The sequence below is a fragment of the Neolamprologus brichardi genome, chromosome 7, assembly GCF_056152115.1.
Source record: "Neolamprologus brichardi isolate AB-2024 chromosome 7, ASM5615211v1, whole genome shotgun sequence".
NCBI classification, from domain to species: Eukaryota; Metazoa; Chordata; class Actinopteri; order Cichliformes; family Cichlidae; genus Neolamprologus; species Neolamprologus brichardi.
Window position 1 is genome coordinate 45,258,122 of NC_142110.1, and position 110,294 is coordinate 45,368,415.

Consider the following 110,294-nt stretch of genomic DNA (forward strand, 5'->3'; position numbering starts at 1 on the left):
CAAATTATAAAATACAAGTAAATAACAATTGCACAACAGAATGTTAATGTAATGAACACACTTACCAACACACTTACTTAATTTTGACAAAGCACACTGCTTAGGTAAATGATCTGAGTACTTGTTCATCACTGAGCAATTTGTTAATATGTGTTTTGAGCCAAATGACAGGGAGAGAGAGAGAGAGAGACGTTAGAACACGTTGTACTATGGCAACCTCCCGGGAGCGGACGGAGGGGGTCAGTCGTTGGGATGCGCATGCGCAGGCAGATCGCGCGAGCGGTGGGCCTTGAACTTTCTAAGGGAAAAACACTTTCTCACGGCCGATGACAGTGAAGCGGATAACAGTCTTGAGCACCTGCTGGTCTTTGAAGCTCTGGATTCTGGGACTGTTGGAAAAGGTAAAACATTTTCATTAAAACCTTTGTACTGTTTTGTTTTTGTTACTCGTCATTGTAGCTTGCTGTTAATATTGTGCTAACAATAACGGTTAACTTTAACGGCTATGTTAGCCGTTAAAGTTAACAGTTTAGTATCGGTATACAGAACTGTTTTCCTAAAAAAAAACCAAACACTGTTATAATTAAGGGAAGGTACTCATAACCAGAGATGGGCAGTAACCCGATTACTTTTTTCAGGTAACGAGTAAAGTAAGGGATTACTATTGCTAAAACGATAATTAGATTACCATTACTTTCCCGTAGGAACGCTGCGTTACTGCGTTACTAAAACCGTGATTTTTTTGCGAGAATGTCTCATGACAGTGACCTAAGCGAGTGCAACGTTTGTGACAACAGCTGTGTGCAGATAATAGTGATGGGATTTCCGGCTCTTTTTAGAGAACCAGCTCTTTTGGCTCGGCTTACTAAAAAGAGCCGGTTCTTTCGGCTCCGAACCGGCTCTTCAGGTTGTTTTGTTGCTTTAATTATTTAATCATTAACAATAATATAAAATTATGCAGAAAATGAATTACTAATGTAAAAAAAGTGGTTTTATTTATATATGTTTATATATGGCCCCTAGAGACAAAGCACGTACAAACTCTAAAGCATATACAAACTCCAAAAAGCACGTACAAACTCCAAAACACATTTCTAGCGTTTACTGAACTTCCAAAACAGAGCTACCCAGATCACTTAAATTACACAATTGAAAGCATGTGTGTATTGTTTGTGTATTTATAGACAAGCACTCATATTTATTCAAATAATTAAAAAAAAAAAAAAAGTTCATTTACCTGTTACTACCACACACCAAATCCGGTTGTTGATACTTCCTGGCTTGTGTAGCCACTAGGTAACAAAAGCTCAACACTGCGCCCTAGCATCCTGGAGCACTTCTGTTGTCTTTTGTACGTGATTCTGAGTTTTTACGTGTTTTGGAGTTTGTACATGCTTCTGAGTTTTTACGTGTTTTGGAGTTTTTACACATTTTGGAGTTTGTACATGCTTAGGAGTTTGTACGTGTTTTGGAGTTTGTACGTGCTTTGTCTCTAAGGGCCACCATAAATATACTTTATTTATTCACTCCACATAAAATGTAATAAATAAATCATATAATACAAAAAACAACTATTTACATTTTAAACTTTTAACTATTTAAATTTTCAGCTTTTTCCTTTTAAACAAATTTGACGTGAAACACAAAACACTGCAAACCACAACACAATTAAATATAAATTAAAATATTAAAACAAAAAGAAGATGCACATTCTCTGTCATATGGGCCTGCATGATTTCTGAATCCTTTATCATCTGCAACTGAAAAGTGGATGATTACTATACCTTTCTAATGTGACGTTGTTGTCCCTCGCTCTCTTTCTCTCTGGCTCTGTTCCTGTGCTACTGCGAGTGTAACTAACGCCCCTCCCCCCTCTGCCCAGCGCAAAGTACAGGCCGCGCATGCGGAGTTTAGCGGAAAAAGGGCGAGAGAGAGAGGGTGAGAGGAAGACAAAAAAAACCTCACGGCTCCCAATAAGGAGCCGGCTCGCGTCGTTCACTTCAAAGAGTTGGCTCTAAGAGCCATTTCGTTCGCGAACGACCCATCACTAGAAACAATGGATATTATCGAGTGCGGAGAGAGTATGAGCGTGCAGCGTTTAAAGCGTGGAAGTACTGACCTTATTTTGAGTTTGATTCCATAAAAAGTGACAAAAACATTAGTGTCCGTTGTGCGTGGGAAGAAAACTTCATTTTACAGCGAACCCCCCCCCCCCTAAACTTCCACGCAAGCACCGAGTGCGCTACGACGTAATGGGAAACTCACAGAGAAACTCGCGGATTCTTCCACTGACCGCTGCGGCACACCTGCACCAGGGAACGCCTCCGCCACTCCTGCTATACAGGTGAAAATAGAGCAACAGGACCGCGAGTCTTTGAATTTATTTATTTTCTGCTGTGTTTTACTTGCATCTATTTGAAAGAGTGAGTGTAAACAAAAAAATATATATATATATTTTATGTGCTGGAATGTGCAGAAAATAGGTTTAAATGTTAAACAAATTTATTCCAGTCAGAGAATGTTGCATATAATTAAAATTTTGCTTGATGCATAAAGTTAAAAGGTTAAAACTAATAAAACAAGGTTTTAAAAAGAGACTTTTCCATTTGATTACATTTTGTATGATGGATTATGCAGAAAAAGTAGAATTGGGCTGAAAGATCTATTGCTTTATCACCTGTGTTTTTAAAAAGTAACTAAGTAATTAATTACTTTTGAAATAAGTAAGCAGTAAAGTAACGGGATTACTTTTTTGGGGAAGTAATCAGTAATTAGTTACTGATTACATTTTTCAAGTAACTTGACTGACACTGCTCCTAACTGATTTGAACCTTTGGCTTCTAAAATACGTGGTTCTATTGCATGCTGCATACATAACTTAATGTCAGCTAGACCAATAATAATATTGTTAAAGTCACTAAAATTGCGCCTGAAGCCTGTGACGTAAGCTCTGTGTCTGCTCTAGAAACTCAGAAATTCAGTAGAACTGAGCCCTACATTAAATACTTACATCAGCCTGTACTTTGAATTCTGGAAGAGTGTTTTGAAGTGTTTTGAATGAATAGAAAAAGACACACCTTCTCATGTGTCACATGACTGTTACTGTAAAACTTATTTTCGGACTAGTTGAAAATTATGCTCCAAGATAGATGTCCTTTTGTAATAGTTAAATTTTCTTTGTACATTTCATTTATCCATCATCATACATTAAGCCAAGAAGAGGTCGTTATACTAACAAGATGTATAAAAGCTGGGCCAAAGTTCAGCACGTGGTTAAAGTTTGTAATCCAGCCAGGGTGTAAATATCACTCAGCAGCCAGTCATAGAGCTGAAGCAGGTAGCATCAACACATAAATCTACCTGGCTTAAATCACAAGACCACCTCTGACCGAAGAGCTGTAGATTTTTCTTGTTTGCACAAATTAATTCAGATTCACACTAATTCTGTTCACAGCTCCAACAAAATGAGGAAGAGGAGGGTGAGAAACACAATTAGATTGAATTACAATTGGATGGAAGTCGAGGACAAGGAGAAGGAAACTTTGGATGAGGAGGAAGAGAAGCAGCAGGAGCATTTTTAGGGATCTCTATGATGTTATTGAGGTTTGTTTCATTAATATTGTCCTCTCACAAAGAAAGATGACTTGTTTTAGTTCACCTACTTCCTGTATTAAATAGTGATGTTCAAAGCATTGTGGAAAACCACGGAGCAGGCACGTATAGGGCATCTGCAGGTAAATGAACATCAAATCTCTCAGACTAAAATCTGTATTATACTTTTAGTCTTAAGACCATATGTTGTATATTTATCACCCTTATGATAAAACCGATGTCAGCCATTGGTTTATGGACATTGTATTTTGAAGCCTCAACATTTGCTTTATTGCTATCACTATGTGGGTTTTTGTGAGCCTTTTGGGACCATATTAGGATGAGGGATCAGAATCTGGAGTCGTGCACACTACTGTGTCATTTAGCGTGTATCCATAAGATTTGTACAGCAGATCCAAGTTGTGCCTTGAAAACAGAAACGTTGTCTGCGTAGAGGAGAACTTTAATAGCAGGCTTGCACAAAGTGAGGCTTTGTGCTCACATTTGCTGCAAACACTCATTTTAATTCTGTCACCCTGTTTTGATGCAGAATTCACTTGAAATCAGGCAAGAACTGGACTTGTTTTTTATAATGTGTTCTTGTGAATTAATTAGAATAGAATAGAATAGAATTCAACTTTATTGTCATTGCACATGCACAGGTACAGGGCAACGAAATGCAGTTTGCATCCATCCAGAAGTGCTTTAGTGATATAGATATATTACAATATATATTAGCAATAATATAGATATGTAAGTATGTTACAGAAATGGGTCTATTATGGTATGTTATAATGTACACGGTATGAAGTATGTTATGAATATTCTATAACTATAAGTATGTACAGGCTGTAGTGAGTACAAGCTATGTACAGGCTATGAACAGGATATAAATATGAAATTAAAAAAACAACAACAACAACAAAAAAAAACTATACAGAAATCTGAGATATACAGTTATACAGAAATGTGAACTATGCAAGTTATAAACAGTTGTAGGATTAAAAATTATCGTATGATTATTTACACAGAACTATACAGTAGTGCAGTTAAGATAAGTGAGATATGTGGATAATTTCTACAGAGGTATATAAAGTGCTAGTGGTTGTGAGTGGTGGTTCAGTCCATGTTATTATTGTGTGTTTGAGGGTACGGTTGTCCATTGTGTGTGTGTAGGTGGTTGTGGGTGTGTGTATGTCCAGTCCATGAGTTTAACGTGGGTCAGATGTCAGGAGGCAGAGTTCAGGAGTCTGACAGCTGTGGGGAAGAAGCTGTTCCGGTACCTGGTGGTCTTAGTCCGGAGGCTCCTGTAGTGCCTCCTAGAGGGCAGGAGGGTGAAGAGTCTATGTGATGGGTGACTGGGGTCTTTGATGATTTTCCCAGCCCTTTTCAGACACCGCTTCCTGTATATGTCTTTTATGGCAGGAAGTGGTGCTCCGGCGATGCGCTGGGCAGTTTTCACGACCCTCTGCAACGCCTTCCGGTCCGAGGCAGAGCAGTTCCCATACCAGACTGTTATACAGTTGGTCAGGATGCTCTCGATGGTACAGCGATAGAAGTTCACCAGGATGTCTGAGGACAGGTGGTTTTTCCTCAGAGTCCTCAAGAAGAAGAGGCGCTGGTGAGCCTTCTTGACCAGCTTGGAGCAGTTGGTCGTCCAGATGAGATCCTCGGAGATGTGGACTCCCAGGAACTTGAAGCTGCTCACACGCTCCACAGCCGTCCCCTTAATGTGGATGGGTGGATGTGGGTCAGCATTCCTCCTGTAGTCCACGATGAGCTCCTTGGTCTTCTCTGTGTTAAGCAGCAGGTTGTTTCTGTCGCACCACTCAGCCAGACGATCCACCTCCTCCCTGTAGGCGGCCTCATCGTTGTCACTGATGAGGCCAATCACCGTGGTGTCATCTGCAAACTTAATGATGGTGTTGGAACCATCAGCAGGTCTCTAGTCGTGGGTGAAGAGGGAGTAGAGGAAAGGGCTCATCACACAGCCTTGTGGTACACCGGTGTTCATTGTGATTGTAGATGAGCAGTGGTTATCCAGCCGGACATGTTGGGGGCGGTTGGTCAGGAAGTCCAGTAACCATTTGCAGATGAGGGAACTGATGCCCAGGTCTGTCAGTTTCCTGATGAGTTGTGAGGGGTGGATTGTATTGAATGCTGAACTGAAGTCTATAAACAGCATTCTGGCGTATGTGTTGTTGTTGTCCAGGTGTGAGAGGACAGAGTGCAGTGCGATGGAGACTGCATCCTCTGTGCTCCTGTTCTGGCGGTACGCGAATTGGTGGGGGTCCAGGGTGGGGGGGAGACAGGCTTTGAAGTGTGCTAGGACCAGCTGCTCTAAGCACTTAGTGATGATGGGGGTGAGTGCTACTGGGCGGTAGTCATTGAGGCAAGATGGGTTGGAGTTTTTGGGTATCGGGACGATGGAGGTGGAATTGAAGCAGGCCGGTACCACAGCGTGGGCCAAGGACAGGTTGAATATGTCTGTGAGCACTCCTGCAACCTCCAATTGTGTATCGCATACATTTGATTTGACTTTCTGCGAGACAACAGTCGTCCACTGGCCAAAAAAGTTTTCCAAATACCTCCACGTGATCAAGCCTGGATTTAGGCTTGATAAAGAATAGCAAAAAAATCTGCACCTCCTGCTTCACATGCAATTTGTGTTTGTGTGTTCAGAGGCGGCGGCGAGAGGGGAGACCTCGGATCATCCAGCTGGAGAGCCTGACCAGGAGGAATCAAACATTAACTCGGCTCTTCCAGGGCACCCTGCAGACTCAGCTGCTGGCATTCGCGAGGGAGTGCGGCCACCGCTGGGATGACGTGAACACCAAACTGGAGTCCATCACAGGTCGACTGCAGGTATGCGAGTCAGACCTTCTGATGAGGGTTTCACTTTTCTCTTTTCTTTATAATTGACTCTTTTTCGTTCTCTCTCAGCTCCTTGTCTTAGAGTGGAAGGGATTTGAAGCACAAGGGGAGGAGCTTGTCGTTTGGTTGGCTGATATGGATGTCCGCCTGAGTGAGGTTGACCAGCTGACAGGAAACACCTGTGAAAAACTGAAACAACTGCAGGTGTGGGGTTGTTTTGATATGACATATATTTGATATGATACATACATCAGAGATGTATCATGATAATTTTAATCAAAAACTTGTTGTTGAAATATTTTTACTGAACATGCAAACATCTGCTGATGACAATGTGTTGATTTAATGGTCTGTTATGAAGCTATTGCTATTTCTAATGTGTTTTTATTAATTAAACAATACATGTATTAATTGTTGTGTTATCTATAGATATAGTATTTATATATATTTATTTATAATATAGTAAAAATATTGAATTATTACTGTTTAAATGACTAATATGTGTCTTTTTGTCTTTTGGTAACTACGAAATGGCAATAAACCATTAATATATGTCTATGCTGTGCTCGTATTTATTTTACCCTACTCAAATTCAATTTATGATACATTTTATTTTGAAAGATTTAAAATGGTTCTTTAAAGAGCCATTTTAAAAAAGGTTCTTTGAAAAACCGTTAAAGGTGCCCCAAAGATCCTTTTCTTGATGGTTCTTTGGGGCACCTTTAAAGGTTCTTCAAGGAACCATTGTTTGAAAGGTTCTTCAAAGAACCATTGTTTGAAAGGTTCTTTGTGGCACTAAAAAAGGTTCTTCTATGGCATCAGTCTAAAGAACCACTTTTGGTTCCAGTTGGCACCTTTATTTTTCTGAGTGTACAGATCAAGAAGAAGGCTTTCAGGAGCAAAGTGAAGGAGGAGATGAAAGCAGCACAGCGGGAGGTGAAACGCTGCCTGAGGGAAGCAAAGGACACCTACAGGAGGAAGGTGGAGCAGAAGTTGGAGAGGAACAATATGAGGGAGGTCTGGAATGGTGTGAAAACCATCACAGGCCACAACACCAAGAACAGCACAGTGGGGGGGACTGTGGAGAAGGCAAACGAACTCAACAACTTCTTCAACAGGTTTGACCAGCCCACAACCCCCCCACCCTCACCTTTACTACAGAGCCCTCTCCCCACTCTCCTACCTCCCTTGCTTCCCCCCCTTCCTGACACTATGATGACACCCCCCTCCTCCAATCCCTCTCTCAGCAGCAGGACATCTTCCCCCCCCTCCTTCCAATCATCTCCCAGTGTCACAGTGGATCAGGTCAGGAGACAACTGAGGAAGCTTCGCCCCAGAAAGGCAGCAGGTCCGGACAAGGTGTGTCCGAGGATGCTAAAGGCGTGTGCTGCTGAACTTGGGGAGCCGCTACAACGAGTCTTCAATCTCAGTCTGCGACTGGGGAGAGTGCCCGCCCTATGGAAGACATCCTGCATCGTCCCGGTCCCCAAAAGGAACCGGCCCAATGAGCTGAATGACTTCCGACCGGTGGCACTGACATCACATCTTCTGAAGACTCTAGAGCGGCTCTTCCTCAACCTCCTCCGACCACAGGTACAACATGCCCAGGACCCACTACAGTTCGCCTACAAGGCGGGTGTCGGAGTGGAGGATGCCATCCTGTACCTCCTGCATAGAGCCCACTCACACCTCGATGGGGGAAAAGGCACAGTCAGGATCCTGTTTCTTGACTTTTCCAGTGCCTTTAATACCATCCGGCCCTGTCTGCTCCAGGAGAAACTGAACAGGATGGAGGTGGACCCCTGCCTGGTGGCTTGGATCTCCGACTACCTCACCGACAGGCCACAGTACGTCAGGCTGAAGGACATCACGTCTGACACTGTGGTCAGCAGCACAGGAGCACCACAGGGAACTGTGCTGTCCCCTCTTCTCTTCACCCTGTACACCTCTGACTTCTGCTACAACTCTGAATTATGCCATATTCAGAAGTTTGCAGATGACACAGCCATCATGGGGTGTATCTGGGATGACCAGGAAGAGGAGTACAGAAGTCTGGTGAGGAACTTTGTCGCATGGAGTCACACAAACCACCTGCAACTCAACACCTCAAAGACTAAGGAACTGGTTGTGGACTTTGGGAGGTCCAGAGCAGGTCCACTGCCGGTTCAGATAGAGGGGGAGGAGGTGGAGGTGGTCAACAAGTACAAGTACCTCGGGCTGTGGGTGGACAATAAACTGGACTGGTCATGCAACACAGAGCACCTGTACAAAAAAGCCCAAAGCCGACTGTACTTCCTCAGGAGGCTGAGGTCTTTTAACATCTGCAGGAAGCTCCTGAGGATGTTTTACCAGTCGGTGGTTGCTGGAGTACTGTTCTATGCTGTGGTGTGCTGGGAGAGCAGCACAGCAAAGAAGGACTCATCCAGGCTGGAAAAACTGATCAGGAAGGCTGGCTCTGTGGTCGGCATGAAGCTGGACACTCTGGTGACAGTGGCAAAGAAAAGGACACTAAAGAAACTGCTGGACATTATGGACAATGCTGGGCATCCTCTGCACACGGCCATAAACAACCAGAAGAGTCTGTTCAGTGACAGGTTGCTTCTCCCAAAGACAAGAACCAACAGACTTAAAAACTCCTTTGTCCCTCACGCCATCAAACTGTTTAACTCCTCTCTGGAGGGGAGAGGGAGGGGAAACAGGAGGACAAAGGAGGGGGGAACAACTAAGCTGTAGTGCCTCTCCACTTCACTGTGCAATCACCTTTTGTGCAATACTTTTTGTTAATAATCAGCGGTGCAATAGACTCCATACTTGAATGTGCAATTCACTTGTATTTTTATTTTTATTTTTATTCCTATTTATTCTATTTATCCCCTTTGTATATTTTATCTATATATGTCTTTGTCTTTGTATTTATATATGTGTGTGTGTATATATATATATATATATATATATATATATATATATATATACAGTGGGGCAAAAAAGTATTTAGTCAGCCACCGATTGTGCAAGTTCCCCCACTTAAAATGATGACAGAGGTCAGTAATTTGCACCAGAGGTACACTTCAACTGTGAGAGACAGAATGTGAAAAAAAAATCCATGAATTCACATGGTAGGAATTGTAAAGAATTTATTCGTAAATCAGGGTGGAAAATAAGTATTTGGTCACCTCAAACAAGGAAAATCCCTGGCTCTCACAGACCTGTAACGTCTTCTGTAAGAAGCTTTTCTGTCCCCCACTCGTTACCTGTATGAATGGCACCTGTTTGACCTCATCATCTGTATAAAAGACACCTGTCCACAGCCTCAATCAGTCAGACTCCAAACTCCGCCATGGCCAAGACCAAAGAGCTTTCGAAGGACACCAGGAAAAGAATTGTAGACCTGCACCAGACTGGGAAGAGTGAATCTACAATAGGCAAGCAGCTTGGTGTGAAAAAATCAACTGTGGGAGCAATCATCAGAAAATGGAAGACATACAAGACCACTGATAATCTCCCTCGATCTGGGGCTCCACGCAAGATCTCATCCCGTGGGGTCAAAATGATCATGAGAACGGTGAGCAAAGATCCCAGAACCACACGGGGGGACCTGGTGAATGACCTGCAGAGAGCTGGGACCAAAGTAACAAAGGTCACCATCAGTAACACACTACAACGGCAGGGAATCAAATCCCGCAGTGCCAGACGTGTTCTGCTGCTGAAGCCAGTGCATGTCCAGGCCCGTCTGAAGTTTGCCAGAGAGCACATGGATGATACAGCAGAGGATTGGGAGAATGTCATGTGGTCAGATGAAACCAAAGTAGAACTTTTTGGTATAAACTCAACTCGTCGTGTTTGGAGGAAGAAGAATACTGAGTTGCATCCCAAGAACACCATACCTACTGTGAAGCATGGGGGTGGAAACATCATGCTATGCGGCTGTTTTCCTGCCAAGGGGACAGGACGACTGATCCGTGTTAAGGACAGAATGAATGGGGCCAAGTATCGTGAGATTTTGAGCCAAAACCTCCTTCCATCAGTGAGAACTTTGAAGATGAAACGAGGCTGGGTCTTCCAACATGACAATGATCCAAAACACACCGCCCGGGCAACAAAGGAGTGGCTCCGTAAGAAGCATTTGAAAGTCCTGGAGTGGCCTAGCCAGTCTCCAGACCTCAACCCCATAGAAAATCTGTGGCGGGAGTTGAAAGTCCGTGTTGCTCGGCGACAGCCCCAAAACATCACTGCTCTTGAGAAGATCTGCATGGAGGAATGGGCCAAAATACCAGCTACTGTGTGTGCAAACCTGGTAAAGACCTATAGTAAACGTTTGACCTCTGTTATTGCCAACAAAGGTTATGTTACAAAGTATTGAGTTGTATTTTTGTTATTGACCAAATACTTATTTTCCACCCTGATTTACGAATAAATTCTTTACAAATCCTACCATGTGAATTCATGGATTTTTTTTTCACATTCTGTCTCTCACAGTTGAAGTGTACCACTGGTGCAAATTACTGACCTCTGTCATCATTTTAAGTGGGGGAACTTGCACAATCGGTGGCTGACTAAATACTTTTTTGCCCCACTGTATATAATATTCTTAACTCTGTAACTTATGTCGGTGCTGTGCTTTTTGGAAAACAAATTTCCCAGAGGAACCCACCCGAGGGATGAATAAAGTTTTATCTTATCTTATCTTATCTTATCATTTTAGTGCAGGGGTTGGCAACCTGCGGCTTTTTAGTCCTTTTAGTGCGGCTCCACATGGTTTGGGAAAATAAATTATTATTTTTTAAGTAATTAGCTGAAGTGTATTTTATTTATGTTAGTTCTTTTTTTAACTTGTAGTTCTAAATTGGAAGATTATTGTGATATTGAAATATAAAAATAAAATATTCTATTATTTTTTGATGCTCAAAATAAGCGTCACACTTGCGGAAGCCGATATACCCCCGACACGCCGTGCCTTTATCGAGACTTTCAACCCCAGGTAGGCCAATTATGGATCTTCGGATCCACATTCTGTCAGCAGCTATTCTCCACCGCGAACTACGTTAAACACAAACACCGCTCACGCCTCACAGATGACAGCTTACAGTACTGCGTAAAGATGAAAGTGACTTCGTACAGCCCCGATTTGCAGACGCTGTGCGCAGAGGTTCGGGACCAGAAGTCCCATTGTAAACATATCACGGCAGACCCGACGACTTTTCAGCACCTCTTTATTGACCACTTTTCACACACGGTTGGTGACACATACAGCCGGTGTTAAAGCTCACAGCCCGACACATACCAACACAACAGCACAGATAGCACAGACGGCTCAGGTGCGTCCGCCTCCCCTGCAGCGGCGCTGCAGACCACGCCCCGCCACACACAAAATACATATTTAGGCTGAATTTTGCAAATATCTATTTTTCCTCTTTTAGCAGCATAGTGCTTTTTTTCCAATTATTTTTTAAAAGTCAGTTCAAGGCTCCAAAAGCCCAAAGGCGATATAAGGTTGGCGGCTCACAACAGTTTTTGTTTGCTACATGGATCATTTTAGTTCAGCAGGGTGTCTTTCCTTTTGTTATATTTCTTTAAGAGTTCAAAATGTGTTAATTACATAAGTAAAATGTAATTTTCTCTGTAGCACTTCATGGATTTAAGCAACACGCCTTAGTTGTTTACACAAAGCATAAAGGTAAAAAAACCCAACAACAATATATACAGTGTTATCTTCATTTTAGATGTCAAAAAGTATTTGCGGCTCCCAGTGTTTTCTTTTGCGTGGAAATCGTGTCCAAATGGCTCTTTGGGTGTTAAAGGTTTCTGACCCCTGTTTTAGTGGAATGGAAGTTATTGTGTAAAACTGTAATCTGTGGTTGAGCTCGTGTTAGACCTCATAAGAAATAATTAAACTGGTTTACTGCAGATGGGAGACATACAATACCACAAATATTACACATGACATCTAAAAACATTGAATTCCCACATTGTAAAAAACAGTTTACACAACATTATTAGGTAGAATCAGCTATGGCTCAATTAGCTCACGTGTATAGGACATTCTGAGTTCTGTGCTAATGTTCCTTTTGCAGTTCCCCAAAATCAAATACCAAGCTGTGGGGAAAAAAGTGGGGAAAAAAGATGAATAAACAACTTTCATTTCAGGAATCACAAGACAAGGAAGCAGTAAATAAATCTCACTCACGACACATTTTAGATCAATATTGGTACATTTATAGAGCTCCTCTCTGTTTCTTATTAGCAAAGCTCAAGGATGTGGCTTTAACCTAGCAGCAAAAATACACAAGCCACATTAAATAACATTAAATAATAATTGAATAAGCCACATTACACAACTACTGTGTAATGTGGCTTATTGGTCCAGATCATTGTCAGTGTGTTCAGTTCAATTCAGTTTTATTTATATAGCACCAAATCACAACAACAGAAAAAAAAAAAAATGTTTCGTCTCACTCCCATTTCTTCTTGTTGCATGTTGAAGCTTGATTTGGAACCTTGTTAAGATCCAACCATGCACAATATGATTTTTTGCCATTTTTCAAATGGACTTAAACTTTTGATCAGGACTCTATGAATATCAAGTTGCCAGGCAGGAGCAAAAGAGGAAGACCACAGAGGAAATTCAGGGCTGCAGTGAAGGAAGACATGCAGAGGGCTGTACGACAGAGGTGGATGCTAGAGATAGGGTGAAATGCAGGAAGATCTGTTGTGCCAACCCCTCAAGGGAACAGCAGCAAGAAGAAAAACCCACATATAAGTTGAATGTAATCTTTTGACTCTGTTGTGGAGAACTTCCCTAAAGTTTTCTTTAAATACTAGTGCGATGCAAATATCAGTATCGATCTGATACCAAGTAAATACAGGGCCAGTATTGCTGATGCAGCTTATGTAGTGGAGAGCAGTGTGTCTTGATTTATGACATGAATCCTCACCAATTAGCAAATTCTGAACACATTTGACTCCCTGCTAAATCATTGTCATTTTCTTTCAACTTCACAGAATAATTAGTTAACAGAACAAAACTCACCTTTCAGCTTTTTCGTGTATTTTGAAACTTGTTTTTTTTTTTTTAACGTGACTGTCTCGTATTTTGGGTCAACGCCTGCCATTTAAATGCTCCTTAGGCTATAAATAAAATGGACCCACAGTCAACACAAAAGGGCTCCGGATTTTTTCAGAATTCATGTCTGAAGTATAGTTTTTCATTTCCAATAAAATAAAGTATTTAACACAATTCAATTTGCTGAATATATTATTTGAATGTCTGAATAGTCTATTGTTAATCAGTTAGCAAACCTAACAGCCAAGATGACCAATAACACTTTATTTTTTATAATTAGTTAATGTCAAAGTGACTGCATGAGTGGAGCAGTGATTGAACAGGTATGTTTCTTTTTTGATGAACCTTAGAGGACAGAAATAAACTAAAGTATGAATCCTGTGGCACTCCATATTTGGCTTAATCTACCCACCTCTACTAAATGCTTGATAAAGACTCGTAAAGAGAGATAATTTGATCAATTAAAACACAAAGAAAAAAATAAAAATAATAAAAATAAAATAAAATATAAACAAATGAAAGTCAAATTGTATTGTATTATCAAAAGAGCGTTTTTTGTAAATGACATAAACCAGACATGCGCAGATGTGATTATTGTAGCTCCTCCTCCTGTCAGTGACTTGTAGTTCCATTCTCTTGAGCTGCGAGCATACTTAACTGCGACATTGGATCAACATGGCGAGCACCGTGGCGAACAAGTGTCTCAGTCCTCTGGCTTTCCTCACCAGGCGGCTCTCCGCTCCCGAGTTCATCACTCAGTGTTGCTATCACAAGAAGGTAAGTGGTCCAGTCTGTAGCTTCTCTTTAACGGGGAGCTCGGCTTACAGCGTCGCAGCTGCTTGTTGGTTCATGTTTACTCCTACTGAAAGCATCCTGGAGTATATCAGCTAACTGATCTACCAAACACGGGCAACCACGACTCTGTAAGAGTGATCTTTCTGCTCGGGTATTTTGTTGACAACCATAGGACGGTGGCTCATATTTAGCTGGCTGCACAAATGTTTCAAGTTACATCAGACTGCCTTTACGCTGGTTATCTCAAACCCTTCACCTCCATGATGCTAGCTTGTTAAAATGAACAAATGTATTGTTTCATTATAGCTATTTAGCTTACTGAAGGCTGGAATAACGTCACTAATCTGCAACCAGCTGTCCACTGCCACAGTTTTAACCATATCCGAATAATGCGCTTGAAAGGGTGGCAGTATGTTGTGCTAGAGTCAGGTAAATGTTATGTGATACCTGTGAAGGTGTACTGATGCAACAGGAGGTTAACCGGGTCATGGCAGCCATAACTGTGATGTATTTATGTTTAGCTGGATGTTTTTGGGTGATTGTGGAGGTTTAGACATTATATGCCTTTTATTAAAATTATTTCTTGGATAAGAGGTCATGTTTTAGCCATCGGCTGAGGAATCTGGCTTTAAACCTTTAATTTCTGATGAAAAATGCAAAAGGGTTTGCGATGCTCGGCCACTTCACGCTGTCTTGGTCAGAGTGACTCAGCAAGAAATAGAGTAGGAGGGCTGAATGACAGAGTTTGCACTGTGTCGACCATGAAATCCAGTCCTAATCTGCTCATGCCAGTGTCAGTTATGCAAGTGAGTCAAGTTGTAGTTGTGTAACAAGGATGCCAAGACTTGTACACATTCTTTTTACCATTGTATCTGAATGTAGATGGCATTTCCTTCCTGCAAATATGTGATTGTTGAATTCTGACAGCAACAGGAAGAGTGCATTTGGCCTGATGCTCCTTTTCCCCTCTTTGTTGTCTGAAGGTGGTGGATCATTATGAGAACCCCAGAAATGTGGGCTCGCTGGACAAAAACTCCAAGAATGTTGGAACTGGTTTGGTGGGTGCCCCGGCCTGTGGGGATGTAATGAAGCTTCAGGTACGTTTGTTAGAAAGTGTGTGTGAATTAAAGGCTTTTATTTTTGCTAGTTTAGTAGGGATACATTTGTAAGAATGGGAGAGCTTAAGATTGTTTGGGGGTTATTTTGTTGTTTTTTTCTTGCTCATTTTTTTGGTCACATGAGTAACAGTCAAAACTTTTCTCAGATTGAGGTGGATGACCTGGGGAAGATTGTGAATGCCAGGTTCAAAACTTTTGGCTGTGGTTCTGCCATCGCCTCAAGCTCTCTGGCCACCGAGTGGGTGAAAGGCAAATCTGTGAGTGAACACATTACAGACCTGCATCTCAGCTCCTTTGAATGTTTAATCTATTAAATATTTAGCGTATTCTGCTCCGCTCATGGCTGTGTGTGGGCTTTTATTTTCAGGTGGACGAAGCTTTGAAGATAAAGAACACAGACATCGCCAAGGAGCTCAGTCTTCCTCCTGTTAAGCTTCACTGCTCCAGTAAGTTTTCTTATAATACGTCAAGGCTCTTCTTTTTCTTTTTTCCAAACTTCTCTGCACACATGTGCACATTTAACCTCCAATTATTTCCTGTTCAGTGCTTGCTGAAGATGCCATCAAGGCAGCCCTTGCTGACTACCGTCTCAAGCAACAAGATGACCAGCAGGAGGCAGTCAGGACCAGCAATTAAATGGAGCGCTCACGCTTTGTGCTGGGCCCGGTTTGGCTCCCTGCTGCCAAGAAGAGAAATAGTCCAGCGTGAACACCTCACTTTCCTGCGGCAATGATGACGAGTCCACCACCTTTCAACCCTCTGTAGCAGTGTTACACCAGGCTGTTTTTATTAGTCTGCGATCCTCTAACCGTGTATACTGTATCTTTTAGCCTGTCACGTAAACGCACAATATAAGCACTGTTTTGGGTTGTTGGTACAGAGATGAGCCTTATTTTGGAAATTGCTTTGTGCAGGTGGAGTGTTTTTTATTTTGAAAGGTGTGATGGAGGTATGGATAAAAGCTAAAAGCTGTTTATACCGTCTGCACTCTAAACGCACTGACCTGTTGATTAAGCAAAGTGGCTTGAACCAAAGAAAGGGGGTCCACTAGTTTAAAATGCAACTTATATTTACAAATGCTTCTTTAAAAGTCTGTAATAAAATTATCCCTAATCGTACTTTTGGAATCCTGTTTATTATTTAAACATTATTTGACCCTCCATCTACAGAAAAATACAGGCGTAACTAATGAGATTATTCTTAATTTACTTTAAAAAAGTCGTCCTTGTGATCCATTTGAGTAAGCTGCACATAGACACAGAGCCTGCAAATACGCCCGTGCACTTCCTGCTACAATAACGCACCTGAAAAAGCTCTGCAGCTGAGATCCGCTGCAGCCAAAACACACCAGATTGTGGTTTTATACACTTGACAAATCCTGACTGTGCTTCGCTTTATCTCAGTGTCTCAGCTTCTCTCTCCCTCACACCCAATTTCTATTTCTCTGACTTACGTGCACACAATTTTGAAAAGCGCTTTTGCAGAACACAGCGACGTTCAACATCATCCGCTTTATGTCTGACCCCATAATCCGTGTGGCACTGAATGACCGAGCCGTGCACTGTGGTTTTCCTGTACATAAGTGAGGGCACTGTTAAGAATGCAGAAAGAACCCACATGAAGATGACGGCTCCAAGGGCTTTTCCTACTTTGCGGTGGTTGTGCGACCACACAGGAAATAAGACCATGATACAGCGGTCAGTGCTGATGAGAACCAACAGGAACACACTGCTGTGCATGTTGAGAAACAGGGCGGATGAGGCGAGCTTGCACAAGCCTTCTCCAAAGGGCCAGTGTGAAGTTATCATGTACACAACTTCGAAAGGCAACAAGGCACAGAACAAAAGGTTTGAAATGGCCAGGCTGATGTACCAGATGGTGATGACTGTGGTTTTCATTTTCCATCCACAAATCCAAATCACCAGGGAATTTCCTGCAAGCCCCAAAACACATATGATGATGTTGACTGCCACCAGAGCATAAGTTGAAGAAGACGAGGTGCTATATAAATTTAGGGTTCCTTCAGTGGTGAAGTTGCTATCGATGTCTGCGGTGTAGTTATCATAATCAAAATACTCCACGTCCATGATTGTTCCTGAAATATATGGAACCATGACTTTTAAAAATACAAACATTTACACATATAAGCTTTAAAATTATAGGTTATAAATAACACAAAGGTTTTTCATAGAGAAAAAAATACTTACATAGGGATTTTATGTCTCGTGTGAAAATAGAGAGTTTAAAGTTGCTTGTGCCGTTGGGTGGAGTTTCTCACTTCTGTTTCTTGGGCAGTAGTACTCAGTAAGTACTGACGTAGGTATTTTGCAACAGGAAAGTAGAAAAGAAAGGGAAAAAAACTGCTGAAATATCCAAAAAGAGATATCCTCAAAAAAATATCACATATCTTGACCAGGATTGTGCCTACTCTCAGAAAAATTATGGTTCTTAAATAGTTCTTCAGATGTCTTCATGGTTCTGAACCATACGTCAAAGAACCTTTTTATTTTGTAGATGGTTCATTAGCTATTACAAATGGTTCTTTAAAGAATAAAAGGTTCTTCATCCTTAGCTATCTAAGTTTGATGGTGTAAAATGGCATAAATATTTATTCACTATAATGAGGGTGTGAATTATACTGTGTGTTTTGTTTGTGTGCATGTGTGTGCAAAGGGGGAGGGCGGGTTACCTGGTGATTACCCTTTAAGAGCAGATGGTAGGAAACTGAATATTGAAATAAAGCTAGAAATACTTGCTTAAAAATATACTGGTGGCAGGGGTGGGGGCCAAAGCCTAAAGACCCCCGCCCCCCCACACACACACCTAACCCAGCAAACCCATTGATCACAAATAATGTGGTAATAGAATATGGAATTTATTATTAAGATGTTTATGAATACAGTGAGTTAACAAACAGTAGACACAATACACACATTAAAATATTGCACTGTTTTAAATTTTAATAAAGTATTACTATTTTCTGCTTCAAGGCATTACTTTTGAGATGATTATATATATTAGAAAATATATTTCTATATATAATGATAATACTAGTTATTGTAAACTTTACAAACCACCCAGCAGTATGTAAAGTCAAATTATAAAATACAAGTAAATAACAATTGCACAACAGAATGTTAATGTAATGAACACACTTACCAACACACTTACTTAATTTTGACAAAGCACACTGCTTAGGTAAATGATCTGAGTACTTGTTCATCACTGAGCAATTTGTTAATATGTGTTTTGAGCCAAATGACAGGGAGAGAGAGAGAGAGACGTTAGAACACGTTGTACTATTGCAACCTCCCGGGAGCGGACGGAGGGGGTCAGTCGTTGGGATGCGCATGCGCAGGCAGATCGCGCGAGCGGTGGGCCTTGAACTTTCTAAGGGAAAAACACTTTCTCACGGCCGATGACAGCGAAGCGGATAACAGTCTTGAGCACCTGCTGGTCTTTGAAGCTCTGGATTCTGGGACTGTTGGAAAAGGTAAAAATTTTCATTAAAACCTTTGTACTGTTTTGTTTTTGTTACTCGTCATTGTAGCTTGCTGTTAATGTTGTGCTAACAATAACGGTTAACTTTAACGGCTATGTTAGCCGTTAAAGTTAACAGTTTAGTATCGGTATACAGAACTGTTTTCCTAAAAAAAAAAACAACCCACTGTTATAATTAAGTGAAGGTACTCATAACCAGAGATGGGCAGTAACCCGATTACTTTTTTCAGGTAACGAGTAAAGTAAGGGATTACTATTGCTAAAACGATAATTAGATTACCATTACTTTCCCGTAGGAACGCTGCGTTACTGCGTTACTAAAACCGTGATTTTTTTGCGAGAATGTCTCATGACAGTGACCTAAGCGAGTGCAACGGTTGTGACAACAGCTGTGTGCAGATAAACAATGGATATTATCGAGTGCGGAGAGAGTATGAGCGTGCAGCGTTTAAAGCGTGGAAGTACTGACCTTATTTTGAGTTTGATTCCATAAAAAGTGACAAAAACATTAGTGTCCGTTGTGCGTGGGAAGAAAACTTATTTTTACAGCGAACCCCCCCCCCCCCCCCCCCCCCCTAAACTTCCAAGCAAGCACCGAGTGCGCTAGGACGTAATGGGAAACTCACAGAGAAACTCGCGGATTCTTCCACTGACCGCTGCGGCACACCTGCACCAGGGAACGCCTCCGCCACTCCTGCTATACAGGTGAAAATAGAGCAACAGGACCGCGAGTCTTTGAATTTATTTATCTGCTGTGTTTTACTTGCATCTATTTGAAAGAGTGATTGTAAACAAAAAAATAATAATTTTATTTTATGTGCTGGAATGTGCAGAAAATAGGTTTAAATGTTAAACAAATTTATTCCAGTCAGAGAATGTTGCATATAATTAAAATTTTGCTTGATGCATAAAGTTAAAAGGTTAAAACTAATAAAACAAGTTTTTAAAAAGAGACTTTTCCATTTGATTACATTTAGTATGATGGATTATGCAGAAAAAGTAGAATTGGGCTGAAAGATCTATTGCTTTATCACCTGTGTTTTAAAAAAGTAACTAAGTAATTAATTACTTTTGAAATAAGTAATCAGTAAAGTAACGGGATTACTTTTTGGGGAAGTAATCAGTAATTAGTTACTGATTACATTTTTCAAGTAACTTGACTGACACTGCTCCTAACTGATTTGAACCTTTGGCTTCTAAAATACGTGGTTCTATTGCATGCTGCATACATAACTTAATGTCAGCTAGACCAATAATAATATTGTTAAAGTCACTAAAATTGCGCCTGAAGCCTGTGACGTAAGCTCTGTGTCTGCTCTAGAAACTCAGAAATTCAGTAGAGCTGAGCCCTACATTAAATACTTACATCAGCCTGTACTTTGAATTCTGGAAGAGTGTTTTGAAGTGTTTTGAATGAATAGAAAAAGACACACCTTCTCATGTGTCACATGACTGTTACTGTATAACTTATTTTCGGACTAGTTGAAAATTATGCTCCAAGATAGATGTCCTTTTGTAATAGTCAGTGTTGGGTAAGTTACTTTAAATTAGTAACTTAGTTACATTACTAGTTACTTCTATCAAAAGTAACTCAGTTACTTCAAGTTACTCGTTACTTTCAGAGTAACTAGTTACTAGGGAAAGTAACTTTGGTTTTACTCAGAATTCTCTTGTTAATGTGTTGCTTCCGTAACTGGATACCCAGCAAGATTGCCAGTCTTCTACCTTGCTTACTTGCCACAAGTGCACTGTGCCACCTACCAACAGAAAGGAAAAAATAATGTGCACATTTCCACGAGAGAAATCCCACGCCTGATTCTATCCTAGCCTGCTTTTTACATCCAACACAAAAACTGCAGTCATGGTGCTTTCGATTGTACTCAGAACTCGGAAATTCTGCCTTCTGAATAGGAAGATGTAGGCAACACCAGACTGCAGATGAGCTGCATACAGGGCTGGACTGGGACAAAAAAAATCGTCCCGGGCATTTTGACTAGAGACCGGCCCACCATTATAGGAAAAATCATAAAGCCTTTGAATGAAAATAAACACTGTTGTGACAGTGATGTTCACTGTTCTGATGGTATATATGCATCAATCTATCAATCGTTTGTTGTAAGACTCAGATAATTATTTTTTTAAAAGTGAGACATTTTAAATGAGAATAAGAAAAGTATTTCCTTGTGCCCCCCTTTCCCTTTTAATGCCCTACATGGAACCCTGGCAACACTTTGCTAGACCCGCCCCTGCACAGTTACCAGCTGTCATCTCCTGGTTTCATCTTCATGTTTCCCTCTCACCACATATTCAAACCGATATCATGACCAGCAGGTTTACAGCTGTGGCTCCAGCAAACATCAGCTGATACTTAATTAATATTAAATAAATTCTAACAACAGCTGATCAAGCTTAAAAGTGCTGCTGTTGTTTACCGTGACATCCGCTGGTTTCCTCTTTCTGGCGCAAAGTGAGCGATAAATAAACAAGAGAGAAAAGCCGATCAGCTGATCATTGATCAGTTTCATGATTGAAGTAGAAACAGGAGAGGGGGGGTGAGAGGATGAGAGAAGAAGAGGCAGCTGTGCAGCGTAAACACAGAATAACTCCAACTTTGTGTCTTTTTCATTGTAGCTTTAGTCCGGGACAAACTGTGTTCCTTTTCAGCTCAATACAAAACGCGTGATATTTTCTCTGAATACGAATTCCGTTTTTTACAGGACGGTTGGCAACTCTAATAATTAACCTTATGAACAAAATAAAGTTCAACATCAGTAACATAGCACCCACCCAGCTGTATAGAAACTCCGTCATGCTAGCTAGCACGCAGTACGAAAAAGTCAGCATAACGAAAATAAACTCCACCTAAACTTGGTTCATATCTGACCCAGATGGACTGCAGGTTATAACTTCTTACCTGAAGTTCAGTTCACCTGACACTCTCGGACCAGCGGCCGCTTCGGGTCTCTCCTCTTGCCTCCCTTTTCCTTCATCCACCTGCTGGCTTCATCCACTTGCTAATGTTATTGAATCTGTGGAAGCTCCGCGATAGCCACCACACGAAGTAACGAATAACGAGCCTATCTAAATCCCAGTAACGAGTAACGCGTTCCTAGTTTTGGCATAATAATTAGTTACCGTGCGCGTTACCATAATAATAACGTAGTTACTGTAACGCGTTACTTAATAACGCGTTAGTCCCAACACTGGTAATAGTTAAATTTTCTTTGTACATTTCATTTATCCATCATCATACATTAAGCCAAGAAGAGGTCGTTATACTAACAAGATGTATAAAAGCTGGGCCAAAGTTCAGCATGTGGTTAAAGTTTGTAATCCAGCCAGGGTGTAAATATCACTCAGCAGCCAGTCATAGAGCTGAAGCAGGTAGCATCAACACATAAATCTACCTGGCTTAAATCACAAGACCACCTCTGACCGAAGAGCTGTAGATTTTTCTTGTTTGCACAAATTAATTCAGATTCACACTAATTCTGTTCACAGCTCCAACAAAATGAGGAAGAGGAGGGTGAGAAACACAATTAGATTGAATTACAATTGGATGGAAGTCGAGGACAAGGAGAAGGAAACTTTGGATAAGGAGGAAGAGAAGCAGCAGGAGCATTTTTAGGGATCTCTATGATGTTATTGAGGTTTGTTTCATTAATATTGTCCTCTCACAAAGAAAGATGACTTGTTTTAGTTCACCTACTTCCTGTATTAAATAGTGATGTTCAAAGCATTGTGGAAAACCACGGAGCAGGCACGTATAGGGCATCTGCAGGTAAATGAACATCAAATCTCTCAGACTAAAATCTGTATTATACTTTTAGTCTTAAGACCATATGTTGTATATTTATCACCCTTATGATAAAACCGATGTCAGCCATTGGTTTATGGACATTGTATTTTGAAGCCTCAACATTTGCTTTATTGCTATCACTATGTGGGTTTTTGTGAGCCTTTTGGGACCATATTAGGATGAGGGATCAGAATCTGGAGTCGTGCACACTACTGTGTCATTTAGCGTGTATCCATAAGATTTGTACAGCAGATCCAAGTTGTGCCTTGAAAACAGGAACGTTGTCTGCGTAGAGGAGAACTTTAATAGCAGGCTTGCACAAAGTGAGGCTTTGTGCTCACATTTGCTGCAAACACTCATTTTAATTCTGTCACCCTGTTTTGATGCAGAATTCACTTGAAATCAGGCAAGAACTGGACTTGTTTTTTATAATGTGTTCTTGTGAATTAATTGTGTATCGCATACATTTGATTTGACTTTCTGCGAGACAACAGTCGTCCACTGGCCAAAAAAGTTTTCCAAATACCTCCACGTGATCAAGCCTGGATTTAGAAAAGAATAGCAAAAAAATCTGCACCTCCTGCTTCACATGCAATTTGTGTTTGTGTGTTCAGAGGCGGCGGCGAGAGGGGAGACCTCGGATCATCCAGCTGGAGAGCCTGACCAGGAGGAGTCAAACATTAACTCGGCTCTTCCAGGGCACCCTGCAGACTCAGCTGCTGGCATTGGCGAGGGAGTGCGGCCACCGCTGGGATGACGTGAACACCAAACTGGAGTCCATCACAGGTCGACTGCAGGTATGCGAGTCAGACCTTCTGAGGAGGGTTTCACTTTTCTCTTTTCTTTATAATTGACTCTTTTTCTTTCTCTCTCAGCTCCTTGTTTTAGAGTGGAAGGGATTTGAAGCACAAAGGGAGGAGCTTGTCGTTTGGTTGGCTGATATGGATGTCCGCCTGAGTGAGGTTGACCAGCTGACAGGAAACAGCTGTGAAAAACTGAAACAACTGCAGGTGTGGGGTTGTTTTGATATGACATATATTTGATATGATACATACATCAGAGATGTATCATGATAATTTTAATCAAAAACTTGTTGTTGAAATATTTTTACTGAACATGCAAACATCTGCTGATGACAATGTGTTGATTTAATGGTCTGTTATGAAGCTATTGCTATTTCTAATGTGTTTTTATCACTTTCTGTTGTATTATTAATTAAACAATACATGTATTAATTGTTGTGTTATCTATAGATATAGTATTTATATATATTTATTTATAATATAGTAAAAATATTGAATTATTACTGTTTAAATGACTAATATGTGACATGTATTAGTGATGTTGTGCTGAGGGTTAAAATGCCTTTTTGTCTTTTGGTAACTACGAAATGGCAATAAACCATTAATATATGTCTATGCTGTGCTCGTATTTATTTTACCCTACTCAAATTCAATTTATGATACATTTTATTTTGAAAGATTTAAAATGGTTCTTTAAAGAGCCATTTTAAAAAAGGTTCTTTGAAAAACCGTTAAAGGTGCCCCAAAGATCCATTTCTTGATGGTTCTTTGGGGCACCTTTAAAGGTTCTTCAATGAACCATTGTTTGAAAGGTTCTTTGTGGCACCAAAAAAGGTTCTTCTATGGCATCAGTCTAAAGAACCACTTTTGGTTCCAGTTGGCACCTTTATTTTTCTGAGTGTACAGATCATTTTAGTGCAGGGGTCGGCAACCTGCGGCTTTTTAGTCCTTTTAGTGCGGCTCCACGTGGTTTGGGAAAATAAATTATTATTTTTTAAGTAATTAGCTGAAGTGTATTTTATTTATGTTAGTTCTTTTTTTAACTTGTAGATCTAAATTGGAAGATTATTGTGATATTGAAATATAAAAATAAAATATTCTATTATTTTTTGATGCTCAAAATAAGCGTCACACTTGCGGAAGCCGATATACCCGCCGACACGCCGTGCCTTTATTGAGACTTTCAACCCCAGGTAGGCCAATTATGGATCTTCGGATCCACATTCTGTCAGCAGCTATTCTCCACCGCGAACTATGTTAAACACAAACACCGCTCACGCCTCACAGATGACAGCTTACAGTACTGCGTAAAGATGAAAGTGACTTCGTACAGCCCCGATTTGCAGACGCTGTGCGCAGAGGTTCGGGACCAGAAGTCCCATTGTAAACATATCACGGCAGACCCGACGACTTTTCAGCACCTCTTTATTGACCACTTTTCACACACGGTTGGTGACGCATACAGCCGGTGTTAAAGCTCACAGCCCGACACATACCAACACAATAGCACAGATAGCACAGACGGCTCAGGTGCGTCCGCCTCCCCTGCAGCGGCGCTGCAGACCACGCCCCGCCACACACAAAATACATATTTAGGCTGAATTTTGCAAATATCTATTTTTCCTCTTTTAGCAGCATAGTGCTTTTTTTCCAATTATTTTTTAAAAGTCAGTTCAAGGCTCCAAAAGCCCAAAGGCGATATAAGGTTGGCGGCTCACAACAGTTTTTGTTTGCTACATGGGTCATTTTAGTTCAGCAGGGTGTCTTTCCTTTTGTTATATTTCTTTAAGAGTTCAAAATGTGTTAATTACATAAGTAAAATGTAATTTTCTCTGTAGCACTTCATGGATTTAAGCAACACGCCTTAGTTGTTTACACAAAGCATAAAGGTAAAAAAAACCCAACAACAATATATACAGTGTTATCTTCATTTTAGATGTCAAAAAGTATTTGCGGCTCCCAGTGTTTTCTTTTGCGTGGAAATCGTGTCCAAATGGCTCTTTGGGTGTTAAAGGTTTCTGACCCCTGTTTTAATGGAATGGAAGTGTAAAACTGTAATCTGTGGTTGAGCTCGCGTTAGACCTCATAAGAAATAATTAAACTGGTTTACTGCAGATGGGAGACATACAATACCACAAATATTACACATGACATCTAAAAACATTGAATTCCCACATTGTAAAAAACAGTTTACACAACATTATTAGGTAGAATCAGCTATGGCTCAATTAGCTCACGTGTACAGGACATTCTGAGTTCTGTGCTAATGTTCCTTTTGCAGTTCCCCAAAATCAAATACCAAGCTGTGGGGAAAAAAGTGGGGAAAAAAGATGAATAAACAACTTTCATTTCAGGAATCACAAGACAAGGAAGCAGTAAATAAATCTCACTCACGACACATTTTAGATCAATATTGGTACATTTATAGAGCTCCTCTCTGTTTCTTATTAGCAAAGCTCAAGGATGTGGCTTTAACCTAGCATCAAAAATACACAAGCCACATTAAATAACATTAAATAATAATTGAATAAGCCACATTACACAACTACTGTGTAATGTGGCTTATTGGTCCAGATCATTGTCAGTGTGTTCAGTTCAATTCAGTTTTATTTATATAGCACCAAATCACAACAACAGAAAAAAAAAAATGTTTCGCCTCACTCCCATTTCTTCTTGTTGCATGTTGAAGCTTGATTTGGAACCTTGTTAAGATCCAACCATGCACAATATGATTTTTTGCCATTTTTCAAAGGGACTTAAACTTTTGATCAGGACTCTATGAATATCAAGTTGCCAGGCAGGAGCAAAAGAGGAAGACCACAGAGGAAATTCAGGGCTGCAGTGAAGGAAGACATGCAGAGGGCTGTACGACAGAGGTGGATGCTAGAGATAGGATGAAATGCAGGAAGATCTGTTAGCCTAACCCTCAAGGGAACAGCAGCAAGAAGAAAAACCCACATATAAGTTGAATGTAATCTTTTGACTCTGTTGTGGAGAACTTCCCTAAGGTTTTCTTTAAATACTAGTGCGATGCAAATATCAGTATCGATCTGATACCAAGTAAATACAGGGCCAGTATTGCTGATGCAGCTTATGTAGTGGAGAGCAGTGTGTCTTGATTTATGACATGAATCCTCATCAATTAGCAAATTCTGAACACATTTGACTCCCTGCTAAATCATTGTCATTTTCTTTCAACTTCACAGAATAATTAGTTAACAGAACAAAACTCACCTTTCAGCTTTTTTGTGTATTTTGAAACTTGTTTTTTTTTTTTTTTAACGTGACTGTCTCGTATTTTGGGTCAACGCCTGCCATTTAAATGCTCCTTAGGCTATAAATAAAATGGACCCACAGTCAACACAAAAGGGCTCCGGATTTTTTCAGAATTCATGTCTGAAGTATAGTTTTTCATTTCCAATAAAATAAAGTATTTAACACAATTCAATTTGCTGAATATATTATTTGAATGTCTGAATAGTCTATTGTTAATCAGTTAGCAAACCTAACAGCCAAGATGACCAATAACACTTTATTTTTTATAATTAGTTAATGTCAAAGTGACTGCATGAGTGGAGCAGTGATTGAACAGGCATGTTTCTTTTTTGATGAACCTTAGAGGACAGAAATAAACTAAAGTATGAATCCTGTGGCACTCCATATTTGGCTTAATCTACCCACCTCTACTAAATGCTTGATAAAGACTCGTAAAGAGAGATAATTTGATCAATTAAAACACAAATAAAAAAAATAAAAAAATAAAAAAATAAAAATAAAAACAAATGAAAGTCTAATTGTATTGTATTATCAAAAGAGCGTTTTTTGTAAATGACATAAACCAGACATGCGCAGATGTGATTATTGTAGCTCCTCCTCCTGTCAGTGACTTGTAGTTCCATTCTCTTGAGCTGCGAGCATACTTAACTGCGACATTGGATCAACATGGCGAGCACCGTGGCGAACAAGTGTCTCAGTCCTCTGGCTTTCCTCACCAGGCGGCTCTCCGCTCCCGAGTTCATCACTCAGTGTTGCTATCACAAGAAGGTAAGTGGTCCAGTCTGTAGCTTCTCTTTAACGGGGAGCTCGGCTTACAGCGTCGCAGCTGCTTGTTGGTTCATGTTTACTCCTACTGAAAGCATCCTGGAGTATATCAGCTAACTGATCTACCAAACACGGGCAACCACGACTCTGTAAGAGTGATCTTTCTGCTCGGGTATTTTGTTGACAACCATAGGACGGTGGCTCATATTTAGCTGGCTGCACAAATGTTTCAAGTTACATCAGACTGCCTTTACGCTGGTTATCTCAAACCCTTCACCTCCATGATGCTAGCCCGTTAAAATGAACAAATGTATTGTTTCATTATAGCTATTTAGCTTACTGAAGGCTGGAATAACGTCACTAATCTGCAACCAGCTGTCCACTGCCACAGTTTTAACCATATCCGAATAATGCGCTTGAAAGGGTGGCAGTATGTTGTGCTAGAGTCAGGTAAATGTTATGTGATACCTGTGAAGGTGTACTGATGCAACAGGAGGTTAACCGGGTCATGGCAGCCATAACTGTGATGTATTTATGTTTAGCTGGATGTTTTTGGGTGATTGTGGAGGTTTAGACATTATATGCCTTTTTATTAAAATTATTTCTTGGATAAGAGGTCATGTTTTAGCCATCAGCTGAGGAATCTGGCTTTAAACCTTTAATTTCTGATGAAAAATGCAAAAGGGTTTGCGATGCTCGGCCACTTCACACTGTCTTGGTCAGAGTGACTCAGCAAGAAATAGAGTAGGAGGGCTGAAGGACAGAGTTTGCACTGTGTCGACCATGAAATCCAGTCCTAATCTGCTCATGCCAGTGTCAGTTATGCAAGTGAGTCAAGTTGTAGTTGTGTAACAAGGATGCCAAGACTTGTACACATTCTTTTTACCATTGTATCTGAATGTAGATGGCATTTCCTTCCTGCAAATATGTGATTGTTGAATTCTGACAGCAACAGGAAGAGTGCATTTGGCCTGATGCTCCTTTTCCCCTCTTTGTTGTCTGAAGGTGGTGGATCATTATGAGAACCCCAGAAATGTGGGCTCGCTGGACAAAAACTCCAAGAATGTTGGAACTGGTTTGGTGGGTGCCCCGGCCTGTGGGGATGTAATGAAGCTTCAGGTACGTTTGTTAGAAAGTGTGTGTGAATTAAAGGCTTTTATTTTTGCTAGTTTAGTAGGGATACATTTGTAAGAATGGGAGAGCTTAAGATTGTTTGGGGGTTATTTTGTTGTTTTTTTTCTTGCTCATTTTTTTGGTCACATGAGTAACAGTCAAAACTTTTCTCAGATTGAGGTGGATGACCTGGGGAAGATTGTGAATGCCAGGTTCAAAACTTTTGGCTGTGGTTCTGCCATCGCCTCAAGCTCTCTGGCCACCGAGTGGGTGAAAGGCAAATCTGTGAGTGAACACATTACAGACCTGCATCTCAGCTCCTTTGAATGTTTAATCTATTAAATATTTAGCGTTTTCTGCTCCGCTCATGGCTGTGTGTGGGCTTTTATTTTCAGGTGGACGAAGCTTTGAAGATAAAGAACACAGACATCGCCAAGGAGCTCAGTCTTCCTCCTGTTAAGCTTCACTGCTCCAGTAAGTTTTCTTATAATACGTCAAGGCTCTTCTTTTTCTTTTTTCCAAACTTCTCTGCACACATGTGCACATTTAACCTCCAATTATTTCCTGTTCAGTGCTTGCTGAAGATGCCATCAAGGCAGCCCTTGCTGACTACCGTCTCAAGCAACAAGATGACCAGCAGGAGGCAGTCAGGGCCAGCAATTAAATGGAGCGCTCACGCTTTGTGCTGGGCCCGTTTTGGCTCCCTGCTGCCAAGAAGAGAAATAGTCCAGCGTGAACACCTCACTTTCCTGCGGCAGTGATGACGAGTCCACCACCTTTCAACCCTCTGTAGCAGTGTTACACCAGGCTGTTTTTATTAGTCTGCGATCCTCTAACCGTGTATACTGTATCTTTTAGCCTGTCACGTAAACGCACAATATAAGCACTGTTTTGGGTTGTTGGTACAGAGATGAGCCTTATTTTGGAAATTGCTTTGTGCAGGTGGAGTGTTTTTTATTTTGAAAGGTGTGATGGAGGTATGGATAAAAGCTGTTTATACCGTCTGCACTCTAAACGCACTGACCTGTTGATTAAGCAAAGTGGCTTGAACCAAAGAAAGGGGGTCCACTAGTTTAAAATGCAACTTATATTTACAAATGCTTCTTTAAAAGTCTGTAATAAAATTATCCCTGATCGTACTTTTGGAATCCTGTTTATTATTTAAACATTATTTGACCCTCCATCTACAGAAAAATACAGGCGTAACTAATGAGATTATTCTTAATTCACTTTAGTCGTCCTTGTGATCCATTTGAGTAAGCTGCACATAGACACAGAGCCTGCAAATACGCCCGTGCACTTCCTGCTACAATAACGCACCTGAAAAAGCTCTGCAGCTGAGATCCGCTGCAGCCAAAACACACCAGATTGTGGTTTTATACACTTGACAAATCCTGACTGTGCTTCGCTTTATCTCAGTGTCTCAGCTTCTCTCTCCCTCACACCCAATTTCTATTTCTCTGACTTACGTGCACACAATTTTGAAAAGTGCTTTTGCAGAACAAAGCGACGTTCAACATCATCTGCACGTTCTAGCTTTATTGGGCTGTTACATGAAGACCCGACATGCCGTCCGATTGCCGTTTTGATTAATTTGGAGGCTTTTCACAGAGGCGGCTGCATTGGAGTCCCACTGAGATGTGTACGTGCCCACATGTTTAAGCGGTCCAGCGTGTGATGTGCAGTGATAAAACCAGTCAGACAGGCTCCGTAAAAGTATGGAATCCTAAGCGTGCACCCTAAAAAGAGAAAAATTTCAAACTCCACAGTTTTACTCTTGGAGTCTGCTGGAGTAGCTTTACATGACTCGCAGGTCAAAAATCATCATACTGGTTGTTGTTTTTTTTTATTATTTTTTTTAAGAGCATTGCCTCAATGCATCTACTTCCTGAAACAACCCATTATCAGGAATATCTACCCTGGTCATGTCACAGAGTGCTGATCCTTTGTTTCACAGCCATTACTTGTACATACGCTGAACTTTTTATTTGAAACTTGGGACATGTTTAATATAAAAGTCCACCCTACTGTAGCAGTATATATATATATATGACAGAAAATGGGGAAAAACATAACAGGTCCATATTAAAAATTCAAAAACGGAACTGAGTCCTAGTTGTCCAATTTTGTTTTTGTTTTTTTTGCATAGAAGCACAGAGTAATTGGGACCACACCACCTACTGTTACCAGCAGTGGCCCATATGCAGAGATGTTTAAATTCAAACACAGGAACACAAAAAATACTAACACTATTTGTGTACTGTGAAACTTGTACAAAGGTGCATAAAGAGAGTATCATGTATCATCTTCAACTCTGCCTGCTGTATCTTTAGTAACTTCTCTGCATTTCCTCAAATAAAATCCTGCAGAAATCTTTGAAGGCTTTCTGCACAAATGTGATTTCTTAGAAGGCAGTTTTCTCTCCTGCGATGAGCTGAAGTGTAGCAGAGTCATTGTGAATGTGCAGAGAGGAGGGCCGCAGACTCCTGCCCGTCAAAGGCTCTTGTGAATCAACTTCCTCTGACCGAGGCAGCTCAGGAGGACTCGGCTCTGAGCTGCCCTCTGTGGTGGTGGCCTCACTGTCGGAAAGCTTGCTCGGCTCATTTTCCTCTGGGAGACTTGGGAGCTGATGGTCTAGGATGCTGTCATCTGCTTTCGAGCTGTCCTCGGGACTGTGGTCTGCTACTTTCTGACTGGGATCGCTTCTCTCTGCAGCATCAACAGATTTATTTGGAGTGCGCAGGCTCTTGGCAGCCCTCATAATGTCAGCCTGGAGCTGCTTGTGAGAGTCCACTGGCTCGCTCTCTTGCCCCGGGGAAGCTTTTTCTTGAACTTCGTTAAAGGGTTTAGCACCTCCACTTTTGTCCCTGTCATCCACATACATCTTTGAGGGGAAGGAGGAAGGATAGTAAGCGTTGACTTTGCGTCTGTGGCTCATGAAAACTGCCCCGCAGATAATAAGGAAGACGAGAAGGATGAGACTGGCTGCAACGAGGATGAGGAGCATGTTCTCATTAAGAAAGTTCACAAGCTGATTCAGAAAGTCAGTTTCCTCCTGGGCTGTGTCGGCAGGTGCGGTCTGGTACTCCGTGGAGACATTGGTAATAGGCAGATAGAAATTGAAGTTGTTGCAGTCTTCCTCATCTATGCTTCCCTCCAGAGTATCGGAGTAAGGCAGAGGTGTGGACAGGCTGCTGGTGATGCAAAGCACCACGCACAGACCAATGTGATGAAGGGCCATCAGGAGCGGCATTTCCCCTCGGAATCTGTAAATAACACTTAACATCAGTGACACACGTGAAGAGAATATGTGCTTTGTGTGTATTTGGGTAACATCTTTTTTTCAGAAAAGTAAAATTAGTAGTGCTGCTCTTGAGACATTCAGTCTGCTTTACAACAAAAACAAAGATGGATGACTGAAATTCCACAGTTTACAGAGTACAAGATTATGTTTTATTAGTTATATTTGTCTATCTTAATATTCACTTGGTTGCACTGTTTTAAATGTCATGAGTAAAAGTTAGAGTAAAAAAGGCTCCCAGCTCTGGGTTAGTTGAAATTGCACTTTGAAAGAAATACATATAAACTACATGATACCTCCAATATTGAGCACTGTAGGCCTTATACGCTTATTGCCACTGTATTAGGCACATACTTTCAACTGCTTGTCAATGCAAATTTCTAATCAGTTAGTCACATGGCAGCAACTTAGTGCGTTGATCTGCTACAGTTCAAACTGAGCATCAGAATAAAAAAGAAAAGTGATTCAAGAGACTTTGTTGTTTGTGTCAGACAGGCTGGTCTGAGTGTATCAGAAACTGTTGATCTACTGGATTTTCCCACTTGATCTTCTCTAGGGTTTACAGAGAGTGGTCCAATAAAGCAAAGCTATCCAGTGAGCAGCAGTTCTCTGGGTGAAAATGCCTTGTTAATCCCAGAAGTCAAAGGAGAATGGCCAGACTGCTTCAAACAGATAAGACGGCAGCAATAAACTAAAATGACCACAACCGAGGTATGCAGAAGAGCATCTCTCTTGAAGCAGACTGATTACAGCAGCAGAGGACGACACCAGACAAGAAGACAAGCGTGGAAAACATTGTTTAGTCTGATGAAATCCAGGTTAAGGTCAGAATTTAGCATAACACTTTGGACCTAATAGTTCCAACTGACAATCGTTTAAATGCAACAGCCTACCTGACTTTTGTTGCTGATTATCTCCATCCCTTTTATGACCACAGTATGCCCACATGCTTCCAGGAGGATAACGCACAGCTCAGATCATCTCAAATTGGTTTCTTAAACATGAGATTGAGTTCACTGCACTCAAATACCCTCCACAGCCACCAGATCTTGATCTCGATGGGATGTGGTGGAATGGAAGATTCACATCACGGATGAGACACAGCTGCAGCAACTGTGTGCTGTCATGGTAATATGGACTAAAATCTCTGAGGAATGTTCCCAGCACCTTTTTGAATCTCTGCCATGAAAACCCTGAAGTGCATCCAACCCAGTACTAGCAATGTGTATCTAAAGAAGTGACCATAGAATTATATCTAAAGCAAATTAACCAAATCTCTATAAATTAAAATTTTCACTACACCTTTTTACATATTAGAATAAATTGTATTGAGCGTATCATTAACCCGAGAGGTGTTGATTTAGCAGGAAAACTTCCTGCTCAGATATTACCAAAAGTATCTTACATGGCTTTCTACAACAAGAAGTATAAATAGTATGTGTGTTTGCAACTTGATTGAATCAACCGTTTTTTAAGAGCTTTGATCACACTAAGCTACGTGCTCAGTCTGTCTCCCAAATCTTTCTGCGCCATCTGCGTGCAAGCTGCGAGACATGAAAGTCTGGGAAACGGGTTCTGATGTTGTTGTTTCTTTCTTTTTTCCCAAATCAATCACCCTGCTCACCCTGGACCTAATATACACTGACACAGTAACACGCACAGAAGGAGGTCACAAGCACACACAAATCTTCACTCAGCAGATTTAACAAGTGCGACTATTTTATTTGCAAACGTAATGTCTAAAACTTTTAATGTCTAAATCTGAACCTCTACTTTTTTATTATCATGTTCCTAATTCCTGAGTTTGAATCTTTCTATCATGATGCTGTCAAACAAGATGTCAAGATGCTGTAATTGAATTTTAAGGACAAAACCTTATGAAATGACACATTTGACTCACCATCCACTGCAGAAGAAGAGCTGTCCGCTGAAATGCCCTCAGAATGAGGAGGATGAGACTGGAAAAAAGTGAACTTAGCACAGCAAAGAGCGGCGAATGCTCGGTGAAGCACGCCCCCTCCGAGTTTCAGGTTTCAGTGTGGAGGTTTGTCTGGGTATTTAAAAAAAATGCAGTTTACCATGAGGAGAAATCCCTCCTTCTGCCTCTCCACTGTTCTCCTCCCCCTCCAGTTTCCCCGAGAGTGTCTGAGCTCTCCGGCCTGCACACAGATTGTTCTTGTTATGTGGGAGTTTATAATGTGCTGTGGGGGCAGGGACCTCTTCTCCACTCTGATGTTTGGCTCAGTGGATGTGGAAAGCCAATTCCACAAAACAAAATTAATTCTTAAGAGCTATAAAAGCATCACAAATAAATAAACCCTCTAAAAATAAAACAGAGCCTCTGACTGACAGCCTTTCCTTCGTTTTACCCCCTTAGTCCCTCACACTGATGAATAACAGCAAACCTCTGGGGCTAAAAAAAGAGTCAGAGAGCAGCTTGTATGAGTGATCTGCCAATGCAGGAAAAGGTTAATGGTTCCTGTGTGGACAGCAAAGAGAAGGGGGAAGGTAAAGGCCACACGCTGGAGACTGTTAGAAACAATGTGGAGCATTTTATCCAGAGACGAGCAATTAAAGCGTGTGTGTGTGTGTGAGAGACCACTTAAGGGAGAGAGTGTGACTTTGTTTGAGTGATTGCATTTTTCTTGCATGTCTGTTTTGCTTTTGATCGCTCACGACAAACGTAGCTTTATATGGTCATGAGGAGCGTGCGATGGGTTCCTGCATCCTCCAGGTTTACATTTGCCTCAGCTCTGTTGATAGTCACCGACGTCTGTAAATGTCGGGGGGGAATTTAAAAAAGAGAGAGAAAAAAAATGTGGTCTCGTGGCCCTAATATGTATTCAGGGAATTGTTTTCTTTTCTCAGGAAAGGAAGTGAAATTGAGATCCAGTCAGGAGCAGGAAAAAAGCCTTTTTTTGTGAGGGCTTTCATAAACGAGGGCACTGACAGAGATCACAGAAAGTTTATTTCTATTATGACTGTTTAGAAATTTACAGACAGTTTTTTTTTATTAAAAAGGCTACTTTTAATGTTGAAAATATTCATAACACTAAGCACAATATGGATTGCAAGGCATAATAGTTTTGAGGAAATCTTTCAGATAAGTTCCCCAAACTTTGGTTGTCATGAGAGAACCACAGAATATGTTTAACTTCTACACTGAGAAGTGATCAGTTCTAAGTTTGCAGAAATGTTTTATTCTTTTTTATATTATGACTCTTAACCTGAAGAGTTACTAAAATGTTAAAGTTAACAAAGACATTTATTTAATAAATTATCAGAAAGTAGATCTCTTCACACACACTTAAACAACATGAAATTAGTTTTGTGCATTGTGATGACCCCATATGGGAGTCCATACAGAAGAGGAGAGGAGAGGAGACACAAAGAGTCACCAGGACTGCTCCTTATATGCCACAATCAGCCCCTGATGAATGAAAACCCTACAACTAAGCCATGTTAAGTCCATGCCAGGGTCACATGACCTACCAAGACAAACTGACAAGAGGGTCATTACAGCATCAAGCGTTCAACCATCTATGTATCTGTTCATCTTTTGGTGTGAATTGCACAAAATTGGTGATATCCATCCATCCATCCATCTCTTGTTTTTTGTCTTATCTCACTTTTTTATTTAATATAATGGTGCTAGATATTAAAATTATGGTGCTCACAGCTTCAAAAACTGTCTTTGAAACCTCCCTGGCTCTTATCAATCATAACAACCCACTTATGGAAAATAAATCCACCATAACGAGCAGTTTTGTGTGGTTACATTTTCTTTTTTCTAAAGTGCACCAGCCAATGGCATCACTTTGCAGAAGGAAGTGTGCAACTGCACATCGACGTTGTGACAGGATGTAAACACGGATTGTTTCCCCCTTAGCTGAGGTGTGATATTAGCTTTTGATTGGCTGATGCAGTTAGGTCGAAAAGACATAGTTCCTGCATAAAACTGCTCACAACACCATTTGAGGATGATTTCTTGAAAAAAGAAATTTGCAATGAGTAGCAGAAGTCAGTTGTAACCTGGTTCTGGTATATTCAAGACAAGGAAGGCAAGTCTACAGTAAATATCTGCAAACACCGGCACATCAGGTGGACAAATAGCACTACAGGCCAGCAGAACAACATGTAAATTTGACTTGAGGCTGAACTGTCCCTTTAAGCGTTCAGCCACCTGGATAGTTCTTGTAAACTGAACAGTGTCTGAACAGAGCAATAATATCCCTTTGCACAGCAAGCCTTCCTGTCCCCTGTCGTAAAGTGAAATACCAGCAGGGATCAGCTCCGGATGAAAAAAAACAAAAAACAAACTTTGATCACTCTTCATCCTGTGGAGGCTAAAGTCATGCAAAAAGCACAGACCTTGCACATGAAACCGTGAATGTTTGTCTGTGGTTTCTCTCTTCCTCCACTGAAATACGGCAGGTACTGAAGCAAAACCACTCATATCAAAGGGGAAGCAGGAGTTTATTCAAAAAGCAGCTATTTCCATGCTGACTGATAGCAAACAGATGAAAGCATAGTAAAATCCATCTACACGTAGCGATCATTCTCTGGAAGGAAGCTGCTGAGAGTCAGATTATCTCCCACCTCGTCGTCGCTGTCTTCCGCCCTTGGCATCACCAGGACTCCATTGGGCACCGGATTGTGCTGTCTCGTATAGTTGTAACTCCTCTCGGGCAGCAGAGCAGAAATGCACATCATTTCTGTTTCCTTTTGAGGTTTGCGCTTGCGCTTCCTCGATGACAGTTTGGCGCAGAGGACAATGGTAGTAAAGATAAAGATTGTGCACCCCAAAGCCAGGCAGGTGATGACAATGAGGCACTGCTTCACCACGTTCTGGGTCAAGCATGGTTGAACCTCGGTGCTGGGGGTTGATTTTGAGATTTCACCGTGTGGCGATTTAGTAGCTGGGGCTGACTTAGTTATTGGATGTGGTAACACCGTGGGCCTACGGGGGAACGGGATTATTGCAATGGTGGAGTTGGGAGATTCAGTTGACGTAGAGGTAGCATTTGACTGTGTGGAGATGGAAGAACTCGAGGCAGAAACGGACTGAGTTGCAGATGAAATCTCAGGGCTGGTCTTCAGTGTCTTGGCTGTTGTGGGGGGCAAAGAGGTGGACACCTGTGGCACACGTGTTGTCTCTGAGATCGACTCTGCCGTCAATGGGCTTGCAGTAGAAACTGAAAGGCTGCTGAGGTTCTGAGTGCCTGGAGCTGCAGTAGATTTCTCAGAAGAGAAAGTGGATGATAACACTGATGTCATTTCAGACTCAGTGATGGATGTGGGCTGTGGAGAAGACACAGCTGCTGTTGATGAGAATGTTGCAGGAGCAGTGGTGTCTGGCACTGTGGTTGACTGTGGATGGGACCCGTCCTCTGCATGTGTTGTTGTTTCTTTCATGGTCACTTGGTGGGAGGGTTGAGTTTCAATCAAAGCTGTGGAGGTATGAAGTAACTGCGGAGCGGAGCTGCTTGTGACTGCTGCTGCAGGGCTTGTAGGAATCAAAGTGACTACACTGTCACTGGAGCTTTTAGTTTTGTTACTGATAGCTGCCGCGCTAGTTTCCACTGTGGTTACCACTGTGCTCTGTGCCGCTGCAGAAACAGTAGTAGCTGCAGGTCTGTGAGTTGTAGCCCACACTGCAGGGTGTGAATCTGTTTTATTGTGAAATGCAAGTGCAGTTGTCAGCTGGGCGCTTGTCTTGTTGGGCTCAACAGTGTAGGTAGAACCACTGGTTTCTGGGGTGGAAGCAGCCACGATGAATATTCCCCATAAAAAGGCTGGAAATGTCTTCATGGCGAGGAGTGTCATAGCTGCGTTAAACTAAATCTGAAATTGCAGAATGATACATGGAAAAAAGATACATGTGAGGAAAAATCATTGTGTCAAGTGTACCAGTTACATCGTGTGATGAGGCAATCATGTGTCTGTCACCACACCCTTTGCTTTATGTTCACACCAAAACTCAAAAGTATAGCACTGAATATTAAAAGTGAAAACTTTTAAGCAGACTGGCAGGGGATTCACATTTTGTATTTTCAGTCAGAGAATATTATAAACTTTAAAAAAAAAACAAACAAAACCAAAACCAAAATGTAAAATATGCAGAGAGAAATAAAATCTGATAAATCGGACTCCTATGCCAGAACTTATCTGGCACCATTAAACATAACAAGATAAGCGGTAGATCCTTAAGTCAGAAAAGTTTAACCACAGCAGTGGACGTGTCTTACCTGTCTGCAGGTGGAACAGAGCACGGGTGAGGACGAAAAGTGATAAAAGTTCAGCTCATTTCAACCACTCTCAGAGGACAGTCTCACAGCACTGACTTGTCGACTGTAGGTGTTTGACAGAAAGAAGAGAATAAAAGAAAACAGGAAATGTTCACACTTTTTTTTTTTTTGAAAAACCCAACATGACACTATGTAATGTTTTCAGATACAGACAGTTCCCTTTGAATCACACAGCTTAAGCTTGCATCAGCCAGGAGGCAAACCGTTTCACAACCTTGTTTCATTTTCATCATTTTTATAAAAAATAACATTTGAAGACATAACCAAGTCCTGTCAGCTATAATCGGGTATGTAGCAGAAGATCTGTCTTACCTTTCTGATGGAAAGCTCAGAATGGATCAGTTGTTGCTCTTTGGCCAGTCTGATTACTACTTCATCTAACGTAACAGGAAGTACTCAGTTCTGCAAACTGCTCAGATGCTTCCCGCACGTCACCCTATGGTCACATTTCTGTCTAAGATTTAAAGCTGCATGTCATGCGCATATCATGGTTAACCACGGCGACAGGACACACAGTTACATATAAACGTATAAACGATGGATGGATCATGTGTAATAGTCAGATACCTGATTTGGTGTCTTATGAATTGAAAGCCTGTCACCTTGTAACAGTCACCTCACAAGAAGCTTGGACACCGACATTTGCACACTGGGGAAACTGAAATGCTCATCTTCTGTGGAAATGATAACTGTCACTTCCTGTACTGGTGAGTCACACTGAGATGTGGCTACAAAAAAAGCAAAACGCAAGCTTTAAAAGACAGTGACACAATAATGAGATTTTTTTTGTTCCGTTGCCAAGAAGTGAACAAAACAAACAAACAAACAAACAAAAACACACACACACACACACACACACACACACACACACACACACACACACACACACACACACACACACAAAGCAAAACTACCAAATGGAAAAACTGACAACATAGATCTATACAGATCATGCAATGAAGCTCTTTATCTAAAACACTGAGCAGTTAGATGATTACATGTGGCTTAAAATAATCCATCAATATTGGCTAAATCTCACTGTTAATATCTACAGTTTGTCTTCTATTATTGTATAGTGGATATTTATAGTTAGGTGCCAGTGCTGTCAGATATTGTTAACCTGCTTTAGATGAGAAAATTCACTGAGTAAAACTGTAACTGCATACAGACTTTTTTCTTGTTGGACTTTTGGAAGAAATATTAAGACTAAAGAATACAGCTGTGCAGCTGTATCTTCTAGATCAGACTCAAAATTATCCAATCAAGGCCATACACTATACTTATGTAGTGCTTTTTCTACTTAATACAAACACGTCTAATTGCTGAGGAAACTTCGACATGCACACTACGGGAGCCTTCTGATCAGCTGCTCCAATGTCTGAAGTATAAGTGTAGCACCATGCTTTTAACCAGTGCTTTATTTTATTTATTACTTTTTTTCTGGAGCCAACAGTGATCATACCAGGTGTGTTTAAAGAAAAAAGAAAATCCTGGAACTCAGTCCAAAAACACTAAAAAAAAAAACCCCTAGTTTTTTATCTGGCTGATGCCTCCTTCATAGTCACCTCTGGACCATTTTAAGTGTCCGTGATGTTTTTGCCCCTATGCATACGTTATGGGCCTCTTGTACCCGTGCCTCTTCATAATGGTAAGCCTCCAGCTTTACTAACAAGAAGTGGCCAAAGCCGCAGAGAGGCAGATTTGGAAAGTAGGTTTAAGGTGGTTTTGTTGTGGATGAAAAAAGCTCACTTCCTGGGCACAATGGTGGGCTGGTCTGCACAACGACTAAGGCTGTTTCCTTCTGAATGTCCTGCCCCTCACTCAGGGCGCACTGACAGCCAGTGTTGAAATTCACAGTGCATGACCCTGTTAATTGTATTAAAAGATTATGCGTACACTCTTGACCTTACTCCTTGTTCCTGGAAATGCTGGACTCTTCAAAGTTACAGTTGGAGAAACTGGGGTCAGTTTGAAATAAACAAGTTTGTTGCCGTCTAGAGAAATGACCTTCAAATTGAAATCAGTTAAGGTTTTTGATTTGTATGGGAATTATTCTCATTTCCAGAACTTTTTAATCACACCGCATATTTAGACATAGGGTGGATGCTAAATAAAGCAAGCACCATCCAAAAGCTCAATTAATTAACAATTAATTAACTCAAAGTAATAGACTGATTAACCACAAGAATTTCACTCATCCACAGTCTAAACCACACAGCAGGCTATAATATTACAACTATAATTCCAGTAAAGGCACCACCAGCACAGTCAGAGGTCCAGTTCAGTGACTCACAGACAGTGGTTTTACGTGCAAATATGTGAGGAATGACTCGCTTTTGAAGTGAGCCACAAATGGCCATTAAAGAAACTGCGGATCACCTCCAAAGTCGCAATTCAAGCTTGTGTGTCCATGTGCATAGATATTTGGCCATGCAGAGTGAAGGACTCCAGGTATACAACATACGCAGATGTGCAAAACCCCAACATTAAGTAGCTCACAATGACTCTTTGTGGATGATGTTGTGCACAGAGCTAATGCTGATTGGTTGAAAATTGGGCCTGAACAGTTAAGGGAGAACCACTGGAGTTAACCACTGAGAAGAGGCACAAAAACCATTTAAAAAAAGACGAAGAAAAGACCATACAGGGCCTGCAGTGGACACATTTAGTTATCTTTAACACTCAGTTTCACTTGAGCTCTTTGCAAGTTTGAACTTCAGTCGTCTGAGTGATGGACCAACAACAGCACAAACACTAATAGCTCACAGTCCAGTTGGTCCACCTCACTTTTTTTGCCCCCTGCTGACAGTAAACATGTTGACAATGGTCCACAGAGCTGCGTGTTGGCTCTGCACAGAACTAACCCATAACTGTCCCTGCCCCTTTATACTAAAACAGTTGATCTCAAACATTTTTTCTGACATTCCCCATTTTTACAAGGGTCAAGGTATTTAAAGTCAACACTACAGCAAAACCAAATTCTTGTTAATTTTCCCTTTGAAAAAAATCATTTTAGCTCAGCTTAGCCCTCCACTTCTCCCCTGTGGAGGCTCTGTGCTCTGCCCTCATAGTTTGAGAACCTCTGTTCTGAAAGCAGAGCCCAAAGTTGGAGCAGGAATCTAGTCCCTCCTCAGACCACTTCACAGGTTACTTTAGATTGAGAAAAAACATAGCCTGACCTTTTCTTTAAAGCACTCATCACAGTGCCAAGGGACCTCCTGGATTATCATTATTGGTCTATTTACACATTAGAGAACTGTAATAAAGGTGCTGGTCAGCTCAGAGTACAGGTTAAATGATCTTGTTTACTGTAGGCTGCACTATTCAAGGTCACGGGGGCCCACAGGCCATTGTAGTGCTAGTGCTGGTACCAAGCCTGGATAAATAGGAAGGGCATCCTCCATTAGACTTCCATTGAGTATCGACTGAGGCCTAGAATAACAATGACCACCAATGATACTGCTGTGCTAGTGGAAGCTTTGCTACTGTTGACTAAAAACAAAGGAGGAGAGGAAGAAGGTATGCATGGAGGCAGCGAGAGAGGAGGGAAGACAGGAGTGTGGAGGCGAGAGTGATTTGAAATGTAGGGACTGCAAACGACACAGATTATAGATCCGCCAGGTAGGAGGAGAGGAAGACCACAGAAAAGATTCACGTACATGGTGAAGGACGACATGTAGAGGACTGGAGTGAGGGGGAACAGATGGAAGCAGCCAAAGGAAGATGATTTCAGCCAAATAACAACACATTTGAATGCAAAATGTTGTGAAATAACTACAGCTGTCACAAGCAAAATGGAATCTGGCAACCTTGTGAGATTACCTTGATCTTGTAAACCTGAGATGTAGGAAAGTGGTAGAAATGCTAAATAGTATCACACTTACAGCAGTCATCAAATGTCGTTCTTGCAACAGTGACTGATGCGCAGTGCGTCTCCAGATGAGGCCTGTAAAACTAGCCTGAAATGCTACGCTTAATTTTTCAGTGTGAGAACTTGACTCAGACAGCATGATGGGTTTGGATTGACGCACCAAAAAGATCAGAATAAACGGAGGCAGGTGGAGGGTTCCCATGTGTAAAATCTTTATTATGTGCACAGAACTGTTCGTCAGGGGGAGGGGTTTGAGTGAAACACGAGCTGGGTGAGTGGTCCCTTCCCAACACCAATATACACTGGAGAGGGCAACCTTTGACCCTTGACAGTGACGAGAGGCACCACTACATTTGCACAACATTTACACCAGAGAGATGCACCCCTCCCACCCCTCTCCCTCGATTAAAACCCCAGTTAAATTTAAAGCCCAGAAGATCAGGAATAAAATGTTTTTTTAAGAAGGGATTCTTTCACATTCATAAATCTGATGGATTATCATTGAGCAAACTGATGGGAGGAAGAAGCGTATACTGTTTAAAAAAAACCAATCCAGGTTGGCTATATCATTCTACCAGGCTGTGACTGGAATGTACAACAGGAGAAAAAAAACAAAATGTAAAAGCAGTGCATGAAATGGCACACAATCCATATTTGGCAACACAAAAATGAACAATGGAAATACTGATGCTACATACAGTTGTAGAGTACAAACGTTACATAAGAACCACGATTTGAAAAAAACAAAAACAAAAAAACAAAGAAAATAAAAGAAAATTAAGACTGTTCCTTCAACAAAAACGTCTTTGCTTCAGATGTGTACACGGGCTGCGAGAGTTTTTCCTTTTCCCGCCGTGCTGTCGGGGCGAAATGTGAGACAGAAGGCTTTGATGAGGAAAGATAAAAAGTTCATCTTGGAATGTGGGCTTGGAATCGTCACGGGGACGATGCCAAGCTCGATGAAGCCGAATCTGTTGAATTTGGCCGTGGCTGACCCCATCTGGTCGGTTCTCTCCCTAAAAATGACGAGCGGTCCTGGGAAGGGGCCGCGTCTTACATGGCGACCTTTGCGACCTGCTCTTCCAGTCTGGCGATTCGACGGTCCTGAAGGATGACGCGGTCCCTGAGTGACTTGAACTCTCGGAGCACCTCTTCCAGCTTGTCTTCCATTTTCTGGTCAAAAAACACAGAGCGAGTTAGCTCCATGAAGCCATTTAAAAACATCGTTTATCATTTTAAACATTTAAAGAACTTTTTGGAAACAGTGATTTTTATTTCTTGACTTCAGGCAATAGAGACCCTGCAGCAGTTAACATTTTCCTTTGCTGTTACACTCAATTGTGACTCCAACACCCGAGTATGTGCTGATCCATAATTTTAGTGAATTGTTCCAACCATAATAATTACTGGGAACGGAGAATTGAAAAGTCAGCTAAAAGAGGGAGCAGTAATGAGACGAAGTTACACAACAGATTCGGCTTTTCAGTCCCGACACTCACTACTGAGGATTGTGGAGAAGCGTGCTTCTGGACAGTCGGGACGGTTTCCGCTTTTGTGGCCGGCTTGCTCTCCAGAACATTCGTCTTGACCACTTTCAGGTCCCGGTTCTTTGTGGAGACGTAGCCATCTTTCAGTGAGATCAGGATGGGCCCACCGTTCTTGCCCGCAAACCACTCCTCTGCCTCCAGGGAGGGATCAGGGCCGGCCGTGTCTGGGTACAGGTCGTCCTGGAACAGATCCGACTGGGCAGGTGCAGATGATACAGGGAGAAAAAAACCCAAAAACAAATGTTGAGGTGTAAAAGAAGTTAGAGGACCTGGTCTTTAGAGCAGCAAAGGAAGCACAGCAGGCAGGTAAAGCTATATAAACAGACTTACCTTACGTGGGACTGTCATGATGATTGGTTCGCATTTTCTCTCGTGTAATTTGTAAAACCTACAGAGAAAGTTAAGATTAGACAAGAATACGAGCTGTCAGAGGAGCAAAAATATCAAAAGAATTCCTACTTCTAGTTTCTAAAGCAGGGCCAGCGACTAAAATTGGCCTGACAAAGACTCCAATCCAGACAACTGGACAGCTTTAGAAAATATAAAAGGGGACATAAGCTTGGGACTTTTAACTGCATTTTTATACATTTTACAGCTTTTCCAACTGATAAAAGCCTTCCACATTGACATTCATTCATATTACATCAAAGCAATAGACATTTAAACATTTGAATAAAAAGATGTCGCTATTATAGAAGTTTTTTTCCCCCTTATGGCTTTACAGTAAAAACAAAACAAAAACTTTCCATTATGTTAAATGAGTTTTACATGAAGTCTAAAGTGTGAATATTTTGATACTGAACATCTGTGGATTGTTGGTCACATAAAATTAAATATTATCTGAAACACAGATTTTGCTGCTTTGGGCTTAGAGTGAAGTTTGGATTAAGCTAAAAATAGAGTTATGAACTTAACGCACTTGTTTTGCTGGCATAAATAACCACCACATACACACACACATTTTCTATGGTATACCACAACTACATTATTTATAAAAAATATTCTGTGATTCCCTCAACTGTGAGTCACATCTCCTTGGGGACTTTCCACTTTGAGAATTACTGGTAATTTGGGGAGGCTGTGGCTCTGGAGGTAGAGCAGGTCGCCTACCAATCAGAAGGTCGGCGATTCGATCACATGTCTACATGTCGAGGAACCCCAAGCTGCCTCTGATACACGCACTGGAGTGCAAGTGCGTAAATGTTGGGTGAAACGGCATTAGCCTTAGAAAAAAAAAAAAGCCCTTCTATGCATATGGGTGAATATGTAGAAAGAAGGTCCTTTGAGTGCTCAGTCGACTCAGACTTGCTCGTCTCAATAAACACGTCCATCAAAGACTCATCAGGCGAGCTGTAGTAAATTTTTGACAGAAAATAAAACTAATGATATTTCCTTTATATTTTTATTTTATTTTAGTTCATTTTTCCAATTTCAAAAAAAGAATTTAATTTAGCTTACTTTTTTACCATGTCTCATATTCCTTTTAATGAACTAAAATGGGTTTTCACATTGAATCGTAGTTTTTAGTTTATTTTTAGTTAACCTTGGACATCGAGTAGAAAAATTATTACTGTACCTTGCTATTTCACATTTGTTGACATCCAGACCTCTTTTCGGCATGTACCCCATGCCCCTCTGGGGCTCCTTGGTGGAAAAGGTGTTGAGGTAGTGAACGAATGGTGCCTCATCAGTTATCTCAAAGTACCGAATGCTGCTGTCACCCTGAGGACACATTCACAGCTTAAAGTTAAGTTTGTGAAAAGAGTGATGAAGGGTAATTCAAATAAAAAAAGAAAAAAGAAAAGCATTTGTAAATAAGAGGTTGATGTACCTTTCCACACAGGTAAACTATGTTGGTGTCAGGGTCATAGAAGGGCAGCAGGACTCCATTACTGGTGTCCATCTCTTGAACACATATTGGTTCATCCATGCTATCCTGGAAACACAAAATTCCTCCCATGTAGTGACAGCATAGTGTCGGATAACCTTTACAGATCTAATAGATCTGCCCCTTTGATTTGACTGCCCCCAGCTGGAGATGAGGTGTCATAGCCTCAGAGTACAGATAAATGCTCCTCCTGTACCAATCAGGACAGGAGAAACTGACGATGCCTCTGATATTTTGACTTGTATTATTGGACAGAAAGCAAAATTCCCTAACCTTAACATTACTTTAAAAGACAGGAGTGTCATGAGGATAACAGTGTAATGTGATGTATCAGTGTGTTCAGTATTAAATGACTTCAGTGACATACAGTTTTCCAGAGGGCTAGCTGGCGCTCGCTCATGCGGCTGAATCCAGTGGTGAAAATGTTTCCATCTGCTAAAAAGATTGCTCTCATTGGCCGAGCTCCCTCGTGAGCTTTGTCCTTCTCCTTAAAACAGAAACACACTGGTCAGGTTTGGCGATCAATGCTTTGAAGTGAAGCGCTACGGCCCCCGAATCCCCCAGGGCTTTCACTTACCGCCACGATCTTTTTTTTACGAGGGTCAATGACGCGGACCTTCTTGTCCTTGCAGGCGGTGCAGAGCAGGCTGCCGTTGCGGCTCCAGCTGACACTAAAGATAACATCAGGGTGCATGTCCTCCAGGTTTATCATAGCCTCTCCTGTGCCCACATTCCAGATGATGATCTGATTGTCACACCCTAAAATGGACACGCACAGTGTGAGTGCACACGCCTCTTTGTCCGAGTTTATTTTCAGCACTTTACACCACATGGAGCAATGCAACGACGGTAGGGGGTCGAGATAATCGGTCAGATCTGGAGTTCAGCTGTGTGCAGAGGATGAGTTACCCATGCAGGCAGCATTACTGCACTTGGAGGGAATGGATTGTTCCAAAGCTTCAGGTAAAGGTTACCTGCGCTGAGAAGAACATTGCGTGCGGTGGGGTGCCAAGACACAATGCCAACCCTTTTAGAATGGCCCTCTAACACAACCACAGGCTCTGAAAGGGGAGATTCCAGTCCATTCTCAGGTATCTGCCAGACCTACACCGGACAAAGAAAGTTAGAGAAAATCTGCGGAATAAAGATCTTTTTAAATAAATATTACACAGAAAGTAGTGCAAGCTTTACAGCGGTACATTAACTCCATTCTAGTTTATAAAAACATCCTATTTTCTCTTATATTATACAGCACATAGTTCACAATACATAAACTGTAAACTCCTCTGTTAAATACTAAAGCATAAAACATAAAAACCCCAAGAAAAATCAAATGTCCTGTTCTTACCATGACTGTGCAGTCCTCCGAGCTGCTAGCAATGACATGGTCATTATGAGGACACCACTCGATGTCCAACACTGGGCCTGTGTGACCACATACTGTCGGGTAGGCCTTGTCTATACGGCCAGTCTACAACACACAGCACAAGCTTATTAGAAAGAGGTCAAAGTGTAAGCTAAGGCAGCGCAGTCAAGTCTAGCTAGCTGATAGGAGTTAAAAATAGGCAAAAATTGCCAACAGAAGCGATTCAGTCCTGTTGAATTTTAGTAGAAGACACATGTTTATTCACAAAAGTCTGTTTAATCACATTTAGTCCTTTACAACCCGTAAAAAGAGCACCTAACATTTCACGATGTTTTCCAATGACTGAATTCATTTGTGGCCGAAGTGGAGGTGGTGAACTTTGATATTCAGCTACAAAACAACTTGCTGCAGATGAAGATCAGTTTAATGCTTTTTGGGTATTTACTTAAAATCTGATATCCAAGTATCATTTCTGTCTTTTCCACATGACTCAAAGTAAAAGCACTTTACTCCAGATGTAGGACACTGAGCAGCGACTATAACCTAATCATCCAAGCAGCCTAAAATAATGTCAGAGCAGCTGTCCTCTGTGTGGATTATGTGTTGACTGATACAGCTGTAACATGACACAGACTGAATGCCTTTAGAATCGTGCGAATTTAAACATTGATTATCTATGGTTTTTACTACAGATATGACGCCTCAGGCTAACAGCAGGGGCGCACTGAAGATGGTTCATGGTTAATTCACCACAGTTTCTGAATGACAGAGTGTGCTGCAACACCCCACCCCCCCCACCCCGTGCCTCTGGGTAAGCTTTACACTCTCAGTGTCCAATTTTTGAACCAGGAACAATTTTCTAAAAGATTTTTTTTCCGACCTGAAATTTAAAGCCACAATTTTTGCCTTTGATATTAAGACCAAAAACATTTGCAATGTCATTATGAAACACCTCAATCACATCATATCCATAAGTCAAATGGGCTTCAGCCGAGTTCCCAGGTGGGCTGGTCTGAGTATTTAAGAAACTGCTGGTCTACTAGGATTTTCCCTGTACAACTATCTCTTGGGTTTGCAGACAATGGGAAACTATCCAGTGAGCAGAATTTCTTTGGGTGAAAATAGTTTGGTGATGTCAGCAGTTTAAAAATAAATTAAAAAAAATCTGTTAATATATAACAGATCAAACCTTGAAGCAGATGTGCTACACCAGCAGAAGACCAAACCAGGTGTCACTCCTGTCAGCTCAAAACTAAACTAAAACAAAATGAACCCAATTTACACAGCTTCCACAAAGTTGGACAACAGAGTGGAAAAACATTTCTTGCTCTGATGAGTCTCTAAACAACATGGTGGGGGCGTAAAGGTAAAGGAAACGTTTTCTTGGGAGACTTTGGGCCCCTTAGTACCAACTGACCATCATTGAAACTCCACAGCCTGCCTGAGTGTGCCCATCTTCTTTTGGCTCTTCCCAGCAGGATAACACACCATGTCACATATCTCAAATGGTCTCCACAGTCACCAGATCTCAGCCCACCCTGCTTAAGGTGTCCAAGATTCTCGTACTAGTAGCTAATAAAGTGGCCGGTGAGCATATCTAGTTATAGAACTTAATATTTCTTTGATGTTGCGCCCTGACAGGTGCTGCTTATATGCAAACATTCTCTCACTCTCAATAGATCAACTAATTGGTGGCCACACTGAGATGCGCCCCCCCCCCCCGCCCCCCCAAAAAATCTTGTTTTTCTTGCAGTTATTAGTGGTGACTCTGAAATGTAACAATTACATGCATTCTTATTCATGAGGTGCGTAAAGTATAACAGCTTTTACACTGTTGTTCAGTAGCTGTTTCTATCTATTCAGTGTTGCCGTGGTGTTAGCTTGTTTGGCCAGTTCTGAATATGAATTACCACTTGGATACTGTGAGCTGCATTTAAAGTGAAAAAACGCTGCACTATCATATCACATGAACATCATTTGAGGCACATTTTGTAACAAAATGATTTCCCACCACAGCGGAAGAAAGAACATCACAGATCACATCACACGACTGCACACTTCTATTCTCTCTTATATCATTTAAATGCATCTGCCCTCACAACTCTTTGACACCGATGGAAGCAAGGCATCTCACCTTTTGGAGAGGGAGTACAAGAAAAGCACCTCCCCCGCTGGCCTCTATGATGATGGCGACAAACTTGGGGTTGACGGCACAGAAGGAGCTATCCCACGTGACCCTGGACACGCGGATGTCATCGTAGCACTGGTCGTTCCTCACGGCCTGGCCGAACACGTGACGGAACTTGCTCTGTCGCACAACTCGCCGCATCATATCTGCAGAGAGGATATCAGGGTTTTGTGCATTTTTCAGGCAAATGTTCAAATTAAATGATGACAGTTTGCTACACAAGTGAAAACCAAGTGGCCTCTTGGTCTGCACAAATCTGACAAAGAGCATCCCGGAGAAACAAATACCTTGGGGTAACTTTGGTTTAGTGCCAGCACAGACTCTCATCTCACATTATGCTCATTAACAGTGACTAAATTTGGTCCTGTGCATGCAGAGGAAACAAGTCGGCTCTACCTACTGGCAAATGCTATGAAGTTAAACCATAAAAGAAGACACATCTTGCATGCCGAGTGTGACACGTACACATTAGATGGGTATATTAAAAACAACACAAGGCGGTTCATTTCAAGTCCTAAACATGTACATACAAAATGTATTTTGGGTCTATTGATTCAGATGCAGCAACGAAAGTTCAGCCCCGTCATCGCGGATGTTATATTTTTAAAGTGCTGCATCAGTTCCTGTGAGCACACCACAGATGGCCTGTTGTTGCTCCAAGATTCTGGATATGATCTGAGTTGTTGATGCACGCTGGACCTCTATGTGTGTGTAAGCACATTACCCCTGTTTCTTATTGAATTCAGCCCAAGTCATCAGGTAGTAAGTGCAGACATCTCATGAAGTTAACCCTGGCTTGTCTTAGGCACACTCTATTGCAATTCCTAAACTCTCGGTATTCAGGACTTTTATTCCGTTTTAGTGACAGGCTTTATTGTATAATTATGTGGGAAACATCCTGTCTCAGGACAGTAATTAAGGTGCCAGTCTGAACCGACTGAGCGTTACACAAGCTGCAGGCTTTCTTTTTTCCCTCTTGACATCCACAGGTCTGTCAACACACCAAACCCACCTGCTTTCACACGTCGAGCCACAGATTCTGAAAATGGAAAGCTGAATCACGCATTATTTTTGACTACCATCATTTTTTGGCAGTTTAGTTAAAAAAAAACAGCTTTGCAAATAAGAGTTTTCCAGATTTTAAAGACATTTAAAGCAGGATGAGCTGCTCCAGTCTCACCAATCTCAATGTGTCAAGATAAGATTGACGCTGCCAAGCCCATTTTACACCCACACTGAATAGATGTCTTTGATTATTCAGGCTGGTTAGACTTCAGGACTGTGCGCATGTGTACAGATCAGGATTGACTGACACTCTTCTGTAGTTTTGCTGTGTCACGTATAATAATGTGGCCGCTTTTTAATTCATATTTAGTGTGTAAATAACTACCTCACCAGCCACAGTTTATACTGCCCATATGGAGAGCACTGATAATGCCTTAAAAGCACTTCTATCTGCAAATATTATCACACCTTTGTGCAATAAAAGGAAGTGGTGAATTGCTCTTCATAGAAATACAATGCTTGCTCTGGAAATTCCCATGGCAATTCCCAAAGCTGCAAACACTGACCACATTGCTGCAGGGCTGCATAATGCTTGAACAGCAAAGCTCTGCTGTTTACAGCCCATCGGAACAGCATGTTCCCTCAGTCAATATTAGATCTCCATTCAGCAGCAGTCACCTTCACTCCACATATTCACCTGACAAGATGAGATGCCTCACAACCCCGCAGGCTTTAGTTGATGCTACTTATTTAAAATGATGCTCTCTGCCCTCCACCACCCAACCCAACCTCAGCACACACATCACTGAGCATCATGATGGTGGCCTTACAGACAGCAGAGCACACAGTATTTAGCCTTGACGCTGCAGGTAAAGACTAGTGCTAACATTTTGTGGTCCGAGAGTCAGAAGGGGGACAGTTTGGTGTGTGATGCTAAAAAGACTCAGTCAGCAGCCCCCCAAGGTGTCTGGCCTCCCTGGCTGCTATACTCACAGTCTGGGCTACTGTGATTAAATGGGTGTGTGCGATACTGCCACTTTAAATCCAATTCAGCTTTTGTTTATAATAATGGCCACATACATGGGATATATATTTTAAAATTAAAGGCTGAGTATTTCATGTACGTCGTATTCATTGGAGGCTCTGTGCTAGCGTTAAACAAAGGTTGCTGGCTAACGTTAGCCGACACAACCACAAAGCTCCGCATGTCCCCTCCGCCCCCCGCTCTCTTCTTTAAATCAGTTATATTAATAATCTTATTTAGCAGTCAATGTTCACTTGTGATTTTAGATGACCTCTTCAGACTCTTAAAAGTAGATAGTTACCGTTATTTAAAAGCTTTACGTGCTTTTAGCAAAACCGGCTAATATAACGTTAAAGAAGAAGAAAAAGAGGATGGGGGGTGGACATGTGTGTTTTGGTCAGTATAGGGTTTTGGGGGAGCATTCCCCAGAGATATCCAAGAGACACAGCACTAAGCGAAGTTTAATCTAAGCTTTAACCAAATACGGTGTAACAGACTAAAATTTATACGGTTCAGGGGAAGGTGATAACCGCAGACACTGTTCCGCCGCACTGCCGGGGAGGGGGGGAGCTCGGCAGCTGTGCCGGTGGGCCGGGGCTGGGTCACCAGCAGCGGCGGGCACGCAAGCGTTTCACCGCCAGCGAGTAGGAGGCGACGGGCGGGGAGTGTTTTTCCTCACACATGCGGGGTTTGTGTGTGGTTCACTCAGCGTTTCCCGGGGACGAACTACCGCTGCTCTAGCTGGGTAGCGCGTTTTGCATCCTAACGGCTAGCTGCTAACTGTTAGCTGCGGTGGAGCTCTGCCAGCTGACGCAAGTGCAGATATTTCCACCCAAAGGTTTTTTTCCCCCCTTTCTTTTTTTTGGCTGCTCCCATTCTCAAAACCATCCAACGAGCTACACAGATGCTGCACAAACCACTGATATATAACACGCAAAATGCACAATGTCACTCTTTCTTACCTCCTAAATCTATGCAAGATTTTTCGTACGCACGGGGAAGGGGAGGGGGGGCAAATCAATCACAACACATGAATGTGGTAGTTTAGGCGGGCCCTTATCCTGCAGGACGTTGCTAGTATCCCTTGACTTCACCACCAAAAAAAAAGAAAAAAAAAAGAAGCCCAGCCGCAATGCTCTTATTCCCCTTTCTTCACTGCAGATGGGTAGCTAGAGGCAGTTTAAAAAAAAAAATCTAGTGCTATTTCAGGATGCCAGATGGCAAACAGAGCATCTCCAGCTCGGTCCTCACCTGCGGAAGTCTAGTATTCGTCTATTCACATCTCGTTATTGAATTCAATAGAATACGCTGACGACTGGCTACGGCACATGCGCAAATGAAAAGTCGGATTTTTTTCTTTGCTTCTGAATAAATGGGATGGGGTTTGCTGGAAAACTGGGTGTCTTCACTGTATCCTCGTGTTTCTGTTTAAGGAGACATTCTGAAAATATTCGTTTAGCGCAAAAGAAATGTGGAAAAGCAGGAGCATCTTTTGTGTGAGGGTCCCTCCCCCTCCGTCCCATTCCTCCCACCTACCAGCCTGTCCTGTCCAAAAACATGAAAAAGAAAGCACGAGCGCTCATTAGTACTGTTCTGTACTTTTGGCATTGATCCACTATCAAGTAAATACAGGGCCAGTAATACCGATACCAATACTTTAAACCTATACGGACACCTTATGTTTAATAATCATTAAATCACTGTGATTTTTTACTTTCCACAATGCCTTTCAATTTTTTATGTAGTTTGAAAGGGGATTTTTGATTTTTTTTTTGGCGACCAGGAATGTAAATATGCCTTTCTAGCACTTTCGGACAACCTTCGTTGTTTCTGTTATGCTATAGGTACTATAGGCCATAAATAAAATAGACGTGACAGTCGGCACAAAAGGTTCGGACATTTTTCACAGTGGATGTTTAAGGTGTATTGGTTTCATCCTATCGCGTTAGTATCCATCCCATACCAGTGTTGGTATGGATACTATCGATATTTGGATTGATCCGCCGACCTCTCGCACCCAGTCTAACAAGGGGAATCAGCCATTAAATGCTGCCTTTGTTGAATTCAGTGACTATATTTTCACTGAACATATTTAAAGCAACTAAGTACAGATGAGGACAAAAGTATCATCCCCTCCCCCATGAGATTGAAAGTTTTTGTCAAAATTTTCTAAACAAAAACGGACCTTTTTATTGAGCCACAGCACAAACCACTGGTATGCAATGATGTGCTTTAATGTTATAGGTTGTAAAATCAAGTTAAAACTGAGGGTTATCTTCCAGTTTACACACAGTATAAAAACATCGGCAAGGGTTTGACCTGTCACTTGAGAAAACATTGTGCCAAAAACAAAAGAAATCAGTTTGGGCTTGAGAAAAAAAAATAGATTCTCTCAAAGCAGGAGATGGATATACAAAATTATCTCAGTGTTGCCAAGCTGGAATGGGAGCTAAGGTGGGAAGCACAAGATGTCAAAGACTCCGGAAAGAAAATTAGAAAAAGACACGAATAAAGACCCCAGAACAACTGCCAGGACATCAGTGAATGCAAGTTAGCAAGGTTGAAAATTGTAGTCTCAAAGAAGACAATCACTAGAACCCTGTTCAGGTAGGGACCGTGAGGTTGCAGAGCAAGAAAAATTCCACTTCTGCAGAAGAGACTCCTTCAAACCAGAGTTAAGTATGCCAAGGACAACCTGGAGAAAGATTATGAATAATGTAAATGTGTTCTTTGGTGAGATGAGACCAAATTTTGGCCACAGAGAAGGGAGAAGCATACAACCCAAAGAACACCGTCCCTATAGTGGATCAGTGTGTCTGGAACTGGACAGCTCATTAAGGTGGGAGCACTCATGAAGAAAAAGTATGTGTGAAGATTGTGAAAGAAAAACTCAAGCAGTCAGCAGCAAAACTGGATCTGAGTTGTCGCTTTGTCTTCCAACACGGCAACGACCCAAAACATACGCCGCTTCACGTGAAAAACTACCTCCACATTACTGATGCATTGCACAAATGAGAAAAATCTGTGGCATGAACTAAAGAGCGAGGTTCATGCCACAAGACGATCAAATCTGGATGAGCTTGAGTGATTTGCCAAAGAAGAATGGGCTGGATTTGCTGAGGAGATGTGTGTTTGACTTGTCCTCATCTGTAGATGTTTGTGATAGAAACAGTTTCCCTTATTGCTAGTTGATGCCTAAAATAAAGGGTTCAGTTATTTTTATGCAGTCTAGTAATTACATGTCTGATTCAAATTTTTTTAAGTTGTTATTGACCTTTGGGATAGATAAGAAAGTAACAGGCCTATTTCAGGCCTTTCATTCCCATCATCATGTCTTCATAAAGGTCAACACTGACTTCTCATTAATTTCTAATGATGCATTTCCAATTTCTTTTCTCGCTTGTTACATAAGGACAAGGGCTTTGGAGCCTATCCCAGTATGTGTCAACAGAAGGTGGGGAAAATCATGGACAGTTTCCAAGACTGCCACTGGGATTATAAGGTGGTCTATTATTTTAATATTCACATTAACACCTCAGGGTTAACTAGAGTATGCGGTTTGTGACTGCTGTTCATTACCTAGACCTTACCAGTGTGTGAATGTGTGTGTGAATGGGTGAATGACTGAATGTAGTGTGAAGCGCTTTGGGGTCCTTAGGGACTAGAAAAGCGCTATACAAATGCAGGCCATTTATTGTAGACTTCTGTTTCACTCAGCATGAGTAAAAGGCTTGCTGTAAATACAAACATATTGGCAAAAGCAGAACAGCACTGCTTTGTTAGCCCACAGTTAACTGGCTTTGCTATTCACGACAGTGTCATTAACACTGATATGGAGCTGTTTTTGGTTATTGCTTTTACCTCTTCAAAGAAATATCTAGCTCCACTACTCATCAGCCTCCTGCTAACTCAATCTGTCAACTGTTTACTCCTGTCCACAAGAGTGATGACTTTAAAGGTCAGACTTAAAACCAAAACAAACTACTTAAAGAGGCCAAAAGGACACTTCTTAGAGCTGCAGGAAACTGCAGCGAATTCTTCTCTGGGTTATCAAATGAAAATATATTATGGAAACACTTTCCCTCCAAATAACTGGCACTCAAGCACATCAGTCTTAATCAGCCCATCGTTATGTAGACCAGCGGTCCCCAACCCCCGGGCCTCGCACCGGTACCGGTCCGTGAGTCGTTTGGCACCAGGCCGCGAGAGTTGAGGCTCAGGTGTGAAATGTATGGTTTTCAGGGTTTTTATTGGTTTTCAGCGTTATTTTGTTATCATTTTGATCGTTAACTCGGTTTTCCTGGGTCTTTTCAAGTGTGTTATGAATAAATCTTCTTTTTTTCGGTACCGGTACTAGTTTTATTTTGTTGTATTTATCCGCGACACCTTAAAGGCTGGTCCGTGAAAATATTGTCGGGCATAAACCGGTCCGTGGCGCAAAAAAGGTTGGGGACCGCTGATGTAGACAACCATGACCTTACTTTGAACATAAATGTTTGAATTGATCAAACGACACTTCTAGTAGATTTCATATACCACGAGATAACTATTTTAAGTGAAAGTCAACATTATTGCTTGCATAAATGGTTTGATAGAATATATGTAAGAACTTACCTTTCTTTGGAGACTGTTGCACTTCTGCTGGCCTTTCTTTGGATTTCTTTGGGACATCAAAGGCGTTCTTCATTTGGGATACTTTGATGCTCGGACTCTGCTCTGACACACGAACTGGAGCTTTGGACCCTTCAGGTCCCCGTCCGGCCTGATGTCTCTGCATTTGGTTTGCTTCTTTGATAATTTTTGCCACAGGCTTGTAGGAACCAGTCTCACTGCCATCCTCTGCATCTCTCTCAGTGCTGCGATCACCTATATCTTTATGGTAAGCATAGTTAACGTGGTTATGGTCGCTGACTTGTGTGTGGACTCTTTCAGTTTGGACCTCTGGGTCTATTTCTTTTTTCCCTGAAGACGCAGGGTTTGGTCTTTCACCTTCATTCTCAGCTGTGACCACCGGTTTGGGAAGCGTCTCAAATGGATTCGAGGGCTTTTGTGCGTAGGGTGGAGGTGACCATTTACTTCTGGTCCGTCTCTCTGGGAATACTCTTTTCTGCCACATGTCCAAGTTTTGTGTCTCTTCCTCTGGAGACAGATTTGCCATTCGCACACAGTACTCAAAGTCAATCATATCTCCATACCGGTCATCCATGTGCCTCAGTGAAAGATGGTCCCAAGGGCTAAGGTCAGCAGAGAGTCGACGAATGTTAGCTGGCACAGTGTAAGTGCCCTTTTCATCCCACAGTAAGCACATGTCCTGATTAGCTAGAGTGCTGCATGGAAGGTCTCTGTTAAAATGAAAAGTGTGCCTCCTCTTGACCCTCTCCTCTGAACGCAGGTGTTCCTTTCCTCGTCTTTGCACATCTGTAGACATTAACTGTGCAGTTTTCAGCTTTATAAATGGATTTTTAGGCTTTTTGGGAACCGGTGGCGGTGGACCTTTGATTTTGGGCTTTTCTTTTGTCACCGATTCACCTTTGTTAGACGTGGCGTCTGGTGCCATTGTTGAACTGACCGCATTTGTGTCAAGCTGCTTCACCATTGTGTCTCTATTGGGCATCACATGAGTTAAAGGTGGAGGGGTGATGACAGCAGAGAAGCAAACAAGCTCGCTCTCCTTCTTTAGGCTTGCGACCTGTATCTTTCCATCACAGCCTCCATTCTCTGGCAGAGGGGGACTAGGGATCAAATCACATTCTTCCACTGTAAATGGGGGATTGTCTTGCAGTAGCGGTGTTATAGAGTTGGCTGCTTTGCCAACAGCTTGGCTGTCATCTTTCTTGGTGCATGCTGAAAGACTGCCCGTGACCCCTGCTTTAGCCCTCTTATACACAGCCCCAGCAAACCTGTTCTGGTACGACTGATCCACTTGTTGTCTTTGTGGAAGAAACCCCAAACTGTGGCTTTCCTTATCCTGACTTTTGGATTTGTTTAGCGTTGACAGGTGCTCCTGCTGGATGTCAGTAGAAACTTTCTCCTTGGTGTGGTCTCTCAAGTTTTGCTCCCCCTCTGCTATTCCGCTACCAGTTGTCTCACTCTGGGCTCCAGCTCCAACACAACCATCTCCTTTTAGCTGACACCTGCTGCCTGTCACTTCAGCCAAACGTTGACCCATTTCCCTCTTAAAACAGACCGTGGGTGAAGTCCTAGCATGTGTGTCAGCTCCCATTAAAAGTGTGTCAGAGCTTCCTCTGCTTTTCTTTTCATTACCCTTTTCCTGAGGGGAATTCTTGGAAGGATGTACAAAGTTATCGACATTGCAGATATCAGGTGTGTCTTCCTTACTTCCTCTTTTATTTAGTGATTCAGGCTTTTCTGTGTTTGTCCTGTGCCTCAAAACAATATCGTTTTCCCCTCCCGGTGATGTCCACGTCTCATCCTTCTCAAGAACCACAAAGTCTTCCTCAGTAGTGGGATTGCATGAGGCTGATTTCTCCATGGCTGTAGTCCCAGCACAGGGCACAGCCTTATTCTCAGAGCCTTGCTTTTTGCCAAACGTTTGTCTTGTCTCCTTAGCCCTCGGGACAGTTTTTGACTTCTCTGTATTTCTACTTACTCCACCCACCCACTCTGTCCTAGTGTTCAGAGGGTGCTCCTTCTGACCTAGAGACCTGATTGGCTGCCCACTTTGAGGGTCTGTCCATGGAGATGTGACTGTGTGCTCCCATGCTTTCCCAGTGGCTAGGCTGCTGCCACTGATCCCACTAATCCCACCAATACCCCACGGGGTGACAAAACTGCCATCATCCTGGTGTTTGCCCTCGTCTTGTTCTGCTACCTCTGTCTGCTGTGTATCTCCGGTTTGCTCTGAACAGTCAGAGTTATCAAGTGAGTCTTCGTCTTTTTCCGACAGCCTCTCCAGCTTCTGGCCCATGGCTGTTGCTCTGTCTTAGCATTAGGAAAAGAGTGTTAGGGACACTTCAAGATTCAGCATGGCATAATGAAGTCACGCGGATGGCTTGCCTGCCCATCCCAGTGAGATGAAATCACACAACAGACGCTACCATTATCAACTGTCTTGAGTCTTTCTCTATTTTTGCATAATCTTCTGCACTGTTCACACCTGCCCTCCTGAGGCCTCTCTCTCTATCTCTTCCTATTCTGTCAAAGAGGAATGCTGTAGCGGCTATAATTAAAGTGGGTCTGGCTGCTGCCAATGAGTCAGGAGGCCAAAAAGGAAACACGACGAGTTATATAGGAGGTCAGCTGCCAGGTGCCAAGGTCAGACAAGGCAGTCTGAACAAATCTAATATCACTGAACAAACACATAAAACCTAAATCACTACATTAATAAGCATTCAGTAGCATCTAATCCATGTTTTGTATAATTTGTGAATGCAAGAAAAGACATTTTAGTCAAGCTTGTGCCTTTGTGAGGCGTCATGCGCTGACAATTACTGCTTCTGAGACAAGGCGTGTTTGTGCTGTGCGTGCCTGCCTTCAGACTGTCTGCAAATGTTTGTGATTGTTTTGGTGACGGGGTTTAGAGAAAGGTCAGCTGGAATTGTTTGTCCAGGGTCTGATGAGAACAGAGTTTAACCACAGACATGATGATGGATGGTGTAAGGTCGATTATTACAAAGGGGAAAACAGCTTAACGGGCTTCAGTGTTATGTGGAATTGGTATTCTTAGCTTTCAAGCAAACCAAGTGCAAAGCAAGGAGAGTGTATTGTTGCATGAGGTAGTTTTGTACACACAGACTTCATTTCAAACACCAAATCATGAGCTGCCGCATGAGAAGTTTTCTCACTGAGTAATCGCCATAGTAATACGGATTTTGCTGGCTGAAAAGGGAGTGAGGAAACTGACCAAACCTCTTCAGGATTTGGAAAGAATGTACTTCTGCTTAAGCCATTTCACGCCTGAGGAGCACCAAGTGGCTCATCATTTCTTTTAAGCTTGTCTACTTACCTAATAAGATAAAAACATAACTGTTATCTTTGAACCTTGACACCTGTTTTAGCTCCATTCACATAAGATAAAGATTGTGGCGAATCTTTAACAATTTAAAAAAAATTCTGTTTGTTTGAATGTAAAAATATATTATTCTATTAAATAAAGTGATGCTAAAGTGATAGCCAATGGGAAGATGGTTCATACAAAAATATGTTTAAATACGTATCTAAAACTAAATAAATAATGCTCTTAATAATACTGTGAGTGTCTGATGGGAAGGTAGGATGTAATTCATCATTCATCGTTATTTCTCAGCTCTGATTATCTGTTATGCGGCTAAAAACAGCTCGACTTGCAGCTTTACTGTATCTAAAGTGTTAAAGTGTTATTTTGGGATGGCTGTGTTACAAGGGCAGCTGGCGGAGGCATCTGTGACACTGACTTTTAAACCCCCACCCCCTCTTCATTTCCCATTCATGTCTCTGTCATGCTTTCAATAGCAGGCACACGGTTTATAAGAGACTTGTGACTTGGAGTACCCAAACTATTAGCCTGGTCTCTGGATAGGCTTTGTTTTTCCAGTTAAAACTACATTACTGTTCCTTTAGAGTGTTAACTCACAAAGTAACAAGCTCAAATTCAAATTCAGACAGTCAGTACAACGGGATGATATTCAGATGCATTATCTACTCTAACAGTAAAATTTCCATAGCTTTCTGTACGGCTGGTCATAAAAAGATAAATGGCCTTCAATTTTAAAGGTGGCATGATGGATTTAAGTAAACTAAACGCTCCAATAAAGTGTTTCTTAAACTTGAAAAACATTTTTATTAAACATCTACCATACATATGTAATTATATAATGACATATCCATATTAAACATCTAATGATAGTAAATAGTGATACAGCAATGGAACTTTTCAAAGCTTGAATGAAAATTCTTATGTTGTTAAATGTCATGAGGCAGTTACACACATTTTTCTACTAGCTTTCTATTGTAGTGTTTACTGTTAATGAATACTTTCTGAAACTATTCTGAATTCCCCTCGAGCAATTAACTGTCCATAGTTTTGAATGTTATCTAAGCACCACTGACATGAAAACACTAAAAATGTTTGCAGAAAGCAGATGGAAAGAGGAAGCTACTTACTGAGGGTGATGTTTCAAACAGATGCTTCGCATGCCCGTAGGACTTTGGGCTTTTTGCTCCTCCAGCAGTCACCTGCCCTGTGATGTCACACCGTCTTCATTTGACTAATTCAATAAGGGTGCTTTCTGCTCTGTCCATTTGACTAAAAGAGAAAGACAAGACCAGAAGATTTGCTGGTCAGATTTGCTTCATTTCCCTTACATTCTCTTTAGTAGTATATTTCTTTAGTGCATCTAAAGAAATATGATATATATTCACCGGATGCTTTTTTTTTTTTTTTTTTAACTGTAGGTACACCTTACTAGTACCAGGTTGAACTCCCATCAAAACAGACTTATTTTTTCATCGCAAAGAATCAACAAGATGTTGGAAACATTCCTCAGAGATTTTGGTCCATGTTGACATGATAGCACAGTTGCTGCAGATCATAGATGAGACCTCCTGCTCCACCACACCCAAAGGTGTGGAAGCCATTTGTACAAGAAACCAGTATGAGATGATTTAAGCTTCCTGACAGGGTGTGCTATCCTGTTAGAAGCAGCCATCAGAATATGTCATAAAAGGATGGAAATGGTCAGGAACAATACTCAGGTAGTCTATGGTGCTTAAATGATACTCAATTGATAGTAAGGAGTACAAATAGTGCCAAGAAATGATCCCCTACACCATTACACCACCAACAGCCACCTGAATCATTAATACAAGGCAGGATGGATCCATGCTTTCATCTTGTTTACACCTAATTCTGACCCTATCACTCAAATGTTACAGCAGAAATCAAGACTCCATTCTCCCCGAGAACTGCTGCTCACTGGATATTTTCTTTCTTTTTTTTCCCAGACCATTCTCTGTAAGCCCTGGAGATGATTATGTGGGAAAATCCCAGTAGATCAGCAGTTTCTGAAACATTTAGATGAGCCTGTCTGGCACTAACTAGCATGCCACATCCAAAGTCACTTAAATCACCTTTTTCCCACTATTCTCATGCTTGGTTTGAACTGCAACAGGTAATTGTAAGCATGTCTTCACACCTAAATACGCAGAGTTGCTGCCACGTGACTGGCTGATTATATTTGTGTTAACAAGCAGCTGAAAGGATGTAACTAACAAAGTGGCTGTTGAGTCTCTATGTTTACACAAATGATGACAAGCTTTGCTAAAATTTTAAACTGAGTTGTTCTTTAGTCTAGTGTGTGTCGTCTACACTGGATGCATGCAAAATCCAACTGATTACACAGATAATGCAGAGGAAATAGTTTATTTCCATGATAAACATTAGACTGGACAACATATTAACAAAATGTAAAAAAAGTGCATACACATGAACATTGGCAATGTACAGTACACAAAAGTTAACAAAAAGCATCAAACGTAACAAAATCTTACTCTCAGGGAGGTTTTTACTTATTTACATCTTCCACTCAAGCTCACGTGCTTTGGGGCTGACTTGTGCTCTATAAATACACTCAAATACCTCAAATACCCCCCCCCCCCCGCTCCCCTCCCCTCCCTACATTACAACGTGTTTTTAACGTCCTCAGTGCTTGGCTCTTCAGTGGGATTGTCATTTTGAGGCCTGATGCCTGGGACTAATGCAATAAAACAAACACAGCCATTTTCCATAGAGCCTGAAAACTGCCTAAATTAGAGATTATATAAAATATTTTGCGTGGTACAAACACGAGAACTTAATTATGAGTACTTATCAATACACAGTAGCATTTTTAATACTTTCTTCTTAAATATTGACCATGTCTGCAAGCTAATATACTCAAATAGCAAATTGTAGAGAAAAATATGTACAGACTGGTAAATTTCAAAGATAAATTCATCCTATCTAACAGTTTAATGTAAATGATAGTTCTCATTCCAGCAAATAAGGTTCTTCAGCTATTGAACCAATACAATGTACCACAAGTCTCAACAATATCAAACAAATACATCATTATTGGAGGCTATTAATAAATGGAAGTCCACCAAGTGCGTTGAGGGAGAAGATGCTGCTGTAAATGAGCTCGAGTGTGTTTGCATACATTATAATATGTGCTAAGTTATACATTGCAAAGGGTAATGGTTATTATTGGGAGTGAGGTTAAGTAATGTACAAAAAGCCAGACCATCAACACACTCACAGAAAATTTGCAAAGCCTGTGATGCTTTATGTTAGAGCTAAGGCTGAGGTTAAGGCACTTAAATAGAAAAAAAAGGGACCAAACCAGCCAAACATAGTGCTGTGGTGCAGGGATGCAGGAATTTTGTCAACCTTAATCAAGTCCATGTGCCAAGAGCTTTAAAATGCTAAAAACTGGCTTAACGTGGAATCCCACCTTAAATACATTAAAGAAATAGTTTGAAATTTGATAAAGTATGCTTACTTCGACCGGTTTGAAGACAAAATCAACACCACCTTGGCATTTGATTGGTATAGTCAGAAGCTAGTTAGCATAGCATGAAAACTAAAAACAACAAAAACAAACAAAAAAAGAAGATTTTTCACATTTTTTAAGTGAGATAATATGTCAAGTAGTGAAATAAATTGGTGGATTACACAGAGACCCATAAACTTAGTTTCTGCTTCCAGTCATCACACTAACCTAAGCTAACTGGATAATGGCTATAGCTTCATACTTACATTAAAGCATACCAGTTTTTTAGCTCCATATAATATTTCCTTAATCTGTCTTTCACAAACCTTTGCAAGTTCATCACTTGTTACAATTTCTGAATTCAAACTTTTTTCAGTTTGAAGTTGTTCAGTTCAAGCTCTTTCAATCATCTTGTGTTACGTAACACTCAAATGGCCATGTGAAGGAAAAGACCAGCTTAAATTGAGCACCAAAATATTTTAATCTAATTAGTGGAGCAAACCTGCAGCTCCCTCTGATTCAGTTAGTCCGGGGAGAAAAAGGAACAGAGGTTGCACTGTTGTTCATACTTATCGAATTAAAAACAAACCAAATTTCCACAAAAATAAAGAATAAATGCACAGTTGAAGATAACCAAATGATTTGCATTCGTTCTTTGCACAGTTTTCATTTTTCTTAAGTGCTAAACACAGTAATACATCGTGCACGCGCTTTCTCTGCAGACAAACAGGCATCCTTTAGCAGCACACCCAGCGCGCCAGTAAGGGAATCGACACAAGAGCAACCAAACAGAGAATTTTACAGAGAATAAACCTTGTGGCACAGCAACTTTGGATTTGTGGCACACCACTTAGGAAACAGCTTTAAAAACAAAAAACAAAACACAAACCAGAAGAAGCCTTAGGCTATGCGACACTGTAAAAAAAAAAGAACAAAAAAGAAAGAAGGAAAGAAAAAAGTATAAATAAGAAATGAGAAAAAGCTCTGAAATAACTGCCTGGGGCACATGTGTGAAAACCTGCATGTGCTAAGCTTTGCAATCATCTTGATATCATAGATTACCTTCTCTGCATTTAAAATAAAGGAAATCCAGTACAATAAGTTATAAATATCATCTGATTTTCATATAAGAGTGACTGGAGTTACTTTTTTCCCATTTCACAGTATATTATGAACAAATTTTACAGCATAACCAGTTGACACTTGGATCAAATGTTAACATTAGAGCAAATAAGCTATACATTACACAGGGATGGGCTCCACGTGACACGGCGAACAAACGCAACTAATCCCTTAAACTTTCAAGAGATTAAAAAATATATATTTTTGATTTCCTGGTCTGTTTTAGTCTGCTTCAAATTATTTAGAGTTAATGTACTGAAATAGATCAGAAATATGACTGTGCATGGTGTGAATGGATACTAGAGTTGTGCTCAACTGCATAATCTACTGTATATGTGATTTGTGTGAATTTAAAAATATCTGTGGATGCAATCCAAGTGTCCGTGCATGTTACAGCTTTGGTTACATCAGAAATGATCTGGTTGTTGCTCGGGGTCTAAATGCCTTTCAATCTTCTTGTCTTCTGTCGTTCTCTTATGCATAAGATGATTGATCAGGTTAGGCTGAATCAATTCGACATCCACTTGAAAAATGAATGCACCTTTTTTTGTTGTTACTTACAATGTAATCAATTATTAGAAAATCAAATGCTAAAAAACTCAAGTAGAAGTTTGTTGTTGTTCGATACATTTGTGTGTAAATGTGTTGGAGATATGTTATGTAATACTGCAAAGTCATGCGTGGACTAAACTAAGTGCTTTCAGTACATGATTAGATTAACTTTATTGGAGGAGGTCAGGGTGAAGTAGCCGCTGAGCAGAAAGAACAAAACAGTCTTTGACCAAAAACAGTCTGAGACGCTCCTGGCCCGAGGTACGGTGCTTCACAAAGAGGCATTAAAAAGGCTACGGTCACATCCACTTTTTTCTTTCATATAAACTAGTATGCTTTTACATGAAATGTTCTCTCACGATGCAAAAGCAGCTGCAGCAGGTAAAATATAAGTTAAGCTCAGTGATGGTTCAGTTATCTGTAGTAATATGAGAAAACAGTGGCTCAGCTATAATTACTTATTGAGCTCCTCCATGAATACTGGAAACAGAGTACACTGACAGAAGCGTGCTACTTCTGTATTTTTCTTTTCATCGACATTTAAATAAAGCACTCTGAGGAATCATAAAGGAACCACAACTAGATGTTACGACTGCCACTGCTGCACTGAAACCTGTCTGCTGATGGCAACATGGCGGCGTAATGCTCGTCTCGGCTGGGGAGTGGGAAAAGGGGATGATCCTGCACGTGTGGTGAGAAAGGCAGTTCGAATAGCCCACGGTGGCCTCAAACACACGGGAAAGTCTTCCACCCTGGCTCGATCTGAAGCATCCAGGCCTTAAGCACATAGTGAAAGCAATCGGCCTCATCTGGATCTCAATGCCGGAAGTCTACGACGGAGCACTCTCTGCCAATGCACTGAGCTTCTGAAGCTTGTTTAAATGGAGCTGAGACATTAGAGTGGAGATCAGCACAGTGCTTTGTTTCTGGTACCACAGCAGCAGGTTTTTTTTAAACTTCTCAAAGCCATTAAAGAGACTGAGACAGTGGCAAGCCACTTCTCATCCCCCCATCTCATCTTTGCTTGAGCCACCGTGTTAAGGCAGGTGTCCTACTGAGAGCTGGCCTCCATGGCCATGCTTGGCAGCTTCTCAAGCTGCTCTGCCCTCTGTCGCATCAGTTCCAGACCAAATTCTATCCCAAGTCCTGGCATTTGCAGCTGCGGGAGCTCTACTGCTCCACCAGGTTGTAATTTTAAATCTCCAGCATCACTGATGGCGTCAGTACACTCCCTTAACACTTGTTCACCCTGCGGTTCATCCATGTCCTCCGTTTCCACTGAGCTGCGGTCAGGAGGCGTCTCCTCACAGTTCATGGGTGAGGCCAGTTTCTGGTGGTTGGTTAGGGGAACAGCTGTGACGTCAGGGGCACAGGTGGAACAGCGGTACAGTTGAGTAGAGGGCTGGATCAAGTTAGTTGGTACAACTGCAGGGCTGGAAAGAGACTGCAGACTCGATGTGGAAGCAAAATTCGTTCCAGGCGGATCTATGCATATGGAAGGGACAGTGCAGTGGCGGGAGGGGTTAAGGCGGTGGGGACGGCCTCCTGTTGGACGGTCACAGCGCCGCCCTTGCGGTAGACGCATGCAGTCCTTACAGGACTGATAGGAGGGCTTCACTTTTAAAGGGTTTCCTGTGCTACCACTGTCCTAAATGGAGAAAAATTGAACAAAATGCAGCATATGGTCAGTCACATGAAAACTAAATATGTTCACTTTACAACATTTACCTCTACAACAAATAGATGTTTAAAAATGCAACTTAAAGACTTTATCTTTCAACTAAAACTGTTTTTTTTTTTAAAACTCACATCAAAAGCTGCAGGACAGCTGCGCTTGGCTGCTAGGCGGTTACTGTTGTTGGTGTTCAGGTTGGCTAACCCTAACCGGCTTTCCTCGCTCCTCTCATCCTCCTCCCCCATTTTCTTCCCCTCTGAATTTCCAGGCGTTTGAGCCAAAGCTGCCATCTCAGCTTCCTCTTTCTTAGCTTCTTCTTCATCCTCTTCTTCCAAAGTACTGAACTCAAGCCTCAGCCTCATGTCCTCGAGGGGATCAAGGCGTCCACAGGTCTGGGCTGCTGTGCCCTCGCCAGGCAGGGCTAAATGGGCCATGGGGAAACCCTCGTCCTCCAGCAGGGCATCTCTCTCTACGTCTTCAATCTCAATAAAAACTCTTTCCATACCAAGCAGAGGGGGTCCCCGAACTGGAGTGGAAGGCTCACTGTCAAGTGCGGAGTCTGACAAACGTCTAAAGTAATAATTATAGTTAAGAGAGTCTAGAGGTTCCATCTCCAGACCCATACCCCTACAGGGAGATGCCCCGCAGCCTCCCCAGGCTTCCTCTTCTCTGAGCACCGGTGTTTCCCCTCCACCGGCACAATGGCCCGAGGCTTGCAAATCATCCGATCCCTCCTCATCTGCTCCAGGCCTCCATAGCTTGTTGTGACGCTGTTTGCTGCAAAGGTGAATTAGGCTTTAAGTGTGACTAGAATAACTAAAACCACACAGAGTTATAATCTCTTAATTAGCTTCATGAAACACAGTGGTTCCATCTGTTGGCTCTGCAAAGTGCAAACCTTAGTGAAAGCATAGACCTGCTTACCTGGCATCTAGAATTCCCTCATACTCTGCCAGCTGTCTCATGAAGCCGGCGTTTGGCTGAGCTATACTCCGTTTCTGCTTGACAAAGTTGTAGGCTTTCTCCAGAGACCAGCCATACTCCTTCATTGCATAGGCAATAACAGTAGAGGCAGACCGGCTCACCCCCATCTTACAGTGCACCAGGCACTTGGAATTATTCTTCCTATTGGATCAAGAGAAAAGAAAAATCACTCTCACCCCATTTTATGAATCTAGACAACAGTGGCACGCCCCCTCCCACCCCCAAGATGACTAGTTTGTTTTGCTCTCACTTGGCTTTGACGATAAAGTTGTAAGTGTCATTCCAGTGGGCCAGCAGGTCAGTGGCGTCCTCGTCGTACACTCGGACGTTGTGGTAAGAAAACAAGCCTGGGAAAAAGTTGTCGATCTCTCTGGTAACGTTCAGAATAAAACCCACTCTGCAAAAAAACCCATCATGTTAATATTTACTCCTCTGCCCACAGACCTTTATCATAGCAGGAAAAAACAAAACAAAAAAGATCAGTCAGGACTCACTGATCTTTTTTGTTTTGCTCACCCACAACCAGGTCTTGATTTGCTGTGACAAATAGCAAAGATTAGATTTGACAAAAAGGCTCCATTCTACTTAGAAAAAGTCTTTCGTGTGTCCAAAGTCATGCAGGCATGCAGCTTCTCTCTTTCTTCTTCTTGCACTTTCTTCTTTGAGCAATTATTTTTCTATGTGGTGTTTGAGCACGAACCATATTGTTCATATAGACTGGATATAAAAACTGGATGTAGCCTTCAGGTCAGATACAAATGCTATAAACCTGCATTACTTGCTAATGGCCAGCAGGAGGTGCCTCCTCTGGTTGCAAAAAGTAGTCATGTTGTATTTTCTATGGGCTACAAGGGAGGTCTTTTACTCTGTTAATGTATGATATCAGTAAACACTTTCCTGATGGGTCTAAATTCTTACTGAATACAACATGTTAATTTTGTAAATTGTGGTGCAATGTAGAGAAATAACAGTAAGGTGTAGGGTATAGCACCCTTGTGACTGACAGATCTCTACCACAAGACAACTCTCCTTCAGTTTCTCAGCCAGATCCTGGCCTCACTTGTGATGTTTGGTCTTTAAACACCAAGACAGCCACGGCCACAAAGCTCAAATCCAAACTACATTAAGTAATGCATGACGCCAATATTCATAATTTATATGCAATCTATGGTTATTACTATAGCTCTGCATATTTTCATACTTAACTTCAAGCACAAAGTTAAGTCGAGCACTGAAATTTAGTCTGATTTTAACAGACTTTTCAATTATATGTCTATAGGAATAACAAGAGACACATAAATGAGAATTAGATAAGTGGGATTAAACCAAGAAAAATAGGTTAGATTCTTTGGTTAGTGTTAAGCTCTCAGCTCACCCACACTCACGTAGCTCTTCCAGATTGGAAGCGTTCCACTCAGAGCCCTAGAGAGGAAGAAAGGCCGAAACTTACACAGAATAACTGTATTTAAACCAACTATATACCACAGTGAAAAAGTATTTGGCTATCAGTGTGGAGGACGGGTATACAGAATTCTAAATTATACTACAAGATGCAAACAACTCACCAAATAAACATGGTCAAAGATAAGTGTAGCCTTGTCCATCTGACCCAGGATCAAAAGCATCTCGTTGTCTATAAACTCCTTGTATTCTTTGAGGTTACAGTTCATATGCTGCTCCAGCTCGTTACGGATCTGAGGATGAGGAATTAACATCAACCCCCACTTTCTTAAAAACATGGTTTCCAAATGTATTACTAACCACAGGTTAAGCATTGGTACCTTTATTTAATACTGTAAAGGTTCTACAAACAAAAGGTCCCTGGTTCAATCCCAGGAGGCAAATCCCTTAGTGTAAAAAGTGTAAAAGTGTAAAAATCTGACAAATAAAACATGTGGTGCTGCCTGCTCTGGGACTCCTTATAAATAAATGAGCAGCCAAAAATAGTTTTTTAATTTTTATTTAGCAAAAATGCAAAAAAACAAACAAAAACCTTGTTTTGTGCTGAAGAGATTAAAATAAGGCCTTTTGCCTGAATGCATAAAAACCAAGATCTGCAGTGACTAGTTATTGAGGAAAACACACTTAAACGTTTATAGACAGCTAATTTGAATCTTTAATTAGTGTATTCTTTCCTAAAACGTGAAAATAAAATAAAATTTAGACCACTCCTTGCCCGTTGAATGACAAATACTGATTTGGCACGTACCTCCTTTGAGGTGATGTTTTCCAAGTCTTGAAACATCATGATGTTGCGTAGTTTGGCTTTAATGGCACATTCAGTTCTCTCTCGCTCAGTTGGCCTGCACATAATGAGTCAATGCATCAGTGCTGTGGTCTGAATGAAAATTTGCATAACAGTGTTTCCCACTGATGAAGACAAAGGCCAGAAACAGAAGCACAGCAGCTCGTGTCCAAAGCATATAAATTTACGACTAAAGACACACGGCGCAGGCATGTTTGATCTATGATCTGATTGGCCGCATGAGATCTGTTTAAATCTACTTTGAAAAATACAGGATAATGTGGGATTATGATATTATTTTATGCCATGTTAGACCCCTAATTAAAGATTGTGAATTATTATGTAGTTTCAGTTTGCATTATGCTCCTGAACTAGAAGAAGGTGATAATTATTACATTTGGTAAACTGATTTGCATTACATTAGACTGTTGATTTATTGTGAATGAATGATATTGTTTTATGATGCATTATACTGCTGAGTTATAAGAAATACTGTTCACAGAAAGTCATCGTCTCATTTGTCTGATTAGAAGAGAACAGAGCATACTGCCCCATCTCATCAGGAGCAGATAAACAGGGAGCCAAGGTCGTAGCTTAGGCGCTGTGTGAGAAAGAATGTTTAGGCTCTGATGATTAGGTGGGGGCCACTAGAGGCTATAAGAGTTTGATCAATGCTCCACCATTTTGAGATCTGATGCTGTCTGTTGTATGGTGTCCATCTCCCACGCGTGTGTTCATTAAATCATCGTTTGACTTGACCCGGCCGGACCAGTGTGGTTATTTTGGGTTTTCCTCTTGTATCCATTCCCAATATTTGAATCCGTAACAGTTTTGGGGGCTCGTCCTGTGGTATTGGGATGGAAGTTTTGGAGGCTTGGACGGTCCGAGGTGGTCAGACGGGCAGACATTATCCGGCAATCGAACTGAGTGGACAGGCGCCTTTATAAAAGAGGTAGGCACAGGCCTGTTGATTTTATCCGAAGTGTGCTGAATTGGACGATGAAATTAAATGTCTATTCAGTAAAAGTTGCCGGTGAGTGTCTGTTTTGATTTTGATGAAAAATCTCATGAGTTTTGAAACTTGAAATAAGCTTATAAGTTACAATACTGAGTTAGAGGCTCAATGTAAAGGAAAATAATACTGAGTTAGAGGCTCAATGTAAAGGAAAATAATACTGAGTTAGAGGCTCAAGGTAAAGGAAAATAATACTGAGTTAGAGGCTCAGGTAGTTTGATAGGGAATTGGTCATTTTGTGAGTTAGAGGCTCCATTGGTCTAAAGGATTGCATCTGTGTTGGCCATGTTGAGAGTTAGAGGCTCCATTGTCCATAACGTTGCATCTGCGTCAGTCATACTCTTGTTTTAGAGGGTTGACGGCGGTTTAAAAGTATTATAAATTTTGTTAGAACGGTGGTTAGAGGCCACTAGGAGGCGCATAGCCCGGAGGTTACGCTCCCTCCTGGCCGCGGACGCGCGACCTTGACCTGTCGGCGAACAGGGTTAGTTCAGTTGGTCACTGTGGAGCTTGGGGCACTCCAGAATAACTAGGAGTTAGAGGCTCCTTATCTGCGCTTTTTTGGGCACTGTAAATTGACTTAGGGACTTTAGAGATGAGGCCAGATACAGTTAGAGGCTGATACTGGTTAATTGATTACAAAAAAGTTGGACTTTCTTCGGTTGGACCCGTTATCTTAAATTTGTCAAAATTGTGTAGGCGCTAAAACTTTCAGGCCTGAGAGTGATTGTAAATATAAGACGTCTTTGTAAAATAACATAGAGAGTTGAGTGTGAAACGAGGCTGTGTGTGACGACAGTGCGCTGCAGCGCTGCAAGCTATTTTTAGATAGTGTGTGAACATGCAAATGAGGTGGCTGCTGTGAAGCCCATAGAGGACTTCCTGTTTAGCGTGTTATTGAGTTTTATAAGTATAATTTGCAAATAATAATACATGCCTGTAATTAAAACGCTGATTTTGCTGATTACAATATTACAAATAAAGTTTTAAATCACTACGGTGAATGTTTAATGTTTGGCTGAGTTTTGATATATGAGAGACGGCTTCGCAGCTGTTGGGGGTAAGTGACCGGAAACTTGCATGCCCATAAAGGGCAACTGCCTGACTGTGTGAACTATGCACCAAGAGAGAGAGTAAAATCTAGGTGGATGAATTAAATGGATGTTGTAAGAAAAATAGTAAATGAATGTTTTAGTCTCTTAATACAGGTGGATTTCTCTCAACCAGGAGACCTGAGTACAGCAGCAAAAGGATAGATTAATAAAATTGGGACGACACACATGCCAAGCTCTGGCTCAAAATGTTACAGCTTGACCTCTCACTTTGTCCCCACCCGAAAAAGAAGCTTAAAGGACATCTTCTCCTGCAGTTATCGGCTACCATAACTGGAAATTTTCAGGCAAGTTTTTCACTGAATTGTTTTTGGCACCATGTGTCCCTGAATCTCACAAGCAAGCCCTAATTCCTGGTTGAAGACATGGAATGCTGTTATTTAAGGTGGTAAATCAAAATTTGGGAAACAAAATTAAAAACACACAACTAGAGAAATGCCTTGTTTGAGAAAAAAGTTAAAATATCCCACCCACAAACGCACATACACGCAATGAAGAAACAGCTTACACTCATGAACACGTGAAGATTTTCCAGCAAGGTTAAAGCAGCAAAACTTAATATACACCTGATGTTAAATGATAAAGTCTATCCACTACTAACAAATAAACTCTCTGGGTTGCAGGACAACAACTTGACTTCAAAATGACAGACACTGGTAAATCACAAACCAGTGATGAAATAATAAATTTAGTGGTTAAAAGAGTCGAATTGTGACATGTTTTTTTCCTGATTGAATAATACAAGAGATTACTGAATGAAATAAAATTTCTTTTTTGAATTATTAAACATGATCTTAAGAATTTTAACGTGTACCTGTGTTGTCCTGTCAACTTGGTGGGTTATGAGTTGATTATATAGTGAGAAAAAACAAAAAAAAGGGGGGGAGAAGGCTGACACAGGGCCTGGCCCCTCTCTGAATAACATAGCCAAAACAACATTATTTTCAAACAACATCATTTTCCTGTTCGTCTGTTTTTGTTTTGTTTTTGTTTTTTCTCTTTATGCTTAATTACAGGCTGCTTTGTCGGCCCGGAAAGCCGAGGCTGACCTGGACTCCTGCTCTCCCCTCTACTACCTTTGCTCTCCCTTCTACCATCTTTGATGTGACCCTGACCAAATGCTACAGCAGCTGGACTCACAACAACAGCCTGAGAATGTCAACAGTGCTGCAGGAAAGAGATCTCATGCAGCGGAGACGGAGAACGTTAAATCCAAGGCCCGTTTCACTACACGGGGGAGATTTCCAGACAGCTTCAGCTGACAGAGGTGTGACGAGACGCCTATTAAGCCCGGATGAAAAGTGAGGCCGAGCAAAAGAATGCTGACCTTAACAACTCTGCATCAAAACTGGGCAGGACAGTGATGGACCAACACGGATGATCGGGCAGCAAAAAGGGCGTGCCAGAGACACGAGGAGTAACTGAGGTCAGAAGGCACCTCAGATTGGACAAAAGCACCAGAAGAACATAAGCTGAAGGCACAGGTGTCGGGGCTCGGTCAGGAGCTGACCTCTGAGAAGAGCCGAACAGCAGAGCTGCAGAAGGCCGTGGAGCAAAGCAAGGAAAACATCAATAAACTTCAATCTGACGTGTACGGAAAAGACTCTGAGGTTTCTGCCCTCAGTGAGAGCTCAAGACATCAGAGCAGAAACTGAGCATGCCTCAGGAGGAGCTGGCTGCTAATCGAACCCATCAGTCAGGCTTAGAGTCCCAGATACAGGACTTGAAATCAGCCCGGAGCTTGCTGGAGCAGGAGGTTGTCAAACCTGACGAGAAGCTCCAACACCAGGAGCAAACCCTGAAGGACCTACAGAAGCAAAAAGGGTCAAGTTAAGGAGGAGCTGGACAAGGAGAAGATGCAGGACACTGGAGAAAAGGACTGCCTCAATTGGGGCCAGAACCAGTATGGAGAGAACTTTGGGCAGCAGCACCAATGGACCCAAACGGACTGAAAAGGGGGAGGGCAGGACCCCAGGGCACGCTTCAGGCCATGGTTTACCCAGAACACCAGAACAGGAAAGTGATGAACACAAACACACACACAAACACACACATCTACATACACTGACTCAGAATTAAGAGAAACACACATATGAACACATATGCACTCGTTGATTGACTGAGAAATGACACACACACACGCACACAAATCGAAATGCTGATTCAATTCACTGAGAAGTGATCCACACACACATACACATACACACATACATATACATGTTTGTGCAATGAAGAGTGATACACACACGCTGATGCAATGAAGAATGCTTTACTAACAAATGCTATGCTGATATGCAAAATGTTGCACACAAACCTCCAAATACAGAATTTGTTACAACAACAAGAAGTAATTGATAGTTAATTGGTTAAATGCATTTCATGTCACCCAGAGGGCATTTGTGTAGATTTAGGGGACAGGGTCTAGAGCAGTTTGGTTATGAAAACAATGTCTGTGAGTGATGTCTGTTTATGGCTCAAGGCCTCAACTGAATTGTTTACTGTGCTTCACACAGCCTGATAAGGAGCAGTGGTACAGAGTGAAAATGATGAATTAACGGTGTGAGCCTTATTTCGGAGAGTCACATTTTTGTGATTGAGATTTAATTGAAGGAGGAACACACTAAAAAAATAATAATAAAAATAAAAATAATAACAATAATAAAATATAAAATGAAAAGAAGAAAAGGGGGCCAACCCTTGGATTTACGTAAGCATCCCACATGTATTTAACACAATTGCCTCAGGCTTTAAAGATCTGTACAAAATTCAACAGGAAATCATAGCTTCCCTGTATTTCCTACATTGTTGACATGCTGGTGAGTGCTGTTGCTCCACAGTAAGAAGGTCCTGGGTGCAAGTCCACAGTCTGGTTAATTTGCAGTGGTTTCTCTCTGGGTATTCTGGTTTCCTGCCACAGTGAAAAGTCATGCAGCTGTTAGAGCTAGGTTAATTGATGATTCTAAATTATCCGTGAATGTAAGTGTAAATGGTTGTTTGTTTCTAGGTGATAGACTGGTGACCGGTTCGGGGTGCACCCTGCCTCGTAACCTATCACTTTAGAGTTATTTCCCAGCCCTCGTGCAATTAGGATAAAGATAGGAGGATGGTAGTTGTTGTAGACCCATTCAATTTTTATGGTAATCAGAATTTAGACTTTGTTGAACCGTAGGCAATATGAAGACAACATGTAGTATTTAAGGGACCAAGTAGAATTTGGATAAAAGTTATTGAATAGTGTTGAAATAAAATGACAGAATTGTGAAGGATTAAAATATTCCAGGAGCTTAACTTACTCCATCTGAACATGTCTTAATCGTGTAATATGAACTCAAAATGCACAGGTTTACTGAATATGAAAAGGTTGTGTTGATTTAACTCAGTTGTTTAAGTTTCTACCAAAGCAAAACATTTGTGTGCAACTAGGGTCCACTATTGACTGAAATAAGTCCAACACGTTTTTGTCAGTGCAAAAAGAAGTTACGGTACCTGTATGCTTACACAATATTGTCCCGGGACGGAGAAAAACTTTCTGGTGAAGTTTTGGTTGATTTTGGGTTTTGCTTAACACTAGGTTGATTTTATCAGTGAGGTTTGGATTGTTTTCTTTCTCTAAGAGAGAGAAAGATGGTTTTATGTTTGGACATGTTTCCAACGGGCCCCAGTATTTGTTATTATATGAGTATTTTATTGGTTACGTTTGTCTTTGCTTTTGTTACAGTGCACTGAAATAAGAACATCTGAGAGGAGTGATCCACCGGTGGTGATATTTTGGTATTTTGTGAGTTCCTGATTTAACAAATCAGCTCTTTAATCCAGGCCTGAGAGATTGAACTTTAAAGCGCTATAAAACATGATTACTAGAAACAGTCGCAAAGTATTTTTCTCCATAATTATAATGGGCTCTGGAGAAATTCACTTATATGGGACATTGATCACATGAGAAGTCCTGAACCTAAAAGGATTGCAGCGAGTCAATCCAGTCCAAAAAACAAGGAACTGTTTTTCCTTTAAAATGATGACGTCATCTTGCTGGTGATGGAGCCTCGAATAGGTTGCGTGTGAGACTCCATTATCAGCAATATCTGGTATGAATGTGTGTGAATGTATGCATGTGACTGGACTGTGATGGACTGACGACTAAAAGTTTAAACTGACTTGACACTGAGACAAAAACGATACCGACTTTAGGATTAGTACATGTCTACAAACAATTCACCCAGCTTGTAAAAGAAGGGTGGATGTTTTGTCTCGCTTTGTTTTGTTTTTGCAGGAGTAGGAGGACAGAGACTAGGGGGGGAGGCTGTAGCTTCACATGAGTGTGAACTGCAGACTTAACCCTTTGGTTGCTAATTTTGAGCTACGGATGTTTCCATTAAGAAAATTGTGTTTTATTAGCTGTGTTTCGATTAATGCAGCACATTATATTGTTGGGAATGTTAAATGCTAAAGTGAAGAGAAGCTTTGATTTCACTCATGACTGAACATGTTATTATTAACCATAGCGGGCCACTGTAAAAAGTCAATCAATTTTGATAGAAAAAGCAAGAAAAAACTCTATTGATACCTACACAGCAAATCCAGCATGTCCAAATTAGCACTGTCAGATTTGATTTCAACAATTTTAAAGTGTCTATATGGGTCCACACCAGAGAGTGTTAATTTGACTCTTTTTGGAGGGTTGGTACGTTAACTCTGATTTAGTGTTAAACACCAAATCTCTCTGGAGTTGATAATTTGGCACTTGGTGTTAAGAGTTTATATATTAACTCTCAAAGAGTATTTTAGTTTAACTACGTAAGAGTTATCTTCTAATTAATTCTAAAAAGCGGGAATTTTACTGTTCTGAACTTCTAGAAATTTCTTTTGGAAATAAACATTTACTAAAAAGACACAATGGTTTTTGAAAAACATTTATTCTGAACTGTGCACCACAATTTCAAAACATTTTCTGAAAGATGTAACAGTGTACATGTTCTCACTTTCATTAGAATTTTGTTTATCAAAAGGTCCGACATAGGTGAGCTGGTAAATGCAAATAACAGCATTCTCATCACTTATTTCAATAAATACAAAATACAATATGCACGTCCTTCATTCATCACTTTGTGGAACTTCAACGCACTTCTGCTCTCCCCCATATTCCATCTTCACAATCATATCCTATGTGGAGATTGAATAAAAATTAGTTGACACTAATTAATGGCACAAATCAATTGCAGCACAGTAAAAAAAAAAAAAAAAAAAAAAGGAATCCTTTTTGAGCCATTACTTGTGTAAAGTATTTTCCCAAAAGACAAGGACACAGACAACAGGTAATACTGAACTAAATGTAAAACCTCAACCTTTTTCATTTTCACCTAAAACCGTGTGCACAAAACTCTGGAGGGATCTAAGTGCTAACGTAGAACTCAGTCGGGACTTGGGACATCTGCTACTGCTGTTTGCTCGTTTTTTATGGGAGATCGTTTTCAGGCTTCAAGTAGCACCATTATATCAACATTTCACATTCTAGACATTGTTTTAAGTGTATTTGACCAAGAAATTTGACTGAAAATTCACATGCAAGCTTTTTTCAAGGCTGTGGTATTTGCCCGCAAACAATACCTTTCAGCTAGCTAAAACAGAATATTATGCTATCAGCGAGCAACATGGCTAATGCCTTTCACACAGCTTTGTCTCAACTCCAAAGAGCCACAGAAGTAAAAGCTAATAACAATAATTGAAACAATCTTTGAAAACATGACTTACCAAGCATGGCAAACAACTCAAATATGTAGAGCAAAATGTTTTGAAACGCTTCACTTCAGCTTCGATCGGAGCCGTGCTGGGGGCGGAGTCTGTGAATTTACTCTATTGGTGTCATAGCCCCTGTAGGAGTTCAGAATTAAGAGGTCAAGAGTTAATGTTTCCATTGTAACACCTCCAGATTTGAAATAGAAACACTCATTTTTAACACTCGATTTTAACTACTATCATTTTACACCTCAGAGTTACATTAAAAGAATGTGACTCTACTTAGAGTAAAATTAACACTAACACCAAAACATTTAACACTTTTGAATTTGCTGTGTATAAATAACAGGGGAATGATAAACTTGTCACATTTAAAATAGAGATATGTAATGACAAACCTTGGTCAAAGTCATTTAGGTTCTCCATTGAAATAGTCAATAATTTAGAAAAGTAAGATAGAACCGACAGGGGCATGTGCTGAGATGTGGTGCTGCACAAGAACAAGAGCAAAATAAAGAAAAAATATTGTGTTTAGCTTTGATAAATTAAAATTAAAATGTACCATTACACTCAGAGGATCAATATGAAATTGAATATATGCTAATTTTGTATGAAGTACATGACTGATAATTGTTCTGTCCTGAGCTTTTGTTTTTACAGCACCCACTTGACCACACCAACAGTTTCTCGCCACCAAAAGTGGGTACTTGCAAAGAATAGGGAGGAATATCATCAGAAGTGGGAAAGGTAAGCCCCGATGGGGGTGATAATGTAACACACCCAAAGAAAGATTTTAGGTCTGACCAACCGTCTCAGTCGTGGGCAAAACGATGACAGTCAATAAAATTCTAAAAGATAATTTAGTGACAAAAAATATCAAAAGATAAAAGATAAAACAATCCAGTGTCCCATTCATGAATCAAATAAAAACACACAGTCCCAAGGCCAGAGCCAGCTATGCCACATGGCCAGTTGCACTCCACATGTTGCCTTTAACAGGGGTAGAAGTTGTCCTTGGAGACCCACCACCCTGCAAGCATATAGCCAGTGATCACTCCAACCTCTGCAACTCTGCTGCCCTTAGGCTGTGGCATATAATAGGCCCTGGCCTGCACAGAGAGACAAAATGACACCTTCAGTATAAAATTCATAGTGCAAAACCCATCCATCCCAAACATATCAGATTATCACATTACATACATGCACAGAGAGACAAAATGACACAGCAGTGTTTGTAGTGTGGGCTATAAGTAGACCAGTGTATCAGTGCAATCAAGTACACCTGCCTCTAATTAGTCCAACCCCATTCCAGCCATTGGCTAACCAAAAATGTGACACACGCACAAAAAACCACTCCCAACCCAGTGCAACTTCACACAATAATATGGAGCTGAATTAACACAGGCACACTAGTCTACCATGTTACAATAACACCATTAATTTCACGTATGGTCAAATTCTTAAAACTTGACCCCAAACATGAAAAATTCTTCAAACATTTAGAGACAGAGTGGAGTTCTAGATAAACATAATGTAGCAAACCACATAAGGATGGAGCGTTGGAATCAATAAGATGGTGAAAAAACACGCAGGAAAAATGTTGATCATGTTGATTATGTTTATTCCAGTGTGCAGGGATTGGCTAATCTGACCAGGAAATGTTATAAAATGGATTGTCGGAACAATCAGCGTTAAAGTCACCTTTGACAGTCCAGACTAAGATGGCGTTGGACATCTTCAGGGCGGAAAAGGGTTGGTGTGACCAAAGTGTGGTTTGGCTTGTTGTATGTATATTTGATAATGATATAGCTCTGGATGGACCAGTTACCAGGGCATGGAAGGAGGACAGACTCATTAAATGAGGAGAAGGAATTTTCTGGGATTGGAGATCCTCTGGGTGAGTGGTTGACTAAAAGCCTGCATAAAATAAAAGCTATTTTTTTTTTGTTATTGATTGGTAATAGATTGATAATTGGCCACATTCACAGTTGTATTGACTTGTAGTGGACGTAGTCTACTTCATGTTTAAGCACTCTAATTAACAGATTGAAAATAGTGACATTAAAGGAAGAACATGCAGCGCCACGCTGTCAAATGCCAGTGCCGGTGGGGCTCAGTGATGAATCAGGTGAGCTTCATGGCTGAATCAAAACATAGAGGCCCCTGCTGTGGTCAGTAAGGGATAAAAAGGGTGTGTTTTACTGTTATTTTAGCATCAGCATTATTGTTACATTAGAATCATATAACAAGCATTGCATTGAACATTTATTGAAGCTATTGACATATTAACATTTGTATTACAGTGATTGTTATAACCCCATGTTAATCTTCTATTTACAGGTGTCAAAAGTAGTCAACAAGTTCATGTTGAAGTGAAGTTCATATTAATACAGGTTTTGTTTGTAGACGATTGTGAAGACGCAGGCTCTGGGCGGAGCCAGGTGTTGAACAGATCTAACATGACAATTAAATTGATTTCATTCCCTAACACAGGATAACAAAATTGGAGCAACGACACTGGATAGGAGAAAGTCTGATACTTTCTAAGATATGAGCTCACTAACCTTTTCTTTTAATTTTTTAGCTTCATTGAATGGACACATGTTAGAATTAGAAATGGCTAATTTGTTTTTTATGTCTTTTATTAGAATGAGTGGTTTTAATCATTTTTATATATATATCTTGCAAATGTGCTTATAATGAGTTGGCACTCGGTCTTTTGAAGGTCATAAGCTTCGTTCGGCGATAGTCCGGACTGATAAAGTGTAAGAAATGCCTTGAGTGCAGCGGGCTAAATGCAAACACGCTTACACACACATACACTAAAGTAGGATAAGTCCTTGGGACATTCTGAATATTCTAAACAAATTCTGAACCACCAAAAGATCAGTAGACAGCAACATTAGATTGTTAGAGCTAGGAAGAGAGGTGTTTTGGTTTTCTGTCTCTTACAGAGAAAAGAACAGACACCAGACGAGGTCACAGATATACGAGGATCCTTTGCAGCAGAGACAGACACGGTGACTGCTGAATCATCAACTGGGTTCAAGTGTCATGGCATTTTGGGCTCCAGTTAGTCACCTAAAAAGGATGGATCAAATAAACACAGCAATAACCACGAAGGGGTTGACGGAAATCCAGGAACACCACACCAACGACGTTCGAGAAGCTGTTGGTCATAAGGAGAACACCTTTCTGTTCCTTTTCCTGGGGAACACAGCTGTGATCCCAGAATACACAGATCATTGTTTGAAATCGGGGCAGAATAATCCCCTGATTTGTGCAACGACTGAAGGGTTGTCTAACCCCTGAGGTTGAAGGAAACAAGAGCAGAGAATAACCGACTGGAAGACACTGGTGCCTACAGCAATAAAATAAAGGTTAAAAGCTCCTCGGACAGAGGTTCTAGTCCGAGTACGTTTGGAGGGTATAAGGTAGCACCGAAATAAAGCTGTGGGAGAACTGGGGAGTGATGGGAGTATCATCTGTACCTACTATTGTTGTTGTAATAAAAGTTTTCTTGCATCTGAACTGCGTAAACACAGAGGTCATCTCACATATGGTTCACCCAACAGGGGGACAAAAGGCCTCAGGAGTAAGGAGAAATGAACCCGGCAACACTGGATTGCAGGGTGTAAGTGAGCTCTTTAAGTCTAAAGAGCTCATCAGGGGGAATTGTGGGATTATGATATTATTTTATGCCATGTTAGACCCCTAATTAAAGATTGTGAATTATTATGTAGTTTCAGTTTGCATTATGCTCCTGAACTAGAAGAAGGTGATAATTATTACATTTGGTAAACTGATTTGCATTACATTAGACTGTTGATTTATTGTGAATGAATGATATTGTTTTATGATGCATTATACTGCTGAGTTATAAGAAATACTGTTCACAGAAAGTCATCGTCTCATTTGTCTGATTAGAAGAGAACAGAGCATACTGCCCCATCTCATCAGGAGCAGATAAACAGGGAGCCAAGGTCGTAGCTTAGGCGCTGTGTGAGAAAGAATGTTTAGGCTCTGATGATTAGGTGGGGGCCACTAGAGGCTATAAGAGTTTGATCAATGCTCCACCATTTTGAGATCTGATGCTGTCTGTTGTATGGTGTCCATCTCCCACGCGTGTGTTCATTAAATCATCGTTTGACTTGACCCGGCCGGACCAGTGTGGTTATTTTGGGTTTTCCTCTTGTATCCATTCCCAATATTTGAATCCGTAACAATAATTAATTAGTACTGCATGACTTAAAAGATGTGCCCGTTTTTCCTTCATTGCATGAGGTGAGTTGCTATGCTGGGTACTCACTGGTCGACGAACATGGTGGGAGAATCAGACCGGGTGCTCTCCAGGTCGGTCATAGCATTCCACTCATTGATGCAGCTTTGCTCGGAGGTGATGCAGCTCTCGTAGAAGGCCATCCATGTGAGAGCAATGCCCCCTGGGAAGTAGTTGAACCGGCGGGACACCTCGCATGCCTTATGGAGGACCTGCAGGGCGGACCTGCAGGAACATGGCGCAAACTTTTAACTGCTAAAGATCCCCATTGAACAGAAGGGAAACCTGCACATTAATGGTAATTCTGTCAGCTGACCAGAAGGTGGCATGTGAACGCTCACATACACACAGAGTGTGGTAGGAGTGTCATCAGTGGAAAACAGACTCAAATATATAGAAGGTAAAGTATCTAAACAAGATGTATCCAGAAGATTTTGGTAGCCATCAAAAAGCTTCTGACATAATTCTGAGTGAATATTTGACCATCAAGACCTACAAGAATTGGTTCATTTAAATTGGTCGTTTTTAAGCGTAATCCGCTGCTTTCTTCATTCCAAAACGAGTTTTGAGCTGTGGTTTGAATCATTATCCTGTTATAACACCTAACTAACTGTGTCTAAGTTTCAAATGTCTGGCTGCTGATTCAAGTTTGAAGTTGATTAAACCTTGAATGAAGTTGAGGAATTGGGAGATAGTCCTCCTCCTTCATTATTTCATCCACACTGTGCAACATAACAGCAGCACTGGCAGCAAAAAGGCCCAGAACACGATGCTGCCACCACCATGGTTGACAGCTGCTGCAGTGTTCATGGCAAGATTGAGGTTTGATGGTTCCTGGGTTGTTCCTGAACGTCCTAATCAATTTCCTCTCATCTGAGGGTGACAGTCCGGGTCTTCTTCTAGACTGTGGCAAAGCAATGCCACATCTGAATAACTTGTACTTATGTACAGTTGTTTGAACTAATGATCCTAAAATCTGCAGATGTTTAACAATGGCTTCAACAGACTTGTGTAAATTCACAATCTTCCTTCTTAGATCTTCACAGAGTTCTTTGAAGTTCTTCATTTCTTATATTTGATATTTGTTGATATTGTTAATAATTACAAAATATCAAAATATATTCATATGTGTGCACCTAATTTCCAAGAAATCCTTTAAAGTCTCAAAAATCACTGGTAAGCAGGTAAGCAGGTCTGAATTACACAAAAATGTTGGGTATATCGGCGTATTAACACAACCCCACTTCTAGACAGACATGAAGAACTCACCACATGGCCTGCACAGACACAGGCTTGAAGACATGTGACCGCCCTGCTGTGCTCACACTGAAGCCTCTAGTGAAGAAGAAGAAAAGGCGGAGAAGGAGATTAGTTTGGATTGATGTGAAGAGTAACGAGGGGGATGTAAACACAGACTGGACAGGGCTCGTCCATGGGGTCTATTCAGGACACCAAACAGTGGAACATTCCTCCAGCTTACAGAGGCAGGGACAATGTTAACAGGTCAGCAAGAACTGTTATTACACAGAGGAAAAAAATATCTGTGTAACTCCCTCCACTGCCACTGGTGGGCGCTAAAGCCTAAAGAATAGGCTCGAACCCTTGTCTCACATTTTGAAGTGATCAGAATGAAAACATCCATTAGTGTTTTTGTTCTCTGCATGTGGCAAAGTGAAACTTACCCATCTCCATCTAAATGTATGTTGGTATCGCTCCACAGCGGCAGCACCATCCCAATAGAGCAATTCTTACTGTAGATCACAACAACATGAGGTTAACAAATCTCATTAAAACAGGTAAAATGTGCATGTGCAGAGACTAATTACCTGTCCTTATCTATAAAGTCCATTCCCAGGACGACGTTTTCCTCTGTATCTTGGTGGCCAGTGGTGTAGATAACCACCATATAGCGCACTCGATCTGTCCAGCTGCTTTCTAACCGCACAGCCTGCACGACAAAAGGAGAGACTGCAAAACATTGCATCTGGACTCTACAGCAGTACTGCTGGATAACAATAAAATGTGGCCACATTCTGGATTTATTCTGCAGATTTGATTGGGTAAAAACCCTGGCTCTTTTCAAAAATGAAACTTTTTTGCAAGCTCAGGAACAACATCTGTGTTTTTACATGTTTGCAATCCCAGGTGTTTGGCCTATTCCTGCTCTTCTATTATTTTTTTGTTTCATGGATGGATGGATCTGCCATCACAACAATGATCTACACACCAGTTCTTTACCGTTTCTCTTCCTTAAGAATAGCTTCTTGACAGCCACCACTGAGACCATTTGTCATGAGGCAGTAGTGAACAGTACATGACACTACAAGTTTTTGGCTAATAGCTCTGTGGGAATCACCTTGTTAACACAAACATACAAATTTAAGCCTGTCAAACTGTGTTATCCGTGACATTTTTCATAGATGCATAGATTCTAAACAAATTGGAACGTATTATGTACTTTCTATAAAACATTTCTCTGAAAATGATCAGGTGTAATGACTGGACTGAAAGTGAATGAAAAGCAGCCAGTGTCCAAACATAACCCTTGAAAGACCTTCAGAAAGCCTGGAGAACCTTTGAAGCTAAATATAAAGACAGGTGATGGGGCTCAAGACTTTTGCACATTACTATAAAAACACTTGTTAACCAGTGGAGCAGGTCTTTACTTTTAAGTCTCTGATTTCATCTTTGCTGAATCAAAAAAATGAAACGAACGCTTCCAGCAACAAAAACAAAGCAACACATGGCAACATCTTTGTACTGACCAGCTTAATGCGATCTTCAGACCGGAGAATCTTAAACATGACCTGCAGATGTTGAGGCAAATCACCTGAAAGTGAAACACTGAGACTGTGAAATGATTCAACAACAATGCCTTTAACATAATTCACATTTTTCCTCACGTGGGAACTGATTAAACTGCGTTTTGCATGCCAGACTGGCTGAAGGTCAGCGTCACAGTGTTGTCGTCTGATATGGACAGGATTTTGCTTGGTTACCATGGCAAAGAAGTGGATTTCATGCTTCTGTATGTTTATTTGCATAAAATATAACAACTGAAACTAACAATAATCAGCTGACAGACATACTGAAGATCGCACTAACAATATAGATAATACACACTTTAATCAGACATGAGCTTTAGAGACGTGATTTCTGGACTTTCCGAAGGTCAACTACAAACTGACCATTCAGCTTTTTCTATTGTTTTCTTCAGTGGGAGGAAAGTTTTGCACATTTTTCACAATGAAGATAAATCTAAATTGTTTAACCTCCCAGCTGTGCTGAACTCAATATTTAGCGGAGGCTTTTACAAACTGACTTGACCTTTCCTGCCCTTGCCCACAGTTTTATAGACACACACAAAAAATACAAAAAGTGTTAGTGAAAGAGACTGGCAGAGAGACAAGCACGAATGTCAGTCACTGATTGAGCTGAATGGCAACCTCACACAGTTTCAGTCTGTTAGGTTCATATTTCAACAGTTTTTAAACACATTTCCAAAGACTTTAAACAGAAATTGCATGAAGGATTGTTTTGAACTATGGAGCATGAAGACATTATTTTAGGTGAGTCTAATAATTAAACGGTGAAGCTGGAAATGAGCACAAGCACACAGTTTGAGATTTGATCGTTCTTCCCCCAAAGGGACGGAGTTTGTAATCGACTGTTTGTTTGTCTGTCTGTCGGTCTGTTTGTTAGCAGTCTAGCATCCACAGTTTTCAAGATATCATTTTCTAATTTTGTGTGATGGCAGACGCCAACAACAGCTGATTTAACTTTGGTGAAAAGCAGGTAAAGGTCACCCCAAATGTGAAAATCAGTAAAAACTTTATGCCACCCACAATTGTTTTTATGGATCGTCTTCAAATTTCACAACAATATTCTACAGCTTGGGGGACATGAGTACCTAGGCTGGCTAAGCATTTCCCCATAACCTTATTGTTAGTGCCCAGTCAAATTTTATCATCCTTAAAGGTTATTTTTTTTGCCTCTTTTAGATAGTGTAGCAATGTGAAGACAGAAAACTGGGGAGAAAGAGAAGGAGAAAACACTCAGCATGTGGACACGCTCACCCAAAAACTATCAAAGAATCTGTATTGAGTAATATATCTCATGAAAGAGCATGCAGAGAGCTGTACAATGCCGCTTTTATATTTTAAATACCACACCCTACAACATTACAACAACGCCATAAAGTTTAGCAACTGGTTCAGCGACAACCGCATTATTATAGCTTAAAGTCTAAAGTTTTTACAGTTTATAGAAGCCAAACGTTTCAGCCTATTCTGCTCCAATCAAAGATAATAAAAATAATAAATTTTTAGGGCCTTTGACCAAGAAAAATGTCAAAGGCCCTGACCTTTGACCTTGCAGCAGGTCATAGGTCAAAGGTCAGGGCCACACGAATTAGGAAAAAGCTTCATTTTCCATTGAATCATACTTTAATGTTTTTATTGGGGGACATCAGCACTTTCTTTGTTTTTTCTTTAAAACAATATAAGGTTGTTTGTCCAGACAACATTATATGACACAAAAAGATTAATATACTGCACTAGATTTCCATAGTAACAATGCTGGCGTCATCATAAAAACATCAAAGTTTTAGCATAACGCTTGGCCTTATGGGGGAGTTGTGCCCTCTGAGTGCTCTTGTATGAAACAGTCTATGTAAGCCTGGCATTGAACTGCAGGGCTCTTCGGGTCAGACCGAATTATGTGATGCTTCAGACTAAACACAAACGAAACCCACAAACATGGAGAAAAGACTCGGCAAATACAAAATTGCTTTTGTCTGGGGTCTTGTTTGTGCAGTGAACATGGGTAAAAGAGAAAAGACACAAAGTTTTGTGTGTTTTTGCGTGACTCTGTTCCCACCTGCATGTTTGTGGTGGGTCGGGGTCTTTGGTCCTTGCGTGCTGCCACCTTGCTGGAGGAAGAGGGCAGCTCCTTTGACCATGAAGAAGCTCTCGCTGAGGCTGAAAAGTAGATGTGCAAAAGAAATTCAGTGATGCTGATGCCTGGACACAACTACATTTTGGCCATAAGCAGCCTAATTTTTCATTCTATACCCTAAAATCCAACCACGAGAAATACTGAACTTTCATCAAATGGCAACAAGTTGGGCTGCATGGTAGCGCTCACAGCTAACCAGCTCATGTATGCCAAGCTAAAAGTCACAAAGAACGGACTGCCTCGTGGAAAATCTGTTGTGCTGCAATACGTTTAAATTATCTCACTTCCTTGAAAAACATCACATCTATTGCACTTTAACTCCATTCTCAGTCTTTATTATTATTATTAGTATTATTAGTATTATTAGTATTATTATGGACTGAAATAGAAAAAGAAAATGGCATCTCCTCCAGTATTTTATCATGAAGGATTTAAGAAAGTGAATTCAAACGGCAAAATAAGAGCAGAACAAGAGAATTCCCTCCACAGCGTGCATAAATTCCCACCCTGGATCCAGAAGGACGTCACAATTTGGATAACTCAGTTATTTTCTGGAGAACTACAAAATGATATCTGACAGTTTCTCATATTTTACTCTGATATGCATTTGTGAAGATGTATTATATAGACAAATCTTCAGGTAAACCATGCAGTCTGCCTTTACAAACACTTGTGAAAGAAAAGGTTGTTCTAAAGAGGTCACTGAATCCCAGCGTGTTACCGTAACACGACGCTGCTGTTGCAACAAGTCAGTTTGTGGATTTTTTTTAATCCACTACTGACTGTAAGTTGAGCAACTCAGCCAATAAAGTGGCAGACCACAAACCCTTGAAGAGCAGGGTCACTGAGTCCTGATGCATGAAAGTCTGCTGACTCAACATCTGCAGAGAAACCTCCTCGGGTATTAACATCAGCACAGAAACGGTGTGCCAGGAGCTTCATCGCATGGGCTACGGTGTTCGAGCAGCTGGACCAGTACCTTTGTCCAAAATGGCGTAAATTAAGTTGGTTTTTTTTTACTTCGTCTTCAATGGTAAAAGAATCCTTTCAAAATTTCCTGAATTCACAGCAGCAAACACACCAACCCCAAAAGTTAATCCCCTTTACACCGGGCCAAGCTCCACCTCTGTTTCAATCTTACTAACAACAGACTGACAACCTCAAACAATCACATAGCCTCACTGGCAGATGTAACTAAACTAAACCAACAGCCTTTAGAATCAAATGAAAACAAACAAACAAAAAAACATTTTTTCAAATTCAGCTCTGACATTACTTCGGCGCCATCAGCTGATTTAAACCAATGTAGTTCAGCTTGAAAACACACTTTAAACTTTTTCTTAGTAAGAATAACAAATAACAGTTATAAATCAGAAAAGACAATGTCAAAAATTGTCAGCGTACTTTCAAAATATAAACATAAATGTAAAAGTTTGGTGATAAGGTTGTTAAAGCTGAAAAAAAACTTCATAAAATTCAACCCTAACTGTGCACACAATGAGCCATCATTGAGCCATTATTCTGAAAAGACTTCTTTTTTTGCTCTATACAATATCCTGTACTCTGAAATGACGTCCTTACAGTCCTCATTTCATTACAAAATCCTGAAGTCCAAAGTGATTCTGTTTACTAAAAAAAACAATGATTTGGCTTTAACTGACTGACCTGCTGTAGTTTTTGTAAACAGGTGAGTGCAGATACTCCATTGTGTTGCACATGTGGCCAAATTTAAGCTGAAGTCACACACCAGTAAAGTATGAAAGGCCTGTCAGGACACAGCACACAGCGTGAGCAGGTACTTCTCTTATTTAGTCCTGTTTGGATCACTGAGCAGGACGGATGGCTCATCGGGGACTGAAAGTCAGCAGAGTCCTGATCCAGCACATTTAACAGCCCTTAGTTTTAACAGTAATGGTGACCAGACTCCACTTGATTGGGTTTGTTGACCTTTATGGACCTCACACATACACACACATACCCACACACACACTCAGCTATCTACATGCACTCAAACGTTCAGACTTCCTCTGCTCGGCCCACCTGTGCTGAATGAAGCACTCCTGGGTCATGACATTGTTATGAAGGCTGCACTACGCAGAAGGAGAGCTTCAGCGTATTTTCTCACACAGAACAGTGTGTAGCTTTGTTCGACCACAGTCTCATTCCTCTCTTGACCAAAAACACACAAAGCCTGGTATGACTGAGTGGGGCCATCACATGGCCTTTTGTTTCAGCTCCACTGCAACGTGCTATCATTAATCCTCTTCAACTGTATGTAGAAGACGAATGAGATGAAGTCACGGAGGATTTAGCTTAAAAAACAGAATCCCTGAACAAATTCACACCGTGACCGGGTAAAGGACTGAGCACAAAGAAAAACTCAATTCTCAACCATCAGAATAAGATTTAAGATGTAGATTTTAAAGCCGCTTCTCCCACAAATGTTTTCATGACTTTAAAGTAAAAGAGGTCACGTATTCTATACTGCCACTGTTTGCAGATTGTTGCTAATACGAATCTAGTATACAGAGTGATCTTGTTTGTGCTGCTGTGAAGACTTACATGCGGCAGATCTCCGTCCGAGTCCAAGTAGCTTTCTCCACAAAGTGAGGCAGCACGGTGAGCATGTCTTTATTTGAGGATTTTATGACCAGAAGCATCTTCTCTCAGTCAAAACGCCCCACTCCCTCTTATTAACATCTACCTCTGCACAGCGTGTTTGGGTTGAACCTGCTTGTCCTTCCTCTCTTCCCCTTTCAGCTTTCTTTCCATCCCAAACCCTGAAACCTCCGGATCTGTGCCGCCGGGTTCCGTTCAGATTTGGCTCCCCCGTCTCCTCTTTCACAGTTCGTGATTCAGCAATCGGCTCTCCGTATGCAACGCCCGGCCACAATACCATCATTCATGCCAGGGAGGGGAGGGCGCACGGGGGTGGGGGGTTGTTACTTGGCGTCAGTCTCAAGTTTGACATGCTGAATTCTAAATTAAGACTACACGCTGATGAATCTGCGAACCGCGGAGAAGCTCAAAGCATGATACGACTGTTTCAACTCTGACAAACCCACACACACAAACACGAGCACACACACCAACGAGCACAAAGGCAGTCTGTGCCAAAGCTTTGCTGACACAAGTCATGATTTTTGTGACGTCAAGTTGATTAAAGAAAAGCCTCGTGACTGAGCGGGGACAGCGGTTTATGCGCTCTGTTATGCAACGGAGTGCGAGAAACATTTTTTAAAGCCTTGTCAAGTTAAATCAACTGTTCGTCCAGCAGATTTTTCTCCTTGACAGCTCTGAAAAACCGGGGCCAAAAAACAAACATAAATATGTGACTCATTATGACTCACAGGCCACCAGGGAAAAAAATCTAATAAATAGCATTAATGTATAAAATTTAATAGCATTAATTTTCCTGGTTCAGTTTATTTACTTTTATTTAAATCGTTTCCATTAAAGACACACACAAAAAAACTATTAGATGCATTCATTTTGCCATTAATGTATTCATGCATTACTGCATCATCTTGCCGCTGCAGTGATTCTTTTGTGTGTTTAAATAGTTCGCCATGATGGATGGAAAATCTGTGATATACAATTGAAATATGTAGAAAAAAGGATTTTCAGCTTGTTAACAAATTATTCAGTAAGGTCATATGTCACACGCTGAGTATGCATGGCATGTGGGAATTCTTTCCTCCCTCTTTTTATGAATTCATCTTCAGGAACTCTTTTGCATTGCGTTTACTGCTGATATTCCCACTGCAGGCCTGATGAAAATACTATTAAATACAATAATTATCATTCATCATTTAAAACCTTCCTTTTTAACTCTCTTTTTTGAAAGTATACATTTTTTTATTAATGTTTACTATCCATACCGACAAACCCTTCCTGACATCTAGTATATTATCTATTGCACAGAAGCATTTGGCAGAAATTCAGCAGGCGCCTATTAAAAAAAAACTAAAGATACACTAAACATACCCAAATTACGATCGGACCTGTTTACTTCCTGCGTTTCCGTGCAGTCCAAGTTTGATCTCTAAAATATTTTTCAAAACAGGCATACAAAGTATTTTTACATGTGACTAAAGTGCACCTATAATGCTTCTCCTTACATCTTTTACAGTAATATAATCGCCACAGTGGAGGCTGCTCATGCTAAATGTCACCAAAGGTCAGCGTATATGCAAGTAAACACTCCTGGCTCTTTATGATGTCAAACGGGACTTCCTTATATGGCCATATCCGACAAATAGCCAGGCTTGTACACAGAAACCCCATCCACCCACTTCATACCTTCTGTTTGTGAGAGGGAGCCAATAGGAAAAAAGCTGGCTTAAGGACAAGGTGACCTTAAAGGGAGAGGTGCTCAAGCAGCTTGTTTCAGGCAGTGGAGGTGAATGTACGAATGCCAGTACATAATGAAGCTGAACGTTAGCCACTCTTTTCCTGTCAGCTTCCTGGGACATAGCTGAGATGCTGACTTCCATCATTACAGCTGTTAAGTCAGTGTCAGGTTTGCTGCCTTGTATGTACTCTATTTTAAGTAGTGCAAATGCATCTGAAGTCAACTATCCTTAGCCTGATTCTCCTTAAATTGGTCCAAAAACAAAGAGAATTATGTGCTATATTACAATTTCAGATCTCATTATAACAACAGTATGATATGCATTGTTGTTCAGAAAACAAGAAAAACAAGACCACTATAAGAAACGCAATACTTTTGTATTCTGCTATAAATGTCGTCTCTAGAGAGCTTCAAATATGTTAAAAAACCTAAAAAAGTGTCTTACCTCTGATTATTTTTCCTCTCATCATCGCTTCCGAAATCCTGAAAGACAAGCACAAAGAGCGAATCTGAAACAGCATACAGTATATTTATACTAAAAAAAATAAAAACTGTGATGATCATGAACAGTGGAACAGTGGGAAAGGAACAGAACTATTTCATAACAAGGATAAAGTTAAGAGTGCTTTGCATTAAGAAATGCAGGCACCAAACACACATGGACCACACGCTTGAGTATCCTGCTAAACAGATCACACAACTACAACTGAGAGGATTTTACATTTTGTCTTCGAAATTTCTGAATTTTTGGCTGCAGTTGCTCTTAAATAAGTTGAACGTCTCAAGGACCATGCAGAGATGGAAAAAAGAATGCCTGCGCCACCTGCTGGCCATCTCTCTGCAGCCTGGTGAACTAATCTGCTATGAAGTTGCAAAGAGCTAGCAGCTCAATCCTTAGGACACCTTCAAATTTCTGGAATAAAAAACGAAAAACGAATTCAGACACACACACACGCACACACACACGCACACACACACTTATTTCTCCTTCCTGCCGGCTGACTCTAGCAGAATAGTGATGGTGAGATGAAGCACCCACCTATCTTCAAAGCAAGGCTTGTCACTGCTTATTTTTGTGCCTCAGCCTACTTCTGAGCGCATAATCCACTTTCCTAAAAACCCAGAAAGTGGCGCACGAGCACAGATGTTAGGATTTCACGTGGATAAAAACGTCCAACAGTGCTCCATCTCTAACTGACGCCCCTGCTTTCACAGGTGGAGGTTTAATGCCTCCAGCCTCCAACTCCACTAAGTCAGCATCACTTCTCCACGCAACCCGACTAGAACCAACAACCCTTTTTCCTGCTATGTAACTTGGAAACAAGGAGCACGGAGCTGATCGGTTTGTCTGCGTGGTGCTGCGCGGGATTTGACGTCTCGGTGAGGGCCAAGCGCATTTTCATGGTGCAGTTATGGATCTGACCTATTCTGAAATTTCTAGAAGTTCGCAAAAACACTTGGCTCGCTCTCCCCACATTTAAGGACCTCCTTCCCAAATTGGTGACCGCACTACTCGCAAATAAAAACCTCGGCAACACCGAGACCTGCGAATGTTTGTGCAGCAGCAAAACGAGCACTTTGTGTCTTGACAGCTAAATCCGACAGCCCCCCTCCGTCCCCTCCCCCTCTGCAGGATTTTTGTTTACAAATCCCCTGCCACAGTAGCCACAAACAACTCCCTGTTGTAACAATATGTCAAGTTTGCAGCACACAAGCGCACACATTTGGACGCACGCACTATGACGGAAACCAGGTTAACCCTTTCCTGCAGGATATCAAACGCAAACGCCACCCAACCTATGTTTTACACACTCCCGTGGGCGCATTCTTGGCGTTTTCCCCCTCACACACACAAAGACCCAGCCCCCCGGCATTTCCACTCACCTCCCCCGCACTGCTGTTGGTCGTGCTAGCCGACGATGCTGCACTGGGGGTGGGAGAGCGCTGCAGTGTCACCAGAGCCATGGTCAGTGAGCTGCAGGAGAGGAGAGGAGAGGAGAGGAGAAGGGAAGGGAGGGGAGGAGGAGCGCCTATCCGGGAAGATGCGCCGCTGAGATTGTCGCTGTCACCGGGGAGAAAATGCCTAGTCAGACTCTCATCCAGCAGCACCTGACTCCACTGCCCCGGCCGTGCTCCCTTTCGGTCCTGCTCCGTGCGTCCTCTGCGGTTACCGGAGTCCTCATGGGCGGAAAGTGAGAGAAGAAAGAGTTCCTGGGTTTTCGTTCCGCGCCAGCAGCAGCAGACTCTGTGATTTATTCGCTGGTGTGCAGACAGACAAACAAAAACACATCGCAGGTTGCAAGCGGGGCAGAAATGACATGCAGCTTTGCCGGATGCCTGTGATTGGCTGGCCTAGTTCGCGTATGCGCTGTCATTGGGCCAATGTTGTCAAGGTGACAGGCCAGACTAGGAACTCCCAAAAACAAATGTTTACGATATTTAATGATAATTATAAAAATGTGCTCACGTTATGAAACATAGTGTTTGTGAGAAGACGTTTTTTTAAGACAACAAAAAACAATTAATTTTATATTTATTATATAATCTCATATAATATTTATAGATGAAAATATTACAGAAAACCTTTCTGCATTAATTGGTAAGAAAATGTACCAAAATAATACCTAAAAATAAATATTAATTTTTATCAAATGTCAAGTAAATTAATACTTATTTTTTCATAATTTTTTGTCAAAAAATGCTCATGTTTACCATTTATTTTTTAAAAACTGCAAATATGTATACATTTTTATTCCCCCGATTTCCCACTGCAAATAATGAAGTGTATTTCCCTAATTTGCATACTGATGAAAAAAAGTATAAAGAAATCTATAAGAAAAAATGTAGATGCTAGGTTTTAGAAAATGGGAAGTAAAGGATAAATTGTCTAAATAAATACATTTAAATATGAACCAATTAAATATAAACTTGAAACAGATACTAGGTACAAATGAAAAGTATGGGTTTTTATACATACAATGTCATATTACCCATTTATGGAGTTGTTTATGTAGATTTATTTTTAGCCATTTTTGTCCTCCATATCACCCCAGACTACAACTAAAAATGGGCTTGACAGAATTTTATTTTTAGAATAATTGTTAACTAATTAGAGTTGCAACACGATTGTTTTCACTGCTGATTTATTTTTTTTAAATTTTTTAAAAAAAAAAAGACAATCCTATATCTAAGACTGCTGACATACAAAATGTGCCTCCTTTAAATAATTAATCTTTTATAAAGATCACAACTGTGAGCAACTAGAACTTGTGAGGAAGAAAGCATTCTTTTACATTCTACTTTACACATAAATAAATACAAAGAGCAAATCTGAACCCACACCGAGTAAAGCCATAGACCCCCTGTATCAGCAGCATGGGGACAAGCCATTAATATTTCCAGAATGTCCCTCTGTTGCCTCTTATTGCCTAAGTGGAAGACTGAGTAAACAAACCAGTCCAAGTGTTCTTCCGCTCTCATTAGGCCAAGCCTCAATTGTCACTCCCCGTCTGTAACGAGAGTCCCCCCTGCTGTTCTTCACCCATCGTTGCGCAGATGAGTCTACCCATCGTTAAACTGACAACCAACGTAACTGCAGGAGACCGGAAGGTGGGAGAACAGGTTTTACACTTTCTTTTTTATTATATTCCTGCCTCATCCATCACTGGTCTGCGGAGCCCGTTGTATTATCTGACTCTCTGGTGGTGGAGGTCGTCTGCCCTCCAGTCTCCTGGCCGAGACTGGACTCCTGCAGATTCCTTCCCAATGTCTCGATGGGCAGCAGCCAAGATGCAACGCCAGCCAGCAGAGAGCAGCTGCAATACACCGACAGAGTCAAATACACAGACGTCCTGAGCAACACCTAGAACCAAAACACAAAAAGTGAGAGGCCAAACAGAGAAAAACACACCTCTTAAATAATAAAGAGCCTGACTGGACTAATTTAAATCTACCACAAGTCACAATATTGTCAAACTATTATATAGTTTATGACATTCTTTAAATAATCATTGACAACAATGTTGGTTTTTGAACTCTAGTAAAACCATGGAGAAAGTTCCAAAACTTGGGTGTGTCGAAATGACACAGATGCAGATTCACAAACATGTAAGCAATGCATTACGTAATCCCACCCACACAGTTTCACTGATTATTTTTCTTGGATACTTGTTTTTAGCCATCAGTGATATAGATACAGTCTTTTGGTGAGCAACAGTAAGAGCAGACATTTCAATTTACAGTTTAATTTAAGAGGCCTATTGTAATGCTTTTAATATCCAATATGAGGTATGGAAATTATCGCTGCCGCGCTGGATGCCAAATAATATTATTCAGCCGAGTTGAAAACGAGTCACACTGATTCAAAATTTAGAATAACCGGACATTGTATTAGGTACACTTGCTTGTACTGGGTTTGACCTCCTTTTGCTTTAACATTCTTCAGAGATTTTGGCACGTGCATGACACAGTTGCTGCAGATTTGGCAGCATCTACATCCATAATGTGAATCTCACATCCAAAAGGTGCTGAGGTCATTTGAGTACAGTGCACTCAATGTCATGTTTAAGGAGCCAGTTTGAGATGATGAGCTTTGTAACATGGTGGTGACATTACCCAGCTGGAAGGAGCTATCAGAAGACGGCAGTGTGGTCATAAAGGGATGGAAATGGCCAGTTGTAACAAATGGTTTGTTCGGTTTGTTAAACAAGAACACCCATTTGCATCAACCTCGTCCATAGCTATTACACACTTAATCAAACAAACCACAACACAAGAAGATAAAACAAGTAGGTTCCTCTTATACAGACAGCACCAACAACTATGCCACGGTCAAGTCACTTAAATCATCTTCTCCATTGTGATGCTCGGTTTGAACTTTAACAGGCCATCTGGACCATGTCTACATGCCTACATGTCACATGATTAGCTGATTAGACATTTATGCCAATAAATAGCTGAATAGGTTTAATTAACAACATGGCCATTGTGTGTATGCATTGTACTATTGCTGTTACATGTAATAGAGAACCTCACATCTTAGACCTTTAAGAAAAAAAAAGAATTTCATTTAGAAGATAGATTTGGACAAAATTTACCGAAAACATTTTATTAGCTTGTACAAAAACACAAAAATAGGAGACTGCTTCATACCTGTGCCACAAAGGGTGTAATCAGCGCACCCAACCTGGCCATGGCACTTGACGTTCCCATTGCTAAAGCTCTGTTTTCTGTAGGGAACACCTAAACAAAAGAAAGAAAAGTCAGTGAGTACAGTTTGTCCAATTTGACCTGTCTGAAAAAACAAACAAACAAAATCTGCTAAATTGAAAAGTGATACGTACTTCTGGTGTGTAAACAAAAACAACTTGGTATCCACCAGAGCTGAAGGCTCTGGCAATGAAGATAAAGATGGTAAGGGCTCTCCTGGATTAATTAAAAAAAAAAAGTTACAAATCAGCCTGGGAGTTTTAATGTCAAGCATGTTTGGGTTAGCTGCTGTTGTACTATAATATTAAAAAACAAACGTACCTCCCAATGCAAGCGTATAACGGTAGAATACACAAGGAAAACATGAGGAAACACAGTGCCATGCTTTTCTTCCTGCCGATATAGTCAACTAGTAGAAGGACGACTAAAAGACCTGAAAGCAACATCAAAAACAAACGATCAACGACTGCACTCAACAGTGAAAGATGGAGTCATTCTCTTAAAGAGCACTTTTTTTTGTATCTCGTTCTCTTTATTCTGAGAATGTACATGTTTGTATGCTATACTCTGCCCACCTTCAAATCACTGAAAAACATCAAAGCATTGTCTTTAGTAGGCTTTATCAGACTGCGTATTAAAGATTGTCTTTGAGGTCTGAAAAGTGATATTGAATTGTATTAAGCATGCATTCTGTATAATGGCCAGCAGGGGATGCCTCCTGTAGTTACAAGCAGACTTATAGTTGCATGGAAATCTAGAGGAAAACAGGCCAAGGGACTCTTTCTGTATCCACAGTCAACACTTTCCTGATGACTTTGTGGGCTCAAACGCTAGCTTCACGTCTTACAATAATACAGGATACTTTTTTTATGTGGGCGGTGCCTAACAGCGACATTGCCGTTGAAGAATAAAGGGTACGGTTGAGTCGGCTTTTACCGCCATTTTTATGATATATCAGTCCAGGATCACAGAGATTCACAGATTATATAGACGGAGATGTTGCAGCCGTTTGAAAAGATTACCCAGCGTTCAGTGTTCCTCAGTTTCTCACTCCTCTCTTCACATTCAGTTTCAAAACACCAATACGGGGACAGAGAAAATGCCCATCTTGAAGCTTCACAATGGGACTTCCCTAAGAAATGAGTGATGTCATAGTAGGTTCATCTATCTTTAATACATACTCTTGTTGATTTAAAAAAGTAGAATAAGGATGAACCACTCCCATGTGGTGTCTGGAAGCGAGAATAATCCCTGTCTCTGTCTAAGTCCTCACAATGAACATAACAGCGCAACAGTCTTTTTCAAAAAGACAAAATTATTATTTTGTGTGGCCGAACTAGACTTCACAACCTGCCTAAACTGATGTTATGCCCAGTAAACACAGTGAAGCGCGTATGCATGCCCATCCCCATCACTCTTGACGGTGTCGTGTTGTGTCTCATTTCTAACTAAAATTATTTATGAAGCCACACAATTCAGCTGCTCCTAAATTTCAGCTGTCTTTTTTTTTTTTTATTTGTACCTAAAGTCTAAAAATCACTTCTGTAATAAATGCACATGCTTCCAGCTGATTAACTGTTAAGCTATTGCAGCTCAGAGCCACTAATCAATACACTGCATGTTGATCTGGACATGAACAAAAGGAAAGGTGCATGCCCACAATTAAACACGGATTAAAAAACATACATTTCTTTATCAAAGTTGAAAAGAAATTAGTATTTCAGGGACATTTTGAAAACCAGTAATAGTTTTCAAATTCACTGTTTGTTTGCCACTTTTTCTACAGTATAACTACTACTAAGTTGATGGGAAATTACCAAAAGAAATGGACATTTTCTCTATGTCAGCTGTCAGACTTTCAACTTAACTGCACACCACGCCTCTGACAGACTGCAAGCAGCGAGTATTTTACCTGGGAACTCAGCCAAGGTCGTCCATAAAAGATCTTTGTAGTCGGCTGACGTTAAATATCTACATTCAAGACTGCAGTCTGGCTCAATCTTGGCTCCTTGGGTCACTATAAGGAAGCATTTGGGATTTGTTGTAATTCAACAATTGAAAACATTAAAAGCAGCTCTGCACAAAGGAAGCTGTAAACATACTCGCGCACAAATCTCCAGCTTGGAACAGCTCAGTTGTCAGCAGGATAATCCCGTAATAGGAGAAGGCATTCAAAAACCTTTTGACAAAAGTAAAAAGATCATTTTTTTTAGAACATTAGTTCTGCGAGAATTTGAAAATAAAGCATTTAATATGTCAATCAGGAACTACTGTTACTCCCCCTTGCATTAGGAATCACATCACATCCAGTCCACACAGAGGATTTTAAGTATTGTTCCTGGTTACCTGTATACAAGTCACTATAGTAATGGTAATGGTATAACTGCCACAACAACAACAAAAATCGAAAACTTGATAAAATAAGGCCACGATGCCGAGCTGGTAACCACTGATATAAAAATGATTCCCTTTAAATAGAGAAGGCTTATCTTAGAGAGTGTGTCACTTAAGCTAACCATATAAACCACAGGAGCAGCGTGGTCTTCCAGTACTCAGGAGCAAAGAGATCTTTGAACCGTCCACGTTCATTCTGAGTAATTAAAGACAAAAATAGAAAGTAGACATTTTATTTTGAACATTTAAGCACTGCATATATTTAGATTCATATCCAGCAAAAATAAAATCTCATCCCCACCTGATTATAAGCGATCAACCTGCCTTGAGGCAGGGTCTTCCCATTCTCTTTAGCAATGCGCGTTAAGGTTGCCATGGCTTTTTCTCGTCTTCCCGACAGCACATCAAAACGAGGACTCTCCGGCAACCACTTTGCAACACAGAAAACTGAGCTGATTGACTTTCAACTTTTTTTCTATTTTGGCGGACCTCTACCCATCGCAGCCATACTTACAAAGCAGAAGCAAACAAAGATTGCCAATGGTACTGTAGATAAGCCGAGCAGCCACCTCCAACCCAGATCAGGCATTACCATCAAGGCCAGGAGGACCTCAAACACAGCACCGATTGCCCAGAATGCCTGATGCAGACAAACAGTTAGGATGATATAGTGCAGTGCAGCTAATCATATCAAAAGAGAGTTTATAAGACAATGACCGCAGTACCGCAATCAGCATAATGCAGATGCCTCTCGCCTTCATGGGAAGGAATTCTGAGTACAGCGTGACCCTAAAACAAGATTAAATCTTGTTTTCTTGGATATCGCTCATTAAGGAACTACTGATGTATCTTGTTATGCATGAAGGAAGAATCAAACTTACGACTGAGGAGCTCCTCCAATACCAAAGCCTACAAGGCCGCGCAGGAGCAAGAGCCAGCCATACGCTGGAGCAAAGGCACTCAGCAGGCCGTAGTACAAAGTCCAGCACATACAAACTTTCAGACCCTGTTTAGCACAGAAACATATACAGGAAATACATGAGATCGTTTACAAACCTCATGAAATCATGTATGAGAATCATAGATGTGAGACTCACTACTTTTCTGCCATACTTGTCGGCGACATTTCCCCAAATCGGTGAACTGATCCCCATCCCGATAAAAACCACCTGTTCCAAAAAAAAAAAAAGAAAAGAAAAAGGTCATTGACTGTTATATAATCAAAAATCTCTAGTAAAGCAATAAAAGGTAAAGGGACTTTACCGATGTTATGAGTGCCACTTTATAGCTAGGGAGCCTCCACTCACAGTGCAGCTGGGGCCCCAAGATGCTGAGGATCATCATCTCCATGGCATCTGCTACCTGAGGGAGAGCATCCAGTTAGAGATCAGCACGTTGATGAAGCTGTTTGGGCTTATTTTAAGATTTATTACCCATGACAGTCCAGTGAGGAAAGAGACTTTCCACTGAAACTTTCCAAATCCGATGGCCTCCAATGCATCATCCACTGTAAAGGTTTCTGTTAATAAAACACATCGGTCACTGCATGATCAGTCTCAGAAACAAAACAGACATAAACAGATGTCTGCAGAATCACAAAGGATCAAGAAGCAGAGCAAGCACAAATTAATAGCATTAACATCAAGTCTCGATGACCGTTCATGTCTTTAAAAAGCCAGGATAAGATTCAGACACAGGAAAATAAAAGAAATTTAGACTGCGAAAAGAAGCGAAATCAGGCATTTGTGTTTTTGACTTAGCACTCCTAGATATCAATATGTTAATTAATTAAATGTATAGATGTGCAATCTTTCCTAGTTGCATATGGTTATTACCAAGGACTGCCACACTCTGAGAACCCTGGCATTAGCATGTTATTCAGTATCACACACTCAAAGGTCATTTTACATCTTGGACAGTGTGCTAAATTCACAAGGTTTTTTCAGCACTGTTACACTTCATTGCCTTGTGAAAATATATAATAAAGAAATCAAATTTGATGCATAACAGATTAAAACAAAGCAGTTCTTCTGTTTTTATGTTTTAGGCCAGTTAAAAAAGGACATGGCCAATATAAGATGAGTCTACTTTCATGTGTAATTAACCCATATCCACATTTACATTTATCAAAATCCAATCCAGCTGATCAACACTGCTACAAAGGGTCTTTCTATGTTAATAGTTTCTAATGCCCTTCTTACTTTACCGCCACCACAGTTCCACACACAACAATTAAAACAAAATAACAATTATATTGTACACACCTTCGGGTTTATTAGACTCAGAGGCGGATGAAGACTGCGTAGCCTCTGCGTCAAAATTTGAAGCTATGGTGCAAATCTCAGCGTCTGTGGCCTGGTCCTCATCAGTTTGACCTACAAAATCTGCATCACCCCTAAGTGCCATCACACAGGAAGAAGACATGAAAAAAAGTCTGTCTTTCAAACATACCAAAGTTTGTCGTTAAATACATTTGCACTTAGCCCTGTGGCTCACACTCCGGTATGTAAACATAGCAGGTGCTTCCTTGAAACAGCCAACTTTGATGAGGTTACAAAAGCAGGAAAGCTAATATTTTTCGTGTTTTTCTCTTTACCACTGTTCAGAGTTTCTCCAGCGCTTGTAAGAGATCTTGGCTGTTTTGGGCCAGTTGTCCATTTTGTCGTCACAGAGAGCACTGAGTTCCAGCTCATAGCGCACAGGTGATTTGCGGACAAACCTGCTGGAGCAGTCACTTCAAGTTTTCAAGGAGACACCCAATCAGAGAACAACACCCGCAGGGCGGAGAGGGGAGGGGTTAGAGCAGGAAGCAGAAGTGCCGTGTGGTCAAACTGTCTTCTGGTCAAAGAAGCGATCCCATTGGATTAAAACGAAGTACTATCACATAATTGATCAATATCTTTAAATAGATTGTCAAAGGAACCGGAAGAAATATTCCAAGACTTTTATGTCCCCACGAAATCTTATTTGTTGTTCTAAAAAAAAACAAAAACAAGAACATATCTTGGAAATGAAAGTATCTTTTTGCATTTCAAGTTGATGCTATATCATCATTATGTGGTTTTTTTTTCTTTAAAGTTTCTATTTGTTTTGTTTTATTTGTTTTTTACTCTAGTGTAAACTAGTGATGGGATTTCCGGCTGTTTTTAGAGATCCGGCTCTTTCGGTTCGGTTCACTAAAAAGAGCCGGCTCTTTCGGCTCCGAACCGGCTCTTTCGGCTCCGAACCGGCTCTTCGGGTTGTTTTGTTGCTTTAATTAATTTATTATTAACAATAATATAAAATTATGCACAAAAGGAATTACTAACGTAAAAAAAGTGGTTTTATTTATATATGTTTATATATAAATATATAATAATAATAATAATACATTTTATTTAAAAAGTAGCGCCTTTCAAAGCACCCAAGGACACTGTACAACAGATAAAAACACAAAAACTGAAAATATACACAATAATAGTAAAAATAACAGATAAAAGTTAAGAACATACAGTGGTTTAAACATAAGCAATTTTAAACAGATGAGTTTTGAGGGTGGACTTAAAAAGAGGGAATGAAGTAATGTTTCTGAGGTCAGGGGGTAAGGAATTCCAAAGTCGAGGGGCAGAGCAACTAAAAGCCCTGCCCCCCATTGTGATCAGACGAACGGAAGGAACGGAGAGAGAAAGAGAAGATGAAGATCTGAGGCACCGGGATGGGAGGTACATCTGTACTAAATCGGAGAGGTATGGTGGAGAGAGAGAATGAATAGCCTTGAATGTATAAAGGATTATTTTAAAATGGATGCGAAATTTAACCGGGAGCCAGTGAAGCTGCTTCAGGATTGGGGAGATGTGGTGGGTAGAGGAAGTCCTAGTAATAATACGGGCAGCAGAATTCTGGACACGTTGGAGCTTGTTGATGGATTTTTGTGTAAGGCCAAATAGTAGTGAATTACAGTAATCAAGTCGAGAGATAACAAGATTATGGACGAGAATGGCAGTGGCATGAGGAGTGAGGAAAGGGCGGAGGCGATTGATATTACGAAGTTGAAAATATGCTGCACGTGTGACATTATTGATATGTGAATTAAAAGATAATGTGCTATCAAGAATGACACCCAAGCTTTTCACAGAGGGAGAGATAGGGACCAGCGAATTATTGATGGTGAGAGAGAAATTGTTAATTCTGGAGAGCAACCGTTTAGTGCCGACCAGGAGAAGTTCTGATTTATTGCTGTTGAGTTTAAGGAAGTTGGAGGAGAACCAGGAATTGAGTTCAGCTAAGCAGAGGGTGAGGGAGGGTGGAGGAAGAGTAGAATCGGGTTTGGTAGAGAGGTAAAGCTGGGTGTCATCGGCATAGCAATGGAACTGAATATTATATTTACGAAAAATATGTCCGAGAGGAAGAAGGTAAATGATGAAAAGAAGGGGCCCGAGGACAGATCCCTGGGGCACCCCAGTAGATAAAGGAGAAGGCTGAGAAGTGAAGGATTTTAATTGAATGAACTGAGTGCGGTCAGACAGGTATGATTTGAACCAGGCTAATGGAGTATGAGACAGACCAATGGAAGCTAATCTGCTAAGAAGAATGGGATGAGAGATGGTGTCAAAGGCTGCACTCAGATCAAGGAGAATAAGGATGGAGAGGAGACCAGAATCAGCTGCCATAAGAAGATCGTTTGTTATTTTTATGAGAGCAGTTTCGGTACTATGCAAAGGACGGAAACCAGACTGGAACTGTTCATAAAGGTTATTATCAGTTAGGTGTAGATGGACTTGAGAAGCAACTATTTTTTCAAGAATTTTTGAGAGGAATGGTAAATTGGAGATAGGACGGAAATTATTAAAGTTATTGGGATCTAGACCTGTTTTTTTCAGGATTGGGGTAATGGCGGCAACTTTGAAAGAAGCAGGAACAGTTCCAGTGGTGAGTGAAGAGTGAATAATAGCAGATATGAGGGGAAGGAGAGGGGGTAAACAGGCTTTGACAAGGACAGTGGGGATAGGATCAAGCTGGCAGGTAGAAGGCTTTGATTTGTGGATGAGATCAGCAATATCAGTTAAAGACGGAAGTTGAAAAACAGAGAGGAAGTGAGAAGGGGGTGGAGTTAAGACAGAGGAGCTACATTGAGCATTAGGGACCAAATCAAGGTGTATTTTATGAATTTTTTCAGTAAAGAATAGCATTAGAGCGTCGCAGAAGTTAGATGAATAGAGATGAGCGGGCAGAGAATCAGGTGGCCTGTTAAAGGAGTTGAATAATGAGAATAGGGCCTTGGTGGAGTTCTCACTTGAACAGACAATGGTAGAATAATAGGCAGATTTAGTTTGACTTATACATTCCTGATATGCGGTGGCCCCTAGAGACAAAACACGTACAAACTCCAAAACACATTTCTAGCATGAACTGAACTTCCAAAGCAGAGCTACTAGATCACTTAAATTACACAATTGAAAGCATATGTGTATTGTTTGTGTATTTATACACAGGCACTCATATATATTCAAATAATTAAAAAAAAAAAGTTCATTTACCTGTTACTACCACACACCAAATCCGGTCGTTGGTACTTGCTGGCTTGTGTAGCCACTAGGTAACAAAAGCTCAACACTGCGCCCAGCATCCTGGAGCACTTCTGTTGTCTTTTGTACGTGTTTTGCGTTTTTATGTGCTTCAGAGTTTTTACGTGCTTCAGAGTTTTTACGTGCTTCTGAGTTTGTACGTGTTTTTACATGCTTCGGAGTTTGTATGTGTTTTTACGTGCTTCAGAGTTTGTACGTGTTTTTACGTGTTTTGGAGTTTGTACGTGATTTGAAGTTTGTATGCGCTTTGTCTCTAGGGGCCACCGTAAATATACTTTTATTTATTCACTCCACATAAAATGTAATAAATAAATCATATAATACAAAAATCAACTATTCACATTTCAAATTTTAACTATTTAAATTTTCAGCTTTTTCCTTTTACAAATTTAAAGTGAAACAACACAAAACACTGCAAACCACAACACAATTAAATATAAATTAAAATATGAAAACAAAAAGAAGATGCATATTCTCTGTCATATGGGCCCGCATGAATAAACTTTCTGAATCCTTTATCATCTGCAACCGAAAATAGTTGTGGATGATTACTATGTCTTTCTAATGTGACGTTGTTGTCCCTGGCTCTCTTTCTCTCTCTCTCCCTCCGGCTCTGTTCCTGTGCTACTGAGTGTAACTACCGCCCCTCCCCCCTCTGCCCAGCGTAAAGCACAAGGCTCACGTGCGGAGTGAAGCGGAAAAACAGTGCGAGAGAGAGGCTGAGAGAAAGAAAAAAACCCCCACGTGACGGCTCGCGATAAGGAGTCGGTTCGCGTCGTTCACTTCAAAGAGTCGGGTCTAAGAGCCATTTCGTTCGCGAACGACCCATCACTAGTGTAAACTGATCCCCTAGGAGCTTGACTCCAAGTTCCCTGATTGGTCGAAGCTGAGCTGGTTAACCTGAGAGCAGGTTCGTTTGATGCTAATCTCACTCGGTGGTACAGACCGTTTATGGACCGATAGCAAAAAGAGCACTTAGTTCTTTATGACATTATAAATTAATGATAGGTTTTCTTTAAATAAATATTAAGGTTAACAGGAGATTATATGCAATAAAATTTTTAATGTTGAAAGAAATGCTGATTTTATTGTATTGTGAGGTAAAATAAACACATTTTGGGAAACACTTAAGACAAAGCAACGATTTCCTTCTTAAAGCGGAAGCGTAATTCATATCATTGGATTAGATCAGCTAATCTCAGATTTATACTGGAGTAATTAAAAAGTGCATCCCAGACAAGAGCTCGGTTCTCAGGAGTTCGTTCAAACGGCAAATGTTCTTAATAGTAATAATATAAAGAAAAACAAACCCACCAAGCCAGGCTTTTTCCTGTTACTGCAAATAATTACAGTGCACTACAATCAATCAAACACATAAGCTTGAAAAATAAAGCTCATATAGCCTACTTATAGATTTTAATGTGGTCATCAAAATTTAAATTTAAATTTGTGGTCTTTAAGTATTAATATTATTATTATTATGAAAGAATAGGAGCTAAAAGCCAGGCAAAGACTTTCTTTGATTCAGCAAGAGGAAGGTGACATCATATAGCCTACAACAGTAACTTTATTTATACCAGCACTGCGCTCCAGTCATTAGCAGCTGAGTATCTGTCATAACCTGTGGCCGACAGTAGGTTGTGCTGTCACCCTCTACCCAAAAGCCAGTCATGCTATGGAAAGGATGCTGCTGTCTGTTCACTCACATTGTTGTCATGTCAAATAATGCTATTTATTTTCAGAAGCTCACTGAGAAGAAACCTGATTATGACTTCTTCTTCATCTTCTTGTGGGGCTTGCTAAGGGCTTTTGAAGCTTTGACTACTTCTCAGGCCCCCTGCTCCTCTGACTCTGGGCTCAGGGTTGCATTTTGAGTACAGGTTTAAGTAGACTATTCATCACCTTTGATTGAAATAACAGTGCTGAAATGTAAATGTTGCATACATAGAAAACATCACACTAGTTGTGAAACTTGAACAGCTGCTGGGTTAAAAAGTAAAAGAGTACCTTCTTGAATAGTTTGGACTGTTGGGAGTAGCTGACTCCTTCAGTTCTCAGTACCCTTGTAAGTTAATAAGGCCAACCTGAAAATAAAAGCTGTTGAAAAGTAGGACGCTGTGAGGACATGCTGAGGCTGCTGCATTATGGGACGGCCGTAAATACAGTGTATAGGTAGAATATACAGTGTGCCACACTGTCCCCTCGTCAGCTGGGTGCTCGGGCTCACGCAGAGCAGTACAAAATCTCAGCTGAGATTCTCTGACTTGCACAGCGAACTGCAGCATGGAGCAAAAGGTAAGCTTTGAAATCTACAACAAAGACAAAACATTTCAGATCTATGAGCGCTTAGTTTAGCAGAGTCAGTCGTGTTTAAATACCTTAAACAGTTTGCTGCTGCTCACTTATTGTGTCACTGAAGGCAACGCTTCTAAAACTGATAACCTCACAGCTGGTTTTGGCCTTCAAGGTCCTGCCCTGGTCACAGCAATCTGTTTACACGAATAAGGAATTATCTGAATGTTTAATAGTGTGTGAGCATTTATTTGAACAAACAGTGTTTTGAGGATACCTGAGGTCACTCATCCTTCAAATCTTTAGAAACCAGATCTGAGTCATTCTGAATTATCGCCTTGGTTCAGTTGCTGAAGAGATGCAATGAATCTTATTAACAAGGCTTACTTTATAACTCAGCTATGACACTGGCAATAACAGTAAGCAACTTTAAATAACAAGAACTGCTCCTGCTTGTACAACATATGATAGATAGTGTAAAATCTCTGTTTTCTTGTTGTAAGGTGTAAAATTGCACTTTAAATGTCAGGCATCCAATTTAAAACAAACACATATTCTCACTTCTTTATTGATTTAATGCTAAAAAAAAAAGTATTTGAAAAAAATATTTTCAACCATAATTGGTGTGTGAGACAAAATTAATCACTTCAGGAATAAAATGGCAAAGGAGTTGACATTTTTCCATAAGACATGGCCTCTGTGGCACAGTGTATAAGGAATCCTCTTCAAAGAAATCTCTCAGTTGTTGCATAATGGATTACATTATGTTAATGGCCATTTTACCAGAATGCTCTCTTATGTCATCGTGCGATTCTTCCGATCTTCAGGTAGTAATGCAAGATGCCTTTGTTGATGGTTGGAGGAAGCAATGTTAAATTTTAAAGAGAATGAATGAGAGGGCAACGTTACACGTGTCACAACCGAGCCAGCTGACCCACAAGAAAAAGAAGACGCCGAAGCACCAGATGTGATCTATTATGATAAAACTGCTCCGTGTATCGGAAAGTTTTGGGGATGTTCACTGGTGCAAGTTCCAGGATCATCTCTCTCCAGTCAGCCTGGTGCTGCACAAATTAAATTAAATTAAATATACATACACCTCCTTCCTGCCAGCTTGTTTAGGGTGGAGCGGTGTCTTAGCCACATGCGGCGAATGTCAATTTAATCATAAACAAAAAGTGGTCAAACAGAACAAAATATTTGTTTAGGATTTAACTACAGGTATGTTTTTGCATCTCTTGGCTCCTTATTTTTTCAACAGCTAGCAAAAAATAATCGGGACTTTATTAAATCAGTGCCGTTGCTCTACATAATCACGTGAAATCAGTTTAGAATTTTTAAGTGTAACTTAAAAACTTTTTTCCAAACTGGTGTGATCATCTGCTCTCTATAGAGCACCAAGTAATTAGTTTGAAATGCATCTGCCTAATCAAAGATCAGTAATCGAATACCTGCTCTGTAATTTTGTGGGGAGGAGGGTGAGAAGGGGTCTTTGGGTGGATAAAGTTACTGCATCCTTGTATTACATAGCTGCACACGCACACACAGTCGTGCACACACAGTCGTGCACACACGCATCTACATGCATGCACTATCTTCCTTAAACACACAGCATAGCTGTTCAACACTCAGGTGAAGCGCTGAATGAGTGTTTGCTGCCTGCTCCATGAAAGTTTAAGTAGACCAGTCCTTCCATAGCCAGGCAGCTCATTACGGCCTCATTACCAACAATGCAGGGACTCCAGCCCTGCAGGAAGCAGCAGTGCCACCCTCCTCCACCTCCACCTCCTCCTCCTCCTCTTAAGCCAGTCTGTCCCTAGTTGTGTTAACAGGACAGCGCCAAGCCAGTATGTGGATTAGAGACAAATGAGCATCAAAGCAGAGAATAGATTACTGGTTACGTACCTGTGCTGACTTGAAGAAACTGCACTATGGAAGAAATCTTCAATTACTAAAACTGCTGTCCTGGGCTGTGTCTGCCCGACTTACATACATGTGGACTGAAGTTCAGTGACATCTGGATTTATCAAGTTCATCACAAAAGACTGACCCAACAATGACGCACAAGCCTTTGGAAGTAAAGGAGGTAACTAAACTTGGTTGCAGTTGTGTCAAAGCCACAGTCATGCAGTGTTTGTATGACTGGAGCAGTAAAATAAGACAAAATGAGAAAAATTTGGTCTCTCTCTAAGGGTTAAAGATGTGTTATGATCGCTCCAGCATAATAAAAGACGACTGTGTAATATCAAATATTTTATTGGCACAGAATATGGTGGTGTAATAGCTATCCCTGTTTTTTGTTTTTGTTTTTCCCCCCCTCACACAGCCCGTATTAATCTTCTTTTCAGCTGATGGGGCAGTTTTTTTTTCTTTTTTTTTCTTTTTTTGGCACAGAAGCTCTAAACACGCCTCACAAGACTTCCTCAGCAAAGTGGCACATTTAGTGCCTTGAGAGGCCGATACTTCCCTCAGGAGTGTAGAAAAAGACTAAAATAGGTTTCAAGTAAGATGTGGTGGATGTGTGTGTGTGTGTGTTTGTGTTCATGCATTTGCATTTCTCATGGTGTCGAGACATAAATCATCTAAGGGTAAAGACTTGTTTTAAAGTTAAAGTTACAGGATGAAAAGAAAACTTAATGCAGTTTTGAACAGAATCCAGAAATTATTACTAAATATGATGCTGTGCAACTGTAACCATATGCTGTATATGTTGTATAATATCAGAGGCATCAAAGCTACGCAGTACTTGCTTGCTCTTCTCTCTACCAATACGGACACTATATGCTAATCAGTATCAATATAACAGAGTATCTCCTCTGTTAGAGGACAAGATGAACAGTTGGCTAAAAGGCTGTGAATTGTGTATTCACTCGTTCCGCCATAAACAAAAGGTTTGCTTACTGTCCCCATGAGTTATGCATTTTTAGTAAAATCTTTATTTGCCAGAAATGCAAGAACGTTTCCAAAGATAGCGCTGTGGCTTTGTGGCTTGTTACAGATGCTTGTGTGAAACAGTACCAACAGAGGAGGTACAGTACTTGACCGGTGTGGTGGAGGCCTGTTCAAGGTCGGGTTTCTTTAGACACCTGGAGCCCCTTAAATGTGTGTTGCCCTGGGTGATGCACGGTGTCAGTCAATGGCCCACGAGGAGTGCTATCTCTTTCAGGAGCCTAACTGCCACTTTGTGGCTGGGTAACAGGATCCTGCACCATACTGGATAGATAGGGACAATGGAGCGCCCTCTCGGGTGATGGTCAACCAGTCAGATAAACTTTCCTGTTCAAATGTGATGTTTACAATAGGTGCTCATTTCATATTTCATACAAGCTTGCTGTGTCTTGTTTGTTTACACATTTTTTGTTTTGTTTTTTTAGTGTCCAGTTTGAATCAGATGACAGTGTGCCAAGAAAGTCAACCTGTTATCTATCGCCTCTTTGCTTTTTCTCCATCCTCTCGCAGCATAGTTCGGTTTTCCTGCCTGATTTGTGTTCAGCAAAGGTCAGATTTCCTTTGAGTGGCAGAAAATCCCTGCCCTGCACTCGCTGCCCAGTGAAACATCCAATAACAGATGTCTACAGAGTGCCAACAACAGCAGACTGCCCTTGCAGTTTCTGGTTTTAGTACTACTGCTGTTATATTTCAGTCTACTGTCTTAAATCAGAGTCTGATAGAAACTAAATAGAAGCATATTTACAAACGTTTCTGATAAAATATATATTTTTTGTAAAACTGAAAACCGTTTTGCAGACATTTTTTCAGCTATCTTAATTTTTTCAATCTCTATTTAAAAAAAATCTCTTCTACATGCTTTGCAGTCATTAAACCATATAGCTGACTTTGGTTAAGTTTAAATTCATTATTTTGCTTAAGGTGGATTCTCTCTGGTTACTCATTCTTCTTCTTACTGCCCAGTGAAATGCATGCTAGATTGATTGGTGATTCTAATAGTCACTCTGAGTTAGGCCTGTGTTATTGTGATGACCCAGCCTTTCACCCTATGACAGCAAGAATAGGCTCCTGCACCACTGCGACCTTAAAACTGGACAAGCAGCTGGATGGTTAAATGGATGGATGTTGTTTACTGTGATTAGTATCTCCTCATTTTTGCTGAAGTATACCTTTGTGCAGTTTTTTCCCCATTTCTTTTA

At 41.0% G+C, this 110,294-nt stretch overlaps 10 protein-coding genes across 13 annotated transcripts; 4 read left to right on the forward strand and 6 right to left on the reverse strand.

Annotated features, from left to right (window-relative positions):
- Positions 1 to 326: 326 nt before the first annotated feature.
- Positions 327 to 6,887, forward strand: LOC148102178 (nesprin-2-like). Its single transcript, XM_087844473.1, has 3 exons — positions 327 to 401; positions 6,274 to 6,456; positions 6,535 to 6,887. Exons 1-3 carry the CDS (start codon positions 327 to 329, stop codon positions 6,700 to 6,702), a joined length of 426 nt encoding a protein of 141 aa, XP_087700599.1. The 3' UTR covers positions 6,703 to 6,887.
- Positions 6,888 to 14,139: 7,252 nt separating this feature from the next.
- LOC148102179 (uncharacterized) lies at positions 14,140 to 16,556 on the forward strand. Its single transcript, XM_087843692.1, has 5 exons — positions 14,140 to 14,302; positions 15,304 to 15,417; positions 15,585 to 15,695; positions 15,806 to 15,884; positions 15,983 to 16,556. Exons 1-5 carry the CDS (start codon positions 14,201 to 14,203, stop codon positions 16,072 to 16,074), a joined length of 498 nt encoding a protein of 165 aa, XP_087699818.1. The 5' UTR covers positions 14,140 to 14,200; the 3' UTR covers positions 16,075 to 16,556.
- A 318-nt stretch (positions 16,557 to 16,874) lies between these two features.
- Positions 16,875 to 17,707, reverse strand: LOC148102180 (C3a anaphylatoxin chemotactic receptor-like). Its single transcript, XM_087843691.1, has 2 exons — positions 17,646 to 17,707; positions 16,875 to 17,533 (listed from the first exon to the last, which is right to left on the reverse strand). The coding sequence occupies exon 2, from the start codon at positions 17,523 to 17,525 to the stop codon at positions 16,875 to 16,877; it is 651 nt and encodes a 216-aa protein (XP_087699817.1). The 5' UTR covers positions 17,526 to 17,533; positions 17,646 to 17,707.
- A 1,149-nt stretch (positions 17,708 to 18,856) lies between these two features.
- LOC148102181 (nesprin-2-like) lies at positions 18,857 to 23,781 on the forward strand. The gene is made up of 3 exons (XM_087844474.1): positions 18,857 to 18,931; positions 23,353 to 23,535; positions 23,614 to 23,781. Exons 1-3 carry the CDS (start codon positions 18,857 to 18,859, stop codon positions 23,779 to 23,781), a joined length of 426 nt encoding a protein of 141 aa, XP_087700600.1.
- A 3,640-nt stretch (positions 23,782 to 27,421) lies between these two features.
- Positions 27,422 to 29,834, forward strand: LOC102784710 (uncharacterized). Its single transcript, XM_006788866.3, has 5 exons — positions 27,422 to 27,585; positions 28,588 to 28,701; positions 28,870 to 28,980; positions 29,091 to 29,169; positions 29,268 to 29,834. The coding sequence occupies exons 1-5, from the start codon at positions 27,484 to 27,486 to the stop codon at positions 29,357 to 29,359; spliced, it is 498 nt and encodes a 165-aa protein (XP_006788929.2). The 5' UTR covers positions 27,422 to 27,483; the 3' UTR covers positions 29,360 to 29,834.
- A 265-nt stretch (positions 29,835 to 30,099) lies between these two features.
- On the reverse strand, positions 30,100 to 34,077 carry tmem119b (transmembrane protein 119b). Its single transcript, XM_006788867.2, has 2 exons — positions 33,897 to 34,077; positions 30,100 to 31,961 (listed from the first exon to the last, which is right to left on the reverse strand). The coding sequence occupies exon 2, from the start codon at positions 31,946 to 31,948 to the stop codon at positions 31,100 to 31,102; it is 849 nt and encodes a 282-aa protein (XP_006788930.2). The 5' UTR covers positions 31,949 to 31,961; positions 33,897 to 34,077; the 3' UTR covers positions 30,100 to 31,099.
- An 874-nt stretch (positions 34,078 to 34,951) lies between these two features.
- On the reverse strand, positions 34,952 to 38,706 carry selplg (selectin P ligand). Its single transcript, XM_006788868.3, has 3 exons — positions 38,617 to 38,706; positions 38,245 to 38,347; positions 34,952 to 37,840 (listed from the first exon to the last, which is right to left on the reverse strand). The coding sequence occupies exon 3, from the start codon at positions 37,820 to 37,822 to the stop codon at positions 36,539 to 36,541; it is 1,284 nt and encodes a 427-aa protein (XP_006788931.1). The 5' UTR covers positions 37,823 to 37,840; positions 38,245 to 38,347; positions 38,617 to 38,706; the 3' UTR covers positions 34,952 to 36,538.
- Positions 38,707 to 42,371: 3,665 nt separating this feature from the next.
- Positions 42,372 to 58,121, reverse strand: coro1cb (coronin, actin binding protein, 1Cb). 3 transcript variants are annotated; one of them, XM_006788869.3, is made up of 11 exons: positions 55,808 to 58,121; positions 49,111 to 49,310; positions 46,959 to 47,081; positions 46,585 to 46,714; positions 46,188 to 46,369; positions 45,978 to 46,097; positions 45,554 to 45,658; positions 45,299 to 45,444; positions 44,053 to 44,110; positions 43,675 to 43,917; positions 42,372 to 43,348 (listed from the first exon to the last, which is right to left on the reverse strand). In XM_006788869.3, exons 1-11 carry the CDS (start codon positions 58,119 to 58,121, stop codon positions 43,229 to 43,231), a joined length of 3,741 nt encoding a protein of 1,246 aa, XP_006788932.2. In that variant the 3' UTR covers positions 42,372 to 43,228. The 3 variants fall into 3 exon arrangements, with proteins under 3 accessions (XP_006788932.2, XP_087699820.1, XP_006788933.1); XM_087843694.1 differs by lacking the exon at positions 55,808 to 58,121 and adding an exon at positions 52,445 to 52,575; XM_006788870.3 differs by lacking the exon at positions 55,808 to 58,121 and adding an exon at positions 52,156 to 52,575.
- A 3,681-nt stretch (positions 58,122 to 61,802) lies between these two features.
- On the reverse strand, positions 61,803 to 93,011 carry ssh1b (slingshot protein phosphatase 1b). Of its 2 annotated transcripts, XM_006788871.2 has the most exons (15): positions 92,573 to 93,011; positions 91,134 to 91,171; positions 86,257 to 86,357; positions 84,144 to 84,208; positions 83,205 to 83,326; positions 83,061 to 83,129; positions 82,648 to 82,713; positions 81,409 to 81,603; positions 69,204 to 69,297; positions 68,560 to 68,688; positions 68,370 to 68,416; positions 67,245 to 67,391; positions 66,935 to 67,135; positions 66,145 to 66,787; positions 61,803 to 65,983 (listed from the first exon to the last, which is right to left on the reverse strand). In XM_006788871.2, the coding sequence occupies exons 1-15, from the start codon at positions 92,651 to 92,653 to the stop codon at positions 65,387 to 65,389; spliced, it is 2,595 nt and encodes an 864-aa protein (XP_006788934.2). In that variant the 5' UTR covers positions 92,654 to 93,011; the 3' UTR covers positions 61,803 to 65,386. The 2 variants fall into 2 exon arrangements, with proteins under 2 accessions (XP_006788934.2, XP_035762929.2); XM_035907036.2 differs by lacking the exons at positions 91,134 to 91,171; positions 92,573 to 93,011 and adding an exon at positions 88,897 to 89,018.
- An 895-nt stretch (positions 93,012 to 93,906) lies between these two features.
- On the reverse strand, positions 93,907 to 101,004 carry LOC102786345 (synaptic vesicle 2-related protein-like). Its single transcript, XM_006788872.3, has 16 exons — positions 100,887 to 101,004; positions 100,555 to 100,685; positions 99,724 to 99,809; positions 99,554 to 99,652; positions 99,388 to 99,459; positions 99,172 to 99,296; positions 99,016 to 99,079; positions 98,805 to 98,930; positions 98,592 to 98,720; positions 98,413 to 98,486; positions 97,999 to 98,075; positions 97,809 to 97,913; positions 96,218 to 96,329; positions 96,031 to 96,112; positions 95,840 to 95,929; positions 93,907 to 94,550 (listed from the first exon to the last, which is right to left on the reverse strand). The coding sequence occupies exons 1-16, from the start codon at positions 100,946 to 100,948 to the stop codon at positions 94,350 to 94,352; spliced, it is 1,635 nt and encodes a 544-aa protein (XP_006788935.2). The 5' UTR covers positions 100,949 to 101,004; the 3' UTR covers positions 93,907 to 94,349.
- Between the last annotated feature and the right edge of the window lie 9,290 nt (positions 101,005 to 110,294).

Excerpts from the sequence above, each read along its gene's own strand:
- LOC148102178 (XM_087844473.1), top strand. The coding sequence starts at position 327 with ATGACAGTGAAGCGGATAACAGTCTTGAGCACCTGCTGGTCTTTGAAG. Across the intron at positions 402-6,273 it reads TTCTGGGACTGTTGGAAAAG|AGGCGGCGGCGAGAGGGGAG; the intron begins GTAAAACATTTT and ends TTGTGTGTTCAG. Across the intron at positions 6,457-6,534 it reads CCATCACAGGTCGACTGCAG|CTCCTTGTCTTAGAGTGGAA; the intron begins GTATGCGAGTCA and ends GTTCTCTCTCAG.
- LOC148102179 (XM_087843692.1), top strand. The coding sequence starts at position 14,201 with ATGGCGAGCACCGTGGCGAACAAGTGTCTCAGTCCTCTGGCTTTCCTC. Across the intron at positions 15,696-15,805 it reads AGTGGGTGAAAGGCAAATCT|GTGGACGAAGCTTTGAAGAT; the intron begins GTGAGTGAACAC and ends TTTTATTTTCAG. Across the intron at positions 15,885-15,982 it reads TGTTAAGCTTCACTGCTCCA|TGCTTGCTGAAGATGCCATC; the intron begins GTAAGTTTTCTT and ends TTTCCTGTTCAG.
- LOC148102180 (XM_087843691.1), bottom strand. The coding sequence starts at position 17,525 with ATGGACGTGGAGTATTTTGATTATGATAACTACACCGCAGACATCGAT.
- LOC148102181 (XM_087844474.1), top strand. The coding sequence starts at position 18,857 with ATGACAGCGAAGCGGATAACAGTCTTGAGCACCTGCTGGTCTTTGAAG. Across the intron at positions 18,932-23,352 it reads TTCTGGGACTGTTGGAAAAG|AGGCGGCGGCGAGAGGGGAG; the intron begins GTAAAAATTTTC and ends TTGTGTGTTCAG. Across the intron at positions 23,536-23,613 it reads CCATCACAGGTCGACTGCAG|CTCCTTGTTTTAGAGTGGAA; the intron begins GTATGCGAGTCA and ends TTTCTCTCTCAG.
- LOC102784710 (XM_006788866.3), top strand. The coding sequence starts at position 27,484 with ATGGCGAGCACCGTGGCGAACAAGTGTCTCAGTCCTCTGGCTTTCCTC. Across the intron at positions 27,586-28,587 it reads AGTGTTGCTATCACAAGAAG|GTGGTGGATCATTATGAGAA; the intron begins GTAAGTGGTCCA and ends TGTTGTCTGAAG. Across the intron at positions 28,702-28,869 it reads GGGATGTAATGAAGCTTCAG|ATTGAGGTGGATGACCTGGG; the intron begins GTACGTTTGTTA and ends AACTTTTCTCAG.
- tmem119b (XM_006788867.2), bottom strand. The coding sequence starts at position 31,948 with ATGCCGCTCCTGATGGCCCTTCATCACATTGGTCTGTGCGTGGTGCTT.
- selplg (XM_006788868.3), bottom strand. The coding sequence starts at position 37,822 with ATGACACTCCTCGCCATGAAGACATTTCCAGCCTTTTTATGGGGAATA.
- coro1cb (XM_006788869.3), bottom strand. The coding sequence starts at position 58,121 with ATGGGCCAGAAGCTGGAGAGGCTGTCGGAAAAAGACGAAGACTCACTT. Across the intron at positions 46,098-46,187 it reads GTAAAAAAAAGATCGTGGCG|GAGAAGGACAAAGCTCACGA; the intron begins GTAAGTGAAAGC and ends TTCTGTTTTAAG. Across the intron at positions 43,349-43,674 it reads CTTCTCCACAATCCTCAGTA|AAAATGGAAGACAAGCTGGA; the intron begins GTGAGTGTCGGG and ends TTTTTTGACCAG.
- ssh1b (XM_006788871.2), bottom strand. The coding sequence starts at position 92,653 with ATGGCTCTGGTGACACTGCAGCGCTCTCCCACCCCCAGTGCAGCATCG. Across the intron at positions 82,714-83,060 it reads ATACATTTAGATGGAGATGG|AGGCTTCAGTGTGAGCACAG; the intron begins GTAAGTTTCACT and ends CTTCTTCACTAG. Across the intron at positions 68,689-69,203 it reads AAAACATCACCTCAAAGGAG|ATCCGTAACGAGCTGGAGCA; the intron begins GTACGTGCCAAA and ends CCTCATCCTCAG.
- LOC102786345 (XM_006788872.3), bottom strand. The coding sequence starts at position 100,948 with ATGGACAACTGGCCCAAAACAGCCAAGATCTCTTACAAGCGCTGGAGA. Across the intron at positions 100,686-100,886 it reads TGGAGAAACTCTGAACAGTG|GGGTGATGCAGATTTTGTAG; the intron begins GTAAAGAGAAAA and ends GATGGCACTTAG. Across the intron at positions 96,113-96,217 it reads TTATACGCTTGCATTGGGAG|GAGAGCCCTTACCATCTTTA; the intron begins GTACGTTTGTTT and ends TAATTAATCCAG.